This window comes from Pyrus communis, chromosome 9 (genome assembly GCF_041283825.1).
Source record: "Pyrus communis isolate YQ-2024b chromosome 9, ASM4128382v1, whole genome shotgun sequence".
NCBI lineage: Eukaryota > Viridiplantae > Streptophyta > Magnoliopsida > Rosales > Rosaceae > Pyrus > Pyrus communis.
This window is the reverse complement of record NC_142573.1, coordinates 9,688,273-9,828,274: the sequence shown is the minus strand read 5'-3', so window position 1 is coordinate 9,828,274 and position 140,002 is coordinate 9,688,273. Positions and strand designations below refer to the sequence as shown.

The 140,002-nt window shown below is 36.5% G+C and overlaps 14 protein-coding genes, 2 long non-coding RNA genes, 1 other non-coding gene and 1 pseudogene across 36 annotated transcripts in view; 9 read left to right on the top strand and 9 right to left on the bottom strand.

Moving 5' to 3' along the window:
- The window catches only part of LOC137739924 (KH domain-containing protein HEN4), a 4,789-nt gene extending 3,979 nt beyond the window's left edge, over positions 1–810 (top strand). Inside the window, exons 6-7 of one of the 2 annotated variants that reach the window (XM_068479673.2) lie at positions 301–412; positions 521–810. In XM_068479673.2, coding sequence (XP_068335774.1) covers positions 301–412; positions 521–664 — 256 coding nt within the window. In that variant the 3' untranslated portion in view covers positions 665–810. Of the gene's footprint in view, positions 1–297; positions 413–520 lie in introns of both variants that reach the window. The other variant, XM_088700250.1, reaches the window with a different exon arrangement.
- Positions 811–1,273: 463 nt separating this feature from the next.
- On the bottom strand, positions 1,274–2,215 carry LOC137740881 (pathogenesis-related genes transcriptional activator PTI6). The gene has a single exon (XM_068480685.2). It carries the CDS (start codon positions 1,975–1,977, stop codon positions 1,336–1,338), a length of 642 nt encoding a protein of 213 aa, XP_068336786.2. The 5' UTR covers positions 1,978–2,215; the 3' UTR covers positions 1,274–1,335.
- Positions 2,216–4,075: 1,860 nt separating this feature from the next.
- Positions 4,076–9,684, bottom strand: LOC137740234 (GATA transcription factor 28). 8 transcript variants are annotated; one of them, XM_088699450.1, is made up of 9 exons: positions 9,372–9,684; positions 9,132–9,180; positions 7,695–8,116; positions 7,052–7,138; positions 6,830–6,963; positions 6,146–6,277; positions 5,648–5,765; positions 4,492–4,584; positions 4,076–4,388 (listed from the first exon to the last, which is right to left on the bottom strand). In XM_088699450.1, the coding sequence occupies exons 3-8, from the start codon at positions 8,007–8,009 to the stop codon at positions 4,495–4,497; spliced, it is 876 nt and encodes a 291-aa protein (XP_088555576.1). In that variant the 5' UTR covers positions 8,010–8,116; positions 9,132–9,180; positions 9,372–9,684; the 3' UTR covers positions 4,076–4,388; positions 4,492–4,494. The 8 variants fall into 8 exon arrangements, with proteins under 8 accessions (XP_088555576.1, XP_088555580.1, XP_088555578.1 ...); XM_088699454.1 differs by having other exon boundaries at positions 5,648–5,753; XM_088699452.1 differs by having other exon boundaries at positions 7,695–8,035.
- A 2,046-nt stretch (positions 9,685–11,730) lies between these two features.
- On the top strand, positions 11,731–12,422 carry LOC148694207 (uncharacterized). The gene is made up of 2 exons (XM_088700649.1): positions 11,731–11,735; positions 11,963–12,422. The coding sequence occupies exons 1-2, from the start codon at positions 11,731–11,733 to the stop codon at positions 12,420–12,422; spliced, it is 465 nt and encodes a 154-aa protein (XP_088556775.1).
- Positions 12,423–15,520: 3,098 nt separating this feature from the next.
- LOC137740180 (mannosyl-oligosaccharide 1,2-alpha-mannosidase MNS1) lies at positions 15,521–21,587 on the bottom strand. The gene is made up of 14 exons (XM_068480002.2): positions 21,085–21,587; positions 20,373–20,420; positions 19,834–20,016; positions 19,221–19,333; positions 18,610–18,675; positions 18,310–18,481; positions 18,038–18,127; positions 17,728–17,852; positions 17,545–17,610; positions 17,088–17,196; positions 16,892–16,990; positions 16,596–16,676; positions 16,344–16,514; positions 15,521–16,100 (listed from the first exon to the last, which is right to left on the bottom strand). Exons 1-14 carry the CDS (start codon positions 21,238–21,240, stop codon positions 15,858–15,860), a joined length of 1,722 nt encoding a protein of 573 aa, XP_068336103.2. The 5' UTR covers positions 21,241–21,587; the 3' UTR covers positions 15,521–15,857.
- A 2,910-nt stretch (positions 21,588–24,497) lies between these two features.
- On the top strand, positions 24,498–28,399 carry LOC137739581 (metal tolerance protein C4). Its single transcript, XM_068479202.2, has 13 exons — positions 24,498–24,952; positions 25,059–25,110; positions 25,227–25,359; positions 25,449–25,504; positions 25,849–25,963; positions 26,099–26,156; positions 26,231–26,349; positions 26,730–26,849; positions 27,086–27,187; positions 27,269–27,341; positions 27,694–27,761; positions 27,878–27,938; positions 28,036–28,399. The coding sequence occupies exons 1-13, from the start codon at positions 24,676–24,678 to the stop codon at positions 28,158–28,160; spliced, it is 1,359 nt and encodes a 452-aa protein (XP_068335303.2). The 5' UTR covers positions 24,498–24,675; the 3' UTR covers positions 28,161–28,399.
- Positions 28,400–34,726: 6,327 nt separating this feature from the next.
- Positions 34,727–37,287, bottom strand: LOC137738855 (large ribosomal subunit protein uL30y). Of its 2 annotated transcripts, none has more exons than XM_068478329.2 (7): positions 37,148–37,287; positions 36,165–36,343; positions 35,963–36,060; positions 35,820–35,877; positions 35,402–35,481; positions 35,210–35,312; positions 34,727–35,131 (listed from the first exon to the last, which is right to left on the bottom strand). In XM_068478329.2, the coding sequence occupies exons 2-7, from the start codon at positions 36,339–36,341 to the stop codon at positions 34,916–34,918; spliced, it is 732 nt and encodes a 243-aa protein (XP_068334430.2). In that variant the 5' UTR covers positions 36,342–36,343; positions 37,148–37,287; the 3' UTR covers positions 34,727–34,915. The 2 variants fall into 2 exon arrangements, with proteins under 2 accessions (XP_068334430.2, XP_088556565.1); XM_088700439.1 differs by having other exon boundaries at positions 36,901–37,215.
- Positions 37,288–53,753: 16,466 nt separating this feature from the next.
- On the bottom strand, positions 53,754–55,122 carry LOC148694206 (uncharacterized). Its single transcript, XR_015966419.1, has 2 exons — positions 55,045–55,122; positions 53,754–54,938 (listed from the first exon to the last, which is right to left on the bottom strand). It is a non-coding gene; the product is annotated as an uncharacterized LOC148694206 (long non-coding RNA).
- Positions 55,123–60,272: 5,150 nt separating this feature from the next.
- On the top strand, positions 60,273–70,687 carry LOC137741088 (calcium-transporting ATPase 9, plasma membrane-type). 8 transcript variants are annotated; one of them, XM_088699759.1, is made up of 34 exons: positions 60,273–60,504; positions 60,737–61,064; positions 62,142–62,258; positions 62,340–62,379; positions 62,888–63,003; positions 63,088–63,219; positions 63,319–63,408; positions 63,556–63,625; positions 63,734–63,804; positions 63,885–63,968; positions 64,071–64,148; positions 64,226–64,297; positions 64,497–64,580; positions 64,689–64,771; positions 64,859–64,967; positions 65,046–65,101; positions 65,221–65,263; positions 65,433–65,516; positions 65,668–65,805; positions 65,939–66,001; positions 66,089–66,187; positions 66,522–66,632; positions 67,355–67,522; positions 67,754–67,813; positions 67,966–68,130; positions 68,278–68,394; positions 68,574–68,672; positions 68,760–68,897; positions 69,071–69,171; positions 69,297–69,342; positions 69,459–69,593; positions 69,706–69,813; positions 69,890–69,981; positions 70,107–70,687. In XM_088699759.1, exons 2-34 carry the CDS (start codon positions 60,843–60,845, stop codon positions 70,216–70,218), a joined length of 3,303 nt encoding a protein of 1,100 aa, XP_088555885.1. In that variant the 5' UTR covers positions 60,273–60,504; positions 60,737–60,842; the 3' UTR covers positions 70,219–70,687. The 8 variants fall into 8 exon arrangements, with proteins under 8 accessions (XP_088555885.1, XP_068336995.2, XP_068336996.2 ...); XM_068480894.2 differs by having other exon boundaries at positions 60,317–60,504; positions 60,757–61,064; positions 65,936–66,001; XM_088699761.1 differs by having other exon boundaries at positions 60,322–60,504; positions 60,757–61,064.
- A 2,778-nt stretch (positions 70,688–73,465) lies between these two features.
- On the top strand, positions 73,466–79,121 carry LOC137739250 (ABC transporter E family member 2). 3 transcript variants are annotated; one of them, XM_068478806.2, is made up of 13 exons: positions 73,466–73,873; positions 74,337–74,453; positions 75,115–75,200; positions 75,297–75,394; positions 75,476–75,593; positions 75,708–75,797; positions 75,978–76,282; positions 76,402–76,597; positions 76,709–76,894; positions 76,982–77,251; positions 78,174–78,419; positions 78,542–78,676; positions 78,792–79,121. In XM_068478806.2, the coding sequence occupies exons 2-12, from the start codon at positions 74,351–74,353 to the stop codon at positions 78,659–78,661; spliced, it is 1,818 nt and encodes a 605-aa protein (XP_068334907.1). In that variant the 5' UTR covers positions 73,466–73,873; positions 74,337–74,350; the 3' UTR covers positions 78,662–78,676; positions 78,792–79,121. The 3 variants fall into 3 exon arrangements, with proteins under 3 accessions (XP_068334907.1, XP_068334908.1, XP_088555889.1); XM_068478807.2 differs by having other exon boundaries at positions 73,507–73,873; positions 74,340–74,453; XM_088699763.1 differs by having other exon boundaries at positions 73,558–73,873; positions 74,271–74,453.
- Positions 79,122–80,367: 1,246 nt separating this feature from the next.
- On the top strand, positions 80,368–83,407 carry LOC148694205 (ABC transporter E family member 2-like; annotated as a pseudogene). The gene is made up of 5 exons (XR_015966248.1): positions 80,368–80,475; positions 82,216–82,510; positions 82,621–82,738; positions 82,837–82,926; positions 83,031–83,407. The product of XR_015966248.1 is annotated as an ABC transporter E family member 2-like (transcript).
- Positions 83,408–83,646: 239 nt separating this feature from the next.
- On the top strand, positions 83,647–84,818 carry LOC148694204 (ABC transporter E family member 2-like). The gene is made up of 4 exons (XM_088699548.1): positions 83,647–83,900; positions 83,986–84,243; positions 84,342–84,587; positions 84,675–84,818. The coding sequence occupies exons 1-4, from the start codon at positions 83,895–83,897 to the stop codon at positions 84,792–84,794; spliced, it is 630 nt and encodes a 209-aa protein (XP_088555674.1). The 5' UTR covers positions 83,647–83,894; the 3' UTR covers positions 84,795–84,818.
- Positions 84,819–85,126: 308 nt separating this feature from the next.
- On the bottom strand, positions 85,127–90,060 carry LOC148694203 (uncharacterized). Its single transcript, XM_088700648.1, has 14 exons — positions 89,929–90,060; positions 89,697–89,807; positions 89,139–89,213; positions 88,879–88,935; positions 88,688–88,765; positions 88,480–88,605; positions 88,127–88,216; positions 87,840–87,986; positions 87,483–87,577; positions 87,179–87,384; positions 86,724–86,925; positions 86,360–86,648; positions 86,178–86,260; positions 85,127–85,993 (listed from the first exon to the last, which is right to left on the bottom strand). Exons 1-14 carry the CDS (start codon positions 90,025–90,027, stop codon positions 85,831–85,833), a joined length of 1,821 nt encoding a protein of 606 aa, XP_088556774.1. The 5' UTR covers positions 90,028–90,060; the 3' UTR covers positions 85,127–85,830.
- Positions 90,061–93,631: 3,571 nt separating this feature from the next.
- On the bottom strand, positions 93,632–93,704 carry TRNAK-UUU (transfer RNA lysine (anticodon UUU)). Its single transcript has one exon. It is a non-coding gene; the product is annotated as a tRNA-Lys (tRNA).
- Positions 93,705–95,390: 1,686 nt separating this feature from the next.
- On the bottom strand, positions 95,391–98,514 carry LOC137739223 (protein MANNAN SYNTHESIS-RELATED 1). Its single transcript, XM_068478772.2, has 6 exons — positions 98,059–98,514; positions 97,365–97,509; positions 97,183–97,253; positions 96,948–97,033; positions 96,125–96,704; positions 95,391–95,999 (listed from the first exon to the last, which is right to left on the bottom strand). The coding sequence occupies exons 1-6, from the start codon at positions 98,158–98,160 to the stop codon at positions 95,721–95,723; spliced, it is 1,263 nt and encodes a 420-aa protein (XP_068334873.2). The 5' UTR covers positions 98,161–98,514; the 3' UTR covers positions 95,391–95,720.
- A 7,078-nt stretch (positions 98,515–105,592) lies between these two features.
- On the top strand, positions 105,593–110,644 carry LOC137739008 (coatomer subunit beta-1). Its single transcript, XM_068478482.2, has 4 exons — positions 105,593–107,977; positions 108,280–108,792; positions 109,679–109,764; positions 110,077–110,644. Exons 1-4 carry the CDS (start codon positions 105,929–105,931, stop codon positions 110,279–110,281), a joined length of 2,853 nt encoding a protein of 950 aa, XP_068334583.2. The 5' UTR covers positions 105,593–105,928; the 3' UTR covers positions 110,282–110,644.
- Positions 110,645–110,731: 87 nt separating this feature from the next.
- LOC137739007 (exocyst complex component EXO70A1) lies at positions 110,732–113,665 on the top strand. The gene has a single exon (XM_068478481.2). The coding sequence runs from the start codon at positions 111,531–111,533 to the stop codon at positions 113,526–113,528; it is 1,998 nt and encodes a 665-aa protein (XP_068334582.2). The 5' UTR covers positions 110,732–111,530; the 3' UTR covers positions 113,529–113,665.
- Positions 113,666–113,857: 192 nt separating this feature from the next.
- LOC148694202 (uncharacterized) lies at positions 113,858–115,299 on the bottom strand. The gene is made up of 2 exons (XR_015966923.1): positions 114,952–115,299; positions 113,858–114,312 (listed from the first exon to the last, which is right to left on the bottom strand). It is a non-coding gene; the product is annotated as an uncharacterized LOC148694202 (long non-coding RNA).
- Positions 115,300–140,002: the final 24,703 nt, after the last annotated feature.

The window sequence follows — 140,002 nt, the reverse complement described above, 5'->3', positions numbered from 1 at the left end:
AGTGTTTGTGATTAGATGGGGTAAATTTTATAACTAAAGCGCACTACATGCTGTCAATATTCGCCACGTTAATTTACCTCAGGGAATTCAGTTATTGTACATTTGAGATATTATCAACCCCCTGTTAGTAATAATATTTGGGTAAAATTGACTGGACACATAAATTTGATTTGAATTTGTCCTGAAAATATATAGTCGTATTTCTCTGTAATTTTATCCATGCTAACAAGAAGATAAAAGCATGTGATACTGCTGCTACGGTGCATTCTAACTTTTTTTCTGCAAATTTTATTTAAGCAGTGGAAGTCAACAGCCTTACTTAACCAGCACAACAGTTGAGATCACGATTCCTCAGACGTTGATAACTCACGTTTATGGAGAGAACAACAGTAATCTGAACCAGATCCGGCAGGTGGGTTATCGTTCTCTTTGTAGTTCGATATTATTGTGCTCAAAATTGGTAATGAAGTGCTGGGTTGTGTTTTAACGCATCCATTTTCATGGGTACAATTCATTCCAGATCTCAGGCGCACATGTGATTGTTCACGATTCAAAACCCGGATCGTTGGAAACCCTAGTTGTCGTGTCCGGAACTCCAGATAAAACGCGTGCTGCTCAGAGCCTTATTCATGGTTTCATCCTTTGTGGGCAGACACAACTTTGACAATCTGTCCACCTTTTCTAGTAGCGCCCATTTGAATGAAGAATTTGAAGTCTCCCTTTTAAAAGTTTAGATGTATTCATCACAAAAAAGCGTGTTGTAATTTACTTCAGTTTTCCATCAGTGAAATTAAGTTTCTCTTTGTTCAATTACAAGCGAAAAAGTCCGAGTTCGAATTCTCATTTTTCGGAGAAAAAATACGTATTAGGTACGACATTATATGGTAAGTACGTATATACATCTCATCTCATGTATGGATATCTCATGTTCCAGGTTTAATGCACGAAATATTAGTCATGTAATTAATTAATTTAAGAATTAATCATATTTCTCTCTTCAAAGTTGAAATTATAATTTAAATATCACATAAACTTGCTTTGTCTCACTTAACGGTTTTTCGTAATTACATTATTCCTAAAACTCGTTTTGTCTCACTTTTTCTCTTTTTTTGGTTGGCAAATTCGCTTTGTCTCACTTTAGTCGCTTGTTTTCTTATTTTGGTCAAAACCCTTGGTCGCTTGTTGTTTAGTCAATCCGTCAACGATATTTTATTTTTTTTCTTTTCGGATAATATGATGATCAAATTGGTTTGGCGCCGTACGAAGCACAATATAATACAAAATTCGAATTATATTTTTAATAATTACTCTAATTTTAAAACGGAGGGAATAAGATTAAAGACAATCTGCAGCCCCCTCTCCTCCACCCACGGCGGCGACTCCTCCTCCTCCTTCCCCGTGGCCCACTTCCGCAGCGGCAACCACTTCATCCGCAACCACCGTCTCCCCAGCTCCAGGAAAGTTAGTGACGGCACGAGGACCCCTGAGCATCAGCGAAGCTCTGTCGTACGCCGCCGCAGCTTCCTCCGCCGTGTCGAAGGTTCCGAGCCAAAGCCGTTTTCCCTGATTCGGGTCTCGAATCTCCGCAGCCCACTTGCCCCACGGTCTCCGCCGGATGCCGACGAACCTCTTCCCGCCGTCCGGGCCCGATTTCGGTTGCAGCTTGGCTCGTTTGGACAGCTTAGGACGACCGGAGCAAGGCGGAGAAGACGAAGCAGAGGAAGGCAAAGAGACCTCAAGGTTGATCTCTCTGACGCGACGCTTCACCGTCGGCACGACGCTGTCCTCGTTGTCGTCGCTGGAGGAGTCGGTGGCGTCGGCGTCGGCGTGTATGATCCGCACAAGCTTTGGTTGGATTCTCGTGTTTCGGGGTGGGTTTGGGGTTTCTCGGATCACGAGTTTGGCTAGGGCGGTTGTTTGCTTCGAAAATCGGACATCGGAATTGGCGGCGGAGGGGTTGATTTGGACGGTTGACATGGAATTTGATGGCGGCGGAATTGAATTAGGGATTTGGTGCTGAGAGGGATGAAGAACCGAAGGGGGAAAAGGCTCAAATAGTAAAAAGCAAAAGAGAAGCGAGTGAGGGGGAATTAGAATCTGACATGGATATTCCTTCTTTAATTAGAAACCGGAGGGAAATGACGTGGAATTTTCTTACTTTGTTTCCAGGTAGATCCGACGTGGCTTACATGCAGGCAAAAGGATAACGCCGCCATATAAGCAAACGTAACGGAAGTTTTATTTATTTATGATAAATAAATTCACGACGAGTAGAAGGGTGAATGCTTTTCTCACATTAACAAAATTAACAGATTTATGATTTGAGGAAGTGATCGTTAATTTCTTTTTATATAGATGAAAATAAATTAATAAAGCACATGCCACGTAAGCAAATTCGACGGGCTCTCTTGATTGATTTAACATGAATTAATAAACTATGTGCCACAACATTAAACTAACAAATTATCTCTGATGCAAATGTAAACGGATAAGATGAGACAATGCGACATTATCAAAATTTACGTGTCGATGTCTCATATCCTGAACATTCGAAACGTGACACCATAAACATAAAGATTTAGAAACCGGTGACAAACTATTTTGTTGTGCAAGAATTCCTCGATAATTTTGTGGAGTAGAAACTATATCTCAAACAAATCAGAGTAGTGTTACAACTTACACTTATTCTCTATTTGTACCATTATTTGTTTCATTTCTTTAATAAAGGTGGACCGACCAACACATGTGAGTTTCATCTCTATTAAAGAAATAGTAGTACAAATCTTTTACAAAAATTATTGTCAATCTTCGGCTAAATAGTTCCCCACCAATGAGAATGAGACACATAACCAATATGACAAGAATTCGAGTACAAGGAAAAGAACCCGGAAAAGAATCTAGATCCTCGTCGAATCCTCGATGTGAGGATCTCAGGAATTCGTGAATCATATATGTTCATCGTGCATCGTGCGGTCAAAAATCATTTTAAATCTTCTCATTTAAAATTAAATACAAATAGTACCTGATAAAAATTGATCGTACGATATATGATGAACGGACATAATTTACGGATCCCCAGGATCCTAGAACTAAAAACCTTTTCTGACCCATTTGTCCAAAGAGTTAATTTTAAAACTTTTACCTTACGAAGACCTACTCTAACCTTTAAAATAAAACTCAGATTTTAGGTTCTAAACCTACCATAACTTGCTCTAATTCTTGGTTCAAATTTAACAACGGCTAAAATAATTTTAAAAAAAAAATCTTTTCATGTGTTCATATCCTTTCATAGTATTCTATGAGTTTCATAGGGTCGATTTAATAATTTTTCAATAATTACCATCTAAATATTTTTAGGCTAAAATGTTCATAGAATTAAATTTGGATGGTCTACATAATTTTTTTTTTAAATTACTTTAAAAAAAAATGATTCTAAATTCATTCTTTAATAATCTCGGGTTAAAAATTTAACGCATAAGGATTGAATGAGAAGAACTGTTTATAGGTTAAAAACTAAATTTTCCGAGGTAAAACTTTTAAGTTTTAATCCAAAGGTTGAAGATGGTCTAACAAGTGTGACAACTAACACGCCAAGTAAATGAGAGATTTTTATAAGTATTCAGAACTCTTAAGTAAATATACTATGTGTCATAATATAAGTGAAGATAATATATATCTTTACACATGAAGTAATGTGTTCCGAGTGTTTGGATAAATTTCTCTAAGTAAAGGAATTTCCAAAATATTCAAAATTACAAAGAATGTAAGTATACGGCAAACCAAGGTGCAATTATTCTCAAAGGGGTGTTACTGGGTGTTGCTAATCTACTACCAGGCAGTTTTAATAATTAATTTACATATTATGATATGAATGAACGACAAAATTGAAATGTCACGAACTCATGGACCTAAAGCCTTGTATCGATAAATTCATGTGTCATAAACATGAGTTGATTGATAATACCACGAATAATTCTCCAAGGAATGATAAATATATGAAGTAACTATAAGCTCGTGGGTGTGTCTCTGTGTGTGTGTGTGTGCGCGCGCGCGCGTGTGTGTGTCAAGAAACCAATTTATTTAACTAAAACAGCTGTTTGATCATCAGATAAAAAGTTCAGTTTTACAGACAATTACTTCGTTCAAGCAATGTCATCAAGGAGCAAGAAGATCGAAACCGATGTCAAAACGTATAGTTTAATTTACGTTCAGGAAAATCCTATGGGCACATCGTGCAGTGCCGCGAGACAGACTCAACACATCTAAAGGAAGATTAAATGAGAACTTCCATACTTACTTCGAACGCAAGGCTCCACTTTTTTATGGACTCTCACTGCCGTTTACCCTCCCGGAATTCTAAGGACCCCGTTGGCCTCCAAATTTCAATTCTGTAAAACAAGCAAAAGCAGAACAGAAGGAAAAAACAGTCAAGAATGGTGGAATAAAATACCATTATGTACATCTCAAAATCTTCATAGGAACAAAGCATACGTTTTATAAATCAGGTTTGGCATCTTCATTCCTGCTCGTGGAAGGGTTTTGTACTGCTTGGGGTGCTGCCTTGGAGAGGTCCCTTAGAGTTCCCTAGGTTCATAGAGGCGACGACGAGTTCAATTAAATACAGCAGTAGAAGTTTAAGTGCAATTAATAGATAATATTTCCTTGTAAATGTTAAAAAACGCTAAATGTAACAAAGGCCTCCGTATAAATGTTGACAGAATACTTGGCTCATAGATACATTACATCTTTTCTTACGCGGAACTGTTTATTTAATTTCATCAACAAAATACATCCGGAAACACCGGTACACTAAACCCCAAATAAATTTCTTCCTTTTACAACCACCTCCTTGAAATAACTTAACAACTCAGTTCTTTCCTTCCTCAACACGATTCAATATTGGACTTTTAATCACTCTCAGATCACCCAAAATTTCCATGTTTCACACTTTTTAACTTCTTGTTCACCCCTTCCACCACTGCCTTAAAATTATTGTTTAAGGACCTATATGATGAGACCATGTATTCTAAATCGTAAAGGGTAGAGACTACACCTAAAAAGATTACTAACCAAGTTATAGAACAACAGTCTGACAAAGCTGTAAACTGGCTTCTTCTCTTAAATCTCTGACATTCTAGTTTCCTCCTCCCAATTTGGTGAGAAATGAAATCTATCCATTTTAGAGCACACACCAATCTATCCCTAAATTAGATCAAGTTAACTGAGCAGTTTGCAGTTTCTTTGCTTTTGTTTCCCTAAACCTATCAAAATCCTTCATACTCCTAGTCATTCATTCTACTCATTCTATTGTTCAAAACCAAAACTCAACTTGTTAAAAATCAAGCACACACCACCCAGGACTATATAATCCAAAGAAACCCAGCTTATCCATTCCAGAAATCATCCCCATCATGAGCCTATACACCCCAAAAAACCTCCCTCCCCTCCCACTGAGAAAGTAATACAAACGAAAACTGTGTGTTGTCTGTAAATGCAATTGCATATTGGGCGTATGGAACTGATTCTTAGTATCTTCTCAATTACCATGAGGACTGTGTAATATGCAATATGCTACCAAGCACCATTATTAAATAAATACAGAAATCAACATCAACATATGGCGAATAAACAAGTCTCTGGTAGTTACCTTGTTTGCCCACATAAGTCCACATGCATTGCAAAGGGTTCTTGGTCCATCGGGTCCACGTCGCATCATTGGTGTACACTTCTCATTGGTGCCACAGTGTCGACAGCTGGCAATAAATCTGCAGTACAAAAAATGAGTTCAAATAGTTTTTAATGTGCTTTTTAACAACAACGATCCAAAATGCTATGTAGTTTTTCATGAAACATTATTTGGGGAGGGGAAATTCAAACTCGGGTCCTCGGATGGAGGCGTAAATGCTCTTCAGCCAGTAGAGCTCATAACATTGAAAACAACAACAGTATGCACTTTTCACTGCATGCTTACTGGTGATGCATATGCATCTAAGAGCTCTTCAAGACTAGTTGGGCCCGCTAGCATATCATAATAAGTGCACTTCAGCAGGTTTCCGCAAGCTCAATATGTTACATCTATATCCTTTCCCAATTTAAATCTAACATTGCAGACATTAAGAAATTTGAATAAAATATGTTGACTTACGCAGTCTCTTGAGGAATGGATCCATTACCATCCTGATCCAAGTTCTCGTTTGAGCCCCAACTTGTGATAGCTGATGCAGAATCATCACTGTTGGGCTTAGAAGATGTAAATTGACCTTTCTTTCGTTGCATCCTAGAACAGTCACAACAATAGTAATCATTAAGAGCACCAAAATTTTTTGTAGCATCATAATTCATTCATTAATGACAACCATTTAGAAATGAGTAAACAACAAACAGAGTGAAAACATGGCAACAAAAGAAGGGAAAAAGAACAATAAAGAAACTAGTTAACTTTAACACTTTCAATTTACACATGTAATATACATCATTAGATGCCACATGTACTGCTTAAATTCACAAATTTACAAACTAACATTGAGGAACTGCCTTATTAGTTGTTACATATTGTTGCCTAAATTTAAGTTACATTAAGTCCGTGGAATTACTGTTCATAATCAACACCCTAGCATCTCTAGTAGTATTTAGGCCATTTAGTATGCAATAGCTATTGGTTTGCAAACCGCTTTAACTATTTGAATCTATACATAATTGGAACCATTTAACAGTTTTCCACCAATGATATTAGATTGAAGCCAAAAAGTACAGCAAAGAACAAGAATTCTGCAAAATTTGAGCTAGTTTTCAGCATAATTCAATGAATATTAAAACACAGATGCCCTACCTAAGTGCTACCTCTTTGCGAACAGTATAACGAATCTTCTTGTCGAAATTTCTTTCTTTTCGTTTTTCACGGAATCTAATAAGTGAAGCCAGTCTTTGAGGGACACTCAACCGTTGTGGAATACTAGTAAGGGCCTGGTTGAATTTTTTATTAGCAAGATACTAAAACACAAATGGCTTTCAAGAACAAACGGCTTAAACCACTTTAGATAAGTACAAATACCCTATTATCATGCTGGGTGGTTACTGGAACGGCAGGCATGCCTGGAGGTACTTCATGGCCCCCCAATAGTAGCAACACAGCTTGAACCTGAGGAAGGTAGTTCAAAACAACTCAAACGCTTTTTCTTAGCCGCAACGAAACAAATAATATATTTCAAGTTACTAAAGGAATATTCAAAAGATTGCAGATTTCCATATGCAAAATCCTGAAACATGTACCAGAAAGTAAAAAACACGGCACTCCTAAAAGTAGATAGCTGGCTGAACTTGTGTATCAACATAAGTCCATTTAAGTTTATGATACCATACTTTATAAGTGTCCATTCAGTGAACAATCTGGTTTTACATAGAAAACTAGTAAGACTTCATTTATTATGTATGGCCATGTCCGCCAAAAGGCTCCCATCTTACCATCCGTGCACCCATGCTAAATCAAATATTTCAGCAAGTCATTTAATACCTCGTATTCATGTGCGCACACTACTATACAATCAAAGGAGGTCAGAAATGTGCATCAAACCAAATAACTTTAACTTATTCATTTGCGCATAACCATTACTAATCAATGCTTTAAACACAAACTATAATGTAGAGAAAACAATAACAAATTGAGCATAAAACTTTGAGAGAATCAATCAAATCACCTTCTCGGGTGACACAGAGTTAAACACAAAAACCTGACCCTGAAATGACAATGTGAGCTGGTCCCCATTATTGCTGCTATGGTCCACCATCCCACTACGCGTATCAGAGAGATTCACGGGCTCAGACTGTACATTAACTTCGGAAAGCTCAGCACCACCAGTATCAGCACCACTTCCATCATCATGATCATCAGCCACCCCATTCCCATTGCTCATCTGATGCAACCCCTGATGATGCTCATGTTCTTGCATGTATTGCAAATGCACTTCATCGCTCATATGCATTGGCGCATCGCCGCCACTGATGTTATCCATTCTTCACTCCAAAATTACCACCACCACTGTTCCAAGATCACTACTTGTTTCAACAAGCTTGTCTAAATTCTATGTTTTTCTTCACGTCACGAAAAATGCCAGAAAGTCTATCAATTCAAAAATCAAATGAATTAGTATCCTGATAGGCTCATATTTATACATGTTTTTATCACCTTATCACTTGGATTATCTATAGTTTCATCCTTTAGAAATAGTTTATTTGTGGTTTTCTTATTTTGTAGGACTAAATGCAAAGAAAAGAATTTCGAGCCAAGTGGAGTTTTGAGAGATTAAAGACAGTCCGTGAACATTCAAAGGAAGATCCCTAGATATCAAAGCGAGGCCTAAAACCCGGAGGTGAAACAAAATTTGGAAAATCTGGAATGTGGGAGTTTCTGTCCAGCGACTTCAATGGGATGCCATTTATTCATCCAAAGGAACCAGATCACATACCACATATGGCTGGAAAGCTAAGTAAGTCTTCTTTTCAATTGCGCTGGAATCATGTCAATCTGATATCCCTACGATGAATTATGATTGTTTTAATGACTTCTAGAACCATATACCCGTGTTATGTTCTTGCCATGATTATGAAATTGAGATTACAACTTACTAGAAACATGCACCATGTTCCGGGTTTTGTGTGGTTGCCTAAAAGTTTCCATCGTACTTAAGGAGTTTCAAGTTGTTTAATATAGGCATACACCATGCTCAGTTGCTTCTTAGAAGTATATAATTTGATGCATACACCATGTTTAGATTATAGAGTTGAGAAACTTAACCATCATCATAGGAATTGTTAAATGGAAACTTGAAGGCGAAGACCGGTGAAAATATATGCCTTAGCCTTTAACGTCATTGTTTGTTCTTTAAATTTTATTATTACTTGTCTAATTATTTTCTTTAATTTCCAGTACCTATATTTTTGAGTGTTACTTTTCACAACCAATTTTTCCTTTAGCTTTCTTGTTTGGTAATATTTTCAATTTCACTCGTTGGTTAAGTGGTTAGTTTTCTGACTTAAATCACCGTCCCTACGGAATTCGACTTCGTACTTGCACCTCTATACTATCTACGCATCATAAAATGCAGGAAAACTGAAAAAAAATGCAGGAAAATCACCTTAACGTTAGTGTAGTTAGCTGATGGTAGCATTCATGTGTTTAATTGCCTAGAAAATGCAGGAAAATTTAAGAAAAATATCAGAAATCTTCACAGAATGGTGCTAATATACTTGCATGTATGCGTGCGAGTGATTTTCTTGGCTGAAGTAAGTAATTGAGCTCGTTTTCCATATTTTTTACTCAAATTTCAACAAAAAAATGGAAGAAAATACTGAAAATTTTGGATCGTTGAAATTACCGTTCGAGGAGAAGATAATTCAGGACCGGAATAGCGGAATCCGAGACAGGAACATCTAATTCTGGTTACCTTTTGCTGATTGGGAACGATGTACAGTAGAAAGAACAGAGGAGGGGAAACTTGAAATTTGGGTGGAGATGATGAAGGACGAAGATGCGTGGCCGTTGGATTTCTGGGAGAGCTTTTTTGTGATCAACGGTGAGATGGCGATGCTCGGAGGGGACTGTGCTGATTGAAGTGTTTGGGAGGATTGAAGTTTGGCCCTCAATCCATATGATTTAGGGTTTTGTTTGTTTGTTTGTTTGTTTTTCTTTTTTTTAGGTTTGTGAAAGTAACCTGTTTGTTTATATAATAACTAGCATATGTTTATTTTTGTTTTTGAAATAGAAGGAGAGAGGAAGAGAATGTGGGAGTGGGAAGTTTTTTTATTTTTTATTTTTTAATTAGAGATATGTTATGATTACATGCTGGTGAGATTTTCAAAAAAACACAGAAAAATTTGGTTGTGTGAAATTACATTTTTACCCTATATTTTTTATTCATGTTTTATTTTAATTAGAAGGTTAAACTGGTAATTTCATAGAATTTTGGTTGACAATGAGTGTTTTATTAATTAGTAGAGATTAATAGAGGGGATTAGAAAATAATCTATTTCCCAAATAAAGGAAATGAAACTAACCTATTTCAAATTAAATTACTTGACCTATAAATATATTAAAATCGTCATTTAATATTACGGTCTAGTAGTATTTTTCTCCACTTGTAAATGAGAGGTTAAGTTCAATTATCGCCAAATACGAATTTAAACCATATTATTGATAGCTCATTGGCTACGCATTTCCCTCCTCATTAGTATAGATAATATCATTAGTTAAAATATATATATACACACGCACACATATATTAAAACCTAACATATTTAAGATTATGGGTGATTTTTGAAAGGAGAAGTTTTTAAAATTTTGGATTTCAAAATGTTAGAATCAGACTTGATTTTTAAACTCAAAATTTTTGGAATTCCAGTTATCTCGAAAATTCAGATCATAATTCGTAAGTTCATATATTTTATAAGTTTTTTAATTTATAAATACATCTAAGACTAATAATAAAATACAAAAATAGAGTGCATAATTCATAATTTTGGCTCAAAATTCGAAATCCCTAAATGCACTCAATTTCCATTTCAACTTGCACCCTTATTATGTACCAATAGTTATGCTTTTTGTTAATACTTTATTATATAAAAAATTTCACTTATAAGCAAAAAAATTATTATTGCGCTGTAATTCTAGTGGCACCAAGAGTCATCATTCAGACTTGAGACTTGTAATCACTCTCAAACGAATCTCAAGTTAATCCACTAACATTATTATTTGTCCAAAAAAGCTATTGAAAATGGGCTGGTAATATGAGATCTCGACATTGTATTTACTCACATCTTTATCTCATTTTGATTGTATTAAATTCAGAAGAAAAAAAAAATGAGAAGGGCTTATGTGTTGAAAACATTGGCAGTATTGAAAACATTGGCGGTGTTGAAAATGTTGGCAGATTAATGAATGCCCACATAGATTTTTCAATACTCACACATAGTAATGTAGACTTTGAAAATGAAGGAGATTATATCTTTCAAAGGGTGTAATTAATAAGTTTGGAGTTGCTCTATAAATAGAGCGCTCCGACTGCTATCAAAATACACAGAGAAAAAAGGAAAGATCAATAACATCAGTATCTATTTCTCCCTCTTTTATTTGGCATTCCCTTGTGCTATAGGTACAATGTGATATTTTACACCTCTTCGATCCTGTCATTAGTAAATGTTATCTCTCTAACTTTTACCTATTTAGAACACATTATCAGCACGACTCTCTAAAATTCAACCATTTTCTCATTTCTCTTCGCCAAACAAAAGTAAAGAAAAAAAATGTTTCCTCTAAGGATTTTACTGTACATCTTCTTCTTCTGCCTCAACTGCTGAATATATCCTCACGAAGAATTGTTTGCACCATGCCTACTTCTAATTCTCAACCTAACAGTTACACATATCTTTGATTTCTTGTTTGGTGTAAATCTTGATTACTAACCCAGTGTTTATTTATGTTGATTTTACTGTAATCCAAGATGGTGCGGTACAATCGCCCATCTTAAACTGCAAATTTAATCTTACTGCAATCCAAAATGGTGCGGTATCATCGCCTATCACACCGCACCATCTATCTTAGATTGCAGATCTACTTTTATTACAATTTTAGGTGGAGCAGTATAATCGTCCATCCTACTCTGCATATTTGAATTTTATTGCTACTTGAGTGGTGCGGAATAATCGTCCATCCTATGTTATGTTATTTAAATGATAATGATGCGGTACAATCGCCCTCCTCATTTATCATTTAAATCTCGAACTTGAAGTTTCGAATGCTTATCAATTTGGTTTGAAAATCAAAATAAAAAATTTGTAATAACAAGAAGTTCTAACATTACATACCTCCAGAATACATATTATTCCAAATTCTTACACATCTCATTTTTCTTTCAGAAAAGAAAACAGCGAACTTGGCAAAACTTGATTTTGTTCCCCTGGACATTACTAGGAAGAACTACCTTACTTGGGTAGTGGATACCAAGATCCATTTGGAGGCAGGGAATTTTGGAGAAACAATCAAGGAGGAGAATAGTGCATCTTCTCAAGATCGGGCAAAGGTCATGATCTTTATCTGTCGCCACCTTGATGAAGGACTAAAAAGTGAGTACCTAACGGTTGAAGATCCGTTAGCTCTCTGGAAGGCATTGAGAAACAGATACAATCACCAGAAAATAGTGATTCTTTCAAGAGCTCGTTATGAGTGGACTCACTTAAGGATCCAGGATTTTAAGTCAGTGGCTGAGTACAATTCTGCGATGTTCAGAATTAGCTCTTATATGAAACTTTATGGGAAAACCATCACTGAGGAAGATATGCTGGAAAAGACTTTCAACACCTTTCATGCCTCAAACGTGCTCCTACAGCAGCAGTATAGAGAGAGCAAGGTTTCAGTGAATACAACCAGCTGATATCTGTACTCATGGTTACTGAATAAAACAATGAGCTTCTAATGAAGAATCATCAGTCCCGACCTACTGGATCTGCACCATTTCCATAAGTGAATGATGCTTCCCTTGAAGTGAACGCCACATCCTCTGGTGGCAATAATCATAAATGAGGACGTGGCCATAGGTGAGGACGGTGGAACGAGAAATGCAAGAATCATGGTGTCTAGTTTCACAACCAGGTTTCAATGCATAATTCAGGCCTGAACTTTAAAAATGTAAATCGCCATAAAAGCAAAGCTCATATGAACAATGCTCCCAAAAATTCTGAAGGAGTCTGTCATAGGTGTGGTGACAATGGGCACTAGGCATGTACTTGTCGTATCCCAAAACATCTAGTAGATCTATATCAAGCCTTCATCAAGGAAAAAGATGTCGATACCAATTTTCTCGACCAGACTAAACTAATGGATATATCTGATCCAGTGTGTGACTTATCAGGGCAGTTGAACACAACTCACCTAGATGTTTCAGATTTTATTATGGAAAGAGGGAATAAAGTATATCGGTCCGACTAAATCATTTATGTTTAATGTACTGAACTTGTAGTTCAAAAGTAGCATTTCAAATTCAATAAAAGTGGTGTTTAAATTTCCTGTTATAACTTACCTTTAACTGTGATTCCCTTACTCAGAGAACATGGATAACAACTATTGTTATTCTCAAAACATGAAAAATGGTGGAGATATGTGTCTTGCAGACTGTGCAACCACACATACAATACTTCGAGATTGAAAGTATTTCTCAAGATTGATGCTTACAAAAGTAAGGGTAACAAAAATATCAGGCCCTTCAGATGTAATTAAAGGCTCAGGGAAAGCCAAAATTTTGTTACCAAATGGAACAATATTGTCCATACAGAATGTGTTGTACGCTACTCGATCTACTCGAAATTTGTTGAGTTTTAAAGACATACGTTTAAATGGATACCACATTAAAACGAAGTGCAGAAAATGTGGAGTATCTATGTATTACCTCCAATGATACCCAAAAGTGTATATTGAAGAAGTTGCATGGTTTGACGAGTGGATTGTATTATACATACATAAAGACAGTTGAATCACATACTGTCATGAACCATAAGTTCATTGATTCAAAAGTTTACATGCTTTGGCATGACACTCTAGGTCACCCAGGAGCTACCATGATGCGTAGAATCATTACCAACTCTAATGGACATCTATTATTGAGCAGATACATTGCTATCTCAAGTGATAACCCTTGCAAAACTTGATCTCAAATGAAATTGGTAATTAGACCATCACAATTAAAGGTTGATGCTGAATTCCCATCATTTCTGCAAAGAATTCAAGGGGATATTTGTGGGCCTATTCAACCATCATGTGGACCATTCCGATATTTTATGGTTTTGGTTGATGCATCTATCCGATGGTCACATGTTTGTCTCTTGTCTACTCGGAATGTAGCTTCTGCAAGACTTCTTGCTCAGATAATTAAGTTGCGATCATAATTCCCAGATTAACCTATTAAGTCAATCCGATTTGATAATGTTGGTGAATTTACATCTCAAACCTTTGATGATTATTGCATAACATTGAGCATTGATGTTGAACACCATGTTCCTTATGTCTGTACTCAAAATGGTTTAGCAGAAACATTGATCATGCGACTTCAGTTAATAACCCGCACTCTGCTCATGAAAACAAAATTGCCAGTCTCTGCATGGAGACATGCCATCTTACATGCTGCATCATTGACAATGTTGAAAATGTTAAAAACATTGGCAATGTTGAGAATTACATGCCATCTTACAAAATTGTCAGTATTGAAAACATTGGCAATGTTGAAAATGTTGGTAGATTAATGAATGCCTACACAGGTTTTTCAATACCCACACATAATAATGTAGACTCTGGAAATGAAGGATATCATATCTTTCAAAGGGTGTACTTAATACGTTTGGAATTGCTCTATAAATAGAGCACTCCGACTGCTATCAAAATACACAGAGAAAAAAGGAAAGATCAATAACATCAGTATCTATTCCTCCCTCTTTCATTTGTCATCCCCTTGTACTATAATTACAGTGTGATATTTTACACCTGCTTCGATCCTGTCATTAGTAAAGGTTATCTCTCTAACTTTTACCTATTTAGAACATTGTGCAAGTTCCAGTGTCCCTTATATTTTGGTAGTTTTTTATCGAATGATAAGTAGAGATGGGCTAACAGTTATAGCAGATGGGTAAGCGTGATTATTTACTTCTAACTATTTAAGCTTTTACCCATATAATCCTTTCCCAATTGGATAATTGCATAAATTATTATACATATACTCATACTCGTTTATAAACAGTTAACCGTATTCATTTAACTATAACCACATACCCATTTATCCGTTTTTTAACTCATTTACCATTTTTTACCCATTTACCTTTGAGTCTCACTTTGAGTTTCCATCTTACCAACCACACAATAACCAATCGATATAAGCAAAACATATTAAAGAAGAGGGGAAAGAAGAAGGTTCTGAAAGGAAGAAAGGAATACCTTGGAAATTGCAAATGGACCGGATTGTCATCGTTCGTGGCCCGGCCCGCCTCCCCCTGCTTCGGCATCTGCTTGTGGGTATAAATTACTCGATCGTCTGAGTGCCCCCCATTTAATTAGGGTTTAGAATGGAGACCATGAGCAGCAGGTAACGAAGAAACTGCAGTGGACCTATGCAATGACAAGGACCTATACGATCTGCTTGAAAAACGTCTGAGCAAGTCCACTATCTGTTTCCATAAAGAAGCTCTTTGGGGTGCGTTCTTCAATCTCTGAAGCTGCGCGTCTGATGTGTTTATGTGTGACACAGAGTTGTCTTAGAAAAACAATTTGATTTCCATCCTTTCTGCAGACGATGAGAATCGGCAGGACGTCTCTTGCTCGAATCCCCCTTTCCGTAATTTAATGTAAGATTATTTATCGTTTGTCAAAAACAAAATGTCTAAGATTACAAACGTATTCAAATTATAAACATACCACCACATTTCCAAGTAAAGCCCAATGCCCCCATGTGAGAGAGAGAGAGAGAGAGAGAGAGAGTGAGACATGATCTGGAAATAATCAAATAAGTGCCATTGAAATGTCAAAAATCAAATGGAGGGGGAAATTCAAATCAAAACATTCCTCCATGAAATTACAAATGTCGATCCATATTCCCAAATGGGTAATAAGAGCTAGGAATATCCATTTTTTCCTGTGAGGGTGACATAAGAGCATACATATGTTACCATAGAATACAACTTCCACCACCAGGCGAAATTTGTAGAGCCGAATCATTTCCTCCTTGTACAAAAGCGGACATCGAATCTCAACAGACTAACGTATTTTACTATCTTGGCCCCTTCATCTACTTGGACCCTAGAATTACACTAGGATTATAGAAAACCTATTAATCTCGTGATCGACCTTCCTTCCTCCCGCGCAATCTAATCTTTGGTCTATCGTTGCCATTTGCTTTTCCAGATGTGTCTGCATCATGCCTGGCCATAATTTTTATTGGGTGAGCTTCCGTGTTGAAAACCCATTCGTCTAGGGAGATGACAGAGGAGGGCGAAAATAGAAGATATAGATATTTGAGTGTCTCCGCAAGAAAGAAGCTTTGCATCATGTTGTCTTTGTCACCAGTGTTAACCTGAAACAACCAACAACCGGCATAAACGAAAAGCCGCAAAATCAGTAAAAGACAATTTATTTCACCTGCTCCAAACTTCAGTATACTGAAGAGCAAGTAGCTTTGATTAGTTCACATATTCATGAGATTCAAGGAATGAAATACAATAGAAAAAGTTGCACTCCAAGAGACCATGAATAAAAGGTATGTAGAAGGAACTCGAAAGCAGATGCAGTGTTAGCTATGGGTTTAAGAAGTGCATACGTCTTTCAGTCCAACATATCCTGACTCTATGCGGGAGTTCTTTTCAAATGCCTGAAATATATTCCAGCCCCACTCTTGGTATGTCTTGTTGCCAGTCAAACGCCAGAGGTAAAAAAGTGATTCAACTGTCTCTGGTCTCAATATATTCCATGACGTACCCACGCTCAAGTCCTGGAAATTTCAAACATAGACCAACCTCTGAGCAAATTTTAACTATATTTCATAGTCTAAACGAAAATCAGGATAACTAACCTGCCCATCATGAAAGAAATAATTCTCTCCAGCTAACTTTGTCGGTGTTGACTGGTAGAAGTTATAGCATGTCCAAGCAAGCTGAAAATAGGCTTGCAGAATCAGTCAAAGGTTCAAAGGGTAAAACAATTTTACAAGCTTTATTTGTCACTTTTTGCTAATAAGAAAAAAGTTGTGTGCAGAATAACACACATACTATCTCACTCAATAGAGGTTGTCCAACCGACATGGAATATGCGTTCAAAATAGGCCTAAAATTCCAAGGGTGAAACTCAAATCTTTCACGGAAGTAATACCTCTTCTGCAAGTGATAAGAATTGCTTAGATTCATCAGGACCATAACCAGATGAACCTAAAGCCAGCATTCCTGGAGCAAAGCATGCTAGTTCGTCCATCTGCATTTGTATATGCAAAGGAAATGCTACTTAAAATGTAACAAAGTAATTATTGCCATGGCATTTAATGATACTGCAACTGCAATCAATAATTTACCTTGTTTGTCATAGTGTTTCCATTCTTCTCACATAAATATGCAAAAGAGGATGGTGTTGTTCTCCGGATCAAGCTCAACAGACCTTTCATTGATTTCTCCCACATATCTCTGCTTCCAACATTCCATAAGAATTTTGACATCAAGACAAACTTAAAGACCATGACCACATATCCACTTCAAAAACAAGATTTTTAGAAAAGAAAAGGTTCAATTATAAATTAAAATTGAAGAACCACAAGACTTTTTGAGCCCCGTACAGGAATTTTTTCCCTTAAAGAATATAGGTCATAGTACCAGAGCCAAAGCCACGTGATGCCTTTTTGGTATTTCTATTGTTAAGCTCTATGGCAAATTGGGTCTTTCAAGTAGATATGCTTACCATAGCTTTTGAAACCAAACGGAACATTTTGTGGAAAAGTGGTTATAATCATCAAAAGACAAAGACAAACTTCTTACCTATAAGGCTTTACAGCTGAAGTTTTGTTCCCCAGTATCCAGACTTTGAGTAAATATTCATAGAAGCTGCAAACAATTGCCTAAAGTTAATCCCAACATTGTTTTAAGCCACTCACAACAAGTATACCTAATGAAACCTGAATCTCGAAAATTACATAATTCATATTAAAAATTAATGCTTACCTGTCACCCATTGCACCGAAGGTTATAGTGGAATATCCTGATCTTCCTCTTTCGGGATCAATATAAATAGGAAGCAACCCATCATCAGGGAAAGTTTTGTTAAGCGCCACTATAACATTCTCAGCCTAGGAATCACAAGCAATTAGTTTTTCACACCAATGAAATGACAGTCACTGATCTATCTCTTGTATACATGTTAATATGCGCTTTCATACTATGGCTAACTTCATGGGTTGCGTTAACGTGCTGCAATGTGCTATTTGACCAGGGAAAGAAAAACAAAACCTAGTAAATATGATAGTATATATACCTTCTGCTGGTACTTCGGGTCTCCTGTCCTCTGAGAAAGAGCAATAAACTCCACCTGTTCTGTGCCAGAATCTGCCAAGATACTTTCACCCTAAAGACATCATGAACTAAAATATCAAAAATTTATCAAATGAAATTTTAAAACACTACTTGTAAATATTCAAATGTTTCAGATAAATCATGAAAGAGATCTACGCATGCAACACTATTAGTGAATAAACTATATCATAACAAGAGACTATCTGAAAATGGTAGCTCTTTTTCACCACTTACTCCAGTCCATGAAGGATTGTGCGGCTTTCCATATGCCAAGTTGATAATGTTGTAAGGGATCCCACTAGGTGTATCCCATGCAGGCAGCAATCTGTCTGCAATCTCTCTAGCCTTATCAAGGAAAAGTTTATCTTCTGAGAGATCATATGCACTGAGAAGTCCACCTACAACTCTGGAAATTTCAGAAAAACAATAGACACGATACATCAGAAAATCTGCTGTCAGAGGAGGAAAATAAAGTGCAAGCCCAGGTGGAGAAAATAATTAAAATCAACCATCTATTAAACCTTATAATGCAACCTTATGGTTGTCTCAAAAACACTAGCCTCATAATCCTTGTCAAAATCCAATGAGGTTGCAACCCACCTGCCAAGAATAACATATAAATTATATACATTTATTACCAAGATGTAACATGTAACGTTGTAGAATGAGGTTTGGGCAAAAAGAAAAACCAAAGATGTCAAGGCAAGAAAATGGGAAGATAAATGAATAATGAAAGTCATAGAAGAGGGATAAACAAGAATACACAATACTTTAGTGCGCCCTAGGGTTGAGGACATCAAGATACAAGAATAACAAATAATAGAGATGAGTAAATATGAGGGATCGTACGAAATGAGGAATATTTTCCCTTTTTCTTTTGCAATATACAAGCAAGCATAAACAAAAGAAAAGGTCATCTAAGATAGTTTACACAGTGCAATGAAAATCTGTCAAAGCACTGTTGCAAAGATTAATTGGTTCACGTTGAAGGACAAGAAGCTAAAATGACATACATAGAACAAAGGCCCTACATAGGACTTGATAGTTAACATATATATGCTCCTACATAGGGCCAAGTAGCCAAAGATTAATTTGGTCCACTGAGTATGCTACCAAAGAATATGAAAATCGAAACTTCAACTCACTCTCTAGCTTTTTGGAACTGCTCATGAAGCCCCATTATATACAATGTATCAAGAGAGTCTACTAGTGTTGCTCCAAGACCACCAAAGCTATTGACACCATTCTTTGATTGCGGCTGGTACATGCAAAACAGCTTTGGTGTTAGAAATTTGTACAAAAATAATAACATCACCAATAACAAGGAAAGTCAAAAAATACTATCAAGTTTGTGGTTGTTACAAATAGAACTGTCACTGAGCCCAGACAACTTTAACGCTCCTAGATAATTTAGTGAGCACATACACAGAAATGTAGTTTATCAGAATAGAGACATGAACACCTACACTAATTTTATTGAGCAAAATGTCAGATGGAGATCTGAAAGTTAGACAAAAGCTTAAAAACCTTGACAAAGTCACAACTTCAGCAAGCTATACCAATGATCAACTAAAGATACACCAAAAGAATACTAAAACCTTGTAAATTGAATTCATCACAAAGCACAAAAGGAACACGTGGGTAGAAAAAGGCCATAATACAGTGTGAACTGCTATGTCTTTAAAGTAAAACTTAAATAGTGTAGAAATAACATTTAAAAATGAAATAGATAATGGTAAACAGAAAGGATCATTATACCTGAAGTTCATCTTGGCCCCATGCATACTTCTCATATGAACTCCACGCGTGAATCATAGCTTCTTTGACTTTTTCTCTTCTTTGAATGTCAATTGGGTCCAGGCCAACCTCTTTATCACCATCCCTGTCCTTCAATGTATTCTTTTTAGTGGCATCACCTTGCACATTTTGTGAGTCTTCAACCTGAGTGTACAATATACAATGACACATGACACATATCTACCTTTTAAAATGGATTAAAATATTGCTTTAGGGTATTCTGAGACATAATTGTTCATATCCAGGCACAAATATATAACCAAATCAGATTGCATACAACCATAGAGAACATAATTCATTCAATTTCAAAGAACAGTTGAGGCGGAATAAGGAGAGCTTAAAGCTCTATTAATCTAAGTGTTATAATTGAAATCTTTTGGGATTGATAGCTATGGCAGCAACAGCACCGCCCCACCCCAAATAAATGAATGAAAAGATAGTGACTGAAGGCCAAATAAGAAGCTCAAGCTTGAACATAAACCAAGGCATAAGACGCTTACCAAACTTTTCAAATGGTTCAGTTGTTCATTTAACTTGGCCACTTCTTCCTGCAATTCGTACATAACATCATTAGATGCGGAAAATAAAAAAAATATAAAGTGAAACTAGGTTCAATTTATAATGCAAAAAGTGAAACTCTTGCATCTGGGGAACCTAGTTACTCCTCAACGTAACATCACATGAGAAATTTATACATCACTTTTCCATTTCCATATAACCCGGGCTGGGATTGTCCCTTAAATATAAAAGGCTTCTGCCATCGAAACATTTTATGATATATTCCATTAGACCAGATGCTCCTCCTCTCATAGTCATAGTTATAACAATCAAACCACCGTTTTCCACATGCATAATTTAACACGTTGTCTGAAATCTTTTCGAAACAAAGGACATTGAAGGTAAACAAACACATTAAACATTTTGTCAAAGAATTTAACACTTCGTCCGAAATTCAAAATCTTACAAACAGGACATTGAAGGCAAACAAACACGTTAAACATTTTGTCAATAGCAGTTACTGAACTTCAAATTCCCCTCTAACACGATCAAACCTTTTATTCAGCCACACGTAAAGACCCTAAAATGGAAACCGCTAATCCATACTTCAAATTTACACCCCCATTTTCCCAGACTTTCTCAGCAACCAAACAGAGCATACAACACTCAAAAACCCAAATCAAAGAAAGTAAAATAACCGACAGGGAGACCAACCTCGTGCTCCTTGAGGAGAGTCTGGCGGTCCCAGACAACCAGAGAGATGCAAACGAATGCTATGAAGAGCAAAGCCAGGCGTTGCGGCCGCTTCAAATAATACGCCGGGTTGCAGTACCTCAATCTGCTCGACGACGACGATCTGACCCTGGCCATGGCAGCAAACAAACACTGACCCTCCAATTCAGAGACACAGCGTGGAGGTCGCAGCGAGACAAAGAAAACGTCTTTCTTCGATCTGCAACCAACGAAACGACGTTCAAATTGTTTTGCAGGATCGAAACGCCGGAAATGAAAACGGGAGTGCGTGCAATTAAAGACGTTTCGAGCTGCGATGCGATCTCCCGTCAAATGGGATGCGCGTTTCGGTACGGGCGAAGAAACGGGCGAGGACTTTGAAATTTCAGAGAGAGAAAAAGATATTACCGTGGGAAAGTGGAGACTGAAAGACGAAGAAAAGAATTTTGTTGTCTGTTTTTAAGAAAATAAAAAAAAAATGGTTTGTCTGTAAAAATGGCAAAGAATTTTGTAGGTTTGTCTTGGTCAACACAAGTGATTCAAGTTGTTGATTAATTTAAAAAAAATTATTAATTAAAGTAGATTGTAGTTTATATAGGAAAATATTGACAAAACCAACGTTACATACACAAAAAAGTTTTTATTATAGTTTGATTGATTGATAAATTTTTTATTACACGAATAGATGAGTATGATACGATTTATCGATATTGAATGTCAATTGGCATACACGTTGTAATTTTACTTCCTAACTACTTTTATGAGTTTAGAAGCTCGTTTAGAAAATGCTTTTAAATGACTGAAAGAGTTTTTATAAAAAAATATTTATCAAACAAATCCTTAGTAATAATACAAGTTAATTATAGAAAAACACTTAACGTGAAAGCACTTAAGTGCTGCTAAAACTCAAAAATATTTTTATCATTTTCACAAAAATAACTAATTTGAAGTGCACAATTACCTTCAAATTCAAATGTCAAACCTAAAATACAAGCGATGAAATAGTGTTAATTGATTTTAATAGGGGCTTGTCGGTCCATTGGTGCTTGATCCTTAGTTATGTGATTTCAATCTTCAAAATAAACGGTTATATTGTTAGACTATTAATTTCAACCTTTAATTAGGTAATTTGTGCTTCAATTAGGCGATTTATGTTTCAATATGTATACTCTCACATATTAAACCGAGTATTGCACAATGTGAGTTTATTCCCCGAGCCACTTAAATTTTTAATAAAAAAATTTGACGTACTTCTATGAAAAGCACATTAACTTTTTATAAAGATGAAAGAAGTACTTGAAATAAGTACTTGAAGTGCTTCATGATACAAGCACGTAGGTGTTTTGTTCAGAAAGCACTTAAATATTTTTTGAACAAAGAATCATTGTCAACTTTATTTTCCAAACTTAATAAAAAACGCCTTTAGTGATATTAAAAAAAAAAAAAAAAGCACTTTACGTATAGGTTTAGAGCATCTCTAGTAATACGAACTAATTTTTTGTTCTTGAAGCTAGCCAAATGACTCAAATGTTAATTTGCCTAGTCCAACAATACTAGCTATTTTAGCTTAAGTTAAAATGTTTCAATATTATGTCTTCCTAAACTTACTAACCCCTTATTTTTTTCTTCTCCTGAAGCGAGTGTATTTTTGCTTATCACCCTCAAGTGGTGGTAGTGTTCACCACTCTACTTATTATCATTACATGAGCTTAAATTTTGAGATTTGTATATGTCCACTAAACAGATCTCAAAATTTAAACTCATCCAACAATGATAAATATAATAATGAGTATCACCATCAATTGAGGGTGGTGAGCAAAAATATTGTTTCTTGCAGCCCACAAACAATGCAATTTCATAGTTTTAATGTTGTGCAATAATTTAACCGTCTCTTTCTTCTCTAACTAAATTTAGCTAGTTATTTTTTCACAAGTTTAAGATAGCTAGTCATTTAACTAGCATTCATAAACTTTTTTTTTTTATACATTTTTTGTTAAAGTAAAAGAAATAGATTGTTAAAGATGCTCTAAAGCCATGAAGAGGGAAGGGCCAAAAAAGCTAGAAAATAGCCTAATTTCAACAAAACTCAACACCAACTAAAAACTGGACTAAAAATTAATAGAGCTCACCAAATCAAAATATAACCAAAAGAGTATCAGGCTAGCCAAATTTGGCCTAATAGCCAGCCCATTTGCTGGGCCCAACAACGACTTTTTACTCAAACCATCTTGGTCAAATCATTCTCTTCTCACTGATCACTCAGTACTACGGTCTAATGATATTCATTTTCACTTATAAGTGAGAAGTCTTATGATTGATTTTCGTCAAATGCGAATTTGAACCACATTATTGCTAGAACATTATGAGGTTTAACCTACCCCTCCATCCTTTTAGTGTAGATAATATTGTTTGTTAAAAAAAAAAAAAAAAAAAAAAAATCCTTCCCTCCCCACCTCATAAATCAAACCCTCTCTCCTCTCTTTGTTTCCACAAAACCAAAACCATCCCTGTATTGTATTGATTCAGAAGAAATAGATGGGGTCACGCCAACAAGGGGGCATGGACAAAAGAGGAGAATCAACACCTTATTGTGAGAAAGCTCGCACTTTATTTCAATATGGTACTAGTAGTAACTTGATTAAAGCCACTCATAAAGGAATGGGCGTAGTTTGCCTACTCTTTTATAACAGAGTTGTTATTCTCATGTGCGCTTGGCTTCCTACTTAGTTCGAGTGAGGGTTTTTCACCTAAAAGTTTTCGATAACCTTCGTCACCCGTCAGTTCCCAAAGCCTTATTATGTATTTCTTTCTTAATGGCAGGCTTGCGGTTCCTTACACCAAAAGCTTTAACTAGAAATAGAAATTAATCGTTCAACGTTTGCCTGTTCTCTCCTCTTCAATTCCCGAAGAAGAATCGAGCATTCAATCTTGTAGACTAATTGAGACCAAAATATTAACTAACAAATTTAAAAAATAAAATTGAAATTAATAAATTATTGAAGGTACTATGTTTAACCCATTTGCTTAGAGAAAATATATGAATAGGTCATCACATTATTCATTAAGAGATCATTTCTTGCATGGTCAAAATTCTAGATGGAGGTTATATACCCATTCAACACTTATCTTCTGTCATTTTTCTTCTACTTTGACTGGTTGGCTGTTGCATATGGGAAAATTTTAATTTTTTTTTCATAAGACGATACCATTAATGGTTAAATATTAGATTAAAAAGTCGATATAATTCGAATTCACGTCAGAATGCAAAAGCATAACTTATTTCCACCTAATGATAAAGAACCACTTGGAAAATTTTAATTTTAATTATGATTTTTTACTTAAAAATTATGATTTAATTTTTAATTTTTAACTTTTTAAGGGCGGAATTGGTTAATGTTTCTCTACGAGCAAAGCATCTCTTTAGCTCACAGTCACACCACCTTCAACCGTCTCTGATTCTTCACTATTTTCTCCAAACCCAGAAAACCCTAAACCATTCCCAACCTCAAAACCCTAAAACAATCGAAATGCAGTAGCTTTCCGAGAATCCATGAACATTTCCATGCAGATGAGATGAGAACGTCCTCCTACACTCTCGTCTCCCGCCTTCGCCGCACCCACTGCTTCAGTCCTCGCTGCTCCTCCCAATTTCTGCTCTTTCACTACTCAGACACCAAGAACGACGATCGCAGCGTCCCTCAAAACGCTCCGTTTAGCTCCTTCACTCACACTCTGCTGCGCGGCCTGGTTTCCTCGGCTCCTTGCTCGAAACGGGTCGTCTCGCCGGACTTGGTTTCTTCGGGTAGTGTTGCTCTTCGTCAACAGCAGCAGCAGCACTTGCTCCATCGCAGTAGGTTCCTTTTTCGATTTTGGAATTCATGAAATTTTATTTGGAATTTGTCAATTTTAGCTGAAGATTTTGTGCATTTGGGTAATTGGGTATGTTTTGATTTCAGGCTTCTTTACTAGAGCGAAGCAGGTGAAGATTGAATTCAATGACCAGCACAGGTACTGAGCCCGGAAATGTCTGCAATTTTTTTATTTTGTAAATTTTTATTGTTTGTTTCTTTAATTTCTTGGAATTGTATTGAACTCTTGTGTTTTCCATTAAATCTATATGCTAGTCAAAGGGCAGTCACAACTGCATTGTGGTGCAACTTCCTTGTATTTTCTCTCAAGTTTGGTGTCTGGTTATCGACCTCTAGCCATGTTATGTTTGCTGAAGTTGTGCACTCGGTTGCGGATTTTGCAAATCAGGTATTCTAAGTCAATGTTGTTGTGATTTTGCATTTCATGATTGAATCGATTCATTGATGCCGAGAAACTAATCCATGTTGACATTGTAGGCGCTTCTTGCTTATGGTTTGAGTAGCTCAAGGCGTGCACCGGATGCTCTCCACCCGTGAGTCTTTCTATACCGTGATCAACTTTTCGCATTGTTGATCTTCATTAGATTTCATTGTTTCATTTGTCTTTTTATCAACACAAGTTTTGCATTATGTAACAGTCTTAAGAAAGGTTTCCGAAGGACGAAATCTATTACCTAGAATAAGACTGAGCCATTAGTTAGACTGGTTTAAGCACTTTTATGATCTAGAATACTCACTCCAGTGGAATTGGATGTTGCAAGTGCATAATATAGAGGTCAAGAGCTGTGATTAGAAATTAACTACATGCATATATATTATTTTCTGCTTGCACTAAAAATTAGTTTTAATTGTCATCCTATGTCTTTGATTCTGGCAGTTATGGATACTCCAAGGAAAGATTTGTCTGGTCCTTGATATCTGCTGTTGGTATCTTTTGTCTTGGTTCGGGTGCGACTATCGTTCATGGAGTTCAAAACTTGTGGACTTCACAGGTTATTACTAATTGAGTTTTTACTTGGCAAACTTTTGTTACCGAAACCTATTTGTACTTTTTTTTCTTCTAACGTCTTACATTTAATTTCTTAGCTTATCTGATGTGTTTGTAAATTCTATTGCGTTTTGCTCAGCCTCCTCCAAATATTCAGTATGCAGCTCTTGTGATTGGTGGCTCATTTATTATTGAAGGTACAACTCAATGCATATGATTATATTATTTCCTTTTCACGTTCCCCCTTTTAACCTTTGCATCCATTCCTTAGGTGCTTCTCTTCTTGTTGCCATACAAGCTGTCAAGAAAGGTGCAGCTGCTGAGGGCATGAAATTGAGAGACTTTATATGGCGCGGACACGATCCCACATCTGTTGCAGTCATGACAGAGGTAATACACTGGGTTGTTGTTTCTTTATTCTCATTTGGTTGTTGGAAATTTTTTGTTTCTGTGATTGCAAAGGAAGAAATGATTAGGCATAGAAATGGGGACGAATGAAAGTTTCAGTAACACCAATTAGTATATTTGAGTCTACTTAATTGCAAGAAACTATCTCAAGCAGTCAAACCCAACATGTAATGTTGTTGAAACCCGTCATTAACGTAGCATAAGCCTAGAGTTGATTGAATTGATGAAGCCACACATATATTTCTTAGTTTCATTCTCTACATGTTAGCAGTTGTCAAGTTACTTTTCAGTAGGTGATTGAATATAATTATTCTGGTATGAAACAAGCTATTATCCCTTTGTAAAATATCTCATGTATGCAGGATGGCGCAGCTGTAACTGGTCTTGCTATTGCTGCGGCATCACTGGTTGCAGTGAATAGAACAGGAAATGCAATTTATGATCCCATAGGATCGATTGTAGTTGGCAACCTACTTGGAATGGTACGTGATGCTTCTTTCCATAAAAAATTATGCAGAAACTGTAATAGAATACCACATTGCTGTCTAAAAACTGAAGTGAATATCTGCAATACAATGCTGATTTTGAAGTTGTCTGATTACCAAATGCTGGGTATTCAGAAAAAAAAAAAAAAAAAAAACCTAAGTAACACAACACATTGTGACTCAGACCCACAGTGAAACTGTGATTATACAACTGAGTTGAATCTACCATGCAGGTGGCTATTTTTCTGATCCAAAGGAATCGACATGCTTTGATTGGCAGGGCAATGGATGACCATGATATGGAGAAGGTTCTCCAGTTTTTGAAAAATGACCCGGTATAATTATGCTAAATGATTTTGGTAATTGATATACCTTCATGCTTTTAAGGTTATATAATATAACTGATTTTGTTATAGGTTGTGGATTCTCTATATGATTGCAAAAGTGAGGTGATTGGTCCTGGATTCTTCAGATTTAAGGCTGAAATAGGTGACTTTCTTTCATCCTGTCTTCTTTATTTTCTTGATTCATTTTGGGTTAGGTTATCAGTTAAACACGTTTTCTAACAAACCACTGTTGTTCTGGTATTCGTAGTTTTGGCCGAATTTGTAAATAAAGTGTATCATGATCTTTATTGTTAGCAATGCATTGAAATTATCAACATGCAGATGTTTGCAGCGTTTTAACTTAACGATGACATATTTCATTTGTAATTTGGTTACCACTAAAACTGAAATTTATTACTTCAACTATATGTTCTTCCTCCATAGTTCACATTATTTTACATTTGGCATTATTGGGAAATCAGTGTGATATAATGGTCGCTATCTGCATGGTACAGATTTCAATGGAGTGGTGGTAGTTCAAAATTATCTCTCTAGGACTGGGCGTGAAGAATGGGCAAGACAGGTTAACCATTTCTATATTTTTTGAAACTTTCTTCGACCTGGAGTTTCATTCTAAATGTTTTACTCACATTATTGGCATATGAGCTGATTTCTGCATGTTATGTGGATGCGATGCAGTTTCATGAAGCTGCAAAGGAGAAGGATGATACTGCATTGCTTAAAATGATGTCAAACTATGGTATGTGTTCAAGTGTATATTTTTATGTACTTTTTTAAATCGTTTTGATGACCGAGTTCAACGTGGAATACATTATGAACTTCATCTCCCATTGCAGGTGAAGAGGTAGTGACAGCGTTAGGAAGTGAAGTTGATAGATTGGAGAAGGAGATCCAAGCACTTGTTCCTGGTATACGGCATGTTGATATCGAGGCACACAATCCAATAGAACTATCCCCATGATTCACAAGTTCATATTTCTGTGGTAACGTTTGATCAACTCTTTTCAGAAAATCTGTGGTGCTACCATTCATTTTATGACATGAACGGCTTCTTGCTTCGTTTAGGCAGGATGTAGAAACATGTGTACGAACTGCCAATACTTATGATTGAGATACCACACGTAAATTTTCGTGTGCGATTGGCAGTTCGCTGAACTTTAGCCATGGTTATGCAAAATTGCACAAGCTTCTTTAAATTCATTCTGGACATTGTTCTTCGAACCGACAGTTCATTGATTAGTGTCTGAAAAACTGCTCGAAATACAGCGGTCTGGGTTGACTTTGAGGCGTGATTTGCCACTTTGGGTGGCGGCATGCCGGCATGGGTTGGGTATGGTCTGGGATTGGAGACGAGCACCGGCATTGGTGGCTGGACGGCTGCTCTCGCGTAGTCGTTAGGTGAAGGCGCACTTAATGTAATGATGAAGCACATAGGTTGGATGTTCACATGTGAAAAATTAGGCCTCAATATCTACCCCCATATACCTTGAATCTTCTTCCAAAGAAGTTGCTTAGCAATTGCCACTTATACGGCATTGCGGACTACTAGTATTTATCTTCACTCTCAATCTCAGGTTCGACTTAGTCTCATGGATGGATGGATGGATGACAAATTTAATACATAGCTCATTGTGCGGTTTAGCATAAATTCCTCTTCCCAAAATCGTTGTACCAAAATGAGAAAATAAAGGGGAAATATGTTTTACCACTTTTAATTTAGGTCGCATAATAAATTCATACCTTATTTTTTAAACATTGCAATGTCATATATCACTTTATAAATTTATTGCAATGTTAAATCTCCGTTAATTTTTTTGTCAATTTAGATCATACCTCATTTTTTAAACATTACAATATCATACATCACTTTATAAATTTATTGCAATGTTAAATCTCTGTTAATTTTTTTGTCTATTTAGCTATTAAATTTAGCTATTAAATGATGATGTGGCAGTGCATGGAGCCTAGTCACTTTTAAATAATAAAATAGAATTTTGAAAAAAAAAAAAAAATAAAAAAAATTGAAATCTTAAAAAAAAAAAAAAAAAATGAAGAAATGAAGGATTTTTTTTGCAGCCTTCGTCCCTAATCGTTCACAGGGGTTCAAGGCAATCGGGTCTGGTACGATGTGGGGGCAACGTCAATGGATTTGGTGCTTTCTGGGTTTGGGTTCGTGCAGTGGTCAAGGCGGCAACAGTTCGAAACCATGGGATATCGATTCAGGATACAGCAGCAGTGGTTAGGTCAGGCAAACGGTGCAGATCAGACTCGGGTGCAAAACAGTGGTGCTAGCGGTTCTTGAGAAGCAGCGGCTCATCGGTTCTGATCAGGTGAACCTAGTGGCAGCGATGCGGGTTCTGAGAACGAGTTGATTCAGGCGGCGAAGACGGCTCTAGCGCGACGCAGCTACAGACCCTCAGCTTCAGCCCTCGTCCGTCATCTAATTTTCCCGATTATTTTTGTATTCAATTTCACAAATCCAATATACTGAATAAACTCATGAGGGAAGATGGAGTTGTCGAAGAAAAGTTGAGTGAGGTTAGGGAGCGGAAGAGGACGGTGGGGAAAGGGCTGGCGAGGTTGGCGCTGGGAAAAAGAGGGAGCGGATGATTGGGGACGACGGCGGCCAAAAAGATATCCTTAGGTTTTGGTAATCTACTTCCGTCCAACTTTTTAAAATCAAAAACAATTTTCAAGTGTTAGACTTTAAAACTTATTTGGTAGAACTATTTTAAAAAATTGAATTCAAGATTAACTAAAAAAATATAGTATATTCTCTAAAAACATAAAAAGTGAGTTTTTAGAGTTTTTAAATTTAAACTCATTCCTTCTTTTCTCTCTCTCCCCCCCCTCATTCCAAATCTATCTCTCTCTCTTCTTTTTCTCTCCTTTCTTTTTACCTTTTTCGGCTCTCCTCCAATTTGTTCTCTTCATTTTCTTGGTTCTTTCTTTCACTCATCTTTCTCTCTGTCTTGTCTGATTCTCTTTTTTCTTTCTCTTTTCTTCAAAATCTCTCACTTTCTTTCATTCTCTCTCCTCTTTCTCCTCTTCTGCATCCCTCTTTTTAGATCTCTTTGTGTAGTTTAAGTTGTAAGATTTAAAAATTTTAAATCGCAAACCAATCAAGTTTTTGAGTCTTAAAAAAAATTGCTTTCAAGAAATGTTTTTAAGAAATGTTTTGAAAAATGATAAAAAATTTCAAATAGGATACCAAACAAACTCTATATTTTTTTAATTTTTTTTTTTGTTTGAACTCACACAGATATGCAAGTTTTGACACATTTCCACCACTGTAGTTAATTCTTTCAAATTTTAATATTTTTTTAAAATTTTTTCCAGATTTTATTTTATTATCTAAACAGAAGTAGGCCCACGCACTACCACGTCATCATTTAGCAGCTAAATTGATAGATAATTTATTGGAAGTCTAATTTTTTTTCAATTCATTCGCCCCAATCGCCAAAATCAAAATAATTGTGTCAAAAAATAAAAATAATTGCGTAATAACACTACCCTAATAAATAAAGCATTTCTTGACAATATTAAGCATAAATAAGTAATAATGATTTTGAATTCTAGAGCATCTTCAAAAGAGATGTCAAAATATTTAAATAAGTAATAACGGTATCAAAAAACAGTATTAATGTTTTTCAACTGAGAAACCAAATTTGATGTAGCATGACATAGAATGATATTTTTCTCCCTTACTACCAAATTTGACAGCACCTTCAAATTTTTTTAATTAATTATTAAATATTTTTTATTAATTTTTATTGGTTTAAAGCATTATCCTTTTGTTTATTTTCTTTCCCAATGCAAAGAAAATACATATGAATTTTTATTTTATGTTTAAAATTTGGCATATCAGTTAGAGATCAAAACTTTAAAAGATTTTAAAGTGCCACATAAGCTTTCTAATTTAAATTTAAAATTTGATATCTCTTTTGAAGATGGTCTAAAATCAATTTTTAGTGTTTTCTTGACGAATACTTTCATTTTCTTTTTTTCAAAAGCACTTAATCTCCGGTAAAAGTGCTTCCAAGAGACGCAATCTCAAATGAACCTCAAACGCATTGATTGACAGTTCATATGCTTTATATAATGACCATTGATTTTCTTTCCACTAATTGTTAGTCGGTATTTGGTAGTGACACTTCATGAGTGGATGGCATTTTCATTGACATTTCAAATTAGGAATAAGAAAAAAGGAACCGCGTGAACCTCGGGCTAAGTTTGGTGGCTTTGGACCGAGTCAATCTTTCACACTTCGAGGAACTTTCTGCATCCTTCCAGGAAGATAACGTATTAATTTACTTACCCTATTACCTGTTCCCAACAACACAAACAACCAAATAAAAAGTAGCCTACGAGCAGCAGTTTCCCAGAAAAATATAAACTCTGCAGAACGTTGAAGGATAAGCCAAATGCATGATATAAAGAGAGGGAAGACAGACAGAGAGATTGGTATAGATTTAGAGAATGAGTGTGTTATCAGTGTTCGATCTGCGAGAAAAGTTGGTAGGTAAGAAAGGAGCACCAGCAGCTTGCCCCTACTGCGGAGGGCCAGTTATGGAATGCGACTTCGACGCTCACTTGCTCTTTTGTTTCATCCCCATTTCCCACAAGACCAAGAGGAAGTTCTACTGCGCCATTTGTTCCAGTCGCCTTGTTCCTGCTGTCTCTTGATCCCTCAACGGAAGGGGACTGATATACACACGAACATATATATATATATATATATATATATATATCAACCGAAGGGGACTGATATACATACATATATATATATATGTGTGTGTGTGTGTGTGTGTGGGTGCTTGGGTGTGTCATTGTATAAGTGTGCGGAGTTTGATTGTTGTTTTATTCAGCCAGAAATTATTTGGTAGTTGGGCTAAGCTAAAACTATTACTATGAAAGCAAATTTTTAATCCTATGTTGCCTACATAAAGTTATATAATAGTAAAAACTTGAATGTAGTAATTTGAAGCAAGAATTTTATGCTATGTTTTCTAGGTTTCTAGCTTTCAAAGCTTTCAAGTGAATAAAATAAGGAACCATTTGTGAAATGGAAGTTTTAATTTATTACTATTAAATATAATATTGGTTAAAGTAATGAGTTTATTTAACATCTATTAGCTCTTATTATTCTTAAAAACAACCTTAGTAATAAAAAAATTCATTTCTTAAGTGAAATATGACAATTAAAAAAATCATAAACTAACCCAAAAATTAATATTTTTAAGCTTGAAGAACCAAACTCTCCATATGCTATAGCCTAGGGGAGCCTTGTACTTGGCTCCGCCCTTGGTTTTATTGTGATTTGGAGAAGAAGAAAGACGAGAGTTGAACTCTGATCACGAGTAAGCACGCAAAAAGTGCCCGTGCTTCCCCTTAATTAGTTTGCATCAACAATATTGATTATGTAAACACACTAGATATATGGCTCAATCCTGTGGAACGAGGGCCTTTTTCTAGCATTGATACATGATAAATAATGCTTTATTGTAACACTACAAAGATATATCGATCACTAGTTTCCAACTTTACATTGTGGTTTGAATAAAACATGAAACTCGCAGAGTTGTATAATATCGTCTGATTATGACAACTCTCACACTGCGTCCGATGGGAACAAATGCAAAGAGTCTCATTCTTAGAGATGGTCAACTAAACTTTCAAACAGAAATTATAAATTTAGTTCAAGTGTTAAAAAGAATAAGCATGAGCGGTCAATATCGTGTGCAAGCTGATTTTGTCACATTCACCTGGTCGTATACGCGCTGCCGGACTAAAATTGTTTCCAACTTCCAGACAAACTCATTTCATTTTCTACGTCCATATAGTCACCCTAATTGGAGGCTCCTCCACGCCGAAGCCGTTGATGGAGGAGGAGATTGGGTACATGCACTTGAGATTAGTTCAAGAGTCGGCGGAAAATGGGTTAGGAAGTTTAGGTCAAGAGTTCGATTTCCTTCCTAAATCCCGTATAACAGAACAGAGGAAAATAGATGGTACTAGGTGGTGTGTGAGTAGGGCATAAGAAAAATGAATTAGAAAAGACCAAGTCTGAGAATAGATACGGGCATGCTACCATCCCTCCAAGTCATAATTAAAAAAGGACCACAAGATTTGCCTAATTCCAAAGACAATTCACCAACTCAAAGTCAATCTCTTAGACTACCAAGGAAACGATATTCTCAAATGAAAACTAATGAAAATGGTCTGAAAACTTTGAGTTTTAATGATAATGACAAAATAAAGGGTAAAGTGAATAGTATCAGGATTGACTTTTTAATGTAAAAATGTGATTTTTTGTTAAAGTGAACAGTACTGTGGGCTTTTCGTTAAAACTCACTATTCTCAACCCATATATGTACCCTCCTCACATCCGACCTAAAACCTCAAAGCCTTCCATTGGATAAGAATGGAAGATTTTCAAAGTTGACTGTAAATTGAAAGGAAAACTAATGAAAATGGTTTGAAAACTTTGAGTTTTAACGATAAGGACATAATAAAAGGCAAAATGAATAGTATCAGGATTGACTTTTTAGTGCAAAAATGTGATTTTCGTTAGAATGAACAGTACCGGGAGTTTTTCGTTAAAGTTCCCTAAATTGAATGCACAAGAGAATGATTTTTTATTTGAGGGAAATTGTATATGAAGAAAAATCTTCCTTCTAATCCCTACAGGGACAACTGAAATAAGTTTTCTTGAAACATCGATCTCCTACCTCCAAGTTGCATGTAGTCCAATATTCTAGTGGATATGGTGTTGGGCTTCCACCTATGCATCACATGTTCGAAACCCCATCCCCTAAATTAATGTAATAGTTTCGAACTCTTTCCTTCTCTTTAATAATAATTTTTTTAATAAAAAGAAAAAAGAAAAAAATTCTTCCATCTTCAAGTTGGTGGCAATTTTGATATTTCATCCTTGCACGTACCTTGAAAATTTAGGTCTTATCCATTCAAATTCAATCATTTATACCAAATGAGGGCCATGGTCTCATTCATCATGTTGTTTTTTTTTTTTTTTTTTTTTTTTGTAGATGTTGTCCTCAGCATCAGCTGTAACTTTCACACAAGTTTAGGGTTCCTTCAAAGCCAAAACTTCCTCGGAAGTTGCGGGCAAACGTTTCCTTGGAGAATATTTGTTCCCAATTTCTAACCAATTAATCAGCAGACGAATAGAACATATACGAGCACATGCTTCACAAACACTACATTCATCAAATTCACAACGCTAACTCTCCGCGGTGATTCACTTTTCTTAACGCGCAGCCTTCCCTTTAACGCATCTCCAATTGCCATCGCCCTCCACCAACCGGTGAAGATGCTCTTACTACTCCAGAATACTCCATTCCTTTCCTACTTTGTTTTGAGGACAATCTTTTCATCTAATTCCTCTTCATTGTTTTACTTAATCACGAAACGAAAAGAAAAATGAGGGCATCAAAACATATGAAACTCTAGCCAATTTAAAACCTTGGCAAAAGTATACAAGCAGGCAGCATCGAATGCAAAACATTTATATAATGTAACAAAACTTTCTAGCATTTAAGTCTTCAAAATGTGAATCAAATATTCCGACACCAAAACAAGTCATGAACCTTAAAGCGAAACCAGTGTTCAACTTAAACAAAGGAGTAAGTGCCAGATCCCCTCTAGTTGACAGAAAGAACTCGAATGACTGGAATAATGAAATACTGCATAGACCTAATTCATTCTCCTAATAAGCTCGTTGATGTAGTTCTCACGGTTTCCGGCATCTCCACCTTCCACGTAGTGGTTCCTCTTCTTCTTAAGACCGCCCAGTGGTGCCTTAAGCTTGAATGGCCACAGAAAGTTATTCGCCTCCTTGAAATGAGGACCAACTGTCAAGATCTCGTGAATCAGATCTTCCGTGCAGATGATGCCATATTTGCCAAGAGCCTGTGACAATAGCACATGTTAGAAAGATGCAGCAATTAATGAAACCAATTAGATACGCATTAGCAGCGAGGTACGAACCTCCTCAACAATGGCATTGTCAGTCAAGGCAATCCTCTGCTTGTTCAGCTTACCGTACCCTCTCTTGTATATCAATTCCTTGACGCTCTTCAAGTTGGGGTACCTGAAATCATTCAACTCGTATTAATCATACATTTCCAGACTTTTACAGCTGAGACAAAGGAAAATAGAATGTGAAAGATGTTTACACACCCATAAGTAACATATGGTTCAACCCTGTGAAGCATATTGAGGGTGGCCTTGTTAACTTTTAGGAAGACTCCATTGAAGATCTGTTTGAGAAGATAAAGCAAAATTAAACTTTTAACATACAACTGAAAATATGTGGGCACCAATTAACACAGTTCATAACTTTAACAATGGATGAAGGCAAGCGGATAAATACAGGACTATAGGAAAGCTATAAACTCTATATGATCAAGACTCAACTGTGTTTAAAGATATCATCAGCTATCTAATGAAAGAACAAACAGATAGATTGAAAAGCCTTCTCACTTGATGCAGTGAAACCATCAGACAACCGTTAAAAATACAAAAAGAGAGAAGCTAAAGGAATCCTAATAGAAAGGTTAGCATTTGTATCACTAGGTTAACGGGTTAGGGGTGCTACCTGTCTCAGCCTCAAGAGTTGCAAGATCTTCTTGGTCTTTGGGTCAATGGCGTTGATACTGAAAATTTAAGAAATTAAAGTATAAGATACGGAGCACATATCATTGGACTTCATTTCCATTAAGCTGAACGTTGAGAACATACCCACGGATACGAATAATGAACAAGAGCTTAGCCTCTGGGTCAACATAAAATCCACCTTTCAACTTAGCCTCACGCTTCAACTGGATCAACTCTTTCTCCTAAACATGGGAAACAAACCAATTTCAACAACAAATAATCAGACCAACATGCAGAAACGCAACAGACAAATAAAATGAACATTACGAAAAGTGACAATATCTACCTGCTGCTCATACTCCTCAGAATACTGCTTTGCTCTGTTGTAAATGAGCTTCCGGTTCTCAGCCTTCTTCTTGTTGGCAGCTACACGCTCCTGTTCCTTAGCCAAGGCCCACTGCTCTTCCCTCTTTCTCTTTTTCAACACGGACTCTGGAACCACTACCTTGACTTCTTCACCCATCTCTATAACATCACAAAGTCAAGAACATTTAGAGGACAAGTACATTCAACAAACACCAAACTGAACATATACATGAAAATAGTAGCTTAAGTACTATCATCTCAATAAATTATTCACATCACACATGAAGATAAAGGCGCATTCGGACACGAGATCTACAAAAGACAACAAATTCGGAGTTCTACTTCACTTCAATAGAGCAATTGTAATTTAAATAAATAAAGTTACCTAAATTCGGAGCACATGCTAACTAAAAATTATACAACGACAGATTTAAGACTTGTAAAGGACATAAAAACACCAGGAATACATAAAAAAACACGTAGAAAAAAAAATTAATATAACCGATTCCAAACCTCTAAAATCGATACAGTAAAACCAATTTTCCCATATTTCATCCACAACACTGAATACATTCAGAAAACATAAACATACAAGAAAACAATCAAAACATTAATATTAAGAAAACAATTACAGAAAAAATCAACTCATTTGTTCAGTAGTTAAGCTAAATATCAGCTACCCAACGCAAAACAAAAACGTTTTCCAAAAGTGATACCTTTCCCAGCAACCAGACAGAGTTAATCAAGCTAAAAATGCTATCCCAGTGCTCCATTTTCTCAGGAAACAAACAGAAACACAAGCCAGCAATCAAATAAACGTATCCCGGACGCATAAACCAATCCAAATTACGAAAACACACAATCAAACAGCTCGTTCGATGCTCAAAATTTACAGATCAAATCACATGAAACGGAAATGCTTTTTGAAACCGTAGCAGGATTGGGATCTGAGAGATTACTCACCGAGTAGTAGCCGCTGTGTCTTGGGTGACGATGAACTAGGGTTAGGGGTTTCTCGGCGGGCTAGTAAGAAGAAGATGGTGGGAGTGAAAGATTAGGGTTTTATAGCACTTTTATGGGTGGTTTGGGATGGCATGGCGGACGGTCCTGATTGGCTTATGAAGTTGGAAACATCTTGACCGTAGATTTAAGGGTTAAGTAAGCTGAGTTGGGCTAAGTTTAGTCCGATACTTAGGGCCCAAGATGAATTGGGCTTGAGTCATTTAGGAAGGAGGATATATTGGGCTTGAGTCATTTAGGATGGAGGATATATGAGTTTCGTTAAGAATGTTGGCCCAAATTTAATTGCAATTGGGGACTTCTATAATTCTACTCATAGTTTCAGGACTGACTAGGATACGTTGAAGTACTTAACTAATCACTCATTGACGGTTAGATATGATCATTGGAAGTCATTATAATAATGAGAGTTTTAACGAAAAGCTCACGGTACTATTCACTTTAACGAAAAACCACATTTTTACACTAAAAAGTCAATCCTGGTACTATTCACTTTACCTTTTATTTTGTCTTTATCATTAAAACTCAAAGTTTTTAAGTCATTTTCATTAGTTTTCCTTATAATATATATGACTGTTGTTTGGTAATTGTACCAAGTAAATGGATGTATTGTAGACAAGTTTCATTGTTTCTTTTCTTTGTTAAATTATTTTTTTAATCTGCAACACATCCTACTATTTGGTGGTATTTTTCCTCACTTGTAATTTTTTTTTTTTTAAAAAAAACGATATTATTTATACAAAGGAGAGGGGGTGGGCTAGGCCTCATAATGGGTTAGCAATTGTGGTTTAAATTCGTCTTTGACGAGAATCAAAACCTTGCTTGTAAATTGTACCCAATACTTGAAGATGTAATTGCTTTTAAAGGTCCGTAATTTTTTGAGCTGATTCGGTAGGTTGACTTGGATATTATTGGACTGGACTTGAGTATTGTGTGTAGTGAATAGTGGATCGGCCTCCGAAATAAGTAGATAACCATGGTTTACCACCAATTGTTATTTTTTTTTGAAAAATAAAATAAAATAGTGGATCCGCTTTTTTAGTGCATATCAAAATTGCAAATTTAAGTTATACATTCGAATAAAGATTTAACGGCTCTTATTCAGATATATAACTTAAATAATTAAATATGCACTTTTGATGTGCGCTAAAGAAAATTAAAATGGGCGATGAACATTGAGCATTGAGTTTTGTCAATTGTAACCCGTGTCTCAGCTTGAATCAAAGACTCCATGCAAATGCATTCAGGCCCATGAAACATGGATCAGGACTTTTGTTACATATAACCGTTACAAAGGTCCATAGCAAAATTTAACTTTTAATTTTTCAAACTTATTAGTCATTTGTACCAAACAAAAATTAGAAGGAAAAAAAAAAAAAAACTTTTGCGATTGTCCTTTATGGTCAGTTTCTTAGACTTTGTAGTTCCAAAAAAAAAAAGACTAGACTTTGTTTACCAACAAAAAAATAAAAAGACTAAGACTTTGTTTACCATAAAAAATAAAAAAAATAAAAAAAAAACCCTAAACCAAAAGTTTCTATGTTAATTAGTCTTGGTCCCCTTCTATGCCTAGAAAAAAACAAAGTCTTAAGTCTTTTTTTTTTTTTTTTCAATGCAGAAAACATGCAAGTAGACTGTAGAAGGAAGTGTTTTTCCTAAGTATCTCTTCATTTGTATAACAATACATGACATATGTGTTCGTATTTCAAACACACTAAAAATCTGTCGGCAAAACCAAATGCATCTCGTGCGTGGTATAAATATATTTTTTCAACTCACTCTGTTTTAAATTCAACTTTTTCTCCTTTTAATTTAGTCTGGAGTGAGAATATCGCTTGAAATAAATTAAAAAAATGATAAATTAAGTTCTCATCCTCCATTTCTCCTTCTTGTTAATTAAAACCTTATTATTTTTCAATTTTGATCAAGGTGCCTTGACTTTTCTTCATGCCACTATTTGAATATTAAATTATTTACAAGTACTTATATGTCAATTTAAAAATGAAGAACTATTAATCATTTTCAAATGTAATCTTTTTAGTATATTTTTTTCATATATTTCTAATTTGTATCCTTTTTTTAATTTTATACCAATATTCTTTTTAGTTCTAATTTGTACCCATAATTTTGAATTTTAATATGTACCCATGGTTTTGAATTTTAATATGTATCCATATTTTTATTTTTATTTGTACTAATAATTTTTTTTTATGAACGTACCCATGCTAATTATATGTGTTTATTTTATGTTTTAAAATATATCAATAGTTATTTCTTGCACTATATTAATAATTACGTGGGTACACTTTTTTTTTTTGCTAGAGCTATGTGAAGAACAAATTACTCTATTATTGATTTCTAAGTAATTGTTATATTTGTAACAATATTGTTTGATTTGTTCAAATTTCATAATTTGTGGAATATTGAATGCATAAATGCATGAGTTAAATCCCTTAAATGATGTTAGGGACCTCGATCAAACTATTTAAACAAATAAGATTTCATTCTAACAACTACTTAATTGATTAGGACCACAACCAAAACGATCCAATAAAAAATTTATTTCCGGACGCCTCTGTATTTAAGTTACTCAGCTCTAACCTTTGGACGGTGCATTCGAAAACATATATTTATGGAATGTATGCCTCTTGCATGCGTGGGAGGCAGAGCCGCATGCAGACTGCAGGGTTATCACTATCAAGATATGAGTAAATTAGGCACCGACCTAATAGATATGACAAAAATATCAAACAGTAGTTGAGCTTAGGGATGAGTTCAAAAAATCGAAAATTAAAAAAAAAAAAAAAACAATTAAAAATCAAACCAAATCGAATCAAAAAAATTGGTTCGGTTTTGGTTTCAGTAGTCTAGAAACCGAACCGAATCGAATTAATTAAATTAATATTTTTTTAATTTTATTTATTTAATTATCTGTTTTGGGTATTGTTTTTTAAATCCAATTTGTAAGCCTAAATGTGCTAAGCCCAATGTATTGTCAAACTTTAAACCCAAAATATTAAAAAAGCCTTTATGTTATGATTCTAGTTGAACTTTAAATATTTATTTTCATTGTCTTTGATTCTAGTTGGAATGTTTATGATATGATTGTATTAGAGATGTTAAAATTTAAGATTTCAATTTTTTTCATTTTTTGACCTAAAAAATACATGGTATTTAAGCATATAATGATCACTAGCCACTTACTGGTTTGACCTAAAATACGTACTTTTTGTTAGTTTTATATGTTAAATGTGTCATTAATTGCAGTGTGGTAAATTAATTAATCTATTAATTTCTTTTTCATAATCTGCTTCCCTTTGAATCTGGTTCCCTATCAATCAGTTACGGCAAAGGGTGAAAAAGAAACACACAAAATCTGACCGACTCTCAGATTGCGTGGGGGCTACTCCTTTAAACTTTCAAGGTTCCATTTTAGTTTAATACTATCACTAATGAAAAGTGATAATGTAATACTATCACTTTGACAAAATTTAAGATTTCAATTTTTTTTTATTTTTTGAAAAAAACAAAAAAACCGAAATCGAATCGGAAAAAACCAAATCGAAAAAAAAATGAATTTACCGAAATTTCGGTGAGCTCAAGTGTGGACTACTGTGCTAATTACCAGAGAAAGATATACAGCGTGATGCATGCATGCAGTTGCAGCCTGCAGCTGCCGCTGTTCATGCACATGCAGGCATGCGAATTCTTCTTCGTTTTGACCAAATAACATGCATATCAGCTGATAAAAATTGCTTCCTATTTTCTATATAATATATAATACATTTTCTGTGGGGTCCGGTTACAATGATATATACCACACATTGGTACTAGTTTTATGCAAGAAATGTGGTAAAAATCCATTAGACACTACGTACCATAAAAGACAAACTACAAACTATTTATATAAGTTGTTATTAATAAAGAATTTTAGCTATCCTTTCCGCAGTATACTCCAATATTGAACCAGTTATACACTGACCTTTGATGTACCTCAAAAGATAACATTATAACACATATGCCTTTTAGAATTTTATTCCAATACTTGCTATCTTACTAACTAAATGCCTAACTCTGTATTACAACTCATAACCAAACATCCAGCTTAGCTTTCTTACAAGAAATTCTTGTGTGAGGCCCCCATTGATGAAGGCCAGGAGTGTTTTGTAAGAGGGGAGTGAGACACAAATGAGGTCGGGTGAAGGTGGAAAATTAGAGGGGGTGAGCTATGGGGGATTTGGATCCCATATGGATCCAAATTGTCGGGATTCTAGAATTCTCACATTCTAACCGTTTATCGTACATCATGTGGCCAAAAATTAATTTGAATTTTTTATTATTTAATATTAAACATAAATAGTACCTAACGAAAACTGACTGTACGATGTACGATGAATGGGCATGATATGAGGATCCCTAAGATCCCCACAAAGAGGATCCGGAGAGAATTTTCATCCAGCTACAAGTTTTTTTTCTTTTTTTTTTTGAGTTAAGCGATAACATTAGTAAGTTAAATGTTAGATTAGCCCCTGGAACTAGTCCGGATAACTAAGAATTTCTCCTTTTTCTCCAAAATCTCTCACATATATAGTGAGCTACATTAATGGTCGGCCATTATTTGGTACTAGCTAACTAGTCGATATTCAAGTATGGGTAATGCTAGGAAGACCAAATTTTTTAAACCAAATGATGTGGTTGTAGATGATTGAATTATTAATTAAGTGTCGATTAACATGCTTGTTTCTTATTGGTGACACATCATTTGGTTTATAATTTAGTTTAAAAAATTTGGTATCTCTAGCATTACCCTTCGAGTATTGCCCTATCTATCTTAATTTGTAAGCCTTATAAGGTTATACAATTAAAACACAAATGAATGAGTGATTGACCTGATTCCAATGGCAACCATGGAAGTCAAACACAAAAGTAGCAGAGCATGGCAACACCAGGATCTTCTATAAACTCCTAGCCGAATACAACTACTCTATGAGAAGCATTATGTTGTGTGTTTTAGGGCTTATAGGGACCGGTGTTTTATATATGCTAAAAGCTAGGGTTTCCATCCATAAAGGAAACCTAAACTTACTTTATTAGCCTCCAAGTCAAGTATCATAATCATATTCAATTAAGGATCCCATCAATCCTATTTCCAAAATAAAACACCTTATATAGGATTGATATCTTTAAGAGATCAAATCACAATCAACATTATTCTCCAATATTACATTCCTATTACATGTGGTAGACCACTTAAAAGTTGATTTATATTGGATAAATCCAACATAATTAACATCAGCTCATTTTTTTTTTTTCCTCTCTAAAGATTCTTAACCCTAGTACACTAACTTAATAGCCCAAGTGTACCACTGCCTTCCACCACTCAGCAAACGTTGCTGTTCTCTTTGTCCAACTCAGTTACGAGAGACATTTTAGTGTACTCGAAATACGATTCAATACATCACGTGTCATAATATAAGTGGAATAACATTTAAAAAGAAAATTTTATCTACACTTATATTATGACATGTAATGTACCGAATCGAGTTATAAGAACATAGAAAATCTCTTCTCGATTACGTCTATCTGTGAAAATTGACATTTTAAACTATATTTCCCTTCTTTCTATCAAGTCATGTTTTTTCTCTTCGTCTCTCTCACTCATGTCATGTGTATTTCTTCGGGCCAAACCCTACTCATTGAACTCAAACACATGGTTATCACACCTTAGGGATCCTCATAATTTCAATCGCTCCTAGAATCCAAAACAATTGTCACTCTTACAGAAAAAAAATTAGAAAATATTAAATCAATTTGCATGATTGTCAATCCATTCTTGTTTAGGCAAATGCATGAATAGTTTGTACCATGTTTTATATAGGGTGATGTTATCTATACACTTATATTTTATCTCTCACACACTCCTCTATATTTTTGATCGTCGGATCAAATAAATTAACGAAGATTAATGAATAAAAAATAATAAAAATGTGCGAGAGATAAAAAGAAGTATATAAATAGCATTAGCATTTAAATAAGAAAGTGACAATATATACGTAGACAGCGAAAGGAAAACGATCCATATGCGTTCATACAAAAAGTAGAAAAGAAAAATAAGACTTGTCGAAATAATTAATGGCATGTGTATCACATGAATTCCATCACCTTTCATTAAATTGAAAGCTATTTGCTCATATACCGTAATTCCAAATTTTTCTAAATGTGTTTTATTAATTAATTAGGGATATAACAGTAAATAAAATAAAAAAAACTCTCCACATTTTTCTCCTCATCTCTTCTCATATTTTTCATGCGGAACTTAAAATAACTTGTTTCTCACAACACGTGGCTTTGATTTAGAATTGGACTTAAGATTATGAGATTATCTCAATCAATGTGTTGCACATTTTGTTTCTTATGGTACCATATCACTATCCATCAAAAAGCACACTCTAGCAACACATGTGCTTTTTTCTCAATCTCCTTGTTGTTGCTTTTACCTAAAAAAAAAACAAGAAAAAAAGAAAAAAAGTAAAAAGGAGAAGTAATTTCCACATTCAATCAAAGGACTAGATATATGCAAAAATGTGCACAAACACTCAATTGTAACAACTGTTTATTCTTATAGTATGGCAATACCAAACTAGCCTTAAACCATTTCCAATCATTGAGCCAAGCCTTGGGAAGATAATAACATTTTGGGCTAGATTTCCCCCATAATTTAAGTCAGAATAAGAGATTGGGCCCCGCCTTATGCGTATAACACATTGGAGAGAACTCAGCACGCATCAACCATACCCGTTGCACAACCCACATGCGACAAAGTTGCAGTAGATCTTGACACTGACAGCTTCGTCAACCACTCCATCAGAGCCCAGCGACTCTTTCCTTCATCATATGGCTGAATTAACTGGCAGTTGGTTGATCCAACAAACCATAATTCAAACATTTTTCATTTATATAATTAGATTAAATCAAACGACTAAGATCGACTATAAGCAAATATAACGGTAAAAAAAATCTAAGGCCCAAAATTAAATCTAACGGCTAAAAAAATTAAAATTTTTTATTTAAATTAAACGTCAACCAAAAACTCTATAATACCTATGTATTTGTTCAAACATCCACAAAAAAATTCAGTTTCCTCATACAAGTTTTCCATTTTTTCTTCCTATCCACTTCCATAACTATTTCTTCTCTTTTCTAAATTTTTGAAGACGCCAAAAGATCATGTTAGAGGATCTAATTGGTCAAATGATGAATATTTTTCTTTGTGCTTGTCATAAGTTTCTATTGGCGAAGATGGCGCAGTCGGCAAAAACCAAAATAAAAATCTCTTGTGGGGTGAAATCTTTGACAAGTTTAATTCCATCTCCAACACCAACCAAACCTATGAAGGTGTTTATGATCGTTGGAAGACTATTAACAAAATGTGCAACTTGTAGAAGGGAAGCTTGGATAGAGCCAGCGACGGAGCCACATAGAGCCTAGAATTGGCCTAGGCCTACCCTACAATTACAACGTTTAATACCTATTATCTACAAATGCTTACAAAAACTAGCGTGTGCCCCACTTTTTTTTTTTTTTTTAATTTTTTGTTATAATTGACCTTATGTTTTAACTATAAAAACCATATAGTTGAGGGCAATGTCTTAGTTTAAGTTATAACCTTAAATTGAGTTTGCATTTAATGTGTTAATTTTTTATCTTAAAACTCGTAAAGAAATTTTGTTCTTATGATGTAATCATTTCAATACTAAGATTTTCTTACAAAATTAAGGCTCCACCATTCTTGTTTGATTAAAATTTTCCATGCCAATACAAAAACAAAGACTTTAATTTTCCTCTCATTAGTTATATTGTAATTAATTTTTCTAATTTTTTTTGTAGGGCTTTAAAGGCCCTCCTAGTCTGATTTTCTGGTTCTGCCACTGGATAGAGCTGTGGTTGATGCCGCTAGTGAAAAGAGTTCGGAAGAACCATTGAGTGTCTTCCTTCATAGTTTATTTTTCATGTGCACAATTTTATTTCCAACTAATTGATTTTTAACTATTCCTTGCAAAGATTTTGAGAAAGCAATGATGATTTACAAGATAAGGGTTACACCCGCAAACTTTGTTTTAAAGTTGTTTCCTGCTTGAGATATCCTCAAGAATTGTCCAAGGTGGCGAACCAATGTGGATCAATAATGGGCAAAATTATTTTCTAACGAAGGCTCAAGATTGAATGTTGATGATGATGTTGACGAACTAGTGACCCATCTTCATCTATAACAAGGCCGCCGAGACTAGACAAGCAAAATGAAGCAAAAAAAAAAGAAAGGAAGATGCAAGATCCGATTGGTGCCAAGCTTTGTTCTAGAGTTGAAAAATTATTGAAAGGCATGAGGAAACAAAGGAAAAATTGATCCGAATGAGCTTACTCATGGAGAAGCAAATGGAAAAGGAAGATGCAATAGACTTTTTTGAGCAAAAAAAGTTTGAGTTTAAGGTAATGAAGCCGAACCTCAACAAATATACTCCAAGTTGGAAGAAGTTCTTCTGTGATAAGCAAACAGGGTACCTGCCTTAGATCCAAGGTGAGCGTACGGTGCGGAAGGTGAACGATCACGTGAAGGCTAAGTCCTACTCTGGCAGAGCACAATCACCGAGGTGCAGGAATATAAGCTATAACTCAATCTCATCAACAACACATCTATCACTAACAACATACTCACCTGACTTACTTGAGCGTCCGCGGCACCAAAGCATAACCATCACCATCACCATCACAATAATAATATCGACAATATTTGACATGGCATTTCAATTATAAAGCCATTAAAACGTAATTTCTGGAAAGATACCAATCAATATATATATATATATATATATATATATATATATATATATATACTGAAAACAAAAGCCCACTCACTGATACGTAGAAGAATCGTAAGCCCCGAGCCTCGCGTGGCTGCGCTCGTCCTTCGAATAGTCCTCACCTATATGCGAAACAACTATATAAACGTCAAATTAATGCACATAACCAACCTTAGGTAATAACTTCTCATACATTGCTCACATGGGGTGTTTAAATATACCAACAGGCTCTACTCAACCTCACGAACATCCCCATATTTTTAAAATAATTTTCTGACCTCCCACATGCCGGCCAAGGCACGGCCAGACACGCCAGCCACCCACGGGCACGTGCCTGGCACGCGTGTGAAACCTTAACGGCGTTAGGGAATATTTTGTTAAAACCCTAACAGAAGTTAACGGCAGTTACCTAACGCCGTTAGAATATTCCGTTAACTCTGACAGAATATTCTCCTCCTTCTCCGGTGAGCCTCGCCGGTCGCCTCCGTCTGCAACTCGAATTCTCGCCAGAAACTGGAAAAACTTCAAACCTTAATATCTTCTTCATTTCTCAACCAAATTCCATGAAATTTGTACCAAAATGAAACTTACAACGAGTAGAACAAAACCTTACCACTTTGGGGACCTAAAACCAAAGGAATCTCGCCGGAGAAACTTCAATAATCCGGCCAAACCTGCAACTCGATGAACTTGAGCTTCCCGACATCCAACACACTTCAAAATTACTCCCCAGCTTCATGAAGACGTCCTAAAGCTTCCTACAACCTTAAAAACTTCAAAAACCCTCACGATCACGTGTGCATGAACAGTGCACCAAATCTGGGTTCCATGGTTCTCGGGTTTTCAAAGGTTTCACGTCCTAAAAATGCTATGGATGAGTTCCTGGGCTTGCAAGGAGTCCAAAACTACCTTCAAACCTTCGATCTATGTGTGGAAAGTTAGTTTGAAGTTCGTCCGTACACTTGCAAAGGAAATGGAAGGACAATGGAAGAAAGTCCGATAGAGAATGGAGAGAATGAAGTCACGGGTGTGTGTGTGTGTGGTCCAGATGGCAGCCCACCAACCAAAAACAAAACAACCCAAACACCCTACAACGCAAATTAACATCCAGGGGCAAACTCGTCATTTCACACATACGATACAAATAATTCGGGACTGGCTGTCACATCTTTGGTCAAAATTTCAGTTGGTGTTTTTTGTCCAAATTAAAAGCTTTATAAGATTTGAGAAATGTGGGTTATATAGAAAATACGGGGTTCATGTAGAAAATGTAAGGTGTATATTAAGAATGTGGGGTGTGAGGATATTATGGGGAAGTATGTGGGGTGTATTAAGATAATTTTTAATAGAAAAAGCAAATGTGGAGTGTATTAATATAATAAGCCAAATTTTAAGCCATAATCATTGGAGGAGACAGTTTCTGGGTTATGACTTAAAATTTTCTAGCTTAAATTTTTAAGCTTTATCCCTAACTATTAGGGTTGGTCGTAGAGACAAGTCTTGCTAGCAATTCTCTTAGGGTGCATTTGTTTAGCCTCGTTAAGTTTCACTGGACTAGACTGGCCTACTAGTCCATGTTTGGTGGGAGAAGGGATTGATTTTAATAGGACTAAGTCGGACTCGTTCACTAAATCTTTTGCTAGGCGTTTTTAGTGAGACCCCCTAGGAAGGAGCGGAATACTAATCTCGTCTCCAACCCGTGCTTTGCTTTGCATCAGAGTCGTCCAAACTGCTTCACACTGCTCTTGTAGTCGACGATCTTCGTCGAAACCCAAATCCCAGCTGATGGTCTTCGTCTCCAAACCTGTGTCTTTTCAGGTCTGCGTAGGGTGGTTTGTAACAACTCCCCAACTAGAGAGGGCGACGACTAAGCCTCTGCAAATGAAAAAAAAACAGAGAGAAATGCAAGGTAGAGAGACTGGAGAGAGAGAGTCAAGTGAAATAAGTTTAGATTAATAATATAAAATATTAATATAATGAATTAGAAAACGACAAAAAATTATTTGAATATAAAAATAATTGAATCCGTATTGAGTCTGACACTGCATCATACTCTTTATTACCCTTATATTATTTAGTTTATGTCAAATCAATTTAGCTTATTCTCTAAAGTTGATCAAGTTCAAAATAATTTGATGCGACAAACGTATATTTAATGAATAAGCACAAACATAATTGTTAAATACATAAAGGTTTATGTCATTGCAACTCTAGAAAAAGAATTATTGTTTTCTCACTAAATATATAGCAGCAAGTCCTCCCTTCCTGTCGTGTTCATACGCATCAGCGCGAAGCTTCCTCGAACTTCACCTGTCATGACTCACCTCATCTCACAAAAATCTAAAAAAAAAAAATTTGAAAATCAGAAATCTCTCCTCCTTCTCTGGTTCTGGTTATCCCCCAGCCTACAATGCGACGAGCGAGTCGCGTACAGATAAGCTCTCGTTTCCGGTTGTAGCCGACGGTCTCCGTCGAAACTCAAATCCCAGCCGATGGTCTTCGTAGAAAAGAGACAATATATGCGTCGACAACGAAAGGAAAAGGATCCATACAAAAAGTAGAAAAGAGAAATAAGACCTCTCGAAATAATTAATGGCATGTGTATCACATGAATTCCATCAACTTTCATTAAATTGAAAGCAGCTATTTGATCATATACTGTAATTCCAAATTTTTCTAAATGTGTTTTATTAACTAATTAGGGATATAGTAGTAAATAAAATTAAAAAAACTCTCCACGTTTGTCTCCTCTTCTCTTCTCATATTTTTCATTCGGAACTTAAAATAACATGTTTCTCACAACATGTGGCTTTGATCTAGTATTGGACTTAAGATTATGAGATTATTTTAACCAATGTGTTGCACATTTTGTTTCTTATGGTAAATTGTGTACCATATCACTATCCATAAAAAAGCACTCTTGCAACCTATATGCTTTTTTCTCAATCTCTTTGTCGTTGCTTAAAAAAAATAAAAAATAAATAAAAAAAAAGAGAAGTAATTTCCACATTCAATCAAAGGACTATATATAAGTAAAAATGTGCACAAACACGTAACTACTTTATTTTACAACTGTTTAATTTTCACAGCATGGCAATACCAAACTAGCCCTAAACCATTTCCAATCATTGAGCCAAGCCTTGGGGAGAAAATAACATTTTGGGCCAGATTTCCCCCATAATTTAAGCCAAAATAAGAGATTGGGCCTTACCTTACGCGTACAACACACTGGAAAGAACTCAGCACGCATCAACCAAACTCGTTGCATAACCCACATGCAACAAAGCTGCAGTAGGTCTTGACGCTAACAACTTTGTTGACCACTCCATCAGAGCCCAACAACTCTTTCCTTCATCATATGGCTGAATTAACTGGCAGTTGGTTGATCCAACATACCAGAATTCAAACGTTTTTCATTTATATAATTAGATTAAATCAAAAGACTAAGATCGATTATAAGCAAATATAACGGTAAAAAAAGATCAAAGGCCCAAAATTAATCTAATGGCTAAAAAGGTTTAAATTTTTTATTTAAATTAAATCTCAACCAAAAACTCTATAATACCTATGTATTTGTTCAAATATCCACAAAAAAATTCAATTTCCTGATACAAGTTTTCCATTTTTTATTTCTATCCACTTCCAAAACTATTTCTTCTCTTTTCTAAATTTTTGAAGACGCCAAAAGATCATGTTAGAGGATATGGTCAAATGATGAATATTTTTCTTTGTGCTTGTCATAAGTTTCTATTAGCAATCGGCATAAACCAAAATAAAAATCTCTTGTGGGGGGAAATACTCGACAAGTTTAATTCCATCTCCAACACCAACCAAACCTATGAAGGTGTTTACGATCGTTGGAAGACTATTAACAAAGTGTGCAACTTGTGGAAGGGAAGTTTGGATAGAGCCGTGGTTGATGCCGCTAGTGAAAAGAGTTCGGAAGAAGCATTGAGTGTCTTCCTTCAAAGTTTAGTTTTCATGTGCACAATTTTATTTTCCAACTAATAGATTTTCTACTATTCCTTGCCTAGATTTTGAGAAAGCAATGTCGATTTACAAGACAAGGGTTACACCCGCAAACTTTGTTTTTAAGTTGTTTCATGCTTGAGACATCCTCAAGAATTGTCCAAAGTGGTGAACCAATGCGGATCAATAATGGGCAAAATTATTTGCTAACGAAGGCTTAAGTGTGAATGTTGATGATGATGTTGATGAACTGGTGACCCATCTTCATCTATAAAAAGGCTGTCGGGACTAGATAAGCAAAATGAAGCAAAAAAAAAAAGGGGAGATGCAAGATCCGATTGGTGCCAAGCTTTGTTCTGGAGTTGAAAAATTATTGAAAGGCGTGAGGAGACAAAGAAATGGTCCGAATGAGCTTAGTGATGGAGAAGCAAATGGAAAAGGAAGATGCAAAAGACTTTTTTGAGCAAAAATAGTTCGATTTTGAGGTAATGAAGGCATACCTCAACAAATATACTCCAAGTTGGAAGAAGTTCTTCCGTGAGAAGCAAACAAAAATTATAAGACACCATGCCACAAGAAATGTCTTGGATTCATCTAATGATCCATCTAGTGTTTATTGCCCGAGTCCCAACGAATATTAGTATTAGTAATTGTTGTAATTTTTATTTGCTAATGTCTATAGTTTTAATTATCATGTTTTAATTTTAAGAAAGTGTTTTAATTATCGTTCATATTTGTAACGACCCAAAATATTCGAAATCAAATCACATGATAGGCCAAAACAAAGTTATGGTTAATCTTTACACTATTAGCCACAATAAAATTATTTCGGTTACTTTATCACTGCATTTAACCTTCTCGTTAGACTGTCTATGTACCCTCAAACGGGATCAAGCCATTCGCAATACACCGTCATATTTAAACCGTTTACTAGTAATATTCAAGTGGTAGATATGTTTAATGCTAGATTCAAACAAATGAATCACATCAAACGAATATCAAATATGAATTTAGGTTATCAAAATTAACTTAAAAAATAAAAAAAACAAAGTCTAGCCATGTGTGTTGCGACGGCGGTTTCTGGCGAACGGAAACCCAATTTTCTGACTAAACTTTAAAAATTACCAAATTTCACAGGATTGTAGAACACACCATGGGAAATAAGTTTCATACCTGGGTCGAAGTCTAATTCGGTTGGGAAACACCTGAAATTGCCTTGATCCATTAGGAAACCCTAAAGTAGGTGTTCTTCGATTCGTCGAATCCGCTACTCCGCCTACTTCATACTTATTTGGGCTTTGTTCCTAGCCTCAATGAGGAGGCTAAAGGTGGTGGTGGATGAAGCAACACCTTTAGAAACGGCGGATCGCCGCCATGGAACCCTCGGAGCCACCAACTCCGTTCTTCATGAAATGGGATCAATTTGACTCGGGTTTTTTTTTATGTAAATGGAAGAGAAGAGGTCAGTGATGAGTTTCCAGGTGGTGGCTTGATGCAATTCGTCGAAATTGGCTGGAGAAAGCGTTGAATTTTATGGCTGCCATCGAGTCGGGTTGTGCAGGGAAACGGGTCGAGGGTGGATCCGGTCCCCTCCTTCTCCCTTCCTTCATTTCCCTTTTTTCCTCCTCTTCCCATTGGGCAGCCCACTACCTCCTTTCCCTCTTTTCTCCTCTCATCTCTCCATCACAACCACACACGTGGCACCCCAAATGGCTGCTCCTATAATAACCTGGGAAAAAAAATTTAATATATGAATTGGATATTCATAATTATGAATATGTGGAAAGAATCGAGAATTTATATTAATTTATTTGAATTTAGTTTTAAATTAAACTAGTTACAAAATTTAAAGTTTGGAGATTAATTATTTAAAATGTGTAGACCTCTTGAGGTCACAATTTATATTTTTGAATAGAACTCGACCTCACAAACGTGTAGGCGTAAACCGTTCGTGAAACGGAGTTATAACGAAGAAGTTATTAACATTTAAAGTCATGGATATTTTGGTAATTTTACTTGATTTTAGAAGGCTCCAGAAAATCTAGAGCAAAGAGTTATGCCACGTGTGTGGCTGGGATGAAAGCAATAAGAGATATGGACGGCTGGGATGGAAAGTAAAGAATAGAAAAGGAGAGAAGGAAGAAAGGAGAAAAAAAAAATTTTGGGGGGGGGGGGGGGGGGGGAGGACCAATCAGAAAGAAAAAAGGATTGGAAATGAGAGAAGAAGAAAAAGAAAAAAAGGGGGTGGGGGGTCGACCCGCATAACCTTCGGACCCGACCTGTGTAGCCCCTTCCCGGGGCCTTTCTGTCGATTTTCCGGCGAATCAAACCACCTACCCACCTGGGAAACACACTAGGACCCCTTTTTCCATTCCACACCAATTTCGATGGAATTTGGCCTTAAAAAATAGTGAAACCCGCACGGTGGGTACGATAGGTTCGTGTGTAAATTCTGCAAATCCTGAAATGTTTTCCTCCAATTACCACCACCATTAGACTTCCCTTGAGGCCTGGAATAAAGCTCATGCACTGGTTGGGGGCGTCGGAGTTGTTTTGGAGTCGAATTAAGAACACCCAAATCAAGGGTTTTTGGCGGTTTAAGGGCGAATTGAGGTGTTTTCTGGCCGAATTGGACTTCGGCCCATGTATGAAAGTTGTTCCTCTTATTGAGCTTTACTTTTCTGTAAAATTTGGGAATTTTTAAAAATAGTGAAATTTTTCGGCAAGTCGGGGCTGCCGACGCTGCCTTTTTCATGCAAAATTTGATGTTTTGAATCCATAATTGATAACCATTTGATTTGATTCGATTGTGGAAGGTAAAATGGAATTTGGCCGATACTAGAATATAATAGAAAATGAAGAATATAATGAATGTGAATTACGAAAGGCTTGATCCCGCTCAAGGGTACGTAGGCAGTCTAACAAGGTTAGATGCAGCCTTGAATAATCGAGAATTCCATTTTGGTTGAGTAGTTGATTTAAGGAAAGAAATTTGATGAATAAGATGAAACTAAATCTTATGCGTTTCATAAGATGTTTTTGGTTGAGATTACATGACTTATTTAGGAATGTTAAATTAAGAATAGTGTTTAATGGTAATAAATTAAACAAGAGTTAATTGGCCCTACTATTATTTCCCGAAAATAGATATTTCGGGGCGGGGCGTTACAGCTCTAGGAAAGCTGGAGCCTTCTAGATCAATGGTCAAATGACCATTTTGCCCTTATCTTTGCTCGTTTATACCTCCCTCGTTATAACTCCGTTTGGCAAACGGTTTTAGCCTACGCGCTCGTAGGATTGACCTCTATCCAAATATGCCAAGAAATACGGTGAAACATATAAGGATAAAATACATCCTCGTATAATTCTGTTGGCATTCTCATTTTTTAACTTAGTGAAAAATTTAAACACCGTAAATATAAATACGTCGTAACTCTGAATACAACACATAATACTTAATAAAATTCGAGAACAGGATTTCACATTTCCCTTCACTTGGATTTCATAATCATCAATTAATTTGAATTTCATAAATAAATCATATATTTAAAAATAATCTGGGTATTACAGTATTAGTAATTGTCGTAAGCTTGAATTATGTAATTAAGAATGAGTAGGTCGTGTGATTTTATATTATTTATCAGAATTTAAATATTATTATGGTAAAATATTCATAAAAATTAATTAGGATAATCAATATTTTTTTTTTTAAAGTTATTGAAAAAAATTAGGCTAAAATCTTTATTTAATAATTTTTGACTAAAATTTTAAGACATAATCATTAGAGGAGACAGTTTCTGGGTTATGACTTAAAATTTTTTTACTTAAATTTTTAAGCTTTATACCTAACTATTAGAGTTGGTCGTAGAGACGAGTCTTACTAGCAATTCTCTTAGAGTGCGTTTGTTTGGCCTCGTTGAGTTTCACTGGACTAGACTAGCACTAGTCCGTGTTTGGTGCGAGAAGGGACTGATTTTAATGGGACTAAGTTGGACTCGTGTTCACTAAATCCTTCGCTAGGTGTTTTTAGCGAGACCCCTAAGAAGGAGTGAATTACTAATCTCGTCTCCAACTCGTGCTTTGCTTCACATCAGACTCGTCCAGACTGCTTCGCACTGCTCTTGTAATCGACGGTCTCCGTTGAAACCCAAATCCCAGCTGATGGTCATCGTGTCCAAACATGTGGTCTGCAACAACTCCCCAACCAGAGAGAGCGACGACGCAGCCTCTACAAATGAAAAAAGAAAGAGAAATGCAAGGTAGAGAGATAGGAGAGAGTCAAATGAAATAAGTTTAGATTAATAATATAAAATATTAATATTATGAATTAGAAAACGACAAAAAATTATTTGAATATAAAAATCATTTAATTCCTAATTGAGTCCAACATTGCATCATTACCCTCATACCATTTATTCCATGCCAAACCATATTTAAAATAATTCGATGCGACAAATGCATCTTCAATGAATAAGCACAAACATCATTGCTAAATACATAAAGCTAAAGGTCTCTGTCATTGCACGCTAAAAAACAGACTTATTGTTTTCTCACTAAACATATGGTTGTGGATTTTTTAACTGCGCAATATATATATATATATATATATATATATGTACACGTCAGTGCGAAGCTTCCTCGAACTTTCCCTCCATTAGCCTACAATGCGACCAGCGAGTCGTGTACAGTTATGCTCGGTTTCCGGTTGAAGCCGAAACCCAAATCCCAGCCGATGGTCGTCGTCTCCAAACCTGCTTCTTTTCACGCCTGCGTAGCTTCGTCCGCAACAACTCCTAACCAGAGTGGGCGACGACGGACAAAGCCTCTGCACAACTTCAGAGGAGGTCCGTCAAAGCCTCTGCACAACCAGCGATCCGACGAAGCCTCTACACAATCCGACTAAGCCTCTGCAAATTGAAAAAAAAAATTTGGGATTTCTGGGTTTGATATGAAATGAAAGAGAGATAATGGGTTTGATATGAAGAGAAAGCAAATGAAAATAAGAGAAATTACGGGTTTGATTTTTACTGGGAGCAATTGTGGACGGTGCAAAGAAGAAAGTAAATGAAAAGAAGCGAGTAAGGAAACGTAGAGACACGATAAATTTATCATTCTAATCCTAATACGGTGGTATATCAAGTGTTTCTATTTAAGTTGTGAACAATTTTATTTTTTAAATTATTAACTTTTTAACGTATATATTTATGTAATAACACATGATATACCATTTTGTTTTTGGGTTATACTGAAAAATTTCTCTAAAAACACAAAGAAGAGAGAGAGAGTCAAATAAAATAAGTTTAAATTAATAATAATAACAAGTTAATAAAATGAATTAGAAAATTACAAAAAATAATTTCAACCTAAAAATAATTTAGTCGTCGACACATGACTAAACCCTAGGCCTGGCAAACGGGTCGTGTCAATCGTGTTCGTGTCGTTTTCGTGTAACACCTGTTATCTTAACGGGTCGTGTCGTGTCACACCCGTTATCTTAACGGGTCCTTAACAGGTCGTGCCCGACCCGTTATGACCCGATAAGAAAAAAATATATTTTTTAAAAATTTGCACATACCACACATTGCCACATAAATATTACTTCAAAACATTAAAACATTTCTCGTTCAAGTACTATATCTACACTCGAAAATCCAAGCATATACAAACAATTTTGACGGTTTGGATCGTTGAAATTAGTTTTGGAGAATTCATAAAACGATAGATTGACTAACACTTAGAGTTTATTTATACTTTCATTAAGTATAACATAAGATTTTGTGGTATCCACTTGTGTAAATATTTTAAATTGAAGATTGAATTCATTCATTGTATTCATATACGGTCAACGAGTGTAGTTATAAAAAATCATCAAAATCGGAGTTAAAATAACCGTTAAATCGTGATTTTTCGTTTATAACCGTTGAAAAGCTTTGTCCCGTTACTTGATCTCTGAATGTTTTTTTTTTGTGATTTTTTTGCTGATGTGATCTCCAAGCATATACAAACAATTTTGACGGTTTGGATCGTTGAAATTAGTTTTGGAGAATTCGTAAAACGATAGATTGACTAACACTTAGAGTTTATTTATACTTTTATTAAGTATAACATAAGATTTTGTGGTATCCACTTGTGAAAATATTTTAAATTGAAGATCGAATTCATTCATTGTATTCATATAGGGTCAAGGAGTGTAGTTATAAAAAATCATCAAAATCGGAGTTAAAATAACCGTTAAATCGTGATTTTTCGTTTATAACCGTTGAAAAGCTTTGTCCCGTTACTTGATCTTTGAATTGTTTTTTTTTGTGATTTTTTGCTGATGTGATCTCCAAGCATATACAAACAATTTTGACGGTTTGGATCGTTGAAATTAGTTTTGGAGAATTCGTAAAACGATAGATTGAGTAACACTTAGAGTTTATTTATACTTTCATTAAGTATAACATAAGATTTTGTGGTATCCACTTGTGTAAATATTTTAAATTGAAGATCGAATTCATTCATTGTATTCATATAGGGTCAAGGAGTGTAGTTATAAAAAATCATCAAAATCGGAGTTAAAATAACCGTTAAATCGTGATTTTTCGTTTATAACCGTTGAAAAGCTTTGTCCCGTTACTTGATCTCTTAATGTTTTTTTTTTTGTGATTTTTTGTTGATGTGATCTCCAAGCATATACAAACAATTTTGACGGTTTGGATCGTTGAAATTAGTTTTGGAGAATTCGTAAAATGATAGATTGACTAACACTTAGAGTTTATTTATACTTTTATTAAATATAACATAAGATTTTGTGGTATCCACTTGTGTAAATATTTTAAATTGAAGATCGAATTCATTCATTGTATTCATATAGGGTCAAGGAGTGTAGTTATAAAAAATCATCAAAATCGGAGTTAAAATAACCGTTAAATCGTGATTTTTCGTTTATAACCGTTGAAAAGCTTTGTCCCGTTACTTGATCTCTGAATGTTTTTATTTTGTGATTTTTTTGCTGATGTGATCTCCAAGCATATACAAACAATTTTGACGGTTTGGATCGTTGAAATTAGTTTTGGAGAATTCGTAAAACGATAGATTGACTAACACTTAGAGTTTATTTATACTTTTATTAAGTATAACATAAGATTTTGTGGTATCCACTTGTGTAAATATTTTAAATTGAAGATAGAATTCGTTCATTGTATTCATATAGGGTCAAGGAGTGTAGTTATAAAAAATCATCAAAATCGGAGTTAAAATAACCGTTAAATCATGATTTTTCGTTTATAACCGTTGAAAAGCTTTGTCCCGTTACTTGATCTCTGAATGTTTTTTTTTTGTGATTTTTTGCTGATGTGATCTCCAAGCATATACAAACAATTTTGACGGTTTGGATTGTTGAAATTAGTTTTGGAGAATTCGTAAAACGATAGATTGACTAACACTTAGAGTTTATTTATACTTTCATTAAGTATAACATAAGATTTTGTGGTATCCACTTGTGTAAATATTTTAAATTGAAGATCGAATTCATTCATTGTATTCATATAGGGTCAAGGAGTGTAGTTATAAAAAATCATCAAAATCGGAGTTAAAATAACCGTTAAATCGTGATTTTTCGTTTATAACCGTTGAAAAGCTTTGTCCCGTTACTTGATCTCTGAATGTTTTTTTTTTGTGATTTTTTGCTGATGTGATCTCCAAGCATATACAAACAATTTTGACGGTTTGGATCGTTGAAATTAGTTTAGGAGAATTCGTAAAACGATAGATTGACTAACACTTAGAGTTTATTTATACTTTTATTAAGTATATCATAAGATTTTGTGGTATCCACTTGTGTAAATATTTTAAATTGAAGATCAAATTCATTCATTGTATTCATATAAGGTCAAGGAGTGTAGTTATAAAAAATCATCAAAATCGGAGTTAAAATAACCGTTAAATCGTGATTTTTCGTTTATAACCATTGAAAAGCTTTGTCCCGTTACTTGATCTTTGAATTGTTTTTTTTTGTGATTTTTTTCTGATGTGATCTCCAAGCATATACAAACAATTTTGACGGTTTAGATCGTTGAAATTAGTTTTGGAGAATTCGTAAAACGATAGATTGACTAACACTTAGAGTTTATTTATACTTTCATTAAGTATAACATAAGATTTTGTGGTATCCACTTGTGTAAATATTTTAAATTGAAGATCGAATTCATTCATTGTATTCATATAGGGTCAAGGAGTGTAGTTATAAAAAATCATCAAAATCGGAGTTAAAATAACCGTTAAATCGTGATTTTTCGTTTATAACCATTGAAAAGCTTTGTCCCGTTACTTGATCTCTGAATGTTTTTTTTTTGTGATTTTTTGCTGATGTGATCTCCAAGCATATACAAACAATTTTGACGGTTTGGATCGTTGAAATTAGTTTTGGAGAATTCGTAAAACGATAGATTGACTAACACTTAGAGTTTATTTATACTTTCATTAAGTATAACATAAGATTTTGTGGTATCCACTTGTGTAAATATTTTAAATTGAAGATCAAATTCATTCATTGTATTCATATAGGGTCAAGGAGTGTAGTTATAAAAAATCATCAAAATCGGAGTTAAAATAACCGTTAAATCGTGATTTTTCGTTTATAACCGTTGAAAAGCTTTGTCCCGTTACTTGATCTCTGAATGTTTTTTTTTTTGTGATTTTTTGCTGATGTGATCTCCAAGCATATACAAACAATTTTGACGGTTTGGATCGTTGAAATTAGTTTTGGAGAATTCGTAAAACGATAGATTGAGTAACACTTAGAGTTTATTTATACTTTCATTAAGTATAACATAAGATTTTGTGGTATCCACTTGTGTAAATATTTTAAATTGAAGATCGAATTCATTCATTGTATTCATATAGGGTCAAGGAGTGTAGTTATAAAAAATCATCAAAATCGGAGTTAAAATAACCGTTAAATCGTGATTTTTCGTTTATAACCGTTGAAAAGCTTTGTCCCTTTACTTGATCTCTGAATGTTTATTTTTTATGATTTTTTGTTGATGTGATCTCAAAGCACATACAAACAAGTTTGACGGTTGGGATCGTTGAAATTAGTTTTGGAGAATTCGTATGCCATCAATCAAGTTCCGTGTGTGTGTGTGTATATATATATATATTTATTAAGTAGATTGAAATCTATTTATTTTGTATGTATAAATTATAATTGACTGGTTCACGGAATAGTACATACATCACGTGTCACGTGTGTCATTATAAAAATAGTGAGATATGTTATGACAGTCATGTGTGTGATAAAAAGTTAATAACTTAAAAAAAAAAAAAAAAAAATTTCTCACCACTTCTATTAATTTTTATTTTTCCCTCTCTTTTTTGTTTCCTTTTCAACTTTTTCTTATCATTTTCACTTTTCCCTCCAACATCTTTCCCTAATTCCCTCACTTTTTTGTTTTATTTTCAACTTTTCTTAACATTTTCATTTTCCCTCCATTTTTTTCTTTTCAAAAAGGACGGCAAGTTGGCAAAGGCAAGAAATTGATTATTGAAATTTGAATGGAAAGAAATCACATCAAATTTCAATGGATGCAAAATCATGCAATGCATCATGCATATTAAATTATTAATTAATAATTATTATAGTTTTTATAAAATTTAATATATATATATATATATAATTATTATAGATAGACTTAATATTTTGGGGGTATAATTATTATAGTATATATAATTATTATAATTATTATAAATTTTATAGTTAATTTAATATATATATATATTTATTATAATTTTTAGGGGTATAAAATTGTAAAATTAATGTATATAATTATTACAGTATTTTTTTAGGGTTATAAAATTATAAAAATAATATTCTGCTTATCGTGTATCGTGTTACCCACGTGTATACCCGAACCAACCCGTTATCTTAACAGGTGCTTATCGGGTTACCCGATAACGACCCGATTCGTTATCGTGTCGACCCAAACACCTGTTAATTTCGTGTCGTGTCGTGTCGGGTTATCGGGTCGTGTCAGAAATTGCCAGGCCTACTAAACCCTTCATTATCCTCATGCTTCTAAGTTCATGTCTAGAAAATTCAGTTTTGTCTCTAAAATTAATCAAATTTGAAATAATTTAATGCAACAAACGTATCTTAAACACAAACATCATTGTTAAATAAATAATCGTGTTTTTCATTGCACGCGGAAAAAGAATTATTGGTTTCTCAGCAAACAGATGGTAGTGGATTTTTATGAACCGCGCAATATATATATACACAAATAGGCAGCAAGTCCTTCTCTTCCTGTCGTGCTCATGCACATCACATGCAGTAACAGCACGAAGCTTCCTCGAACTTTCCCTTCAGAGCAGTCATGGGTCATCTCATCTCACAAAAATTAAAAAATAAAATAAAATAAAATCAGAATTTCTGGTCCTTCTCTGGTTATCGTTATCCTCCAGCCTACGATGCGAAGAGCCAGTCGTGAACAGGTAAGCTCTCGTTTCCGGTTTACCTTCCTGAATTCGCGGTAAAATTTATATAGCTGTTCGCCGGAAAAATAGAGACAGTAGCATCGCCAGTAAGGTAAAAAAACGAAACAGAAAAGAAACGTTGATTCTTTTGTTGTGCGGTTGTTGGCGTGTTGTTAATCAGCTTTGGCTTCATGTTTTTTTATTTATTTTTTGGGAATTTTGGTTTTTTGTTTTGTGTTTTATTTGGGAGACTTCGTGGGTGGGCCCAAGACAACGCTCCCGGAGCCGAGTATAAAAAGGACGGAGGAGCGGGAGGAGGAGCAAACTCTTTTTTCGTAGCGTACGACGATTGAGAGATGGCTGCGTCACGTGGTTCGTCGTCTTCCACGAACGGGTTGTTGCCAACGTCGTTGTCGGAGCAGAACCAACACGACATGGAGGCAGGGGGAGGAGGGGCGAGGGTGGGACTGGAGACTGAGTTCGACGACGACGCTGCCGCGGCGAACGACATGCCGACGGATCCCTTCGACATTGCCCACACCAAGAACGCGCCTCACAAGGCGCTCAGGAGATGGAGGGTACGTGTTATACGCATTCCATTTCATTCACATTACACTGATTGCATTGCAAATAGCAATGTCATTTTTGTGGATTCAAATCAGTCACATATTACTTAATGCCATTGAAATTTATGTATAATATGCAATGTCGTGCTTGCTAGCGTTGTTTTTGGTTCGTTGGAAGTGGAAACGAATCGACATCGAATCGAATCAAATTTTTTTTTCAATCCCAGAAAATATTGCCAATGCTATTGATGCAATGTAATGGGGTACATTACACTCGTTACGCATACTTTCATACGCAAAGTTATGTATTACCAATGTGCAAGATTTGGAAGCCCTTTGGGTTAGCTCAAAGCAGTAGGATAGGTTCAAGTTCGATTCCTTTCGATCTATGATGCACGGATACTTTTGTTTGGTCCCGTATCCCGTATCTGATACTTGATCAGATACAATAATTGTTTGATATTCTCGGATACTCGTCCGACACTTATCCTGGTTGATGGACATGAATTTGACAGGATGGATACGCGCATCCTACATTTAGGATACACGTATCCGGCTTTTAGGATACACGTATCCGGCTTTTAGGATACACGTATCTGGCTTTTAGGATACATTTACACTTTCAAAAAAGATAACGAGGAGGAGGAAATTAATAGGAGACATCTATAATTGAAAGTTGCTGAATACAAAGAGCTTCCCTCTAATTAAAATCATGAATATGACTCTCACACTTCATCTACAGTTTAAAGAGGATTAGATTTCGAACTTTTCTTCTCTAACGACTCAAATGTACTTCATTTTAATGATGAATTATGTTATAAAATGTATATTTTTGTTGCTATATACATTTTTATTTGCCGCATCCATAAAGTATCGTATCTTAATTTTTAGAGATTTTCCGTATTACCGTGTCGTGTCGTATTATCGTATCCGTATCCATATCTATGCTCCATAGCTTTCAATGTAACAATTTTTTTTGTTTTTGACACGGTTACGGAAATGGGATAATCTTTTTTTTGGTCGTAATTATTATTATTATTATTTTTGTATCATCGTTCTAATTACACTTGCTTATCACTTTCTTGGCAGCAAGCGGCATTAGTGTTAAATGCTTCCAGACGGTTCAGGTACACTATGGACTTGAAAGCGGAAGAAGAAAAAGAAAATAGGAGGCGGATGATTAGATCCCATGCACAAGTCATACGAGTAATATTTCAAACAATAAGTAACTATTCAGTAATTGGAACAATTTTTGTCTGTTCGACTGATGATTGCTTGTCATATTAGGCAGCATTGCTTTTCAAATTGGCAGGAGAACGGGAACTTGGTATGTTCACTCTAGCTTCCAGTTATTTATAATTACAGTGCTATTTTATGAAGGTTACGTATTTCATCCACAGGTTTTCCAGTATTTAGTTTGTCAACGTTTGTTGTGTTAGACTCATACACATTTATGGGCTTATTTCATTGACACTGAAGCTTTTTCCTTTTATGGTCAGTTAATACAGTACTCAAACTCGTTGTATACTGGTCCGCTGTCTAAATGATGTTGATCACTTACCTTCTTTCTGTACTCTGTACTCTCTTTAGTTTTGCCCGTGCTAAACTCACATTCGGTTTAGGTTTTTAGGTAGGGCTACAGTGAAGGGGAAGCATTAGTGATGTTGTGTTCTGTCTGGCTCGATATACTTTGGATCCATAACTTTAGTGTTATATTGTTGGACAGTTCAGATTTTCTTTCAACATAATTAATTCTAGCTTTACTTTCACTCTTGTCGGAAGATTCCATTCAAGTTGCTTATTTGCATGATTTGCTTTTGTCCCGGATGATAAAGGGATAGGCACAACAGTTGCGCCCCCAACTCCCAGTGGTGATTACGGAATTGCACTAGACCAACTTGTTACATTGACCAGGGAGAACAATATTATCGCTTTACAGCAATATGGAGGGGTAAGTCATCTGCAACTGTATTTTTCCTTGTTTTTGTAATGTTTTGTGTGCTCTACTTACATAATGCAATCATCATTTCACTAGGTTAAAGGCATATCAGCGTTGCTAAAATCGAACGTGGAGAAGGGAATTCATGGAGATGAACCGGATGTGGTAAAACGAAAGGAAGTGTTTGGATCAAATACATATCCTCGGAAAAAAGGGCGGAGTTTCTGGGTATATTATCTAATTACAAGGTGTTACTTTTTGTTATTTTCTGGTTTTATTCAGGAACATGTTGCAGTAACTGAAATTCATTCCTGTGCTGTCCTGCAGAGGTTCCTTTGGGAAGCTTGGCAAGACTTAACTCTTATAATCTTGATCATCGCAGCAGTGGTGTCATTGGCACTCGGATTAAAAACTGAGGTATTCTCGACCATTTGCATCCTCTATTCTTGTATTTAACCTGTAACTGAATGGTGCTCGTTTGTCTAATTATCTGGGCGTGCTTTGTATTCCTATGTTTTTTTTTAAACAGTTTTGTCTACCTTTTTTCTTTTGATATCCTCATAGGGTTTGGAGGAAGGATGGTACGACGGAGCAAGCATTTTCTTTGCTGTGTTTCTTGTTATAGTTGTCACAGGTATTGGAATTGATATTTGTAATTGTGATTTGATCTTGTTTCTGTTAGACTCATCTTGGAAGCACGAGACTAATTTTTTCCTTTTCTTTAAATTTGTTTGTTTGCCAGCTGTTAGTGATTATCGGCAATCTCTTCAGTTCCAAAATCTAAATGCGGAAAAACAAAATATACAATTGGAGGTGTGCACTCTTCCATATTTGGAATATTAACATTTACTCTTTGGATGCTGAATTGACTATATATTTGAAAATTTCTATAGGTCATGAGAGGTGGTAGATCAATAACGATTTCAATATTTGATGTTGTGGTTGGTGATGTTGTACCTCTCAGAATAGGTGATCAAGTGAGTGTACTTAATGTTTTATTTGTTCTATTGGAAATTAATTTTACAATTCGTAACCAAATTATTTTGTTCGTACTTGGTTGTTGTTCTTGTTGTACTTAGGTCCCTGCTGATGGAATCGTAATCACTGGTCATTCACTTGCTATTGATGAATCTAGCATGACTGGTGAAAGCAAGATTGTGAGTTCTTATACAGTACCCTGCATTAATTCAATTATGATCATTACCGATATGATTCTTAAGCGCCTCTCTTTCAGGTTCACAAGGATCAGAAAGCACCTTTCTTAATGTCAGGTTGCAAAGTGGCTGATGGAGTGGGTACTATGCTGGTAAAGTAATTTCAATTAATTTATTGTGCAGCACTTTTCATAACTTGACTGAAAAACCAAATGTTTCATGTCTATTTGTTTTGATGCTGGAATTATCCCTATAATGCTTTGTTCCTAGTCTCCTTTTTTCTTCTTAAAGAAATACGCGACTGTCAGTACCAGTACCACCAGGCGGCTTCACCTTTTCAGCTATCTGTAGGTAACTGGTGTTGGAATCAATACTGAATGGGGATTATTGATGGCGAGCATCTCAGAGGATACTGGTGAAGAAACGCCTTTGCAGGTTTTTGCATTTTTCCACAAGTATAGTTGTTTAATCTATAGGAAATCCATATTTTTTTTTTAATTATTTACAGCTCAAGATATATTATCTTCCGGTGATCTGTGATAGGTACGGTTGAATGGAGTTGCAACTTTTATAGGCATAGTTGGGCTTTCAGTGGCTGCTTTGGTGCTAGCCGTCCTTTGGGGCAGGTAACATTGTGATCATTGAATAATTATACTTTATATTACATAAATTGTTTGTCATCTTATCAGCCTCACTTTTATTTAATGTTTTAGATACTTTACCGGAAACACAAAAGATCTAGAGGGAAACGTACAGTTTAAAGCTGGTCAGACTAGCATTAGCAAAACTTTTGATGGAGCAGTGAAAATTTTCACCATTGCTGTAAGTGAAGCTTCTGGATGCATTTCGGTTTAAGGATTATATGTTGGCCTTTCTTTGACAAACTATAGAACCATGCAGGTCACCATTGTGGTTGTTGCAGTGCCTGAAGGGCTACCATTGGCCGTTACCTTGACGTAAGTAGCATCCACCACTTTTGCTTCAGGTTGCAATTACAGTGGATCTAAGTCTAGTATACCAATACAGTTATCATTTGTGTTATCAACGTTGCATCTGGTCTTCAATTCTGTGACAGGCTAGCATACTCAATGAAGAAAATGATGGCAGATAAGGCATTGGTAAGTGTCTTTGCTCTTTTTAATTAAAAGTTTTTCGGTTTCTTAAATGTAAATGCTTTCACTGGTCGAACATCGTTCTGTTTTCATTTTTGTGATATTTGTGCATCTACTAGGAAATGGATTTTTAAAAATCTTGGAAAAACTAGTTTCTTACAGTAAAGATGTGCAGGTGCGTAGACTGTCAGCGTGTGAAACTATGGGCTCAGCAACAACAATTTGCAGTGATAAAACTGGGACATTGACTTTAAATCAGGTGTGTTCTATGCTCAAACTGAATTTATTTCCATCAATTTATGGACGCACGGTATTGGTCAACATGTGAAACCTCAGTATCATGTAGTTGTTTCGATATGAAAAATATATTGGTAACATAGAAATACTGACAAAAATATATGATGATGCAGATGACTGTGGTTGAGGCATATGTTGGGAGAAAAAAGATAAATCCGCCAGATGATACCTCACAGTTGCATCCGCTGGTTTCCACTCTCCTAAGTGAGGGCGTTGCGCAGAATACCACTGGCAACGTATTTGAGCCAACGGTAATATTTCTCTTTAGTTGTCACAGCATCATTAAGGGAGGAATGACATTGTTTTCCTTAGCTGTTGAGCTTTGATGGTATTCTCAATTTTAAATGTTAGTATTTAAACACAAAACATCAATTTATTTAGCAGGGTGGTGAAGTCGAGATTTCTGGATCTCCTACAGAAAAGGCTATACTTTCATGGGCATTCAAGGTTCATTTAAATGTGCTTTAGCATACTCTGGTACTCTTGTTTTCCAATATTTGAAGATTTTCTAAGTTATCAAATTCTGCATCGCAGTTGGGGATGAAGTTTGATGCTATCAGATTGGAGTCTACAGTCCTTCATGTTTTCCCTTTCAACTCGGAGAAAAAGCGAGGTGGTGTTGCACTAAAACAGGTACTTGATTAGTTAAAGGTGTAAATTTTCAATTTCGGAATCACAAGATTAAGACCCAGTGGGATCTGCATAGTAAGATGCCTTTAGTCCATCTAGAAAGCCTCACGTGGTGCATAACTTTATATATCCAGTGGAAGGTGATAACCCACTGCATTTTTCATCTGGAAATCATTACTGTATTTTTGAATGCAAGATTAATATACTTATATAGTGAGACATACATGATAATACCTCCATAGAGCTACTTCAATCTTTTCTGTGCGCAGCTTCTCTTTCGTTGCCTGAGTAATCGCGTGATAATGTTATTTCTTCACTTTCTTTCTTTTCATGACAGGCTGACTCTAAAGTTCATATACATTGGAAAGGAGCAGCGGAGATAGTTTTAGCCTCGTGCACAGAATATCTTGACTCAGACGGTTGCTCGCAGAATATTGAAGATGACAAGGTTGGGAACACGAGCCATAAAAACATAATCAGAAAATCTTAACATATAAAAAAACACATATTCTGAAAGATTTTGCGAAAATAAAATCTACGAACAAGCGGAATTTCTCCTTAATTTAAATGAACATACTCAAGGAAGTTATGTATGAGAGTACGCGCTATATCTGGCACTTCTGCTCTTGGTAATGATGAGAATTGATACGCACAAAACTCTTAGGGTCCATTTGGATGGAAGATCCGGAATAAGGGTATTGGATTGCATGTAAATTGCTTAGTTGTGCTTTGAAATATGTTGCTCGTATGTTCAGAAAATCCACATGTTACCCCCTTGGGCGTAGAAATGAACGCCCGTCATGAAAATTTGCATGTGGGTTTTTTCACGAAAAAGAAGAGTGGACAATCGTTATTTCATATATCCTCGTTTTCTTGAAGGGAGCTGTTATTGGCACTCCAAAAAGATCATCATGCAGTCCAAATTAACAAAAACACAGGGAAAAAATTGTGCAGTGAGGATTGCAAGATAGCATTATGCCAATAACTACACCTCTTCTTGAATAGTAAAATGTACATGTGGAATTTCTATATATTTTTCCTTCAATCCCAATGGGCCCTTAGTATCATTGATTGGATACATAGGTTTCTCTTAGAAAAATGAGAAATATTTTTGTCTCTTGACATTATCCTGTGAAATTTGGTTATGATATCTTGTTATATCTTTTGCAGGAGTTTTTCAAGACGGCTATTGATGACATGGCAGAACGCAGTTTGCGGTGTGTTGCCATTGCATACAGACCATATGAATTGGACAAAGTTCCTACTGATGAAGAGCAATTAAGTCAATGGGCTTTACCAGAAGATGACCTTGTCCTGCTTGCTATTGTTGGTATAAAGGTGCGTCCAAGAACAAGTCTCATGATACTGGATTATTTTTCTTGCCGTTTAATTTCTCATCTGCACACACATGGACAAAATAAATTCCCAACTATTGCAGTTATTTATTTAGAGCAACTGTTGCGTATCTGTTTGATGGCCTATGGCATGACAGTACCATTTTCTTAGGCCTTGCTTTTGATTTAAAGTATTTCTTCCTAGCTAATATGTTATATGTATGTTGGTGAGTAGGATCCTTGTCGCCCTGGTGTCAAAGATGCAGTGAAACTATGCACGGAAGCTGGTGTTAAGGTAACTTTCCCCATTGATTTTATAACATCTTGATCTATGTTACACTTCTGCAAACATAATGATGTATACTTATTTACATGGTAAAACATTTTATATTATGGTTCTCAAGTCTGGAAAATGACCTGATGAATCTCGTTTTTGTGAACCTGTAGGTACGCATGGTCACTGGAGACAATCTTCAAACAGCAAAAGCCATCGCGTTAGAGTGTGGAATACTACCTTCACTCAAAGATGCAACTGAGCCTACTATAATCGAAGGAAAAACATTCCGTGAATTGTCTGAAAGGGAAAGGGAACAAACTGCCAAGAAAATAACAGTATGGTTCCTACATTATGGAAATTTTTATAATATGTATTGAGCTTTAAATCTTCAGTCTGTTTCTCTTGCTAATTCTGTTATTTCTAGATTGCATGTCTCGGATTGTACCAAATGGTAATGAACTTTTTATTACGGTGTTGCATAGGTAATGGGCAGATCTTCCCCTAATGACAAGTTGTTGCTTGTGCAAGCATTACGTAAGGGGGGTGAAGTTGTTGCAGTAACAGGAGATGGCACTAATGATGCTCCGGCACTTCATGAGGTTTGTCATCTTTGTGAATTTAATAAGTTCATGTGGTTGGCGATTTCATGTCTTCTTAGTTTTAAACTTCCTGATAACCAGTCCTTTTAGCAAAATTCTCCCCTTGATAACATCCCTTCTTGTAGGTCATGTTTTTTTCCTTGTTATAGTTGATCAGATCTTACCATTTTGTATTTTAGGCAGATATTGGTCTTTCTATGGGCATTCAAGGAACTGAAGTTGCAAAAGAAAGTTCGGATATCGTTATCTTGGATGACAATTTTGCCTCTGTTGTAAAGGTGAGTAAGTCTACTTAATGTAAAACAATAATGAGGTTAGGGTGGTGATTTTTGTCTATTCTGAATGTCTCTCTGTACATTATGTAGGTTGTTCGCTGGGGACGTTCTGTGTATGCAAATATTCAGAAATTTATCCAATTTCAACTTACTGTTAATGTTGCCGCTCTTGTAATTAATGTTGTGGCCGCAATCTCTTCTGGTAGTGTTCCGTTAAATGCAGTACAGGTCTCTCTCTCTCTCTCTCTCTCTCTCTCTCTCTCTCTCTCTCTCTCTCTCGCACAATTTGGAATATGAAGCCAGAAGAAAAATTAGTGAAAGAGTTTTACGGCACATTTCTTTTCTGTCATCTTCCTTTGTACATTGTGGTTCTAATAATTTATTTCATGTTCTTCGTACAGCTTCTGTGGGTTAACTTGATCATGGATACTCTAGGAGCACTTGCATTGGCTACCGAACCACCTACAGACAACCTTATGCAGAGAACACCAGTTGGCCGAAGGTGTGAGATAGTGTCATTAGCTAGCAATGCTCTTAACAACCTGAATTGGATACTATTCAAAGTTAAATTTTGTCATATTCTAGATTTTGTCGAAGTGAAGTAATAATCTGATATTTGTTTCTTAGGGCACCTCTTATAACGAACATCATGTGGAGGAACCTACTCGTTCAGGTACCTCCTCTCTGTTGGATTATCGTTTTGCACTTTTACTAACATCGCAGTTGAAGCATCATATATTAACATTGTATGACTCTGTTCTCTAATTTCATCATTTTTACTTGGCACAGGCTATGTATCAAGTTACCGTCCTCCTTGTCCTCAACTTTATGGGAAATCGCATTCTTGGTCTGCAGCAGGATGACCAAAAGCATGCCATTGGTGTGAAGAATACTCTCATATTCAATGCATTCGTCTTTTGCCAAGTAAGTATAGGACTTAAAAATGGTTATGTGATATTACGATTAGGAGTCATTTCAGTTGTTTAGTTAAGCTGGATTTATTATTTGTTCCAACGCCTATCTTGACTTTCAACAGATTTTCAATGAGTTCAATGCTCGAAAACCTGAAGAAATAAATGTGTTCCGCGGAGTGACCAAAAACTACCTCTTCATGGGAATAATAGGAATTACATTGGTACTTCAGGTGAGAGGCCACTGCATTTATATTCTGGTTTCAGGTTCTTCCCATATACAATTACTGAGTTTAACTCCATTTTCAGATAATCATCGTTATGTTCCTCGGAAAATTTACAAAAACAGTGAGGCTATCATGGCAGCAATGGCTCATATGCTTGGGAATTGCCATTGTCAGGTAAGTTAACTTGAACAATGCTTATGTTTTTCTAACTGGCTAAAGTTTGGCTAACGTTTAATAAAACATGCCAGTTATTTTTGTTTAGAAATCTTAGTAACTTAACTGCCTTTATTTTCCGATAGTTGGCCTCTTGCTGTTATTGGAAAACTAATTCCGGTCCCAAAGACTCCGTTTTCCCAGTACTTCAGTCGCCCTATTCAGCGGTGCAGAAATTCTCGTAATCGTAATACCTAATGCTCATCTCCCTAGTTATGTTCTGTACATGTACATGCTATCAAACCATCAATTTTCACAACACCTTTGGAAGATCACACTAGTCATCCGAGTTTCTTCTTACTATGAGAAATAAATGAGGAAACTGATGATTCTCGTTCTCAGAACGCAGCTCTTTTGATCTGTCAAACTAGGAGGATATGCATTTGGCCAAAGACGGCTTAAATCCTTCTCGTGGGTATGCCCTTTTTGGTTTTACCCCCTCCTCGTTTCTCAGGGCACAAGAGAATAGCGATCTATCATTCTGTTTTCGCCTGAAAATCTTTATTCCGGCGTATATGGATGGTTATAGTATGGCATGTCCTTCCTTACCACTATTTTCTATAGCATTTCTGTGTAACAGTTTACTCGTCACAGATTTGTATATCCAAGTAGTAAATTGCTGTGTAATTTATTAGCATAGTGTAAATAGAAAGCTGTTACTGTCCAAGTTTGGAGTAATTTTTTTCGAATTTTCACTTCAAAATCTTACTCTTTGGAAATTGCTTTTGCACTCAGAAGAAAGTACCATTCAACATTTCAACTGAAGATAGTATTTTTTTTTTTTTAAATCCAATTAGTTCATCGTTAATAAACACGATTAGAAGACTAATCTCAACATTTTCAAATCTTCTTGACCAATGTTGTGCGCTTGCTTTCGGGATTTTGAAAACGAATTAATAGAGAAAATATGCTCATATTTAATAAAAGAAATTGTGGATCAAATACTTTGAGAGTGATTAGTTAGTATAAACTATTAAATCTCACCTTCGCATTATGTATCAGTAATACCTCGGGATCTAATGTAAACGTTTTTATTCAAATTTAATAAAATTCGTCATTCGTTTGGAAAACTAAAATTATAATAATAAAATTCTTTATTTATCTAAAACAAATTTTATCAATCATTGGACTAAACAAAATAAGCTCATCCATTTGTTCTGACAAAAACGATATTCTATGCTATTCTAATCCCTAGGGAGAAGAATTTGAACTTAAATGCAAGTAGTTGGCACACTACCCTCGCTAACTGGCATAGCCCAAGTCTGTAAAGATTTGCCCATCTTTATGGATGAAAGTAAGAGTCATTTGCTAAAGTTTGCACGTCCGAGCCAACCCCCAAATATTCACTGATCTGCATGTCTTGCTGGTAACTTGCACCATCAACAACATTTTGCTGCTGCTGCTGCAGTTGCTGTTGTGCAATGTAGGATGCTATTTGACCGTTTGTCTTGAGTATCTCGGATTGAGCCTCCAATATATGGTGTTGCAGCTGAGAAATAATTCTAACACATCCATAAACTGGGTCTTCAACGCGTAACGATGCCTCGTAAAACATGGAGTCTGCTGCTGCTTCTCTTAAATGGACTGGAAGTTGCTGCATTTACAATACAATTCGACGATTATTTATGATTATACACAAACTCGGTACACTCGTATGTCCGAAAAATAAGAACAAGGATATCAATTATTTCTATATTTTCGACAAAACTTTGGAGTTAAGGTAGTGAGGAAAATACATGTATACGTTTCTCGTATACATGTTTAGAAAGGTCCCTAGTTCGAATTTCCCTTATTCCACCGATAAAAAAAGAAGGTTTTATGCAATTGGCCATAAGAAAGTCTTCCTCCGTGTGATGAACATGCAAGAGTGTAGCGGCATTGGCTAGAGTAGATGTTCTCTCCTCATGCATCCGAGTTCAAATCCCAACCTCGCCGCAGTTTAGGACAAATGCTACTTAATTAATGATGAGCAATATCTTAATTAATTGTTTACCTCTAACATTTTGGTAATGTTGCCGGCACCAAAGATCTTATGAACACAAGCAAATCTCTCTGGATTGGAGGAGGGAAAATAGGGGGCCAAAACACAATCTTGAGGGCATCTTCTTCTCAAAAACCTGCAAGCTGCACATCTCGTTGGATTATTGGAAATCATATTTAGATATTACCACAGATTCTTTACAATCTAACCAAAAGATTTTGCTTCTCAAATTTTCGAGGAAATCACATATTTCTGAGTGATTTTGTTTCCAATATATATTAGGTGTTCATAGATCCGTTTGAATATTTCGAATTCAATCACGAAGGCTTAGGGTGGTAAATTTGTCTAATATTGGAAAAAAATATAACGGCTACTTTCTTTTGTCAAACTTTCAAAAATTTAGGGATGGATTTGATTGAAGGCAAGGGAAGGCATAAATTCATTATTTTTTAAGATTTCCATATGAATTGTTAGGGTGTTAGGGTTTTACCATTTATTTTTCACTCAAAGTCTACATTATTTCAATTATTTCTATTAACTTTAATATCTGTTTTAAAAGAAAATCTCAAAGCTTTTATGTTGTAGCATTGACTCCTATAAAACGTCCCACAAACCTATGCTATTGTGCGTTTTTATACAAGCGATTTTGGAGAAAGAGAATCAACACAATAATTCAAATACAGGGTTAAACAGACTTAACTATTAGAATTACAACTCCACTGTGTATTCGATTATCCTCTCCTTGAGCTTTTAGCAAATTAAGATGGAAGCCCAATGGCTATACAATAGAGAGAAACTTGGATAGGTAGCCTGACCAACTAAATAGTCAGGTAGAACAGGTCTCACTCGTATAATCTCTCAATATACAAAGTATCACTGCAAATGAGAGTGGCGTAACCGTCCTATCAAATTTTGCCTTTAATTATTCCTGCTTATTCATCTTCGACAAGAATCGAATCTAAGACCTCTCATTTACAAGTGAAAAATGTAAAATGACAACGTTAATGATGATCATCCTAGAAGATTATTCTTGTACTAAACTAATTTTTTGCACAACGTTTTATAATATTGACATGAGAATTGACGTTAAACTCAGCACAGAGCTCACAATGGGCTAGTAATGATATGGTTCAAATTCGTCTTCGACAAGAATCGAATCTAAGACCTCTCATTTACAAGTGAAAAATGTAAAATGACAACGTTAATGATGATCATCCTAGAAGATTATTCTTGTACTAAACTAATTTTTTGCACAACGTTTTATAATATTGACATGAGAATTGACGTTAAACTCAGCACAGGGCTCACAATGGGCTAGCAATGATGTGGTTCAAATTCGTCTTCGACGAGAATCAAACCTAAGACCTTTCATTTACAAGTGAAAAAGAATATTATTAGACCGTAGTACTAAATGGCTGAAAAGTCTCATTTTAAAATAGTCCCTTAACATTGTGCTCTTCAATGAATGTAAATAAAAGTAAGGTATGACCATATGGTATGATTTTGAGATGACGGTTGGTGATATGAGTGTGTTAGGGTTACAATTGAGAATTTAAGTAACTTCATGAGGGTATTAATCGGAAAGGCAAAAGTTCTGGGTGTGTGAGGAGAACAGAGAGGCCCTTCCGTCCCTTGTCTAACTATCGCGCAATTTCCACACCTGCCCCTCCCTACTCTTAACGGTCACTCACCCTCTATCCTCTCTCTTTCTTAGCTTCCATTTTTCAGTCTCAGCCTCCACCGCCACCGCATTTTGATGCCCTTCGTTGTTCTCCGTAACTGTTCAGTGTATTTTCCACCCCTTCTCTGCTTGCAGCCGCCAGCTGATCCGACTCAAGTTTCTCCTCCATTTTCTCATCTATTGTCAAACAGGTATTTCTTTAGCTTGCGATTGAGATTTGAGCAAAAGAATCTGCTTTTGAGTTTAAAAGAATCATCTTTTTATTGTGATATTTGGGTTTTTTTTTTTTTTTTTTTTTTTTAATATTAAAGGAGGGGACGTGATTGTGAATTTGTGATTATAGGGGATTTTGGTGAAATTAGGGATTGGGTTTTTAGAGATGTTGAAATTCATGCTGTTGGGGATTTTTTTATTTTTTATTTTTATACCGGCAGACATATTCAGGCGAATGGTTTGAGCTGTTGGTTTGCTTCTCAGCTTTGGGTGCGGATAATAGGTTGGATTGGATTGCAAAATTATCAAACTAGCCAGCTTGCTCTGGATTTAGTTTTGTCCAATTTTAAATATTTTTCATCCCATCAACGCCAGGAGTTTGATTCTTGCTCAGTCTGTGTGCATTTGATCCTTTGCTTAATTTGATCTGTGGATGGACAGAAGAAGATTAGGAGATGACAGACCGTTTGACCCGTATAGCTATAGTGAGCTCAGACAGATGCAAACCCAAGAAGTGCCGCCAGGAATGCAAGAGGAGCTGTCCTGTTGTCATCACTGGTATGTTACAGTAACCCCTTCTTACTTATATAATTTCCATTAGTGTCGTGTAATAATATGTGTATACATGTCTGTCGCTCTTCATAAAAGAAATAAGTATCAGGACTCATTAGATTACTCAGATAATGGTTTGTTTGGTTTTGTCGAAAACAAAAGTGAATTGTGATGCGCAGTTCTTGATAACTTGGATTTGTCAGCTGTTTTTTTTTATCATGCAAATTGGTATGTATCTTGAAACGTATTATTTGTGTTCAAATGGTCGTGGAAGCTACTTGTGACGGGAGAATGACTCGATGATTATATTAAGTAAATAAAAGGAGATAAAGGTAACGAATGCCTCCTGCAAGGAGAAACACTCAGAAATTTAATTATGCTCAAAGCTTGCCATAAAAAGAGATTATTGGTTTATAAAATCAAGGAAAGCTTCTATTGAAGGTTACTAAAAATACAGGCATGAGCTCTTGCATATAATGAGGTGGCTTCAAATGGATTTAATGTTTCTGTTGGCAAGTTCCTGTTATGCATTATCATAGCGACTGTGTTTGCTTTTTTGTGAATGAGCTGCTTTTTTATCATCTTTATCTTTATGTGGACTTAATATATTTATGTTGTTTTCCTATAGTGCTACAAACACACACACTACTAATCAGTCTATGTGCAGGTAAACTATGTGTCGAGGTTACCCCTGCATCCAAGATTGCTTTCATCTCAGAAGAATTGTGCATTGGATGTGGTATTTGTGTTAAGGTGTGTAAGAAATGCTGTTATTGTCATTTGCCTGTTTATCTGCAAGAGTTGTGTTTTAAAAGCATTAATTGGACTCTATACCATCTGATGATGCAGAAATGCCCATTTGAAGCAATCCAAATCATTAACTTGCCAAAGGATTTAGACAAAGATACAACCCATCGCTATGGGCCTAACACTTTCAAGCTACACAGGTTAGCTCTTCACGACATTACCGGGAAGTGATTGCTTTTGCATTTATGCGGTTTGGGATAACATAAATTTTGCAATTTCAGGTTACCAGTCCCAAGGCCAGGTCAAGTTCTTGGTTTGGTTGGAACGAACGGCATTGGGAAGTCAACTGCCCTCAAAGTTTTGGGTGGAAAGTTGAAACCAAATTTAGGTCGTTTCAAAGTAAAGCTCCTTACAGAAATTCCCCTTCGTTGACAAGTTTATTATGTTTCAAATATGTTTGGTACATTCTTCGATTATCTTATCTTGATGGTTTTTTATTTTTTATTTTTGCAGAATCCTCCAGATTGGCAGGAAATCTTGACCTACTTTCGAGGATCTGAGTTGCAGAATTTTTTTACCCGTATCCTGGAAGATAATTTGAAGGTACCATTTGATTTTGATGCCCATAATCTTTCGTACTAAAAGTTTAGCATTTAAATGAATATAATTTTGTGTGTTCTATCATGGGTATATTTTGGCCATCTTTTGTTGTCTCTAATCATTATATTGTCTTATATTATATTTGTTCTTGCTAATTTGCATAATATTCTTTTTACTTAACAGGCCATTATAAAGCCTCAGTATGTTGATCACATTCCAAAAGCAGTTCAAGGGAATGTTGGGGAGGTGCTCAGTCAGAAAGATGAGAGGGATATGAAGGAAAAATTATGTGCTGACCTTGAGCTGAACCAGGTTATAGAGCGTAAGGTAGGGGATTTATCTGGTGGGGAGCTTCAAAGATTCGCCATTGCTGTCGTTGCCATACAGCATGCAGAGATATATATGTTTGACGAACCTTCAAGTTATCTTGATGTCAAACAAAGGCTTAAAGCTGCCCAAGTTGTCCGATCTTTACTCAGGCCTAATAGGTTAATTTTGTATTTTCTCTTATTTTCTCAAAATTGAATTGCATGGTTTTTTTGGATTCCATTTCTTGATTGTCTTAATGCATATTTAGCTAATAGTCATATTTTCTTATATTTTCCAGCTATGTAATTGTTGTGGAGCATGATCTTAGTGTCTTGGATTACTTATCAGACTTCATTTGCTGTTTATATGGGAAACCGGGTGCATATGGAGTTGTAACTCTTCCTTTCTCAGTTAGAGAAGGAATCAACATCTTCTTGGCTGGATTCGTTCCTACAGAAAATCTTAGGTTCCGGGATGAATCTCTGACCTTCAAGGCAAGATTATAAATTTTATCCATGAAATGCTCTTTTGACTTGTAACTGGGAAAAAAGAAAGACTCCCTTGACTTATTATTGCTTTGTGATTTACTTTGTTGTCTTTACCAGGTTGCTGAGACTCCACAAGAAAGTGCTGAGGAAATTGAGACATATGCACGATATAAATACCCATCAATGACTAAAACTCAGGGAAACTTCAGGCTTCGTGCGGTTGAAGGTGAATTTACTGATTCTCAGATTATTGTAATGCTGGGAGAGAATGGAACAGGGAAGACAACATTCATCCGTATGCTGGTATTCTTTATTTTTCATCTTCTTTTTCTTCAGTCATAGTTACTTTGCAGCTTCAGATGTTGAGTTAGCATATTGCCCAATTTTCAGGCTGGTCTATTGAAACCTGATTCTGTAGAAGATTCTGATGTGGAGATACCTGAATTCAATGTTTCTTACAAGCCCCAGAAAATCAGTCCAAAGTTTCCATCCACTGTCAGAGCCTTGTTACATTCAAAAATTCGTGATTCATATACTCATCCCCAATTCATGTCAGATGTGATGAAGCCTCTTCTTATTGAACAATTAATGGATCAAGAAGTTCTGAATCTCTCTGGTGGAGAGTTGCAGAGGGTTGCATTATGCCTATGCCTCGGGAAGGTAAATTATTGTTATTCTTGACATAAATCATTGAATTAGTAAAAGTAATGTTGTTCTGCTGGGTTGCTTCAATCACGTTGATGCGGTAAGCTTTTTTATATGTCTTGGTTATGAATTTGAGAAGCCTGAATAATCTCCGTAAGCATTGATTGTTTTCATAGATTCTTGTTTTTCAACAGATGGTTTGGTAGTTTAGTTGAAATACTTGGTGAAAGGTCACAAGGTTCAACTGGCTATATATTTCTTTTCATTTCCTGCTTCTGAAAATTAGAAGTTGTGTTTACTTTTTCCTTATTATCAGTCTTGCGAGTATAGAGTAAGAAGGGAGAGATAGGGTTCCCATGTGATTAATAAAATGGGCCTTTGTGTTGTCCGAATGAATCCTTTTCAACACTTTATGTTTCCCTTCTATTCGTTGCCTTGGATGCATCTGAGCAGGCAGGAATTGTCTATCTGAGTTTGGAAGATGGGATGAGGATAAAAAAAACAAATGTTATTTTGATGTCTAACCTACGGGAGTGGGGAGTGCCAGGCGCCTTGCAAATTTTTGGAAAAAAGGAAGGGATACAGGAATCAGGATTGTGTTGTAGTCTGCTAAGTGTGGTCCCTGCCATTTTGTTTTATATTTTTGGTCCTTGAACACGTTTGGCATATATCATGACCATCTGTCATTCCTATGCTTGTGCTCTAAAACCTTGAAATAATTTTTTTTTCTCTTGCCAAATATTTGTTTATCCTTTGCCTTCAATTTAACGTTGTAAATCTAGTGATTAGTTCACAATAACAGATTCACTCATTTTTATTTTTATTGTTTCACTGGGAAGGCTGAGTTATAGTCTTTCGTTGTTCTAACTGGTGAAAATGCATGCAAATCAGCTATCACGGATACATTCTAATCTACGTCTCTATTTACTTAATGCAGCCTGCAGATATATATCTTATAGATGAACCGAGTGCGTATCTTGATTCTGAGCAGCGTATTGTTGCATCCAAAGTCATAAAGAGGTTCATCCTACATGCTAAGAAAACGGCATTCATCGTTGAACATGACTTTATCATGGCCACCTACTTGGCAGATAGAGTTATTGTCTATGAGGGGCAGGCATCAATTGATTGTACTGCAAATGCTCCGCAGTCATTGTTAACGGGGATGAATCTCTTCTTATCCGTAAGTGTTGCAACTTCGTCGTTTCACTCTATTGTTTTGGCCTCTAACTATATTAGTGTGTGATGATAAGAATTTAATTTTGCTCTCTTCATTGATTTTTTCAAAATGATGCATGCGTGCAGCATCTTGATATCACATTTAGGCGTGACCCGACCAACTATCGCCCAAGAATCAACAAATTGGAGTCGACGAAGGATAGGGAACAAAAAGCTGCTGGGTCCTATTATTACCTGGATGATTGATTAACCCATATGATGGTATGTTACTGTGCTTCATTCTCTTTTATTTGGGTACAAATATTACTATACTTCATTCATTACCCTGTTGATTTCATGTTTCTTCGCCATCTTGATAATTTCACTGGTGTTTCAGATCAACTTTGCGTTTTTGGCCGAATATGGAGGGTGTTAGTTTGATTTTATTATGGAATCTCGGCGGAGTCACAGCGTGCTGACATTTGATCGGAGGTCCGTTGTCTGTTGAAGAGGGTGATGTTTGTTTCCAGGCCTTTAGATATTTTTGCTACTCGAGTCAAATATGCACATATAATGTGCTTGCAGTTATTCAGTTTTTGGTCTCATAGTCTCAAAACATGGATGTTCCTTTTTGGGGTGCTTAAAACCAGTATAATACGTTTTAATTTTCACCAAATGACATTGTAGTTCGACATGGCTCTTACTTCAAGTGCTTTTGGAGGATTAACTTGCATTTTTACTAAGGTTTGGTAAACATTTTTTCTAAAAGCGCTTTTAGTCATTTAAAAATACTTCTCAAACGAGCCTTATATTTAATTTTGGTTATATAATCAGCGCCTTTATCCAAAGGGTTCTCATTTTCTGGATCCGGATTCTCTTCCTTCCAATTTTCTCTCTCTAGTATCCTATTTGAATACTTATGATTAAGCAACGTTAACATCTTGTGTTGATTTTTCTATAGAGAGAGAAAAATAGGAGAGAGGAGGGGAATAGAGGGGAGAGAATCTTATTCTTTTTTATTTTGTTTTATATGAAAATTAATGAAAATAACTTGAAAACCTTGAGTTTTAACGATAATGATGAAATAAAAGGTAAAAGTGAATAGTATTAGAACTGATTTTTTAATGGAAAAATATAATTTTTCGTTAAAATGAACAGTATCGGGAGCTTTTCGTTAAAGGGTTTTTTTTTTTTTTTTTTTTTGCGGTAAAAATAGGGATTAGTTGTGGGTTTTATTATGTAACAAACTTCAATGATTCGAAACTATTTATTGTGATGAAATTTCAACGTTTCTTAGAACAAAATGTTTTTAATACTAACGGAAATGACCTAGTAACGAGAGGCCTTTTTTGACGACAACTAAAGCTAGATTATATTTCAACTCTAATATCAAATTCAAGGGTGGGGCATTGCTAACCATCTATCCTTAAGAGAAGGGGATTCTAAAGATGAAATTGCAACTTGACAATAGTATTGCAGTTTAGCGATTATTTTCAAAATCAAAGTGTAAAATCTCAGGTTCAACTTTTATGAATGGCAGTATCGATACTTAATTTTTGTTGACTTATTGTGTAGTTAAATCCGAATTCTAACCCCAACATCGTTGCATGAATAAGACAAAAATGCAACTTAGGCTATTATCTAAAGACGTTGCTACAATTCAGCTTATTAATTTATCCACAACTGTTCTCTTGGTCACTTCGTAGTAAAAGAATGCATGGTCACTTGCCGTTTGATTTCAATATTTGATATTGAATCTAACCGTGAATGATTATGTATTCTTGGTCATCAGATGACAATAGATACGAGACTCTTAACTTACGTATTTTGTGCTAGTATTTAACTTATCGAAATTTACTAACCCAACAAATCCCACATAGAAGTTTTTAACAGAAACTGAAGTCTAAATTGAGGTTGAATAAGGAGAAGATTGTCCAAAACTTGTACGCCAAGATATTGACCAAATAAATACTTAGTCTAGTCCTCCTCTCTCATTCTGTCATCCCTGAGCTCACCATCCTTGGTTGAACTGCGCCATTGGAGCTCGATCGGCCACCTAAGCAACTCTCAGACTTCGTCCGGTAAACTCCTCTTCAAGCTTTCTCTCTCAAAGAATTGTGCTTGACCGACTTAATATTCCATCTTTTCTGTATATTTGTATGTTTCTAGTGCTACAGGCATTGTTTGGTTCGGTTTGAAATTGAAAACCACTTTTTGGTTGCAATTCCGGTTGCGATTGTTGTTTATGATCTGAGCCTTTTACTTGTTGAGATTTAGCGCGCTGCAAGTCTAGTAGTTTCGGTTATTGGATGATAATTTTTCCAGTGTTTCTAGGAGTTTCTTATTGTTTATAAGTTCTTTGTAGTGTTTAGGGGTTATTTGGTATTCAATTTGACAATAGTTTATAGTTTTCAAAATTGACGAATGTAGCTAAATTACTTAGTAATCAATGTTTTCAGAAACAAAAAAGCGTCCAAGAAGGATGCCAAACAGTCCCTTAATAAGTAGTTTAGGAGTTTGACGAGTCTGTTACTGTCGTTATAAGGGATGGGTAAAATACCCATGGATTTGGGTAACTGCGGTTACCCGCCCACTTAAAGTTTACGGTTACGGTTATGGGTAACCGTTTAAACAAATAAACGGTTATGGGTATAACCATTTATCCGTGAAATTTAAATGGGCGATTATGGGTATTATCCACGGTTATAACGGGTATCTATCGGTTATGGGTATTATCCACGGTTATACAGATATCCATTTACCTATTTAACTTAATATATGTAAACATTTAAAAAAAAAAATTATCGCAAGTGTTCGAAATTATATATATATAAAATAAAGTAAAAAGATTTGATAGCGTAAATATTTATTTTCAAATTTACCCCTGACAGAACCTACAATTACTCAGGAACTTTGAAAAGACAGACACAAACACACATACACAAAACAACAACAAAAAATAAAAAATAAAAAACTAACTGAGAGTGGTGGGTGTGGAAAATGAGGCAACACCAAAAGCCCCATATGCGACAGAAAAAGGCAAAGACAGTGAACAGGCTTGGTTAGGTTCTGTCAGGGGTAAATTTGGAAAAAAATATTTACTGTTAGTTGGGCTTTTAATTCAGTTCGTGAGTTTTTTATTTTTATTTTTTATATGGCTTTTAATATATCAAAACATTTACTGTTAGGTTATACGGTTATATAGGTATTATCCGCGGTTATAACGAGTCGATGATAGTTTGTCATTGAATGTGTTTGAAAGTGTTTAGTTTTGGAAAATTTTTCTTTTGTAATTTTTAAGTTGTTAAAAAAAAACATGTAAACGAGTGAAAAAATGGGTAAATGGATAAAAAAAGGATAAACGGGTTCAAAAACGAGTAAACAGGTAAATGATTATGGTTAAATGGGTACACGATTATGGGTATGGATAACCGTTTATAAACGGTTATGGTTATAGGTATAACCGTTTATGTAATTACCTACGGGGTAAACGGTTATACGGGTATGAACATAAACGATTATGGGTAAATAACCGTGGTTACCCGCCCACCATAACCGTTGCCCATCCCTAGTCGGTATCATTTGATTTATACCTATCTGGCCAGTCATAAACAATTTGTACGAATTTTAGATGGCGAACCGGTCTACCCGCATAGCAATTCTGAACACTCACAAATGCAAGCCTAACAAATGCAATTGTCCTCCCGTACATGTTGGTACTGTAACTTCTTTTTTTTCCTTTATCTGAATCATATGTAGTGACTGCCTGAATACTATTTACCTGAGCCGCTTTACATTTTTCATGTCCCTCAAATTTGCAGGCAAAAAGTGTATTGAGGTTACACCAACGTCCAAGAGCGCTTCTATCTCTGAAGAATTGTGCACTGGTTGTGGTATCTGTGTTCACGTATGTAATGATAGTATTTGGTTTGGTTGTAGCTTCCTCCTTTTTGTTTATCTTCTCTGATTGTGTTGAAGAGGCATTCTTTTGAGTCTGGCTCATCATGTGATCATGTCGAAATGCCCGTTTGAAGCAATTCAAATCATCAACTTGCCCAAGGCATTGGACAAAGAAACAACCCACCGTTATGGGCCTAACCATTTTAAGTTACACAGGTCAGTCTCAGTCAGTTGGTTCCTTGTAACTTTGTCGAGAACTTCGATCAGTTTCATGTTTAGTGTTTTAAGATGGTAGAATATAAATCCTACACAACTTCAACCTACAGGTTACCGGTCCCTAGGCCAGGGGAAGTTCTTGGTTTGGTCGGAACTAATGGCATTGGGAAGTCAACTGCCCTCAAAATTTTGTCAGGCAGTTTGAAACCAAATTTGGGTCGTTTCAATGTAATACTTTCTTTTCTGCTAAGTATATGATAACTTTTCTTAAGTTTAGTTGATGTGTTAGTTCTTTTTAAAGACTATATATCTTTGATCCTTATCAGAATCCTCCAGATTGGCAAGAAATCTTGACTTACTTTCAAGGATCAGAGCTGCAAAGTTATTTTATTCGTCTCTTGCAAGATAAGTTGAAGGTGACTTTCGATTTTCATGCTCGTGTGATGTCCTCTCTTTTATGCTCATGTGTGCAATAATAAGGTTTCTTCAACAATTATAAATCTTGTCTTTCCTTAAACAGGCCATTATAAAGCCCCAATACGTGGACCACATTCCAAAAGTAACTGAAGGCAGTGTAGGGGAGATTCTAAAACAGAAAGACGAGAGGGGGATGATGGAAGAACTCTGCATTGATCTTGAGTTATACATGGTTCTGGATCGCAATGTTGGCTAATTTTCTGGTGGGGAGCTTCAGAGGTTTGCCATTGCTGTTTCTGCCATGCAGAGTGTAGATATATATATGTTTGATGAACCTTCAAGTTATCTTGACGTGAAGCAAAGGCTCAAAGCAGTGAGAGTTATCCGTTCTTTGATCAGGCCTGATAGGTTTGTTTTCGTATCCATCTTACTGTCTCAAATTCATTGATTATATATTTGCAGGATCCTTTTCCTTCTATATTTTCACTATGCATGTTCAAGTAATAGGCATTTTCCTCGTATTTTTCAGCTATGTAATTGTTGTGGCGCACGATTTGAGCGTCCTAGATTACTTATTTGATCACATATGCTGTTTATATGGAAAACTGGGTGCATATGGAGTTGTAACTCTACCCTTCTCAGTTAGAGAAGGAATCAACATCTTCTTGTCAGGATTTGTTCCTACAGAAAATTTACGTTTCCGGGAGTTATAATTTATGTCAATGTAAATGCTGATTTTTTGACTTATCAGTATCTTCTCTTGTGATTAAGTTGTTATCTTTTCTAGGTTTCTGAGACTCCACGCGAAATTGGTGAGGAAACTGAGACATATGCGCTGTACAGTTAACCCTGAATGGCGAAAACTTTGGGAGGGTTCAAGCTTCAACTGATTGAGGGTGAATTTACCGATTCTCAGATTATTGTGATGCTCGGTTAGAATGGAACAGGGAAGACCACATTTATCCGTATGCTGGTACGCTTTCTTTTCATTTCTTGCCGTTGGATCCGATTTTCAGTTTCATTTTGATATATTAGAGTCATTGTACTTCAAATTGTAGGCTGGTATACTGAAACCCGATGCTGATTTGGAGATGCCTAAGCTTCAAGTTTCTTACAAGCCTCAGAAAATAAGTCCAAAGTCCAAACTAACTGTCAATGACTTGCTTCAAAACAAAATTCGCAGTTCCTACACTCATCGGCAGTTTGTGACAGACGTGATGAAGCCTCTCCAAATCGAAAATTTATTGGATCAAAAAGTTAAGAAACTCTCCGGTGGAGAGATGCAAAGGGTTGCTTTATGTCTATGCCTTGGACAGGTAACCAGTTTTAATTTATAATCAAGTTTATGATGCGTCATCTGCTTTACTTATGGAATCTTATAACGTATGTCTTTATTTTTTGCTTCATATTACAGCCTGCAGATATCTATCTGATTGACGAACCAAGCGCGTACCTTGACTCTGAGCAGCGCATCGTCGCTGCAAAAGTCATAAAGAGGTTTATCCTCCATGCGAAGAAAACTGCGTTTGTGGTTGAGCACGATTTCATTATGGCTACGTACCTGGCAGATAGAGTGATCGTATATGACGGGAAGCCAGGAGTTGATTGTACTGCCAATTCTCCTCAATCGTTGTTAACTGGGATGAACCCTTTCTTATTTGTAAGTCTTGCAACCCTTTTGTCTTTAACTTTTTTTTTACATAAATAAAAATAAATCTGAGTAAGTTTTGTAATGTGGCAAATGCAGCAACTGGATATCAAATTCAGACGTGATCCTACTAATTATCGCCCGAGAATCAACAAGTTGAACTCAACCAAAGATACGGAACAAAAAGCTGCAGGGACGTATTATTACTTGGACGATTAAAACAAGTCCCCTATGGGACAAGACTCGACTAAGCCTCAGACCCCAAACGGGTCAGGTACGGTTCACTCATTCCAACACTAATGCCCGATTTTCCTCTGTTTATGCTGTATATTCATGGCAGCTTGATACATAGTGCAGTTATTGTGTTTTGCATTTTGGCAGAAACTTAGAGGGCAAGGCATCGATAATACTGACTCGAGTGAAGACAGTGATGGAGACAAGGCTGCGCTGTACGTGTGCTGACAGTTGACGATTGGAGGAGGTCCATTGCCTGGTGAAGAAGAGATTCTAGAGGAGGGATAACAAAGTGTGTTTGATGCGGTGTTACTCAGTACTATGTGTGTTTTGATTTGATGCCATATGAGCTAAAATTAAAATCGATGTTTTCGATTATGTGAAAATAAGTTGGAGATGAAAACACCGAAATTGAACTAATGATTTTGTATTTCTCCGTTGCTATGAGTCTCCTCAAATCTTCTTGCACATAGTACAGAAATGTATGCATCCTCCCCAAATGGTACAACGAGCGGGAAGCCCAATTATCCCTGCGTTGCTGCACTGCCATTGACAACTGATCACGCGAAATGAGCTCGAAAAAATTATAAAACAAAATTTTGAAACTATCTCACCATATTGGTTAAAATGGGGTCCCCCAAAACCCAAGCAAACAGCAAACGAAATGAAAAAACTAGCTCACTAGGCTTATACAAACGGCCTTCGGCCTTGCAACTCCAGCTGGTTCATCCGAAGACAGAAGGATGATAACCGAAAATAGAGGGCGCAGATTCAAAGGAGCATCCTACATCAATGAAGAAACTCAACCTAGTCAGAAAATCAGTCACCGTGTTCTTCTCCATGCATATATGCTTCATTTCAAAATGCTTGAACTGGGAGATAATAGCCTTGCAACGACTTTGGACAAGTGAGACCAGAGAACAAAGCTGACAAAATCTTCCATCCTTAAATCAGTTTTTCAAATTCAGTAACACCTCAATACATAGAGAGATGCTCAAACTTGATCATGAAAATACTTCCACTATATCTTCTGGTCTTCCAGTTCAGATGTTCTAACATCTTCGCTATCATTATCTGTAGGCGAGCAACGCCTTTTTTTTCTACAGGGGCTTGTAGGAAGTATCAGCTCAACTGCTCTATAATCATCTTCCATATCACACATCTCCTCCTGTACTGCCGGGTTCCTGTTACAATTGATTACACCACGAATACTTAGCTTAGCTCCGAACACAAATACTTAGCTTAGATGTAAACAACAGAACAGTGATACATCAGACATAACCACAAATGAAAACACTGACTGAATGTAACCAATACGGTGAGTTACTTTTCAGGTTCAAACCAACTACTTTTGAGAGGAAAACATACCCACAAGCCCATAGAAAGACATTCTCCACAGTATTACGCCTTGATAGGACATTCGTATGCCAATCGGTCCACTCTCTATTTTCCTGACAAGAATGCTTCTCATGTAAATATTTATTGCAGTACACAAATATTAGAACCTCACAGAAAAAGAAACATATATATGAAGAAATAAAAGTATGGACCTGCAAATATGCCTGAATCTCGCTAGTGTTGTTTCCCAGTTGAATGATTTTGTTGGATATACGTGTTAAATGTCCAATGTTCCCTAACCTGGGTGGGGATCTACCCTCATCAGGAACTGTCGGCCGGTTTGGATCAGTTTCTAATGTGTAATTATTTTCTGCTGTAAGTATTCTTCCGACAAGATCACACTCACAAAGAAGATGTTGTACAAGAGGAGCATTCTTGCTTTCTAAACATGATACTATTATGTTCTCTATGTGGTGATGGACAAAGTTGTTAAATGGGTACCTGGAGAACAAAACGTGGGAAGTAAGACCTTGTATCAACACACTCTTTCTTGGACAAGAAAATTCTCAAGCTTACTTGAAAAACAAGTCTAAAATTCTTTGTATTGCTCCGAGACGAATCAATTCCTTCTCAACAGTTTCACCACCCACCCTCAGTAATACTGCAATGAACTCTACAATCTTTAAACGATGTTGTCCAAGAGGTGGCTGTAACTTGCCATATGTAGTTAGCAACACATTGTCCACCGTTGAAACATCCAAAAGCTTCAGCAAATCACCTGCATCATAGCATGCTTTGCAGCATCAATTTTTTGACCAATCCGAAATTATCTACACGTCCTTTTGTTACACAGAAGAACAAAGGATAGGACAAGTCCAAAATTGGGCAGAATCCTATGTGGAGTCGAGGAAAGATCAGACCGCACTGATTTAAAATTAAAACCGAAAACATAATGCAAGTAGTCGTGAGCACCAACCTAACTGAATGCAAGTACCACGTACCAAATGACCAAACTAAGGAGTTAACTTTACCTAGGATCTCCAGCATGCCAACAACAGTCTCGGAATTAGCAGTATCTACAGATCCATGAGTAATTTGAAGTCTACCAAAATTCTCATACGTTCTCGAATTTAGCCTCGTAGGGTCTAACAAATACAAGCACACTGACAATAAGTTAATAAGAACATATTGCGGTCGTGAGTCCTCCAAAGCATGCCGGAACAATCTTCCTATAAAACTGCGTAAAATGTGCACAAAATGAACTCGCTGCAGAATCTTAGAGCAGAAATGCAATCAACATCAATTTATCGTAAATGTAAGAAGGAATAATGCTACCTTGGGCTAGATATTTTAGTAGCAAGTCCAGGTGGAGCGAACCTTGCTACAGCACAAAGTGTCTCTGCTGTATTAGCATGCACTTCCGGAGAATCCTGTAGAAAACATGCTCATTAACAGCAAACAAGCCATCCTTTATTGAGACTGGCAATACTTTTAAACATAAAAGGGATAAACCAAAATGGAAATATTGATATTTCCAGCACATTAATCATGGTTTTAACCCTATAAGTTTCACACGAGCTAGCTATCAGTGCAAAAATGTTCAGCGCAGAGCGAGCACTTACAGGGGAAACACTGAGAAGCCTATTCAGTTGCATTAATATAGCTTAAATGCAAAACTAATTAATTACTTACCCAAGAGATGAACTTTTCTGTTATTTTCTCCAGCACATCTGTATCTTGTATCATCTCTAGCACATTTCCAAAATGTCCCTGATGCAGTGCTTCGTAAAACTTTTTATGTGTATGTTCACAGCAAATCAATTGGGTTTTCACGAGTTCCTGTTGACAACAACCAATTCGAAGCACGTCAATATCTAAAAGCTCAAAAAGTTGCCTCTTATATAAGAAGTACCAATCAAAAGCTCTAGATCCTAATCACTGTTGTAAAATGTTATAAGTAGGAACTCCGGAAGTATTACCAGTAGGGATGAACAAAGGTAACGACCAACATCAATGCTAGGTCTAATTCCAATTTGGCCAAATGGCTTATCGACAGTAATTTTCTCAGCCTGTGCCCACAAGAGGAGAGTACATGTGATCAGCAATACCTTAGGAAGCAAATAACTTCTTTAAACTGAGAAAGAATGTCACATATATGGTGTCATGTTCTCTTGCCGCACTGTTTCACTTAATGACATTATAAGACTGAATCTGGACCGTGCATATAAACAAAGATCAACAGCATCGATGGTCTATTCACTGGAAACATAATGTTGCCACACTGGTGACAGAAGAACATAATTCATAAACACAAAGCCTTGAGAATATTCACCACTTTACGTCTCCTTTCAAGCCAGATAAGGGATGCAGGGGACGTTCCATTCTGAAAGCAATCGTCCACAATCCTCTTGACTACCTGTAATCCTTCAGACGAACCAGTGGCGGGAACACTGAACCCCTAGTTTACAGGTAATCAAAAATCATCAAATCTATAATTCATACCTCATCTGGAGGTCGGAACACTAGAAAAACAACTATGCAATGGGACCAACGAAATCAAAAGGAACGGTAACACTTACAGAAACAATAACATAACAGCCCGTCACCTTGCAAAGTGCCTGAGTCCCAATCATATATATCGTCAAAAATTAGAAAATCAGGCAGAACAAGGAATTAATTTTCTTTTAGTGGGAAGATCAGTAAAGCACAGAATCAATATCACTTTATGCACCTTTAAAGTGGATTTCTCTGGACCTATGAGACGTCCACGCCGTTTATAGAAATTCTCCTGTACACAATTGTAGAGATATTAGAACAAGGGAAAGTAAATTTGCGTAGCCCTCTCCATCAAGTAGGTGATGGAACACCCAAAGGCTCATATTCCTGATATTGTTCTCACATTCCTTATTCACTAGACCTACGTCGTAAACAAAATGTATACTTTTCTAACATCATACAAATAAGGAGAAGGGGAATTTACGAGATACCCACCAAGTCAATCCCGTATTTTTTGGGCCCAATCATGATCATAGTGTATTTCATTTCGTCATTTAGTACTTTTATTGCCTGAAATCAAAATCTTGAGCACTCAAATGAGAAACTAATAGAGGATAGCTCAAACAAAGACCAGTACCATGAAAAAAGAAATGCTTGGAGTTTTCAAGCAAGAAAGAAAAATCAGTGTACATATACATCATATCTTAGATTCTTAACTAAAGGTAGATAAATTTGATTCTTAAATTTTCATTCAAATGTAAAATTGTTCTGATATAAAGCTATAGATGTATGTAGGACGATAATCATAAGCGGGACCCCGCTCCATGAACAGAGAAGCGGGATCCCTCTAAAAAAATGGGGTTCCTATCCTATCTATATACAGTATTACATACACACATATTATTGGGATGTTGTTGCATCTTTGAAGAGAAAAACAACATTGCATGGAAAGAACAAAGCTAAACCTTAAGAACTACTTCAAATCATTTGAACACAAAGAACAATCATAAGTTGCATATAACAAAACAATCACAAAGAATCTGGTATTTGTACCAGATGGGCAGGAAAATTTCTTGCCAAAAGGCGAGTAAGACCCTTAGCCTTGTCAATAATTTTTGGGTCTCTAGTCTTTTCAGTAGTTGAGACTCTCATGCAATTATCAACCTGACCATAATTTGAAATAAAATCTCATCAATCCAGATACGCAGTTGAGAACACAAATATTGATAACCGATGTACAAACTCAACATAAGACTTTTTGTAAACAACATTTATTATGACATACCAGTTCACCTGACATGTCATGCTCTAGTAGAGCAGATTCTACCACCGGCCAAACCTTTGTTATATTATTTTCTGCACATGACAAGGCAAAGGCAGCCATAGAGATGAAACAGTTTAGTTCGCTGGTACAGTGGTACCCTAAGATTTAGCCAATACAATTTGAAATAGTTTTAAGCCCTTTCGTTTCTATTAAAATTGGATGGTTTAGTTTTCACCATCCACCAGAGGCCATCCGAGTGCCTCAGACATACCAAAAAAGCATTACGGATATGCGTTAGGTATTCTGTGGACATATTAAGATAGTCAATTTAATATACATGCCTGATCCATCCACGGTACACCCATATATGAAACTCCCATTTTACCCTACAGATACCAAATTGGGTAACACTACAGTTTCTCCTCAAAAGAACCCTAGATTCTAGAAACCAAATATAAAATCTATTACGTGTTTGTCAAGCAACCAAGTAGAAGCACCAAAAAGATTTGCGCTTTGAAAAGAATTAGTCAAATGTTGGAAATTTTGAATAGAAATTTCATTCGCCAGAAGTTAAGTTTTTCAGTGCTAGAATTTTAACTTGATCATTGAATCCTGATCAAGTAGATGTCTGTAGAACTACAAGCATTGAGTATGGACGAAACGAACGAAATTTCTGTTTCAAGGACATTGCAGTACGCAAGCCTCGATTTTTGTATGTATACTTATTATTGCATTATGTTTATATTTTGTAAAATATATTTATTCACATTTATTATTAACATGTATAATTTGTCACAAATCATTGATATTTATCCAACACCAAACAAAGAAAGTAGAAAAGGAACAGGAGAGAACGTACTAAAATATTTCGGGACGGGCTTACGGAAAAATCTGAGCTTTGTTTTTTTGGTCGGAAGGGATTCAAGCAAGCCGTCGTCTCCCTTTGACGAAGGGCCAAAATCCACCATCTTAGACTCCTCGTGCTGCGGGACGACGCCGTTTTCGTTTTTTTCCATCCTCACTCAGACTACGTCGTCGTTTTTGGGTATCAGCGAACGTCAGAGAAATTGGACGGTTGGGGAAGACGACACAGATTTTCAGTTACTAAATTATATTTTATTTAAGATAAAAATAATGAAAAAGAAACAAGCCCAACCTCACGCATCCGGATATATGACAAGGGATATCGATCAAAATTCTCACGCTAGAATCCACTACCAAATAAGTTGAAGTCGCCAGCAATTCGGAATTCACCAAAACATAGAGAAGACTTCAAAGTTTATCGATAATAATATGAATTTTTTGCAAACTTAACGTCAATATGACCTATTTATAATGGAACTTAACCCTAGAAACCATATAGGTTCAAATAGGCAAGAAATTAAACAAATAACAAAATATCTAAAAGATTCTAATTTAAATATTAGAATCTTGTTTTACACATGGTAAACGACATAATTCGATTGGACTTTGCGCCCTGAGTGTGCACGCTTGTTGCCAGACTTTGGTTCTTTGCCAGAGGTGTATTCACAGTGATCGGTTTCTCATATTTAGAATTAGGTGTAGGACGAGGGTGATGGTGAGGGAGATGAGAAGGAAGAAGAAGAAGAAGTGAGGGTAACAAAGAGGGTGCAGCAGTCCGAATGGGGCCACAAAGGATTTTCTTACGCTTTTCAAGTAATATGTGTTGTTTTCGTTGGTAATATTAGCTTTATTAATGTCATCGAGTATTCATTTATTGAGTAATACGCTGGGTACGACTCATGTAAATTGTCGGTCTCTTACAATCTGCATACAAACTAACATGCCAAACAAAAGTTGTGTTAATCTGAACAACTTGAAAAGTGCGTACCTTGATTCTGAGCAGTGCATCGTCGCTGCAAAAGTCATAAGGAGGTTTATCCTCCATGCGAAGAAAACTGCGTTGGTGGTTGAACACGATTTCATTATGGCTACGTACGTACCTGGCAGATAGAGTGATCGTCTATGACGGGAAGCCAGGAGTTGATTGTACTGCCAATTCTCCTCAATCGTTGTTAACCTGGGATGAACCTTTTCTTATCTGTAACTCTTGCAACCTTTTTATCTGTGACTTTTTTTACATACAAACAACAACAACAACAACAAAGCCTTTTCCTACTAAGTGGGATCGGCTGACTTTTTTTTACATAAATAATAATAAATCTGAGTAAGTTTTGTAATGTGGCAAATGCAGCAACTGGATATCACATTCAGACGTGATCCTACTAATTATCGCTCGGGAATCAACAAGTTGAAAACAACCAAAGATAGGGAACAAAAAGCTGCGGGGACATATCATTACTTGGACGATTAAACTAGCCTAACTGCCCTACATATTAGGGACAACAAGTCCCCTCCGCCTGTCCCAAGGGCGGGACTCTATGGGACAAGACTCGACTAAGCCTCACACCCCAAACGGGTCAGATATGGTTCACTCATTCCAACATTAATGCCCGATTTTCCTCTTTATGCTGTACATTCATGGCATCTTGATATATACTGCAGTTAATGTGTTTTGCAGTTTGGCAGAAACTTAGAGGGCAAGGCATCAACAATACACACTCGAGTAAAAATAGTGCTGGAGACAAGGTTGCGCTGCTGACGTGGGCTGACTATTGACGAGCGGAGGAGGTCCGTTGCCTGGTGAAGAAAAGTTCCAGAAGACGGATAACAAAGTGTGTTCGATGTGGAGTTACTAAGTTAGCTAAAAGTAAAGTCAATGTTTTCGAATATGTGAAATAACGTTGGAGATGTAAACACCAAAATTGACCGAATGATTCTGTATTTCTCTATTGCTGTGAGTCTCTTTAAATTTATTGGACATAGTACAGAGATGTATGCATCCTCCCCAAATGGTACAACGAGCGGGAAGCCCAATTATCCCGGCGTTGCTGCCCTGCCATTGACAACTACTGATAACGCGAAATGAGCTCGAAAAGGGCTTCGTAGAGAACTCCTTGCAATCCAGCTCGAAAACAATGTCCCCAAAGCCGAGCTCCAAATTAAGCAAAGTACAACCCCCACTTCGCAGCAAGGAATTCTATTGCAGGATCGAGGATTGTATAATTTCTTGTGCAACAAGTCATGAATTCGTCTTTTTCATTCATGGTCACTACTCCCACCCGTCGCGAATCACTCCTTCTCGCCGCTCCCTTTAACAGGGAGTCCTTTGATCAGCAAGAACCTGACACATTCCTCCGATCCCATAAGCCCCGGCAGCGAAGGTGTGATGCAAAATGTGTGCTGTTCTTTCCTCTGAATCAGAAGAAAGATTTCATATTTTATGCACAGTATTGTAGTTTAGCTTAAGCATATTTTGAGAAAATCTCAAAATAATTAAACTCGGATTTAAACTATATATGGGATTCTGATCCAACACCTCTTTAAATGTATGAAAAAAACACTTTGCATACCAAAATAGTAAAAACCAAACTTATACTATTTTTAAGCTTACAATTTTAGCCTTGCAATTTTGAATTTCATTCTTTCATCTTTAGTCAAATTATATGGACAGTCACACAGTTTTACAACAAGAATAATTATAAAGCTGGACCCAAAAATCCTACCAGCCAGGTCTCAAGTTCGACTTGCCCCGAAGGCTCTCGGACAAGTCTGGGCTCCGATCCAACTCCATACAATACAGAAAACAACACATTCGACGAAAAAAAAAATAAACACATTCGACCAAAAAATCAAATCATTCCGCCGTCTGTGGGAATCGAACCCACGACCACGTGGTTAAAAGCCACGCGCTCTACCAGCTGAGCTAAGACGGCTCGGTTGCCCCTTTTATTTGCTTGTTTTATTACACTTAACAGTTAAATCAGAAGAGAAGAAGATTAGAGATACGACTAATCCTTACCCCTCCCATCTTTTTTTCTTTGTTTCTTTTTTTTACTTATTCTTTCTCCCAAAAATAAAAATTAAAAATGAAAAAAACCAAAGAAAAAGCAGTTTCACCCTCAATGAAACTATGAATTCGGGCTCAAGCTCAAATTAAATTAGTAATAGAATGAAAATGCAATGGTTGGGATAACAATATCATACAAGATACTTAACTGAAAATGAAATATTTTACAGCTTAAAAATTATAAATATAGTTTAACCATTTTGTTATTCATTTTCTTCAATAGATAAATCTAAAAAGGAAAGTAATATTCGTGAATACAATTCCTCTCATACACACTCATATTTACTTATAGTATTTTAATTGAATAAATAAATAAAAATTAATTGCCGAAAAAAATTATAAAGTGTGCGAAAATTATTTCCATATAAATTCTTGATGAAACAAAACGAATGACCACTTCCAAATAAGATGACATTTATTTTCTGAGATCCAATTGGCTTAGGAAGTTTTTTTTTTTTTTTTTTTAAATTTATTTATTTATTTCAATGTTTGTAATTTACAGCTAAAAATGGTAGACGAGTTTCAGAATATAAATGGGTTCTGTGACTTCTGCCAAAGATAAAGACTAAGTGGAAGATAAAACGTGACACATCATTAGATTCGAATATTCTTATCTAACTACTCTTGTTTTTATTTTTATTTTTTAAGGATCTGCAATTACATGATTATACTACACTTGTACATATGGAGAAGGTTTTTATTATGGTCAAAATACGGATGGTAATACCATGTGTTTTTATATAAGTAGTGAAAAATTATATTTTTTAAGTTATTAACTTTTTACATATTTTACCATTTTTTAAGTTATTAACACGTGGTGTACCATCTTATATTTCGATCGCATCGAAAAATCTCTTCAACATATGAACTGTTTCAGATTTAGTATTGTCCTCTGTGGACAAAACTACCTTGGATCCTGATTCAACTCTCCTTTTTTTATTCATTTTTCTTTTTGTTCCAAGATCCAAACAGATGTGATCTTTGTTTTATCTGTTGACCTTGTTGGGTGTATATAGGTTTAATTAAAGGGAAGTGATTTTCTGCAATCTCCTGTTTTCCTCCCACAATTTTTTCTTTGGTTACGGCCTTTGGATTGAACAAAAAATCAAAAGAGCATCAACCATCAAAAGTAATAGAAGTGCATAACACAAAAAGAGCAGTGTAGACATAGACGAGGGCACTAAGAGGCAAGGGGGATCAACCAACGCTCCGATGAATCTCTATAGATAACTTGGATGTTACCCCTTTTGAAGGTTAGAATAGACCTTCATACATGCCCTCTAACTGTTTGATAAAATACCTCAAAGAAGAGTCACCGTTCTTATTATTTAAAAAAAAATATATATATATTACATGCGATTTTATATAATTTTTCCTGAATCCGCCACTGTGTGTAAAAATCATTCCCTAATTAATCGTTTTACTAGTCACATATTTGCACTGCATAAATGTCCATATTATGTTTTTACAGACACGTGATAAGAGAGACATAATTGCATTCCGTCGGTAAAAAGGCATGTGTATCAACAAATAATGCTCCTGTTCAACCAGATTTGGAAAATATGACAAATAATATTAGAATGAATATAAGGAAAAATGTTATGGTACATATAATCAAACAACAAATGATATGAACCATTTAAAGGTTCAGAATTTCCTGCCCTATCAAACACCGTCTTCAAAAGATCATTTTTAACAGACAATTTCTGTTCAAGGTTCTTGTAACCGAGATTAAGTATACATTATACAAACTAGCCTGTCCAATCTGCGTAACCAATTAAACCTCGAATGAGGTAAGTAGCGAAAGCTAACACCGTCTTTGAAGGCTTCGATACATCTGCCACGCCTTTCCTTTTCCCGGGTTTCTTCTCACGGAAAGACATTAGCAGTAGCACGCATAAGCCAAATGGTTCTTCTTCGAGACATAATGTGTGATGAATTTGGAGGGAGATGCAGAGGCACCGGGGATGTCAGCTGGGACAAGTATTTGAGTTTTACTGGACGCGATTCTCTTACCTGCCACATTTGCATAGAACAAACCTGAAATGGCTGGTACAAATACATCACTTTGCGCGCACACGTAGAAGTCAATGATCTTCTCGAATTCAGACCCCTCGGAATCCAGGTACTTTGATTTCTTGTCCGCTGGGATAATGCCATCCTGCAATGAATTCCAGACTCATTAAGTACAAAATCTACATCTGAAATAGCATTGCAATGATATGGGTTTCGGAAAGAAACTGAAACATAGTAAAAAATTCAAGGCATAACAGGAGAAGTGTGCACCTTGATATACGTTTTCGGGAAGATGTCTTTCAGAGCATCAAGACTGCTGTCCCATTTTGATTCGGTCAAATAGATTGTGGTATCCTTTGCGAATCCAAGTTTCCTCAAGAATAAAGCAATCTCTTGTGCATTATAGCAACTTTTTGTTCCGCTTTCATCTCCTCCTTGGCAACCGTTCTTCTCCAATATGTCAACCCTCAAGTCCACTGCTACAAATTGGCCATCTGACTTGCGGCTCAAAGTTTTCAGACGCTCAACCATTGATTCGACCACTTCACTGATCTCTTGTTGCAACTCTAATGTTCCAAACATTCCCAAACATGCAACTGAATCGCTAGAACTCTTTCCTTCTGTCTTCTTCATATTAACTGAAGGAAAGTAAGTAGCCAACCTTATGTTGCCCTTTGATCTATAAATTGGTTCCACGTGTTCAACAATGTAATCTTCTGTAACCCGATTGGGAACCTTAACAGCGGCAAGATTCCTTGTGGATAATTTACCAGGTCGTTTTTTTACTACTTTGACCACACCATCCAGGCTACTTATAAACTTCTCGACATCATAAATCTCATCAAAGTTCCTGGAATTTCAGTTAAATTAGTTGTTTGCCAAAATCTTTTATCTAAATCGAAACAAAGAATTCTTTTATGGTATTAGTAGAGAAGATATCAGCAAAGTTCAGATAGAGTAAAACAGTATGTTTTTACTGCCAAAACCCAACACAAGCACAATGACAGCAGCAACACGGGAAGAAGTATTACTTGTTCTTAAACTATAAATAATCAAAGGAAAACAGGGTTTTAATAGAGCATTAGCGACTGACCTCTCATCCCCTGGTTTGGTCCCTCTAATATCAGGAAGTACAAGTGTTGCCCCCAGATACCTTGCCACAACAACAGCATCCGCGACCTGAAGAATGCCAAGGAACAGATTACTGAGTGAATAGCGAATTGGCTTACAAATGAAATGGCTAATGTAGGAATGTACAACAGAAAATCTTTACAAAAAGACCCAGGATTTAATAACTTTATCAACGAGATCAACGGTTCATTAAATACCTGTGAAACATGGTATTCGGGGCCATTTGTTAATGAGAACAGGACATACCCCTCCGTCTGCTCTACATCATCTGCTAGCCAGGTAACAAGATAAGAAATTACGAAAAGTAATTAGGCAACGGATCATTGCAATAAACAGCATATGAAATTACCAATGATTTCAAAATGCAATGAAAACTTACCAGATGGCTTAGGCCAACACTGTTTTAGCTCCTCGCCATCATCTTTCCAAGGTCCGCCATTCTTCTTAGCGAAGCTACCGAGGCCCTCCTTTGAATACTCGGAAGTTTCTAGGGTATCTCTTCCTCCTCCTCCAGGAAATTTATCCTGTATAAATCAAAAGATAAGAAAATCACACAATATCCCTGAAATCGATGCTCAAATCTGTCTGCTGAAATTAAACAATGTAAACTTCATAAAAAAAATCTACATGAGACATGAACTCTATGCAACTCTTCTAGAGCGAAAACGCCGAAAAGTGAAGTGTGCCAAATGACTGAGGGGGGAAACATACAAATCTTTTGGATAACAAATCAAATTCTTCAAGCAATAGAAATGTTTTGAATATTTTAAGTTTTGAATCCATTTTGCCTCTCAATTTCTAACAAAATGGCGTAAATCTACATCAACAAATCTACTGTGACCCAAATCACAAAGATTGAAACTTGCTGTGATTAAACTTCGATTACAACAAATCAATGAAAACCCATCAAAGATGACAAATCAAATGAAACAGTAAACCCAGAAGCAGAGAAAATGCTATTGCACAGTGACATAAAATTTGATTATTCTGCAATAAAAAATCAAACAAAAAGCAGTAAAGTGATGATCTTTAGCATTGTGGAGAGAGATTAATGATGGGTTTTGTGGACTTACTTCAACAGAATCAAAATGGTCTCTCTTAATCATGTTCCCAAGCATCACAAACATTGCCAGTGTCAGTACTCCTGCCACTACCTGCCTCAAATCCACACCCATCTCTCTCTCTCTACAAAAAATAAGAACTCTCCTTTACTCACAGTCACAGATCCTACTCGATCACCTCAAAATACACCCTCTCACTAACTCTGCTGAGAGAGAGAGAGAGAGAGAGATGAAGCCCCAGTAGGTGGTGATGGATTGGAGCACTAGGAAACCAAGCAAGGCACTTGGGTAATAAACAGTTGGGGAAAAGGAGAGTGAGAGATTGTAGTTTTGAATCAAAAATGAAAAACTTTAAAGGCAAAATGTCCAGCACAGGAAGTGTATCAGATCACATGTTACTCAGAAATGCATTTTGTAATTGTAAGTCTTCCTTCTTACAGCACAGCACACCGACACTTTCCTTGGGATAATGACACCTAGCCTAAATTTTTTTAATTGTAAGTCTCCCCATTTTCTTTCTTTCTCTGTAAATTCTATTTTTTACCACATTACAATATAATGATATTTTTCTTTTACTTTGTAAATAAGAAGGCTTAAGTTGATTCTCGTCTAAGCCTATTTGAACCATATTAGCCAACTTTTTCACCCTCTTAGACTATATAATTTCGTTTGTTAAAAATAAAAAAATCATGTTATTTTTTATTTTTATATTTCTTTTTTCTTGTGGGTTTATTTTTGTATTTTTCTTAAGTGGTTGGAAAAGAAAAGGTTTTCTACTTCTTCTTTTTTTTTTGTTAAAAATAAAAAGGTTCAAAATTTTGAAGAGCACAAATTTAATATTGAAAAATTAATACTATTAATTGTTATCGATTGGGATCGCACGTTTAAATAACAATTGTCAAATTAATATTTTATTCAAAAAATATTTTAAATTAATTATCTGATAGCATAATTTAATTAAAAGAATATAAATTTAAATCAAGAATGATATTCATAATTATAAAGCAGGAAAATAATTTTCCATCCAAAGATGTGAAACGAGAGATGCAAAATTGAGAAAAGCAAAGAAATATACTTTTTCTTTTATATAAACTAGGACTAAAGTGACATGTTGTTGAACTTTAGTGGCATTGTTGTGAGGAAATTTTGATCGTAAAGATTTAGTGAAATTATCATTAGAGAAAAAAAAAATATAGTTGTAACTGAAAATTGCGTGTTGAACTATAAAAATATTATTATTACGTTTTCTCCTGGTGATGCGTCATCAAGTTGCATCAATGCTTTCATATTCTTTAATTTTTTATTGACCATAACACCTATCTTTCTGTGTTTTTAAGAAAAATAAGATTGGTGGGTGAAATGGCATTATCCATGTACTTTTTGAGAGAGAACTCTTTTAAGGAATTCTTATTACGATTTAATAGTATTTTTTTTTTATGTGCAAGTAATAGATCTTAATTTTGATTATCTTAAACACGAATTCGAAACAAATTATTATTGTTAGCCTCATTGTAAAGTTTAGCTTATTTTTTTGCCGTTTAGTGTTATGTATTAAAAAAAATTAAGGTTAAATTACACAAAACTATCTTAACTATTAGTCGAATTATAATCACATACCTCATATTTTAAACATTATTATGTCATACTTTAATTTATAAATTTGTTGTAATGTCAGACATTCGTTAAATTTTTTGTCAATTTAACTGTTAGCTGTTGACGTAGCAGGCAGCTGGCCCACTTACTCATCCAACCAGATTGATAAATTAATAATTTATTAAAAAGTTAAGAAATTATTTTGAAACAACAAAACTAAAATAATAAAGAGGGTCCCACCACTAAGCTCGGCAATTCCTTCCTCCCCATCGTGCATTATCCTCTCCCACACCAGACGCCACCCTCACCTTCATAACTCCGCCCAAGTCCTCTTCTTCTCCGGCCACTGGATTTTCCCCGCTGGCGATTATTTCTGAAATATCTTCTCTCTCTGGGCTCTTCCAATTATGAAGTTTGAAGGTTATGGAGGAGAGAGAGGGAGGTGTTGGGCGAGTTGACCAGGCATGGAGGAAAGAGAGGTGATGGGTCGGGTCTGTAGTGGTAGTGGGCGTGTGGTGACTGAAGATATTGAAGGTTTTGAGCTTCTTGATTTGCGTGGGTTGTTGCAGGAATTTGGTCTCTATCTGCATTTGGAGATCTGCACCTATCCCTGTTGCCAAGAGTGGGGTGCCGCAAGTCAGGGCACGGGTTGCAGAAGCCGGTCGTGAAGAGGATCGACGTTCATCGAAATTCGGGCCTTGCTGAAGCCCAGGGCTTTATAGTGGCTGTTGTTGCAGATGTGCAGATATTGAAGAAGATGACATTTTTTGAGGGGAAAAGCGAAGAGAGAGACATCCTGAATGGCTAGTTTCATGGTTGAGTGGCAAGGGTTGATTTGAAGCTCTGACGGCGGGAGGGATCGGACGACAGAGATTTTGAATCCATGGTTGTAGAGGACTTGACTTTTTATTTATTTTTTATTTTCTATTTTTTTTAAGGCTCTGAGGTTGCTGCGAGTTGCAGCTATGGGTGAGTGTGATAGATTTTTGTAGTTCAAGGTGTGGGTTGCGGAGTTAACCCCCAATCAGCTAGCCGGAGAAGAAGAGGACTTCACCGGAGTTGTGAAGGTGAGGGTGGTGTCTGGTGGCGTGGAAGAAGGAATTGCACGGTGGTGATGGGAAGGAATTGCTAAGCTTAATGGTGGGACCCTTTTTATTATGTTAATTTTGTTGTTACTAAATTTTTAATTTTTTAATATTTTGTTAATTTATCAATCTAGTTGGATGAGTGTGTGGCCAGTTGCCCGCCATATCATCAGTTAACAGCTAAATTGACAGAAAATTTAACGGATGTCTAAAATTGTAACGAATTTATAAGTTGAGATATGACATTGTAATGTTTAAAGTATAATGTATGAGATTGTAAATCGACGAATAATTGAGGTAAATTTACGTAATTTATCCAAAAATTTAAAGAAAAGTACGAAAAAAAGTCTTGCTTTCATAATCAATGATAACGTGGCTAACCCAACGTTTTTCTCGACCAACAAGTAATGCTTATGAAATTATTCTTGCAAAAATAACTTTTTTTTATTTTTTTATACAAGCGAGATAGCGAGAGGAAATCAAACAAGAGCGTGGAAAAGTAAAAATGAATGTGTGAATAACACTACCATTTTTTAATCCATTATTGCATCCTCCCCACGACACATTTTATTTACACTGGAGACATTTTATTTTGATCATACACTTAGGAGATCAAACGGTATCAATTTGAACAGTATTCCACCACACATTAATGACAAATTAATTCTCTTTTTCATGCAACTTCGGTACCACATGAAGCAACATCATACTTTGACTCCTGAAAAATGGTATCAATTTGAATAACAAGAATGAATTTGATCATAGAATGTAACACTACAAGATTGATCCAGAGTTGTGCTAGTAATAGTGTTAGTTACCTTTTCTTAAAGAGGAAGAATCCCACTTTGTATAGGAAGACTTAAGCATCTCAGTTAAGTAGCTTACCAAAAACAAAAGAAAAAAAGCATCTAATTTAAATAACTAGATCTTGCAAGTTGCTCTTTACCATAGTGATGGAAAGATATTAAATCATTGCATGATTGCATGAGTTTTAACCCTACCAAAAAAAAAAAAAAGAAGACTAGATCTCGGATCCACTCTACCAAAACAAACAAAATTAGATACTTATTTTATTTTATTTTATTTTTCTTAGAAGATCTAGATTAATTAAAATAAATATTGGTATTGATAATTAATAGAAATCTGTTTTTGACAAAAAAAATAAAAAATAAGTTGAAATCTATGATTTCATAATCCCTACAAACACTGGAGCCAAAATTGATGGACATCACTCCGCTGTCTGAGGCGGATGATTGCCAGTTGAGTCAAGTCACTTCCTTGTCAGCTTTGGCCGCTTCCTACTTTCTCCTTAATATTATTAGGATGAAACTTTGTTGCTGAAAGAATCAACATCTCCTCTTGATCACCAATCACGATTGGATACATGTTTAAATTGAATTAAAAAATCAATAACTTGAACACATGTTCAACCGTGATTGGTTATCAGCAGATGGTGCTGCTGATGCAAAGAGCTTATAGTTCAGTCGATAGTTCACACTTGAAGTTCATTTTGTCCATTAATCTTCTTCAATTCATTCGATCTGATGATAATTGAAAATTGAGAATGATGGATGAGAAGTAAAAATAGGTGTGTAAATAGCACTACTTTTCAAAAATTTGATAGTTTAAAAGTCCGATGCAGCAATGAATGACATAGCAGCACAATTGTGGTTCATGATGGTTGAATCGAGGACCTGAACTTCCATCAACAAAGACTATGGGTCATTAGACCAAACTATCATCTATCGTCATGTATTTAGTTTGCCGAAAAAGTATAATTATGTACTAGTATTTTGGTTCATTTTTTGCTTTTATATTTATTTGGTCTTCTTGTATTAATTCATTAACCGCTTTTTAGCCAAAATGGTGCATAACTTCTCATTTTGATTCCTGAGATTTGAAATCCATATAAGCGGTCCATGAGATTGTCCACAATCAATCATTTTGATCATTGGATGAAAAATTATGTTAAATAAGAATCAAAATGACAAAATTACCCTCAATTTAATAAACAATATGCTAAAATGATTTGACCAAAATCAAGGGTATTTTTGTCATATTATCCTTATTTTATAGAGATTTTTCATGAAAATGACCAAAATAATTGATTGTGGACAAACTGAAGGACCAATTCTATTGATTTCAAATCTCAGGAACCAAAATGAGAAGTTATGCAAATTTCAGAAACCATTTTGACCAAAAAGCCTTTATTAACTGCTTAGCACTTGAGGGTTGATATATGAGTCAAAGATGAAACCCCCTAACTAGTGTTAAACGAAAAGGATTTTAAGGTGCCAAAGTCAAGCCTTGCAGGGGTGGAGAATGCTGCTCTATTCTCTTAAAAATTGTGGCTTAAATTAATTAATCAAATGATTAAGGTGGTAGGGTTTGCTCTAGTTAAGTTTGAGATTCTTATCCTTCATGACGTGAACGAAATTATAAGTTATTTCAAGTGGTTTTTGGTTAATTAGCTGGGCAATTGTTTTCAGTTTTAAAAATATAGGAAAGCTTGGTTTGACTGAACAAGAGCAAGATTGCTCAACTAATTTTTAAGCTACATAGAACACATTTATTGATTGTATTGTTAATCACGTCTCTTAAACTAAAGAAATTCAATAAATATGATACGAACAATTGCCATAACTTGTGCAAAGTCATACAATTTTTGTAACAAAAAGGAAAAATAATTGTCGTAACTTATGGGATAAAACTTACCCTAAAAGACGGATTTGTAATTAGAGATGACAATGAGCTTATATAACAAAATTATTAATGTGAAAGATAGAATATTTTTTATATACGAATGAAAATTACAAAGAGAAGCCCCTCGGGCAAGAACTAAAACAGAAATCCCAAAACCAAGCACCACGAGCTTCACAGGAAAGAGTGTATCACTAAACCTAACAATCATGAGACAGTTGACTAGGAATGGGTAACGGTTATGACGGATGGGTAACCGTGATTATTTACTCATAACCGTTTATGTTCATACCCGCATACTCGTTTACTAGTTGGGTAATTGCACAAACGGTTATACCCATATTCATAACCGTTTACAAATAGTTAACCATACCTATAACCGTGTACCCATTTACCTATTTAACCATAACCATTTACTTGTTTTTGATCCCGTTCATCCTTTTTTTTTACCTATTTACCATTTTTTTCACCCATCTACATGTTTTTTTTAACAACTTGAAAATTACAAAAGAAAATTTTGTCATAATTTTCATTTTCTGACAATTAAACACCGTTATAGGTACATTTTAGCATACATTTCCCTATTTTAATCATTTAAGTCGTCATACAATTTCAATAATTGAAATAATAGTTTACGAACGATGTTTTTCTGCTACACCCAAGCAAGTCTTTAATTATAATCCATATGATTGCAAAGTAAAGCTTCTAAAAACAAAAAGTAGTCATTATCTTAAATGCTAGATGATTCAAAGCTCCAAAATATTCCGAAACTAAACACTTTTGAACACTAATGTTTTAGCACGTTCAATCACGAAGTCTCATTGACTCGTTGTCATCAAAAGAGGCCTACAAAAGAAATGTACAAATTGAATTAGTATCCCATTTAGGAACATTGACACCAATTAGCATGAGAGAGAGGGCGGCGAGGAGAGATAGATGAGTGGCGGAGATGAGAGGGAGGGCAGCGAGGAGGGAGAGATCAACGGGAGACGAGGTGTTTGAGACTTTGAGTTTGGTGAAGGGATTGAAAATTTAGGGTTTTTAATTTTTTTTTTTTTTAATTTTACATATATTAAATTAAATGGGTAAATGGATGCCCATTATAACTGCAGGTAATACCCATAATCGATGGATATCCGTTATAACAGCGGGTAATAACCATAACCGCCCCTTTAAATTTCACGGATAAACAGTTATATCCATAACCGTTTATTCGTCTAAATGGTTACTCATAACCGTAACCGTGAACTTTAAATGGGTGGGTAACCATAGTTACCCAAATCCATAAATATTTTGCCCATCACTACAAATGACCAATTTTAGCTAATGCATCAACCACAAAATTTACTTGCTGGTCTCGTTAATCGGATCAATCATCAGAACATAAAAAATTTCAGTTAATGTTGTGCAATGTACGAAAATGAAGAAAAATACATACATTATCTCGCCAATATGTGCACCTAGCTTACTAAGACTTGTGCAATTGGCTGGGTTTTGAACTAATTTTGGGTCGATGACTTGTCCCAGTTCGTCTTACTAACCAACTCCACTACTCCCAGAACTAGAAACAATTTAAGGCTCCTACTATAATTTTCACTACTATTACTACTATCTAACGATAAGCGAGTTTATCAAGTTCGTTTCATTTGTTAGCGGGCTTATCAAGTTCAATTTACTTGAATGATGAATTTGATATCCAATTATAGTTTTTTCAACAGAGATATTCCATTAGAGCTGACCCATTTGGTTTAGCTCAAATCCCGTCCTTAATGTCATTGTATATATAACAAATGGTTCGAATCTGAGGACACACGCTTTTGACACCCATTTGTAGGGCCTATTTCATAAAGTATTTCAACGATCAGAACCGTTTAAATTTTAGTACATCATTCGTAGATCATCATTGCAAAAACTTAGACAAATCTAAAATCATTAAGATATTCATTTGTAGTGAAAAAAAATAGACGAATACGATTCTACAAAGAAACACTAAATTTAATCCAACGGTCATATAATTTCGAACTTGGGTGATTTTTAGAAGATATGACACATAAAAGATAAACGGTTGGATCTTTAAAATACATTATGGAAGAAGCTCCACAAAACGTGTCAAAATATATGTCAAAAACGTGTGTCACAAAACTTCTTCACACCTTTTATTTTAGTCCGAAATGATATGATCCAACCCATTGGTTTGGTACGGTTTGCAACCCAACTGAAATGATCCAACTCAACTTAAACCAACGCAACCCAATCCCATCCTCCATCGGCCCAATCCAACTGTTCTTCTCACACTCTCCCTCACCTCACTCTCTCTCGTCGGTCGTCTGTCACTTCCAATCCAAGCCACCACCAACACACCAAAATCAAAACACCGAATCCCCCACCATTCACCATCCAAACAAACGCCCAGATCTCCTCCTCCTCTTCCACATTTCTCCGATTCAGATCCGACTTTCCCCGATTCGGATCCGCCGAGATCCAATCCCAATTTCGGATCCCCAATGGAGAAGTCGTGCACTCTCCTGGTCCACTTCGACAAGGGCACCCCCGCCCTCGCCAATGAGATCAAGGAAGCCCTCGAAGGAAACGACACCGAATTGAAGATCGAAGCCCTGAAGAAGGCCATCATGCTCCTCCTCAACGGCGACACCATCCCTCACCTCTTCATCACCATCATTCGCTACGTCCTCCCCTCCGAGGACCACACCATCCAGAAGCTCCTCCTCCTATACCTCGAGATCATCGACAAGACCGACTCCAAGGGGAAGGTCCTGCCGGAGATGATCCTCATCTGCCAGAACCTCCGCAACAACCTCCAGTCCCCCAACGAGTACATCCGCGGCGTCACGCTCCGGTTTCTCTGCCGCTTGAATGAGTCCGAGATCATCGAGCCTCTTATCCCTTCGATTCTCGCCAATTTGGAGCACCGCCACCCGTTCGTGCGGCGGAATGCGGTCCTGGCGATCATGTCCGTGTACCGCCTGCCGCAGGGGGAGACGTTGCTGGACAGCGCGCCGGAGATCATAGATCGGTTCTTGGCATCGGAGCAGGACCCTTCGAGTAAGCGAAATGCTTTCCTTATGCTGTTTAATTGCGCGCAGGATAGGGCTGTGAATTACTTGTTTAAGCATATCGATAGGATTATTGATTGGGGGGAACAGTTACAGATGGTTGTGTTGGAATTGATTAAGAAGGTCTGTAGGGTTAATAAGGGTGAGAAAGGGAAGTACATTAAGGTTATTATATCATTGCTTAATGCCCCGTCGAGTGCGGTTGTTTATGAGTGTGCCGGAACCCTTGTGTCATTGTCCTCGGCACCTACTGCAATTCGGGCAGCTGCCAACACGTACTGTCAGTTGTTGTTGTCTCAGAGTGATAACAATGTGAAGTTGATTGTGCTGGATAGGATTAGTGAGCTTAAGGCATCACACAGGGAGATTGTGGTTGAGTTGGTTATGGATGTGCTCAGGGCATTGTCGAGTCCGAATGTTGATATTAGGAGGAAGACTCTTGACATTGTGCTTGATTTGATTACTCCTGCGAATGTTGATGAGGTTGTGATGATGTTGAAGAAGGAGGTTGTGAAGACTCAGAGCGGGGAACATGAGAAGAATGGGGAGTATAGGCAGATGTTGGTGCAAGCAATATACGCATGTGCTGTTAAGTTTCCTGAGGTGGCTAGCACAGTGGTGCACCCCTTGATGGATTTCTTGGGCGATTCGAATGTGGCTTCAGCCCTGGACGTGGCTGTTTTTGTGCGTGAGATCATTGAAACCAACCCCAAGCTGCGTGTTTCTATAATAATGAGGCTGCTGGATACTTTCTACCAGATCCGCAATTCCAGGGTGTGTACTCATGCTCTATGGATTATCGGCGAGTATGCTCACTCGCTTTCTGAAGTTGAGAGTGGGATTGCAACCATTAAGCAGTGTCTTGGGGAGCTTCCATTCTACACTGCTTCCGAGGAAAAGGAGGCACAAGATGCTTCAAAGAACTCTCAGGTGGTAAGCTCGAGCACTGTGTCTTCTAGGAGGCCTGTGGTCCTTGCAGACGGGACCTATGCCACCCAGTCTGCTGCTCTGGAAACTGCGATGTCTGCACCTGTCCTTGTTCAAGGATCTCTGACTTCTGTGGGGAACTTGAGGTCATTGGTTCTCTCGGGTGATTTTTTCCTTGAGTCGGTTGTGGCTTGCACATTAACGAAGCTTGTTTTGAGATTGGAAGAGGTTCAGCCTTCAAAGGTTGAAGTGAACAAGGCAACCACACAAGCATTGTTGATCATGGTCTCTATGCTGCAACTGGGACAATCCTCAGTCCTTCCACATCCGATTGATAATGATTCTCAAGATAGAATTGTTCTTTGCATCCGATTACTATGCCATAAAGGTGAAGGAGTAAGGAAGATATGGCTGGAGTCATGTAGACAAAGCTTTGTGAAAATGCTTGCAGATAAGCAGCTCCGGGAAACAGAAGAAAGTAAAGCTAAGGCCCAGATATTGAATGCACAACCTGATGACCTTATTGATTTCTACCATCTCAAGAGCAGAAAGGTAAGGAAGACTTATGCTTCTCGTCTTTTGCATTCAGTAAAGTTAATATCCTATCAAGGGTTTGATATTGTTTCTTTATGGATTTTTCTTTCGTTTCAGTTTGTTATGATAGACTTTTGGTCATGTTCTGATTTGCTTTAGATATTGAGGCAGATTATTTTTCTTAACTATTTAATGGTAATTTAGCAGTTTATAAAGTTGTGGTACAAACAACCTGTAAACTGTAGTTCAGATCGACCACCAAAACCATCGTTTGTATCACATACTTTTGAATGTTTTTCTTATATGCATATATTTTTCAGGGCATGAGCCAGCTTGAGTTGGAAGATGAGGTCCAAGATGATCTCAAACGTGCTACTGGAGAGTTCACAAAGGATAACGATGACGCGAACAAGCTCAACCGCATTCTTCAGCTCACAGGATTCAGTGATCCTGTTTATGCTGAAGCCTATGTTACAGTTAATCATTATGACATTGTTCTTGATGTTACTGTCATCAATCGAACAAAGGAAACCCTTCAGAATTTGTGCTTGGAGTTGGCCACAATGGGTGATCTCAAACTTGTTGAACGTCCGCAAAACTATACACTAGCTCCGGAATCAAGCAAACAGATAAAGGCAAACATTAAGGTCTCTTCAACTGAAACGGGAGTTATATTTGGTAACATTGTGTACGAGAGTTCTTCAAATGTGCTTGATAGAACGGTTATTGTCCTCAATGACATCCATATCGATATAATGGATTACATCTCTCCTGCATCATGCACTGATGTAGCATTTAGGGCAATGTGGGCTGAGTTTGAGTGGGAGAATAAGGTACACTGGTTTTGATACATTTTTACATTATTTTCTGTGCTTCATTGATATGATCATTTGGTGCATCTTGGAGAAATGGCTTCTCAATGACTCTAAAGGATCTCACTTCTTTAAACAATCATTTGATATTTTATGTGGACGGATATTGATGTTGCGATAAGGCTTAGGAGACATGCGTTCATATGATGAACCACTTTATTAACATTTAATTGTTTGATGTATCTGGTTATGATGATGTTGTGCTGGTAGTAAACTAGAAAAGTATATAATATTTGCGGTGGTTGTTGTACTGTTTGTCAATGGGTGTTAAACGTTGGTGATGATTACTGCCATGTGCTAGCACTGTGCTAGTTGTCCTTATTTTTTAATGGTAGTAGGATTGTCTCCAACCCTCAAAGATATGATTCATCGTGGGCAACTCTTTCATTTTGCTAAGTCACATACATTGATCCCAGTTAAACTCTCTATAGGACAGCTGTCAAGCCTCAGAAATCATTTTTGTCGTTCTAGTAGATATATATATATATATATATATTTGTTTATTTATATTCAATTTTATGTTTTGTGGTTGTTGTACCTTAAATTATGCAAATTTATCAATTTCTTTCATGTTATATAATCCCTGGTGGACATCAAATTTGGCTTATGTTTCCTATCTCATAAAGGGGATAATTTAGATGGTGTTTCTGAATTGTCATTGGTTGCTAGCTCATGAATCATCTTTTCATAAATGTGTTGCTCATTTTATGATTATATAGTTCTCATGGATTTATTTTTCATTCTCACATCAAAAGGCAATGTGCATCATATGTGTCGTTGTTTGGTTTTGTTCCTTGATAGATGCATTTGGATTCTACTATGCATTAACACATTTGTGTTTCCCCAGGTTGCCGTAAATACTGTTATTCAAGACGAGAAGGAATTTCTGAACCACGTTGTAAAAGCGACTAACATGAAGTGCCTGACTCCACCGTAAGATTTAGACTATTAACTCTGTTTGTTGTTTACTCTGTGACATGTGAAATTATTACTTAAATAGATGCACAGAATCATACATAGCTATGGACATATGCAGGCATGCGGAGCATTAATCTGTGCATATATAATTATACAACAACCATTCAAGTAGTTGGCATAGTTGTCTATTTTAGTGCGATGTTGGTCGTTCTTACTAGTGTCCTACACATGCATCTTAAGAGTAGGAAGAATTCCTTTTGATTTCCTATGCATTCTTGGTGGATCATTGATGGTTCATTAATTCCTGATCATCCTTACTGGCATTAGATCGGCACTGGAAGGAGAGTGTGGAGTCCTTGCTGCTAATCTTTATGCAAAGAGTGTCTTCGGGGAGGATGCTTTGGTGAATGTGAGCGTTGAGAAACAAGCAGATGGTAAGCTAAGTGGATACATCAGAATTAGAAGCAAGACTCAAGGCATTGCCCTCAGTCTGGGGGACAAAATCACCTTGAAACAGAAAGGCGGCCCTTGATCGGACATTAACCCTAATTTTGCAGCTGTTTTTTTCTTCCTCAACCTTGTGAGTACGAGTCTGCTTGCAGCCATAAGCCTATATCTTTTCATCTTGCTCTTACAGTCATGTTTTTCCTGAGGATCAAGTTTGTTATAGTTCGGTTTCTTATGTCCTTGCCTTGGATGTTACATTTAGCTTTGTTCCTTCGTTTTTTCGCAGCAAGTGCGTGGATAGGACGTATTGCTATCCACGATATATCCAAAGTAAAGTTGTAGTGATGTCAACCTTACACATTCCTATTGTCAAATGTAACATTTCGTGTTTTAACTTTGTACTAGCTGTTGCTATCGGTCCACAGTATTTGTGCCAGTATTTTCTGCCCGTTGCGTTGCATATTTCACCTTCAAGTTTACTGGGTCGCTTTGCTTTACTTTTTTGCATCAATCGACGTACACCCCCCTTGGGGAAAAGTTAACAACCTTTTTAGTTTCCCTTTGTGGGATGAAGGTAAAGTGTGCACACACACACAATCTCTAAAGTTAACAACTTATCATGTCTTAAAAGCAAGCAAATTAGTCTGTTATGGTACCTTAAAAGCAAGAAACCAGCATTCTCGTTACGCAAAAGAAGCAATTTACTCCAAGGTACACACAAACAAAATAATAGTAACTAAATAAATAAACTTTCCATGAATCTCAACTGCCCTTATTGTTTTTAACAAACGACTGGGTAATTACACTAATTAATCTAAATTACGGGGAATTCAAACTTTGGATGCGGAGTGTGGACTGGAGCACACTGCTTTAACCAACTTGACCGCCTTAACCATCCTTATTATATTACTGATGTTCCAACAAAATTTAAGAGATTTCTTGGAAGGTTAATTTATGGGCAAACAACTTTAAGTTCAACAGGATTCAGTAGGCAGTCTTCATTTTTGTGTGTTTATGATGTTATATGTTTTTTAATTTGTTTGTTAAATAAAGGAAATTCTTGGCATGGTGGTTGAGGGTTCTTACGGGGTGTTTATCTTGCAGGTTGAAGGTTGGTTTGAATCTGGTAATTCTCTTTGTTTTCATTTGGTACTGTTTGGTGTAAAGTGAATTTTTATTTTTTTATTTTTTGAGTGGTGTGGAAGAAACCATGACTCTATTTTTTACTGCACTCTTCTGCAATCTTTTGGTGCACTATAAAAAAATGTAACCCAAATTTTGGTTCAATCAGATTGGTTGGGATTCTGAGATTGGAAAGTGCTTTTTTTTGGAAAATGGCTGATGTTGAAAGTTTTGAGAATCTAAAAGCTGCCCAGAAATTGTTGAAGGCTAGTATGGAGCAATCTACAGCTCTTTCTTCGGAAATCGATGACGCTTCTTCAAGGTTGGATGGCATGAAGCAGAGATTGTCATCTTTGGAAGCTGCAATTAAGCCGGCTGCGACGCAAAAGTGTGGATATTTTGCAATGAGGGACCAAATAAATGGTGCCATCGGTACTGCATCTGCTGTTCTCAAAGTGTATGATGTCGTTCGGGAGCTTGAGAATTCGCTCTCTTTCAAATCATGTTCTGATCTCCCCGCTTATCTTTCGGTCATGAAAAGGCTCGAAGAAGCGTTGAGGTTTCTTGCTGGCAATTGTGGGCTGGCCATTCAGTGGCTGCAGGACATTGTTGGGTTTCTGGAAGGCGACACATTGGCCAATGATCAAAGCCTCTTGAATTTGAAGAAAGCTGTGAGAATACTATGGGTGTTGCGTGCAATCAAGGGTTACGCTCGCCTTGATGGAGGAGTTCTCAATGCTGCATTCAACAAGCTGGAAACTGAATTTGAAAGTTTATTAATGGAGAAAAATGCTGCAACCTGCATTGCTTCATCTCCATTACTCGTGCCGGTAGTTCAAAAGCTTCAAGCCATAGTTGAGAGACTGAATGCTGCTGATCGGCTTGAAAAGTGCATATTGTTGTACGCTGACGCGCGGAGTTTGAATGCTAGAAGAAGCTTGCAGGCTCTTGATCTCGACTACCTTGAGATAGAAGTCTCAGAGTTTGATGATTTGCAAAGCATCGACTCCGACCAATGGAGTGAGCATTTGGAGTTGGTTGTGAAGCATTTTCTCGAGCTCGAGTACAAACTCTGCAACAATGTCTTTGAGAAGACAGGATTGGACGCTTGGAAGCGCTGCATTGCAAGATTCACTGAAGAGTTTCGACTTGTTTCTTTCCTCCAATTTGGCAGGAGTGTCACCAAGATCAAGAAGGGCCCCTTAAAGCTGTTAAAGCTCTTAGATATATTCACGGTTCTGGAAAATCTAAGGTTAAATTTTAACAGGCTTTTTGGCGGGGAGGCCTGCGCTGAAATCCAAAACCTCACAAGGGATTTAATCAAGAAAGTTGTCAATGGTGCTTGTGAGATTTTCTGGGAACTTCCTAATCAAGTGGAGTTGCAAAGGTGGTTTTCTCCTCCTTCGGATGGTAGCATTCCTGGGCTAGTGACCTTTATAACTAGTTACTGCAATCAACTGCTAGGAGATAATTACAGGGCAATATTGATCCAGGTCTTGCAGATCCATCAAAGCTGGAAAACCGATATACATGAAGATGATGATGATCTTCTTTCGAAGCAAATTTTTAGCACGATGGAGGAAATCAGGATAAATTTGGATGCGTGGTCGAAGACCTATGAAGACATCTCCCTCTCCTATCTTTTCATGATGAACAATCACTGCCATTTCAGCCAATTGAAGGGCACAGAGCTTGGGGACTTGATGGGAAATTCTTGGTTAGGAGCACATGAGCAATACAAGGACTACTATGCAGCTCTCTACTTGAGAGAGAGTTGGGGAAAGCTTCTGATTCTTCTAACCCAAAAGTGTTGGATTTCGCTTCCTGTCGGGGGAGCAATGGATTATCATCAGGGCATCGACAATAAGAAAAGGCTCAAGGCATTCAACGAGGCTTTCGATGAAAGGTACAAGAAGCACTCGAATTGGGTCATTTCAGACGATTGCTTGAGGCAGAAGGTATGCCAACTTTTGGTGCAGGCAGTTGTACCTGTTTATAGCAGTTACATGCAGGAGTATGGAGTTTTGGTGCAACAAGATGCAAGTGCTAGAAAGTATGTGAAGCACACTACACAAAGCTTGGAGAAGATGTTGAGTTCACTTTTTCAGCCCCAGGTTAGCAAGTATTGCAGCACCAAACATGCACGCTTTATCGGTAGGCTGAAAAACGTAGTGACCAATCAGTTTCGTGTTACGCTTACAGCAGTGTGAGTTCATAGGGTAATGCTAGGAAACTACATTTTACAGTTATAGATTTCTATTAGTAATTTCTTTGTACATATGTAAACATACTAATTAAGATGTATTGATTTAAATTATTATTCTTGGATTTCCTATTAACTTCTTCATTCTCATTCGTATTGATGTTCTTGATTCGTGAAAGGAAAAGTTTGTGCCAATTGATTTTCATCAGCACTTCAACAAAAAGAATTTCGAGTGGGATCACATAAAACTAAATCGATTGATGACGAGAACAACTTCTGGAAGTACTATGAGCACTTGAAATTACAGTTAAATTCTGTCAATTTGATGAACGAAAGTTTACATTCCCATAAAAAAAATCACCAATCTGATAATCCGTAATTTAATCTACGAGGTAATTGCAGAAGTGAAACTGTCAAACCACTCTTTACAAACCAACACAGGTGCACCTTCATTCTATGCTACTGTGAAAATTCAATATTTCCTAAAGGAGTTTCTATGATCTTCAAGAGGAAGAAGACAGATGCTAAGAATTAAGTGCCTGCAGTTGCAGCGGGCTCTGTTGATGAAGCATTCCCCTTGTTGTCTGAATCAGAAAGATGTTTGAGGGCTGCTGCTGATGTTTCTGATGGATCAGGGCTAGGTTCTCTATGCCGTTGTAGACTGGAGCTCACAAAACGTGGTCTTTTGGGGATAGCGATTTGTTGCCATGTAGTACACGTGCGTGGAAAGTCTTTGCAGAAATCTGGTTTGGGGCTGATGCTGCAGAAGCTGCTTCTGCCGTCATTGGAACCTATACGAAAAGTTTACAAGTCAAAAGCTAAAAAACAAAGGCCAATACTAAATTCCAAGTCTCTAGAATATGATTGTCACTCTGCAAAGGGGAATCTCAAATCTACGGTGTGTGTATGTGTGAAATATGAGGGATGCACATAGGTAAAAATGAGCTTGCGGAATAACTGATCAGAAATAGAAACTCCTACAGCACAACAAGCTCATCATTATCAAGCTATTCAATCTATAATATCTTTCCCAACTTGGTTCCTTCTTCGGTCTCGGAAGGCAGATAAGAGCAATTATGTAGCATTGTTAACATGCATCCTCTGCCTAATGAACATGGTAAAGTTTGAACGATTTTGTATCAGGTTTAGTACTCTCAACCAAGTCAATCTCCGTAAGGCCTACCCTCAATCTCTCTCTCTCTCTCTCTCTCTCTCTCTCTCGGGAACTAACAGCAGCAACTTCCCCAACGTAAAATAAGCTAGTGTATTCAGAAGATTGACCAGCATAGTCCAATATAAGATTCATAACCTACATAAGCGGTGCAATGGGATTAGCATCCGCTACATAACCTACATAAGCGGTGCAATATAAGATTCATAACCAAAAAAGAAAATTGCAGCTAATCAAGAGAGTTTGATAGTCAGGATACCAGGATACAAAATCTACAGCCACTTCGCCCAGAAACGCCTCTAAATCCTCTTTTGCTTGATATTGATGCTTCCCTTTGCAAACCAGCACGCTAATATACTCCTCGATTAATGAACATATTGATCTCGGTAAATTTGAAGAAGTGATTCAACCATGAAGCAACGAAAACTTGTTAACAAGAACAGTTCAAATCACGAATTTGGGTTTCAATCATCACGAAATGTTAATTACATTGCAAACATTTTCTCAGCAACCAAACATACAGTTAATATCAACGCACATTATATATAAGATAATGATTTATACCTGAGAAAAAATTGAAATCCAACAATCGGAGTTCTAGAAAAGAAAAAAGGACACAAATAACGTTATAATGGCATGACTAAAGAAAAATGTTTTTTTTATAGTGCAGAACAATTATAAATAACAAATTCTAAGAGCATCCAAATTTATATAAAAAGGACTTTGAAGAATGTATTATCTGAAGTTGAAGTCGTGTGTCTAACCACCACATCGTGATCTAGTGGTTGGGGACTAATTACAAGCTCGTATTGAGTTCAATTCCTGCTGCTTGTGAATCGCGTGCTGAAATGTCTCTGTGAGTCTTTCCAACTTCCGAAAGGGTGGACTTCTATGACAAAACCACCAACCCTTTTTAAAAAGAACTTTAAGATATGTCTTTTGAATTAAATTGACGGAGTTTTATCAGACTCAAAAAGGGAAAGAAAGAGTTTCACATTTGCTTCCTAACAAAAGAAACAAATGTGCCACATCTATCAATGGAACTGAAAATATAGTTCAAAGTGGGGAGTTTGAATATTGACGGCAACCACTGACAGTTTTCTTTAGGGAACTTTTCTCTCACGTTAGTTTTTTTTTTTTCCTTAATTATTTAAGCTTTTTTTTTAAATATATTTTTTTGGTCTTTTGGGCTTTATGCTTCAGCACTCACCTTCAATCAATTGCCCTTCCCTTCTTCAATAGTGAAGCAGTCAATCACCCATCCCCTTCTCTCTAAGAAGCAGAGAAAATCAATTTCCAGACATGTGAATTTTGCGTATCCCGTTTTCTCCATATTCCTCTCTCGCGATCTCGCATCTCTATTTCCATTGTCTTTCCCTCTCGGCTTTCTATCTCGGCTCCCTGCTTAAACCATACCGTCTCAACTGCAGATCTATTTGACGTCGCTGTCTTCCCCACCAACCGACAAAGGTTTTCTCCACATCTAAGCCGACGCCTCCAGATAATATCATGGCATAACTTTTGGTATTCGTCACCTTGGTGGTGCTCAGGATCTCCACCGTCATTTGTGGCCAAGCCGTGGTTCTAACTCTGCAGCTTGATATCTCCCTATTTACCACATCGAGCTGCACCAGATTCAACTACAGGATCATGTAAGACACGCACGACTATCAAATACGTCGTCGTCGGCGGAATAAACATATCGGTCTTTGATTTTATTTTCCAACACCAATCTTTTCTTTCGAGAATTTCATTTTGCTTTAGCTAGTATTATTATTTATACTGTCTTCTATGGAGTATACTTGTTTTTTTTATATTATATATGTACGATTTGTTTGACTAAAGTGGAGTTGGGCTCTCCTCCAAGTGAGTTTGAGGTATTGTTCGGAGTCACTTGGCTTGGCTTGCATGCAGTTCTTGCACCGAATGCCCCTGCCTAGTGGCTCGGAGTAAGTCCCCATTTTTTATTACTTGCATGCTGTAATTATCTTCCAACAATGTCTTCAATTTTTCCATGTCTATAATATAAGAAGAGAATGATTTCTTGTTATTCAACTCACTGAATAATTACACAGAGTTTGTTATATATAGCTGTGGGCATTCTGACATATTACATTTATGCCCTTAACAAAACTAACAAATTACAGACTAATAAAACAAACTACAATTAGTATTTATCAACACTTCGATGACTGGATCTTGGCTTCTTTACACCCCCTCAAGCTGAACTTGGAAGCATCAAAAGGACCAAGAGACAGCTTGGATTGAAGATAGAGAAAGCGCTGCCGGGACAGAGATTTGGTATGAATGTCGGCCAATTGATCTTGACTACAAACATACTGAAGCTTGATAAGATGAGCAAGAACAAGTTCACGGATGTAATGATAGTCAATTTCAATATGTTTAGTGCGGGCATGGAAAATAGGATTAGAAGCTAAAGAGATTGCAGAGATATTATCACACCACAGATGAGGAATCTGAGGTAGTGAAAAACCAATATCTCGGAAAACTTTACAAATCCATGTGATTTCTGCCGATGTGTGAGCTAAAGACCGGTACTCAGCTTCAGTAGATGAGCGGGCAACCGTGGACTGTTTCTTGGCACTCCAACTGATCAAATTAGAACCAAAAAAGACGCAGTAGCCACTGGTGGACCTTCTGTCAAAGGTACACCCTGCCCAATCAGCATCTGAATATGCTGTAAGATGAAGATTTCCTGGTTTAAACCATAATCCATGGGTAATAGTACCTTTCAAAAACCTGAGAATTCTTTTAGCAGCTTGAAGATGAGAATCTCGTGGAGCATGCATGAATTGGCACACTTGATTTACTGCAAAGGATATGTCTGGTCGCGTCCAGGTGAGATATTGCAAGGCACCCACTAAGGATCGATACTCGGTGGGATTAGACAAAAGTACACCTGTATGATCAAGTTTGGCCGTCCCTAAGGGAGTAGAACAGGGTTTGGCGCCATCCATGTTGGTCTTTTGAAGGAGATCAAGTAAATATTTTCCTTGATGTAAAAATATACCCTCAGAAGATCTGTGCACTTCAAGTCCCAAAAAATAGTGTAAGGAGCCCAGATCTTTAACTGGAAAGACACTGCTCAATTTGTTGATAAAATGTTGACAAAGATTAGCATTGGGGCCAGTGACTAAGATATCGTCAACATATACAAGAATGATAACCAAGGTTGGAGTTTGTAAAACAAACATAGAAGCATCTGAAGAGGACTGCTCAAAACCAAAGGAGCGCAATACTTGAAATAATTTGTCAAACCAAGCCCTGGGAGCTTGTTTAAGACCATAGAGGGATTTTTGAAGCTTGCAAACATGATTGGGAAATGAGGGATCACTGAACCCAGGAGGCTGTTGCATAAAAACATCTTCTTGTAAATCCCCATGTAAGAAAGCATTACTAATATCTAACTGGTTTAAAAACCAATTAAACTGAGCAGCAAGAGACAATAGTATACGAATAGAAACAGGCTTGGCTACAGGGCTGAAGGTTTCCTTATAGTCAATGCCCTCTTGTTGGTGAAACCCTTTGGCAACAAGCCGAGCCTTGTATCGATCAATAGAACCATCAGGATGTTTCTTAATCCGGAAAACCCATCTACAACCAACAACATTTTGAAGAGGAGAAGAAGGGACAAGAACCCAAGTGCCTGTAGATTGCAAAGCATTAAATTCTTCTTGCATGGCAGTTCTCCAGTGAGCATGCTTAGAGGCCTGCAAATAAGTATTGGGAACAAACTCAATGGAAGAGGGAAGAGGATGGTTGGTTGCCGAGAATGCTTTGGGTTTGAAAATTCCTGCTTTTGACCGTGTAGTCATAGGATGACTATTGTTCACAGTAGTAGAAACAGAAGGAACCGGAGCTGCATGTGAGGTAGCAGTAGGGGCATGTGAGTCAACAGTAGGGGCATGTGAGGCAACAGTAGTGGCATGTGAGTCAAGAGGTGCAATAGGTGAATGATCAGTAGTAGCAGCATGGGTGTCAGTAGTGGCAGGACGTGGATGAACAGGAGCGACATGTGAAGAAGAATGGGGAGCATGCAGAGTAGGAGCATGATGATTGTGCAAGTCAGCAGAGGACACACCAGGATTAACTGACGAGACAGGTGCAGAAAGATGAGAGGATGTACTCTTAGGAATAGTAAACTGCAAATCCATGGAGGGAACAATTGGAGAGGCTGCATTTATCCGAGAATCACACTTGGACAATGGTTGAGAATGCACAGTATATATAAGATAATGATTTATGTCTAAAAAAAGTTGAAATTCAACAATCGAAACTTTGGAGAAAAGGACACAAAAAACGTTATAATGTCTAAAACTAAAGAAATGTTTTCATAGTGTATAACACTTACAAATAAATAACAAATCCTAAGAGCATCCAGATTTATATAATAAAGCACTCTGAAGAATGTATTAACTGAAGTGGAAGATGTCTTTTTAGCTATATTGATGGAGGTTCATCAGACTCTAAGGGAAAGAAAGAGTGCCACATTTGCTTTGTAACAAAAGAAACAAATGTGTCACATCTGCCAATGGAACTGTAAATCCGATTCAAATTGAGGAGTTTGAACACTGTTGGCAATTGCTGACTATACCTTTTCTCTCACGTTGGTTTCTTATTTTCTCATTTATTTAGGTTTTTTCTTTAAATATGTTGTTGTGGCCTTTTGGGCTCTATGCTTGAGTTGGCCCCCTTCCACATAATTAATCTGTGCCATTTTACGTGCCACATATTCTAATTAGTTTCTATGATATTGGTAGCTCATAGATTGCGGGACTGATGAGTTGCTCACACTAGAAGTGGACCGGCTTATAAACCAAATGCTCTTCGAGCAACCACTACACTTACCATGTCACATACGGAGATGGAGAGGAAGCAAACGGTTATTATATTTTTTCGACCTTGTCCATCTTAACGTGTTAACTTCGTAATTTAACTCTTCCCAGTTCATTGTTTTTTTGGGTAAGCTTTAACTTTATTGTTTTCCAACAACTTTATTGAGGAGGAAAACATAATAAGACTTAAATTAACAACAATTTTTTTTAATTAAAATAGGTGTACTGATTATCAGTCCGGTAAAATCACACACAACAATCTTGCATATAGTGGTATAGTTGGGTTCGGCCTTGGAGAACTATGCATTATTTCTCAGTTATCTTCTCGAGCGTTAACTCCAAAAGATTTCTCTCACTATCTGAAGGGACACAGACAACCTGGGATAATCTTCAATTTGTTCGGTCCTCACCTCTGAGGTGAGCATGTCTGGAGTTTTTTTCTCCTAATCACGAGAATTCCTCCGGTTCAGTTCTAAGCTCCGGCCTTTGTAAATCTGTATGGAAGGGCAGTTTTATTGATGCATTCCTGTTGAGAATTTGTTTATTCTCCAACTCCAGATGAGTTTGGGGCCCCGACACCTCTTTTAAGACTTTTTGGCACCCCTATCTTTAAAGGGGGAGGGTGGTGGCCTTGATTTGGTGCCTCTCCAAGATCCCCTTGGTAAACTCGGCCCGGGCGGTCTTTGCCTTCATTTTTGAAGAGCACGAGGTAACCTCTTCATCAATAAAAAGGAACGCTAGAAAAAATGTTAACTCCCCCGCAATTCAAGAAAAAATTGCGGTAAGTGATGAGAGGGCGGCATGTTCATCTCCCATCAGACAATGCGAGAAAACTTTTAGAGTTAACCCTTGAGAAAATAACTGGGACATAATGGATAATTTTCCGGGGCCGAACCCAACTATACCAGTGTATGCAAGATTTTTGTGTGTGATTTTACCAGACTCTTAATCAGTACACCTATTTCAATTAAGAGAATTGTTGTAAATATAGGTCTTGTTATGTTTTCCTCCTCAATAAAAGTTGCTAGAAAACAATAAAGTTAAAGCTCACCCAAAAGTAATGAACTCGAAAGAGTTAAACTGCGAAATTAACATGTCGAAAACATAATAATCGTTTGCCTTGTCTCCATCTTCGTATATGATATGGTAAGTGCAGTGGTTGCTCTGAGAGCATTTGGTTCCTAAGCTAGTGCACTTCTAGTGTGAGCAACTCATCAGTCTTGTAGTCGATGAGCTACAATATTGTAGAAATTAATTGGAATATGTGGCATGTAAAATGCCATAGATTAGTTATGTGAAAAAAGGACCAGCTCAAGCATAAATCCCAAAAGGTCACAAAATATGTAACATCCCACATCGACCAACGAAGAGGGGGTGATGTGCGTTATATGTACATGCCCACCTCCATATAGCGATGCCTTTTGTGAACTCATTGGTTTCGGATTTCATCGGAACTTCGAAGTTAAGCGAGTTCGGGCGAGAGCAATCCTAGGATGGGTGACCCCCCTGGGAAGTTCTAGTGTGAGTTCTCAGAAACAAAACCGTGAGGGCGTGATCCAAAGTGGACAATATCATGCTACGGTGGAGTGGGTCTAGGATGTGACATAATGGTATCAGAGCCACTTTGCCGTGTGGTGCGAGTGTGCCAACGAGGATGTCAGGCCCCTAAGGGGGGTGGATTTTAACATCCGACATTGACCAATGGAGAGGGGGTGATGCACCTTATATGTACATGCCCACCTCCATATAGCACCGTGAGGGCGTGGCCTAAAGTAAACAATATCGTGCTAGGATGTGACAAAATATACTTTAAAAGCCTAAATGAATAAGAAAAATAAAAACCAATGTGAGAGAAAGGGTAGAGAAAATTGTCAGCCGTTGGTATTCAAACTCCCTACTTTGAATCCGATTTGCAGTTCCATTGGCAGTTGTGCATTTGTTTCTTTTGTTAGAAAGCAAACGTGGCACTCTTTTTTTCCCTTTTAGAGTCTGATGAAATCTCCATCGATGTAGTTAAAAAAAAGGGTAAAGTACAAAAAACTACCTTAACTATTGGGATCACGACAGTTTCATACCTCATCTTTTAAAATTGACAATACCATACCGCATCTTACGAATTTGTGACAATGTCATACCTCCGTCAATTTTTCTGTTAGCTTTTCTGTTAAGTGCTGACGTGGCAAAAGACTAGGACCACTTTCTATTAAAAAAATTAATAAAATATTATTAAAAACTAAAAAAAAAAAAAATATTTTTTAAATATTAAAATAATAAATAAAAGTAAAATTAAAATTAAAAAAATAAAAAAATTTGAAAACCCAACCCCACCCGCCCCCAGGGGAAGGAGGAAGAACCGAAGAAGAAGAAGAAGAAGAAGAAGAAGAAGGAGGAGGTAAAAAAATAAAAAAAAAAATTTGAAAACCCAACCCCACCCGTACCCCCCGCCGCCCGAGGAGAAGGAGGAAGAACTGAAGAAGAAGGAGGAAGAAGAGGAGGAGGGAAAAAAGAAAAAAAAAAAACTGCAACCCAGAAAAAAAAGAAAAAAAAAAAAAAAAAAAAAAAAACCAAAAGAAGGAGAAGAAGAAGGAGAGGGGAAAGGTCCCCGCACCCCTAGGAAATTTTTTTGTTTTGTTTTTTTATTCTTAATTTTTTAAATATTTAATTATTAAAAATATATTTAATTATTTTTTAATTCAGTTGGATTAGTGAATGGTCCCTGTCTTTTGCCACGTCAGCACTTAACAGAAAAATTGACAGAGGTATGACTTTGTCATAAATTCGTAAGATGCGGTATGACATTGTCAATTTTAAAAGATGAGGTATGAAACTGTCGTGACCTCAATAATTGAGGTAATTTTTTGTACTTTACCCTAAAAAAAAAGTCAACTTCAGTTAATACCTTCTTCAACGTGTTCTATTATATGAATTTGGACACGAAAAACATTTTTCTTTAGTCATGCCATTATAACATTATTTGTGTCATTTTTTTTTCCAGGGTTTCCATTGTTGGATTTCAACTTTTTTTTTTCAGGCATAAATAATATCTTATATCTATAATGTGCATTCATATATACCCTAGCTTGAAAATTAGTTTGAACCATCTTAATTATTCATAGGGTATGGATAATACTGTTATGGACTTGGAAAAATTGAAGACATTAGTGGAAGATAATTACAGCAAACAAGAAATAAAATACGGAGACTTACTCCAAGCCCACTAAGCTAGGGGTATTCAATGCAAAAATTGCATGCAACTCAAGTGAGGTGGCTGCCCGTTTCGAACAATACCTCAAAACTCTCTTGGAGGAGAGCCCAACTCTACTTTAGTCAAATAAATCGTGTGTGTGTGTGTATATAATGAAACACAAATATACATCCTTGGAGACAATACATGTAATAATACTAGCTAAAGCAATATGAAATTCTCAGAAGAAAAGATTGACATACGTGACGTGTTGGAAAATAAAATCAGAGACCTATATGTTGACTCCGCCGGCGACGATGTGTTTAAATAGTCATGCGTGTCTTACATGACCCCACAGTTGAACCTGGTGTAACTCGACATGATAAACATGGAAGACAGCAGACCGCAAAATTAGAACCATGGTGACGAATACGAAAAGCGACTCCAGGATATTATTTGGAGGCGTCGGCGTAAGTTGTGGAGAACACCTTTGTCGGTCGATGGGGAAGACAATGACGTCAAATGGATATGCAGTTGAGACGGTATGATCTAAGATGAGAGTTGAGATAGAAAGCCGAGAAGGGGAGACGATGGAAATAGAGACACGAGACCACGAGAAAGGAATACGGGATACACAAAACCCACATGTTTGGAAATTGGTTTTTCTCTGCTTCTTAGAGAGAAAGAATGAAGGGTGATTAACTGCTTCACTATAAAAGAAAGGAAGGGTGATTGACTGAAGGTAAGTGGTGTTTGTGGAGCTTCTGCTTCCAATTTATAGAGAGAGGTGATTGTACTCCTTCGTTGAGAGAGAGAGAGGGAGAAGAAGGCAGAACACCTTCCCCTTGGTGTCTATAATAAAGAGTGGGCATTGATATTGGTGGCAAACCTCAATTGCCATCGTGCAACTCCTAAATAGGAGTACATGTCTTATGTAGAAGTCTCTATGTATTGTTACAATAATTACCCTTAATACATCGGTGCCATCTGAAAACAATGCCACCTTAAATCATTGGTGTCAAATTAAATTGTAAATTGTGTGACTTTCTCTCTGTGTTAGAGTCGTTCCCACAATTGTGTGAGTGGTTTCTCCTTTATCTGATTTTGTCGCCATCAGCCCTCGTTGTGGAGGGGATCGGTGGCAGATCCTTCCCTTTTCTCTCTGTTTCCTCCTTTAGTTCCTTATCCTACCTTTACCCCCTAGCTTTCTTTCCATATTTGCCCTATCATTCACACCTCATGGGCATCCATCTTCCTCGACCACTTTCATTCTGGTCTACAGTCAGTCTTCAACTCAACCTGTTGCAATTGTTCGAGAGTGTGTGTAGAGTTCTGGTGTTCACACCGGCTCAGGTGTTTACAACACCACTACTTTCTCCCTGTCTGCCTTTGTTGGCAGTGTTGTTTGTGGTAATCCCACAGGCTTCTTTCAGTCTTTGGTTGAGATTGGAGCGGCATTCGTGGCTGAATGATATGATCTACCTTCTTTTCATCGTTGCGGCTTTACTAGGTGAATTATTGGCAGTGTTGTTTGTGGTAATTGTTGGATACCTAATTGGACTTGACTAACATTATAAGTATATAAATCTATGTTGCCAATATGTTACAAACTGACTAAAGAGTTGTAAGCGTGTAAAACTACTTCCTTAAAGTGGCTGGGAGTTGCATCCTTGCTGTCTATGAATCATCAATCAGTATACACATGCAGTGGCCTTGTTGTCCACTATGCATAATCATTACATCCTTACTGTGGGAACCATATTCCAATCTGTAAAGCACAGTGGAATCTGTAAAGCACAGTGCACTGCATGTGGATCATCAAATCATGGAGTGGATGAAACAGCAGATTGACTTGGGTTAACACTAACAACTGCAGTAACTGATTTTTCATGATAGATGGAAATCAGATGAAATCTGTGTATATATATAATCCAATTCCCTACTTGTGAAGCATCGTTCTGAGATCAAAAGGGTTTTATCACCTTTGGAACATAAGGTCTTAAACAAGTAGAAGAATTGCATTTCAACAAAGAAGGATGACTGCTCCAGGTATCATATATAAATTGCATGAATGTAATCTGGGATACTTGTTATACATCAGTTTATATTTATATCAGTATCCAACATTTGGTATCAAAGCCAAATAACAAGTCCCAGATTCATTTTACTGCTTTATTATTATGATAAATGTATGATGATATATTTGAAATATATTTTATATATCTCTCGAGTAGTGCAGTACTTGATGTACTTCTGATATTCATCAAAGTGAATATTGTTATTGTATTTCGTGGCTATGAAGGGGTCTTAAAAAGATTCATAGCATGTTCATATATTTCTCAAAAGGGAAATATATATAAATTGCATGAAGGTTAATAAATTGTATGAATCATTCCCTATAAAAGTTTGCAATTGTCTAGTCCAAAGACTTGATGTATCATTGCGATTGTGGAATATTATGGCCAATATATGCAATATGGAAGGCAGTTTATGATTTTCACTCAAAAGTGCGATGTAAACTTGCAGCAGTAACTGCATACTCTTATTTGTAACTAACATTTCTATGACTGCTCCAGCGAATTCGTCTGCTCTCAGTCTCTCATCTGTCGAACCATTAAGTGGTGGCAATTTCAAGAAATGGAAGCAAGATATAGAGATCTTGTTGGGACTAATGGATCTCGATCTTGCACTTCGTGAAGATAAACCTGCTGCGTTGACAGATGCCTCAACTGCTGAAGAAAGGCACAAGCATGAGAAATGGGAAAAGGCTAACAGGATGTCACTAATGGTTATGAAAAGAACCATGAGCGACACTGTTAGAGGTGGTGTTACTGGATGTGATAAGGCGAGAGATTTTCTTGATGCCATTGGAGCAAAATTCAAGGAATCAGAGAAGGCTGAAATGGGAGAATTGATGACAACACTTACATCTCTGAAGTTTGATGAAGGAAAGGGTGTTAGAGAGCATATTCTGAAGTTGGTGAATACTGCAGCCAAACTGAAGGACTTGGACGTTCCAGTTGATGAGGCTTTTGTGGTCCACATGGCACTGACTTCTCTGCCTTCGTGTTATGATCAGTTGAAGGTTACTTACAGTACTCAGAAAGAGAAATGGTCCATGGATGAACTGATTTCAATTGCTGCTCAAGAATAATGCAGGCTTAGGCGCAATGTCAATCATGCTGCAGTAAACTTTGTGCATGCTGACAAAGGGAAGAAACCATTTTTTCATTCTGGTAAGGCTCCTAAACTGACCTCCAATAATAGTACTGTCATGATTGCATCCTCCTCCAAAGGACCTGAGAATTATAAGGATATAATGGACAACATAAGGTGCTATTTTTGCAAACGAACTGGTCACATGAAAAGGGATTGTGAGAAACTCAAAGATCTGAAAACTAAGAAAGGTATTTTAGTCAAAATTTTTGTGTGTTTTGAATATAATCTTGTTGAAATCCCTCCAAATTCTTGGTGGTTTGACACTGGTTGTTCGGTTCATATCACCAATTCGTTGCAGGGTTTCACAAGAAGAGGTTCAACAACAAGAAATGAAGTATTTCAAGTCTATGTTGGCAATGGGAATAAAGTGGCTGTGGAAGCAATAGGCGACCTCAAGCTCAAGTTGTCTAGTGGCTTTGTTTTAGATTTAGTTGATGTTTTATATGTACCTTCACTTAGAAGGAATTTACTTTCAGTTTCGAAACTTGTAAAAACTGGCTTTGCTTTCGATGGAGACAATGAAAGTGTCAGGATTTACATGAAGAATAATCCAAGAGTTGTACTTGGAGTCTGTTTTCTAGTTAATGAATTATGGCAAGTGCTTTGTTCGGTTTGCAATGAAAGTATTTGTTTTAATACTGAATCATTTACATCAACTAAAGACTTGTTTTGAATGAAAAATCTTCCATGCTTTGGCATAGGAGATTAGGGCACATATCCAAAGCACGAATGGATCGCATGATTAAGGATAAAATTTTGCCTGCTTTGGATTTCTCAAATTTCGAAAACTGCATTGAGTGTTTTAAGGGGAAGATGACTAAAACTACGAAAAAGACTTCAGTTCGAAGTCAAAAACTATTAGAGATTATCCACTCTGATGTTTGTGGACCTTTCCCAACTAAAACAATCTGTGGAAACATTTATTTCGTGACTTTTATTGATGATTATTCAAGGTTTTCATACCTGTATTTGATCTCAGAAAAATCTTCAGTGTTGAATTGTTTCAAATTATTTAAAACTGAAGTAGAAAAACAGTTGGAGTTGTCCATTAAAATTCTAAGGTCCGATAGGGGAGGTGAATACTATGGCAGGTACACTGAGGCAGGTCAATCTAAGGGGCCTTTGGCTCTATACTTGGATGAGTGTGGTATACAAGCACAGTACACTACCCCAGGCACGCCACAACAAAATGGCGTGGCTGAACGGAGAAATAGAACTCTGATTGAAATGGTAAGAAGCATGATGAGTTGTTCAACACTTCCACAGTTTTTATGGGGTGAAGCCGTGAAAATGTCGAACTACATACTGAACCGAGTTCCAAGCAAATCAGTTTGCAAAACTCCTTTTGAATTATGGGCAGGGAGAAAGCCAAGTTTGTTTGGGGTTGTAATGCGGAAGCTAGGATGTATAACCCTACTGAGAAGAAATTGGATTCAAGGACAGTTTCATGTCACTTCGTGGGGTTTCCTGATAAATCAAAAGGTTATAGATTTTATGCGTCAAATCTCCCAAACAGAATTTTTGAAACTAATGCTGCCAAGTTTATTGAAGAAACGGAAGCATCGAGTAATTTTCAGGCAGCAACAGTTTTGGAATTTGAAGAGCAAGGTGATATATGTGAGGGCAAAAGCTACGGGGAGTTTATTGTTTCACAGCCATCTGTGGTGGAGTTTCAAGTTGAAGATTTTAATTTGCAAAGTAGTATACCCATTGCAAATGTTGACTCATCCATTACAAATGTTAATGCAACCTCAACTCCATCGCATGCATCAACTAGTTAATCAATGCAAGTATCTGTGAATCAAAGAAGGGTGATGCCGCAAAGAGTTAGGAGGTCAGCAATACCTAATGATTACTTTGTGTACCTTGAAGAAGTGGAACTAAATGAAGGCATATCAGATGAACCTGTTACTTATCAAGAAGCTATGAGTAGTTTGCAATTTGAATTGTGGCAGGAAGCAATGAGTGATGAACTAAAATCCATGCAAACAAACAACGTTTGGACTTTAGTTCATGCACCAGATGATATCAAGGTATTGGGGTGTAAATGGGTGTTTAAAACTAAAAAGGATTCGAATGGAAGAATTGAAAGGCACAAAGCCAGGCTGGTGGCTAAGGGCTATACACAAACTGAGGGAGTAGACTACTCAGAAACGTTTTCTCCGGTATCGACTAAAGATTCACTTCGGATTGTGTTGGCTCTTGTGGCTCATTACAACCTTGAACTGCACCAGATGGATGTAAAGACAGCCTTCTTGAATGGTGATTTGGAGGAAGATATTTATATGGAACAACCTGTTGGTTTCATTAAAGAAGGCGAGGAGAACATGGTTTGTAAGTTGAACAAATCGTTGTACGGTCTAAAACAAGCCTCGAGACAATGGTTCTTGAAATTTGATGAAAAGGTAACTTCTTTTGGGTTTTGTGAGAATAAGATTGATGATTGTATTTATCTCAAGGTCATTGCATCAAGATTCATTTTGCTTGTGCTTTATGTAGATGATATTCTCTTGGCAAGCAATGATCTTAATCTTGTGCTTGAAACTAAGAGATTATTGTCTAAGAACTTTGAGATGAAGGATATGGGAAATGCATCATATGTGCTTGGTATAGAGATCAAAAGAGATAGGGCTCGAGGTTTGTTGGGACTTTCACAAAAGTCGTACATTGAAAAAGTGTTGCACAGATTCAATATGCAAACTTGTGCTAATGGAGAAGTACCAATGGGAAAGGGAGACAAGTTGAATAAGTCTCAATGTCCGAGGAATGAAATTGAGAGACAAAGCATGGTCAATAAGCCTTATGCGTCTCTAGTAGGCAGCTTGATGTATGCACAGGTCTGCACAAGACCTGATTTGGCATTTGCCATCAGTGTGTTGGGTAGATATCAGTCGAACCCCGGTGAACAACATTGGGTTGCAGCCAAGAAAGTGTTAAGATACTTGCAAAGGACAAAATCCTTTATGTTGGTTTACAAGAAAGTAGAGAACTTGGAACTAGTTGGCTACACAGATGCTGACTTTGCAGGTTGTGTGGATGACAGGAGATCCACGAGTGGCTACTTGTTTTTCTTGGCAGGAGCAGCTGTATCATGGAAAAGTGCTAAACAAAAGGCGTTAGCCACATCAACTATGGAGGCCGAGTTCATAGCATGTTTTGAAGCTACCAAGAGAGGTTTGTGGTTAAGAAATTTAATCAGTTGCATGGCTATTGTTGATTCAATTTCGAGACCACTAACCATATACTGCGATAACAAAGCTGCAGTATTTTTCTCTAAGAATAACAAGAAGTCTGAGGCAACAAGGTTGATGGACATCAAATATCTATCAGTGAAAGAACATGTGAGAAAGGGTGAAATCACGGTTGAGCATATTGAAACAAATTCAATGATAGCTGACCCTTTGACTAAGCCATTGGCAGTAGGAGTATTCAAGGATCATGTCTCTAAGATGGGAGTGCTTGAATCTCTAGAATCTGCTGAAGTGTGGGAGTGAGAAAAACTTGATGTAAGTCACATGTATATTTCAAATATGTCTTCGAATGTTATTTATGTTGTTCACTATCAAGACCTACTGAATCATATGCGCTTGTTGAGCCTATTGGTTGTCTGAGTTGCTGACTGTATGCATGTATATGTCTATTCTAGTGTCTTGATGATTGGACATGAATAATTCGAGGGATGCAATTCGATGAATGCATCAGGATCTTCCAAAGTTGATCCATGAAATGACTGTTTTGAATGAATGAAGGAATATAAATTCATTGAAAAGTCTAAAGTTTCTTTCTACATATTAGTTTTAAGTATTTGTGGTTTCAGGGTGCTTGTGTTGTCTATAAACACATGATTTTCTGAAGTTCAAATATTTAAATTAATTATAGTAGTTGAAAGGAAGTTAGTATGCGTGAAACTTGATGTGATCACATGAGGTATCAGTGTTGTGAAAGGCATGACTTTGATTATAATGTTTAGTCTGTGTCCATGTGGGAGAATGTTGGATACCTAATTGGACTTGACTAACATTATAAGTATATAAATCTATGTTGCCAATATGTTACAAACTGACTAAAGAGTTGTAAGCGTGTAAAACTACTTCCTTAAAGTGGCTGGGAGTTGCATCCTTGCTGTCTATGAATCATCAGTCAGTATACACATGCAGTGGCCTTGCTGTCCACTATGCATAATCATTACATCCTTACTGTGGGAACCATATTCCAATCTGTAAAGCACAGTGGAATCTGTAAAGCACAGTGCACTGCATGTGGATCATCAAATCATGGAGTGGATGAAACAGCAGATTGACTTGGGTTAACACTAACAACTACAGTAACTGATTTTTCACGATAGATGGAAATCAGATGAAATCTGTGTATATATATAATCCAATTCCCTACTTGTGAAGCATCGTTCTGAGATCAAAAGGGTTCTATCACCTTTGGAACATAAGGTCTTAAACAAGTAGAAGAATTGCATTTCAACAAAGAAGGATGACTGCTCCAGGTATCATATATAAATTGCATGAATGTAATCTGGGATACTTGTTATACATCAGTTTATATTTATATCAGTATCCAACAGTAATCCCACGGGCTTCTTTCAGTCTCTGGCTGAGATTGGAGCGGCATTTGTGGCCGAATAATATGATCTACCTTCTTTTCATCTTTGCGGCTTTACTTGGTTGAATTATTGGCAGTGTTGTTTGTGGTAATCTCACGGGCATCTTTCAATTTCTGGCTGAGATCAAAGCGACGTTTGTGGCTGAATGATATGATCTACCTTCTTTTCATCTTTGCGGTTTTACTTGGTTGAATTATTGGCGTTTGTTGGGGAAGTCGAATCGGGTTGATCGTGAATTACTGTTGCGGCGGTGGTAGTAGGAATCTCAAACCTTCTTTTGTTTTGTCTCTGGTTTTGGGCTCTTGGTTGGGCTCGGTTTGGTTAGCTTGGGAGAGTCCAATTTTTCTTTGTTTATATTTGTATGTGGACCTTTGATGTGTAAATTATATTATGGAAAAAAAAATGGATTCCATTTTGCGGAAAGGATTTATCAAAAAAAGTTGCAATTGTGTTTTAAAAAAATAGTGCCTCGCATGGCATCCAGATTGAAGTTTCATATTTCTTTCTTTTTTTTTTTTTTTTGGTGAGAAAACAAATTGTAATATCATTGACATACGAATATAACTAAAAATTTGCATAATTAATCTTTTATGCAAGTTCAAACCCGCAAGAGGAAAGAGCATCAGGAATATGGGCAGAGTTGCAAAAGTATTCAATAATTCATGCCGTCTGTCAACAAACTAAACTTAATTACTAACATTGTACCCATCGCATTGTATCTCCTTTATTCGCCCCTGCAACGACGAACAACAAGATTATTTGAGCTAAATTGGGTATTTGTAGCATAAAACCAAGCATTCAATTCTTGCTACTAAGTTCGAAATGCAAATTCTTTGATGGGATTTTGAATCAAAAGTTAAAAAGCCAAAATCCAAAAGCTAAAAGCCAGAAGCCAAAAGCTAACCTTTTTACAAGCTGAAAATCAGAAAATCTAAAGCAAAAAAAAAAAAAAAAAAAAAAAACAGAAAAATTGAATGAAAAGATTATGAATTATACGCAGTTTATCTCTTTCATCTCATCCATACAACAAAATTTAATTAAGACTGCAGTTTATATAAAAGCCCCAGATCTTTGCCTCTGTCTCGCCTTCTCCGGTCATGCGGAGCCTCCTGATCACAAAATCTCGACCGTTCATACAGACTAGGAATCAATTATGATTTTTTTTTTTTTTTTTTTTTTGTAATTTTTTCACCAAAAAACCTTCTTCTCTATTGTTTCTCTCTAACAATTCTCCCACCAACTGTTGAATAAAGATTCAGAGCTTCAAGATGTCTGCAAATATTAAAATAATTTTCCATCTTTCACTAATTGTCAACAGAAAAAAACTGAAAGTGTTGCAATTTGTTTCAAACTTTTAGGCTAAAATTCTTTATTTTCATTTCTTCCCCTTAAAAATAGAAAGCAAAACTTTGGGAGTTTGATGTTTGATGGTTATATAGGAATCTTTGTTGAACATCCACCGAAGATTTGGATTCACACGTTCAAGTTCGTTGAAGAAAATTTGTAACCCCATAAAAAAACAAGGCCTGCAGAAAATTTGTCTGCAACAAGTCCCCAGAAATCAAACGGCTTCTTCACAAAACCAGCCCAAGCAAGAAGTAAGTAAAATTTGGGTGGCTATTAAAAAAAATGTCAGATATGGGCGACTCCCAAAAAGGCAAAACCCATTTTCGAAAGTTCGGAACGGTACATATTCAAAATTGTTTTTTTCTTGTGAATTTTCAGTTGAAATCTTCGCAGATTACAAACCCAACATTGAAATTCTCGACAACCAGTAAGTCATAGGTAGTGACCACCGATAAAAAAGAGAGAAGAAATACAGAGACATGACAGAAGAGAGCAGAGAGAGGGGTTCGTTTTTACCTTATCCGCGTTGAAGAGGTAGCCGGGGAGGTGGGAGAGGCCGGAAACGGCCAAAAGATATCGGAATCTAGCCCACCTGTTCCTTACCCTTAACAGGGTTCCAGGGATTCGTCTTTGAATCTCGCTAAACAGCGGGTTTGATGGTGATTTAGGAGTCGTGGTGAAACTGTGATGGTGTTTTGGTGGTTAAAATCGTCGAAAATTGGAGGTGGTGCCTGTGTGTGGCTCGGGGAAGAAACGAGTGGGAGGGAAGCAGGGCCCTGGAAGCCCAAGGAGGCGCCCGCTTAGGATCCTCACTTCGGAAGGGGCTCAAAAAAAATTTATATCCTATAATTAACATATAAATATAAAAAAATGTAAGAAATATCATAATTCATTTGCTAATGCATTAGAAATGTTAGCTTCATTTTTCATTGGGGTGTTGAGTTCGAAGCACGAAGCTGCCTTTCAATCACTAGATTTTTCTTATTTTTCAAATTTACTGCCAATTCATTTGTCCTACTCCCAATCCATCTGTCAAAATGCATATAAAGTTATAAAACTCAAGTCTCTTTGCAATTTTTTTTCTTTCAACTTCTCATTTTCTCTATTTCTATCGAATGTTTAAACCAACTTCTCATTCTCTTATTGAATGTTTAAACCAACTATCATATGATCTTAAAGATTGTACTTTAAGGTAATCAAAACTTTGAATTTTATATTTTTCTTTTCAATAACTTTTTATTCAATGGATTATTTTCATATTCAATTCATTACTGTGACGTTGATTTTAGAAGAAAACAAAAAACACAAGAGAAACAATTGGCGCTGAATTTATTATACTCGTCAATCAAGTTTTATTGTTCTTCACTCTCAATCTTAAACAATTGACTGCAAATATTTAATACATTTGTGTCTAAAAACGTGAATCGTGTAATGTTTAAATAATGTTTGTATATTTATCTTCTTTTGATATTAATTTTTAATGATATTTGATGTGAAAATAGAACTTTTTATGTATTTAGCAAATTTTTTTTTTTTTTTACAAATCAATATACAAAGAACCGGAGATCAGAAAATTTTAGGGCCCTACTTCAAAGGCTCGCCTAGGGCCCCCAAATTCTCAGAGCCGGCCCTGGAGGGAAGGGTGATTAATGGTGATTGTGGAGCCTTCTGCTTCCAATTAATAGAGAGGTGACTGTATGCTTCTGCTTCTTTTAGAGAGAGAGAGAGAGAGAGAGAGAGAGAGAGAGATAAAGAGGTTGAAGGGTGAGTCAGGTAGAGGTGACTGTATGCTTCTGCTTCTTTTAGAGAGAGAGAGAGAGAGAGAGAGAGAGAGAGATAAAGAGGTTGAAGGGTGAGTCAGGTAGAAATCGGAGGAAGGCGAAGGAGGTTGAAGAAAGAGAAAGATAAAGAGGTTGAAGGGTGAGTCGGGTAGAAAAAGGAGGAAGTCTTACTACAAAAAGCCCGCGAAAGTTTTATATGAATATATAGCAAAGATTCCATTTACTTTTTCCTCGCACGCGTTTCTTCTTTTACTGTAACGGGTTTGAGTTTCAGAAAGTTTACATGAGAATAGTAAATGACTGTACATGGACCTAATTGAAAGCCGAAGGTGAGCAGATGAAACTTACAAACCTCGGCCCCATTTTTCATAAATGTCCTCTTCCTTCCTCTGCTAAAGATGCTTTTTTTCCCTATTTGTTCTTATACAAAAATAAAAGTTAACGCGGTGAATAACAACAGATTTAGGCTACGCTGTCTAGTTGAAATGTATGATTAGATATCGAACATAATACAAATATAAGTGGATTGTCTTCGTCATTCATGTGATTAGTCAAAATTGAGGGTTTGCATATCTTTAGTTTTTACTACAATCATATTCTACATTCAATATGATTTACAATGGATTATCATAATAATTTGGTTTGAATTTACGTTTGGCAAAAATCGATTCAATCGAACCTTAGGTCTCTCACTTAAAAGTAGACAGAATACCACCAGATCGTAATATTAAGTTATTAGTATTCACACTTTTCAACAAAATAACGCTAGATTGTAGTATTGATGGTTCTTTTAACGATATGTACATTGTATTTAGCTTCCAATTTCTCAAGGCGAATGGATGTACGTATTTGGACTTGGTTTCCGCATACAAGTTTAGTGGATCCTTAAACCTTTCCCCCTGAAAATACCAAACCCAAAACAGTAAAAAAAAAAAAAAAAAGACAAAAGCGCAAAAAAAAAAAAAAAAAAAAAGAAAAAAAAAAAAAGAGGAGTTTTAACGAAAAGCCTGCGGTACTGTTTACTTTAACGAAAAACCATATTTTTACACTAAAAAGTCAATCTACTATTCACGTTACCATTTATTTTGTTTTTATCATTAAAACTCAAAATTTTTAACCCTTTTTCATTAGTTTTCCTAAAAAAGAAAAATGATTTCTATATGGGGGCCTCACCAAGCGATGTGAATCATTCATCACATGCATGCAGATTGCTTTTACAATTATGAGTGCAATGGATTTTTTTATTTTTTATTTTTTTTGAGCTTAGTTTGTAATGAGTTAGTAATAATATAGTTTAAATTATCTTTGACGAGAATCAAATTTAAAGATTTTCAAATAAAAAAAAAACACTAAACCGTATTACTAAGTGGCATAAGTGTAACGGATTTAAATTAGTTAAATTCTTTAATTCCATCAGCCATTAGATCTCAAGGATTAACTATGACCGTCTGTTGCTGGAGCGCTTGGTTTTGGTACTCGGATCCTTGTAAAAAATTGGTTGTTTTTAATACTCTCCATTCAAATAATTCATTGTTTTGGCCATGAACGAAAATAGGATTATTGCCACAAATGCTCACTTAAAGTTTTAAATGAATGTATAGGAAAGATTCCATTTACTTTTTCCTCGCACGCGTTTCTGATGCGAGATTTATACGCACACAAATTAAACCCTCTTTTTGTCGATTTGTAGTATAAGTATAAGTAGGGATCGTTCTGGACCGGGGATTAGGAGGGATTGCAAATCTCTTGGAAACTGACTCAAAAACGTAAAATAAAGTTTAAAACACTAAGACAAACCAAAAACTCAAAATGCTTTAAAAACACAAACTAAATTGAATTCTAACTAAAATGAACATTAAAGCAAAAGGGGGATTGAGGTTTTTACGAAAATTGAAATAACGAAACAAGTTAATAAACTAGACAGAATGTAAATATGAAATTTATGGATGAATGCTAGCTAAGGGGTTCATCTTCATACATGTTACACTTGCATACAAGATTGATTCTCAGTTGGTCTTTCGATAAATTATGAAACTCAACGCCCCGGGTTAATTAGGTCCGCTTAAATTAACCGTCAAGTTTTCCTTAAGTTAATGAATTGGATGGGTTAGCGCAACGCAATTCACCACATTCTCCAAAAGTCCTTTACGTGAACAGCACAATAAAGATACGATCAAAGATCATTAAGCATTATGAAAACTATAAGTGTTGACGAGGCATTCGTTACTATGATGAGCATGAAACTCGTGCCAAGAATTCGTTTAACGCGATTGTTTATAAGCAACCTCCACTACTTGTGAATATAAGTTCATAACGATTAGGTGAAATTCACTTATATTCTAGCGTCATATTTATGCATGAAAATTAAGCGCGCATTCTTAATAAACATTCATAAATAAATTATCAATCAAACGGTTAAACAAATTGAATTCAAAACTTATGAAATTCCAACGAAAGGTAATCAAATCAAAATGCAAGTATAAACATTTATTTCGAATCACCCCCTAGCTAAAGGGGGGTTTATTTCCTCATAACTTTGAAATTAAAGAAACACCTAAACATTCCAACAACTCAAACTTGAATTGTATGAACGTTTAGGCACTCTTCTCTTCCATTCCTTATACGTACAAAACAAAGAGAATTAAAATGAAACATTGAAATCAAAGAATCGCCTAAACATTCCAACAACTCAAACTTGAATTGTATGAACGTTTAGGTCTTCTTCTCTTCCTCGTTGTTGTAGCATATGGTTCTAAGGATAGTTGGTTTGGGGGAATGGAAGTGTGGAATGGAGTGAGGAGTGATGGAAATGGAAAGATGGTTTTTGGATTACAAGGGAACTCACGGCAAATAGAAGGAATGGAAGTGTTTGTGGTGTGTTGTGTATGAAAGAGATATGAGATGTGTATGGAAGAGTAAGTGAATTTTGAGGAGTGTTGGATGCTTATTTATAGGTGAAATGGGGGAACAAAAGAGGGAATATTGTAGCTAGGAGGGGATGAATGATTCTGGATTTACGATAATGACATGAATATGATCTCATGAATGGAATGCTACTACTTAGAATGAGAACCAGTGATTCCATAAGCTCATATCAATTTCAAACTCCACATTATTGAACACATAACGATCAAGATAGAAGTCAAAGGGGTGTAACGGGGCTAAAGGTATTTGGCTAACAAAGAAGGTATATGGAAAACAAAGGTTCTTAAAGAAATAGCGAGCAAAGCATTTGAATTAACGTAGAATTCACTTTTGAATGAAAACTCAACTTTTGAACAACAAGGGGGAACAAGCTCTTTTTTTTTTTTTTTCTTTCTTTCTTTTCTCTTCTTTTCTGTTTTTCTTTTTCATATGTTTTTCACAATTTTTTTTTTTTTTTCTTTTCTTTTGACTCTCAAAACATACAAACTTAAGAACAAACTTTTACTCCCCCACACTCATTTTCTTGCAAAATGTACTCAAAAGGAATTCATTTAAGTCATGCTCACTATCTTTTAAGAACAAGGGTACGGATGGTCCTAATCTAGGCTAGGTAAGGGGTGATATGGTTAGCAAAGAAAATAGGTTAAACGAGGCTCAACGGTGTTAAGACTTACAATATATACGAAATATGGGAAGTAAGGCTATTTGGTTATGGTGGCAACTACACAACTTCATCTTGATATATGTTATGCAACTCAATATCATGCTTTGAATGAAACGGATATAAGTTCTAGCATTTAGTTCTATCATGATACAATTGCATTCTAAGTAGCAACCAAGCAAGGAATAATGAGATCATTCAACAACTTTAGAAAACAAAGAATCACAGAAAATAACTCTCCAAAGAAGGTAATGGCTCGAGTCTCACAGGGTTGTAGTGTTTGTTTGAGTTCCTTCCTTCAAGCATGTTACAAAAACGAATTTTTCTTTTATGATTGCATGTGAAGTCATACATTATAACCATACCTAAGCATAAACCAAGAGTAAATCAAACTTTTCTCTATGTTTATAACTCTTTTTAACAGTCATGCAATTACAAACCAAATCCTTATCATTGTGTTGGAAGGTACCCTAAGACACAAACTCACAAAAACGACTCAAAACACTCTTTTTAGGCTTTTCAAAACAATTTTTCAAATTTTTATGTGCTTTTCGGAGTTATAAAAACAAAACATACTAAAACACTCTAAAACAACTTAAAAACACCTTAAAACAGCAAGGAACAACATTTGAAGTTATGGGTGATAAAATCCCACGAATTTGCATTAACAACATTAGTTACCCCCCCACACTTAAATCAAACATTGTCCTCAATGTTTTAAGCATAGATTCACACAAAACATAAGTAAACACACAAACAACAACTGAACATACTAAACATGGCAGAATGTAATTAACAAAGAGAAGAGTTTAGGGACGCAAATCTGGTTATGGAGTGTAAATTCCCTCTTCTCTTTGTTGATTGCATTGAGGCTTGATCTTGATGATTCCACAGGCTTACTCTCGAACTGGTTTCCGCCCATCATTGATTTTCCTTTGTGCTACTTCTTGAACTGGGCAGCAGGATGGTTCTTTTGGTCTCCCCCGAAGGTCTGAGCTTACCCTTTTGGTCTGTTTCTTTGTTCAATCTTTCCAATTCGTATTGAAAAGGGTTGGAGGATAACTCAGCCTATGTTTGTCTCCACATGCTTCAATGTATCATTTTCACTTGCCTTACTCGCTCTCCTTTGCAGAAGTGGTCCCTTCTCCGGAAGTGTATCAACCGTTGAAGATGACTACTCGAGAGCAACGCTAGGTAAGCAATCAGGAATAGATTCCAGGCAGTTGGCTCCAGATCGGAAGATTGACTCCAAGTGCCGGCTGATTGCTTCTTTTACTTTGCCATGCGAGTAAGAACAAGGACAAAGAAAAAGACAGGGAAAGAGCATGATATGAGATACTTTTGCTTTTGACCTTGATGATATGAGATACCTTTGCTTTGAAGAAGCGGTGAATGAATCAGCACATGCTTCAATCCGCCGTTTCCTCCTGGGTCATATGTACTCCAGGCATCTGGTATCATCTTTGGGGAAGAAGAAAGAATTGAGTATTTTGAAAGGCTTTGCTGGGAGTGCGCCCTCAGAGGTGAGGGAGAGTTGGGCATTTTCTTCAGGTTTGCCCTGCCATAAAAGACGAAGGTCGACATATATAGAGATAATATCAAGTGGTGGTACTTTTTACCCTTGTCGACAAACGTTTTGATCCCGCAATTCCGGCTTTTTGAAATAGTGGCGCCTCTTCGATCTTTGAATACGCCTCTTCGATTTCTGAGCAGGCGCCCCTTCGATTTCTGAACGACGCCCCTTCTCTTTCTGAACGACACATGGTAGTGCAGATGCGGCTCCTTTTGACAAAGCTGCACGCGTTTTCTGAAAAGCAGAGAAAGCGTCGCCGAACTTTGCGCTTGTCGGCTAAAGACGTGTAGTTGCGATGATGGCCTCCACGTGTTTTCAGCTTTGTCAGAAATCTTTTGACAAAGTTGAACGCGTTTTCTGAAAAGCCGAGGGAGCGTCGCCTAACTTACGCCGGAAAATCCGGCTCTTTGAATCGGTGGACGCGTCGCCTTGGCATTTTATAGAGCTATCGATCACCGCCAACATACACACTCTGAAGATTTCCCATTCCTGAAACTCGACTCCGGCCCTTTGTGAAATTTTTAACTCCATCCACCCCTTCTCTTTGAACACTTTTGAAAAAAATGGCAAACTCATCGAACCTTAGCTTAGATTTGAGTCTCAGCAGCGATCCGGTTGCGCCCCGTCAAGGTAATGTATGGCGCCCTTCTTTTTTATCTTCTAACGGTCCTCTTTCAGGTGAAGACTCTGTGATGCAGGACGCCACAACAGCTACAATAGTAGCTAAAAACCTCCTCACTCCAAAAGATAGTAGGCTGCTGTCAGGACGGTCCGATGAGTTGGCCGTTCAAGAGTCCCTCGCACTTAGTGTTCAGTGTGCGAGCTCTGTGTCCAACATGGGCCTACGCCTGCTTGCTCGGTCCCGCCAAGTGGAATCGTTGATGGCAGAGGTGGAAAGTCTTAAGCAGGAAATCAAACAGCTTAAGTACGAGAATAGAAGTTTGCATGTGCTTGCAAATAACTATTCGGCGGGCATGAAGAGGAAGCTTGATGAGCTGCAAGAATCTGAGGGTCGAATTCACAGTGACCGTCAAAGGCTTGCGTCTTATCTCCAGAGGCACCTTTTTCCTGGGTCATCCAGCGCTTGGCCAAGTATTGAGGCCTGGAATGCTCTAGCTCCGATGCCTCCCGCTCCGATGCCTTCCGCTT

What these genes read in the sequence shown, in the direction of transcription:
- LOC137739008 (XM_068478482.2), top strand. Translation starts at nt 105,929, where the DNA reads ATGGAGAAGTCGTGCACTCTCCTGGTCCACTTCGACAAGGGCACCCCC. An exon ending in AGTTTGAGTGGGAGAATAAG is followed by an intron (nt 108,793 to 109,678) that starts GTACACTGGTTT and finishes GTGTTTCCCCAG; the next exon opens with GTTGCCGTAAATACTGTTAT. An exon ending in ATGAAGTGCCTGACTCCACC is followed by an intron (nt 109,765 to 110,076) that starts GTAAGATTTAGA and finishes TACTGGCATTAG; the next exon opens with ATCGGCACTGGAAGGAGAGT.
- LOC137739250 (XM_068478806.2), top strand. Translation starts at nt 74,351, where the DNA reads ATGACAGACCGTTTGACCCGTATAGCTATAGTGAGCTCAGACAGATGC. An exon ending in GATGTGGTATTTGTGTTAAG is followed by an intron (nt 75,201 to 75,296) that starts GTGTGTAAGAAA and finishes CTGATGATGCAG; the next exon opens with AAATGCCCATTTGAAGCAAT. An exon ending in GGATGAATCTCTTCTTATCC is followed by an intron (nt 78,420 to 78,541) that starts GTAAGTGTTGCA and finishes GCATGCGTGCAG; the next exon opens with CATCTTGATATCACATTTAG.
- LOC137740234 (XM_088699450.1), bottom strand. Translation starts at nt 8,009, where the DNA reads ATGGATAACATCAGTGGCGGCGATGCGCCAATGCATATGAGCGATGAA. An exon ending in CGCAAAGAGGTAGCACTTAG is followed by an intron (nt 6,278 to 6,829) that starts GTAGGGCATCTG and finishes TGACTGTTCTAG; the next exon opens with GATGCAACGAAAGAAAGGTC. An exon ending in GACTTATGTGGGCAAACAAG is followed by an intron (nt 4,585 to 5,647) that starts GTAACTACCAGA and finishes CTATGAACCTAG; the next exon opens with GGAACTCTAAGGGACCTCTC.
- LOC148694203 (XM_088700648.1), bottom strand. Translation starts at nt 90,027, where the DNA reads ATGGCTGCCTTTGCCTTGTCATGTGCAGAAAATAATATAACAAAGGTT. An exon ending in TTGAAAGGAGACGTAAAGTG is followed by an intron (nt 88,217 to 88,479) that starts GTGAATATTCTC and finishes TTGTGGGCACAG; the next exon opens with GCTGAGAAAATTACTGTCGA. An exon ending in AGATTCAGGCATATTTGCAG is followed by an intron (nt 86,261 to 86,359) that starts GTCCATACTTTT and finishes CATTCTTGTCAG; the next exon opens with GAAAATAGAGAGTGGACCGA.
- LOC148694204 (XM_088699548.1), top strand. An exon ending in TATGTCTATGCCTTGGACAG is followed by an intron (nt 84,244 to 84,341) that starts GTAACCAGTTTT and finishes TTCATATTACAG; the next exon opens with CCTGCAGATATCTATCTGAT. An exon ending in GGATGAACCCTTTCTTATTT is followed by an intron (nt 84,588 to 84,674) that starts GTAAGTCTTGCA and finishes TGGCAAATGCAG; the next exon opens with CAACTGGATATCAAATTCAG.
- LOC137739007 (XM_068478481.2), top strand. Translation starts at nt 111,531, where the DNA reads ATGGCTGATGTTGAAAGTTTTGAGAATCTAAAAGCTGCCCAGAAATTG.
- LOC137738855 (XM_068478329.2), bottom strand. Translation starts at nt 36,341, where the DNA reads ATGGGTGAAGAAGTCAAGGTAGTGGTTCCAGAGTCCGTGTTGAAAAAG. An exon ending in TTCATTATTCGTATCCGTGG is followed by an intron (nt 35,878 to 35,962) that starts GTATGTTCTCAA and finishes TTAAATTTTCAG; the next exon opens with TATCAACGCCATTGACCCAA. An exon ending in ACAATGCCATTGTTGAGGAG is followed by an intron (nt 35,132 to 35,209) that starts GTTCGTACCTCG and finishes CTATTGTCACAG; the next exon opens with GCTCTTGGCAAATATGGCAT.
- LOC137740180 (XM_068480002.2), bottom strand. Translation starts at nt 21,240, where the DNA reads ATGGCCAGGGTCAGATCGTCGTCGTCGAGCAGATTGAGGTACTGCAAC. An exon ending in TGAACCATTTGAAAAGTTTG is followed by an intron (nt 20,017 to 20,372) that starts GTAAGCGTCTTA and finishes TTGTACACTCAG; the next exon opens with GTTGAAGACTCACAAAATGT. An exon ending in TTCGGTGCAATGGGTGACAG is followed by an intron (nt 17,611 to 17,727) that starts GTAAGCATTAAT and finishes AATTGTTTGCAG; the next exon opens with CTTCTATGAATATTTACTCA.
- LOC137740881 (XM_068480685.2), bottom strand. Translation starts at nt 1,977, where the DNA reads ATGTCAACCGTCCAAATCAACCCCTCCGCCGCCAATTCCGATGTCCGA.
- LOC137741088 (XM_068480894.2), top strand. Translation starts at nt 60,843, where the DNA reads ATGGCTGCGTCACGTGGTTCGTCGTCTTCCACGAACGGGTTGTTGCCA. An exon ending in GTGGTGTTGCACTAAAACAG is followed by an intron (nt 66,188 to 66,521) that starts GTACTTGATTAG and finishes TTTTCATGACAG; the next exon opens with GCTGACTCTAAAGTTCATAT. An exon ending in TTCCGTTAAATGCAGTACAG is followed by an intron (nt 68,898 to 69,070) that starts GTCTCTCTCTCT and finishes TTCTTCGTACAG; the next exon opens with CTTCTGTGGGTTAACTTGAT.
- LOC137739223 (XM_068478772.2), bottom strand. Translation starts at nt 98,160, where the DNA reads ATGGGTGTGGATTTGAGGCAGGTAGTGGCAGGAGTACTGACACTGGCA. An exon ending in GTGTTGGCCTAAGCCATCTG is followed by an intron (nt 97,254 to 97,364) that starts GTAAGTTTTCAT and finishes CCTGGCTAGCAG; the next exon opens with ATGATGTAGAGCAGACGGAG. An exon ending in ACCAAACCAGGGGATGAGAG is followed by an intron (nt 96,705 to 96,947) that starts GTCAGTCGCTAA and finishes CTGAAATTCCAG; the next exon opens with GAACTTTGATGAGATTTATG.
- LOC137739581 (XM_068479202.2), top strand. Translation starts at nt 24,676, where the DNA reads ATGAGAACGTCCTCCTACACTCTCGTCTCCCGCCTTCGCCGCACCCAC. An exon ending in AAAACTTGTGGACTTCACAG is followed by an intron (nt 25,964 to 26,098) that starts GTTATTACTAAT and finishes CGTTTTGCTCAG; the next exon opens with CCTCCTCCAAATATTCAGTA. An exon ending in CAGATTTAAGGCTGAAATAG is followed by an intron (nt 27,342 to 27,693) that starts GTGACTTTCTTT and finishes TGCATGGTACAG; the next exon opens with ATTTCAATGGAGTGGTGGTA.